The 144,179-nt window shown below is 39.4% G+C and overlaps 2 protein-coding genes and 1 long non-coding RNA gene across 9 annotated transcripts; 2 read left to right on the top strand and 1 right to left on the bottom strand.

Annotated features, from left to right (window-relative positions):
* Nucleotides 1-24,283: 24,283 nt before the first annotated feature.
* Nucleotides 24,284-51,273, bottom strand: LOC120308742. 6 transcript variants are annotated; one of them, XR_005556918.1, is made up of 3 exons: nt 51,143-51,273; nt 47,848-47,961; nt 24,284-27,625 (listed from the first exon to the last, which is right to left on the bottom strand). It is a non-coding gene; the product is annotated as an uncharacterized LOC120308742 (long non-coding RNA). The 6 variants fall into 6 exon arrangements; XR_005556922.1 differs by lacking the exon at nt 47,848-47,961 and adding an exon at nt 42,650-42,716; XR_005556920.1 differs by lacking the exon at nt 51,143-51,273 and adding an exon at nt 49,772-49,968.
* An 18-nt stretch (nt 51,274-51,291) lies between these two features.
* Nucleotides 51,292-93,551, top strand: PRAG1 (PEAK1 related, kinase-activating pseudokinase 1). Of its 2 annotated transcripts, none has more exons than XM_039345200.1 (7): nt 51,292-51,540; nt 65,263-65,675; nt 70,782-70,889; nt 72,649-73,880; nt 83,113-83,231; nt 86,784-87,526; nt 92,214-93,551. In XM_039345200.1, exons 2-7 carry the CDS (start codon nt 65,352-65,354, stop codon nt 93,231-93,233), a joined length of 3,546 nt encoding a protein of 1,181 aa, XP_039201134.1. In that variant the 5' UTR covers nt 51,292-51,540; nt 65,263-65,351; the 3' UTR covers nt 93,234-93,551. The 2 variants fall into 2 exon arrangements, with proteins under 2 accessions (XP_039201134.1, XP_039201135.1); XM_039345201.1 differs by lacking the exon at nt 51,292-51,540 and adding an exon at nt 51,660-51,882.
* Nucleotides 93,552-110,343: 16,792 nt separating this feature from the next.
* Nucleotides 110,344-121,238, top strand: DCTN6 (dynactin subunit 6). Its single transcript, XM_039345199.1, has 7 exons — nt 110,344-110,432; nt 111,604-111,668; nt 112,308-112,413; nt 113,615-113,703; nt 114,228-114,275; nt 118,620-118,762; nt 120,054-121,238. The coding sequence occupies exons 1-7, from the start codon at nt 110,410-110,412 to the stop codon at nt 120,150-120,152; spliced, it is 573 nt and encodes a 190-aa protein (XP_039201133.1). The 5' UTR covers nt 110,344-110,409; the 3' UTR covers nt 120,153-121,238.
* Nucleotides 121,239-144,179: the final 22,941 nt, after the last annotated feature.

Below are 144,179 nucleotides of genomic sequence, written 5' to 3'. Positions count from 1 at the left end.
GGGGTAGGACCAGGGCGAGTGTCAAGGCATGGTCCACTATAGGAGCCTCATTGTTCCTCTCAGGCCATGTGGCGGGGGCTGGATAGTGGTGCGGGCTGCCCAGAGCACCTGCGGCACTAAGCCCAGCCCCACTTCCCCCAGCTGCACTTACTTCCTCCTCAAGGCTGCTGCTGCTGTGCTTGCTCTCCTTAGCCAGGTTGCTCATGATGGGTACAAGGGCAAAGTCAGAGGGAGGCCCATTCCCTCTCCATGGGAGGAGACCCGGCTTTGTATCCAAAGCTTCCTTAGCAATAGGACAGGAGATCCCAGAATAAGCCAGGAGGAGGGGGCAAGGGGATGGTGAAAGTGCAGCAGGGCAGGACTAAGGCAGGACCTCCCTCAGACCCTCCCTCTCCTTCTTTCCTTCTTTCCTTCCTTCCTAAGTACAGAGTGGTGGGAAAATATTTGAGATGAGGGAGGGAGAAAAACAGGCAAGAAAGGCAGCTGGGGAGGTATCTCCCTTCGTGAGGAATGAAGAAATGCACCATTGACTGGAAGTGGCCAGCACATGGCCCTCACCTACTTCACATATCTGGCTTGGTGGGCTCTGGGAGAGGGGATGCCATGAGCAGTGTGAGAGTCAATGTTACCTGTGCAATGCCGCCCAGCCCCCAGCCTGCCAGGTTTTGGCAGACAGCAAGGTGCTCTCTCACAGCGCCAAGAGGTTGAGTCAGGAGGTGCGAAGCTTGCCAGCTTTGCACCTTGCTCCCTGCTGAAACTGGGCAGGCTGGGGACTAGGCAGCATTGCACTTCTCATCAGATTTGCACCACCCAGCTCAGCTCTTGCCGCTGTGAGGAGAGCCGCCTGCTCCTGCTGCAACTGGGCAGGCTGGGAGCTGGGCAGCCTCGCGCTTCTTTTTGGATTTGCGCCATCTGGCTCAGCCTCTCGGCACTGTGAGGAGACTGCCCTGCTGCTTGCCGAAACCCCTCCCCTGGAGCCCCTCAAGCCGGATATGTGAAGTAGGTGAGGGCCATTTGCTGGCCACTTCCAAGCAATGGTGCATTTCTTCATTCCTCACAAAGGGTGACGCCTCCCCAGCATGCACCCAGGGGGCGGGGCCAATGTGGCAAGGGCTGGTTCCTCGCTGTTTCCAGATGGTCTTGTGTAGCTAAGACTAAATACATTTCAACATAGATGGCCACCACAAAATTGTACATTGGTTCCCGGTTGGCCTGGGCCAGGGCCAAGGCAGCAGGGGCCGTTCCCTCACTGTTTCCAGGATGGCTTCGCGGGCCACATGAAACCACTTTGTGGGCCGCATCCAGCCCGCGGGCCTTGTGTTTGACATGTCTGATCTACATACACCCCAAGATTAATTCAACCTACATTCATTTTGTTAAGGGAAGTTCATCCATTGAAACCCATATTTTCTGCTGAACCTTTATGTTCTCATTCACAAGAAAAAGTAATCTCACTGGGTATGCCACTTTCTTCTACTGCAGTTTGTAGTACTTATGAAGATAACAGTAGCACGTAGCAATAACATTTAGACTTAGTTAGCACTTCACAGTGCTTTACAGCCCTCTCTAACTGGTTTACAGAGTCACCATATGGCTCCCAACAATCTGGGTCCTCATTTTACCGACCTCAGAAGGATGGAAGGCTGAATCAACCTTGAGCTAGTCAGGATCAAACTTCTGGCAGACAGCAGAATTAGTCTGCAATACTGTATTCTAACCAGTGTGCCACCACTAGCTAAGATAGTTAACTATTAGATGTTGTATCCCACCTTTTTAGTCATGTCAAGGCAGTGTATATACCTCATGCTCCCATCTTCTGTTTTCCCACAACCACCCTTTGAACGGGTTGGGGGTAAAAGAGTGACTGGCCCAAAGTCAGCCGGTCAATTTTTATAGCTAAGGGAGGACTCATAGTCTTGCGATTTCTAGCCCAACACCTCAGCCAGTATACCGACTCCCCCTCCTGTCAGAGGCTTCTGAGAACCGAGAAGCTGTTTACCAGCCGTTTCTATTAAAAAGAACTTTTCAAGCTAGAACTTGTTTGAACAACAATCCTGTGGTTTTTCTTCTTGGGTGTTTTCACTTTTTACTTTTATCGAAGCCTATCCCAATCCTTTTGAGGTTGCAAAACGAAAGTGCCTTCCCAGGAGAATCTGATGAACTTTTGACATCTGATGAAGATACCTCTCGGTTTTGAAAGAGTTGGCTGGTGTCTTGAGAAAAAACAGAAAGGTCATGAATGTGCCTGTTGGTGAGGATGGAAGGGGAGGGGTGACTTGTAGACCTTTTATTGATCCATTGCAAGAACCAGGGATGCTGGAGGGAGGGCAGTACTGCTGCTTCCAAATTTCTGCCAAATTGCTGTGATTCCATTCTCTGATCTGGCCATTGTCCCCTTTCCTCCCACAAACACATTCACACTGCGAATCCTTTTTATCTCCAATACACTCAGCATGCGCAAGTGAGGCTGCCGTGGGAACAGCTTGAAGCCTCTTCTGTGCTCCTGGTATTATAAATACAAAAACTTTTACCTATCCCAGCTCAGACCATTGATGCATCTAATGTAGTATTGTTTACACCAGTGTTTCTCAACCTTGACAATTTTAAGGCATGTGGACTTCAACTCCCAGAATTCCACAGCCAGCAATGCTGGCTGTGGAATTCTGGGAGTTGAAGTCCACATGCCTTAAAATTGTCAAGGTTGAGAAACACTGGTTTACGCTGATTGGCAGCATCTGAAGAAGGGATCTTTCCCAGCCTTACTGAGAGAAGCCAAGAATTAAACTTCACCCTTTTTTTTTTTTTTTTGCATCCAAGGCAGATGCTCTAATTGCGTGTGCTGGAGAGTGGTAGAATTTATGACAGAGTTCCTAATATTAAATAAGTTTTAAGACATGTGCTTATGGTAAGTCTGAATTATTATTTGTATCATCATACATCATTCCATGAGAGATGGATGTGATTTATAAATTGAAGAAATAAATGGCCAGTCCTCTTTAGCCCACGCAGGCTTCATTGTACACTGCTAAGCTCTTTTTCTAATCAATTCACTATTGATTAAGATACTGCAAAGTGGATAAGATTAAAAACATGCAGTCATGGGAACCCTTATAGAGTTGAACTGAGAAGAACTGATTTGGTTTTCAGTAGCTCCATTTTTAGTTTTATGAGGAGGGGAAATGGGCTGCATTTGGCAAATATGTTGGGGAAGAACAAAACCTGTCCCTTTTCTTCAAATAAATAGTTCTTCATAAGATATAAGGGTTTTTCTTAACCATACATGCCTGGAGAAATCTTGAGGTCCCATCTTGTATCTTTTTTCCCATCTGAAATGAACACTTGTGTTGGAAAAGGGACAGTATTGTATCTCAGCCCTCCGCTGAGAAGAAAGCCATTCAGTAGTACAAACATCCTGCTACAAATGTAGCAGGGATGGCAAACTGGATCTGACTCAAGAACCCAATTCATATACATACACACCTCATACTACCCGCAGCCTGGATTATCTACGAGGGCGGGCTTGGCCCTTGCCTGAACTCGTGCTCCCAATCTCAACTGCACTGGAAGGAAAAGCCAATCCTTTGAACACCTGCCAGTGTTAGCTCGGTTAGTCCCCATTGCGAAAGATGTGAGGCTGTAAAAAACCAAACCACCAATTGTGGATGTTCTAGATCAGGGGTCCTCAACCTTGGCAACTTTAAGACTTCTGGACTTCAAATCCCAGAATTCCTCAGAATTCTGGGAGTTGAAGTCCACAAGTCTTAAAGTTGCCAAGGTTGAGGACCCCTGTTCTAGATGGACCACTTTCAAACCTGGGGCTTCTCCTCTACTTGAAGGAAGGCCAGGAGATGGAGATTTTCCATGATGGAAAAAAATAAGATCCAAAGCAGAACTAACAGTGATAAGTAGAATGGTTAGAACATTTGCAAAGACCAGCTCATACCAACCTTCAGACCCCCTTTACCTTGGCTACCAGATAAGAGAGAAGATTTGGGTGGGAGGGATCTCATCTAGCCTGGAGGAGCTGATTTTTTATGACCTAGGTTAGGCCAATTGTCCAAAGCTTCCCTGTGCCCACAACAGAAAATTTTGCAATTTGTTGGTCGTCTCTCTTGTCCTGCTCTGCCTGTCCTGATCCTTTGAATTACATTTATATTAAGAGGTATAAATCAGGCCATATTCCTGATACATATATACTGCATGAAATAAATCTGGGTTTGCTAGAAAACTCATTGATGTCTTGCCTTGTCAGAATTAGTTCAAGTGATTCAGTGACCTGTCTTTGGACATGAGTTATATTCTTTTGAATTTTTTTTCTCTGGTTCTTTTTTTATTCCAGGTCCTTGACTAATATATATGTAACATTTTTCATACCTTCATTTTGGACTCCACCCATTAATAATTTCCCCAAAGGAAAAATGGGGCTGCAGCTAATGCAAATAAGCAAGGTTGCTTGTCCTAGTCCAGGGGTAGGCAACCTTGGCTCTTTTATGACTCGTGGACTTCAACTCCCAGAATTCCTGAGCCAGCCATGAGTCATAAAAGAGCCAAGGTTGCCTACCCCTGTCCTAGTCATACTCAATGCTCACTGTTTTTTAAAAAAAACATGATAATCTAAAGTAGGGTACTTACTTAGTATTGAATACCTTCTTCACAACTCAAATATTGCAAGTGCAAGTCCAACAAAAGAAAACTTCTGGATCCAGAGTAATGCATATAATGCTCTTTCTCCAGCTTGCTGCACTGTGGGAGATGTTGGGACTACAAGTCCCTGAATTCCCAGTTATTGTAGGTGAATTCTGGAGATTGAATCTCCTCCTATTTGATAAGGCTGTCCTCATAATCATTCTGGAATTTGCTGCAGTGTCTTCCCTGTGTTTTATATGCACATAAAGAGATCCAGAGTTGATCTCATCAGCCTTCACATTTAAGCTGAGCCACATGTATCTTTAGCTAGATACAGATCCCGGAGATCTGAATGTTACATTTCTGTGTTGCAGTGTATTTGAAGGCATTTCCAAACTTGAAATAGCAAGTTATATTCATGTTATATTTGCCCCAAATTTACTGTAATCTATTGCAAAAAAAAATGCATCCATTAATTTGCACAGTTAATGTACTTCTTTTATTTTACATTAAGATTTTTGACACTTTCATTTCATTCTGAATGTGGTCATTTAACATAAATGTGGTCATTTAAAGTTTTATTCCCTTGAAGGGAACATACAAGCTTAACTTCCGACTGAATAGCTGAGAATTTTGAGAGTTTGGGTCCAACTGTTTGGAGGGCCTTCAGTAAGCAGGATGGGTTTATCTTTTGCTGAATCTTTGTTATTAAGAGGAAGTAGTACTGTATCTAAGATGTCTAGTATTACAGATACTAGCTAAGGGGAAATAGGATATTGGCCATTTGGACAGAAGTTGCCAGTTCTGTATTATAAGATCAATCAATGAAGCATCTCACTCAGCCTTCAATGAAAGTTTGAACTGTGCCAACAGATAAAAATAACAAGGAAAGAGTAACATATACTTCTTGCAAAATAAATTCCATGTGCAGAAGAATACGATAAGCCTGAAAGAAAACAAGGTCCGTGCTGGACAAATCTGCTTTGAAAATATTCCTTCACCATCTTTCATGATTTACAAAACTGATTTGTTACTGACTTAGATGGCATTTGGTTTTGCAAGCATAGCTGTCACCAGCTGAGGCTCTGAAAGGTATGCTTCACTTCAGGCAAGATTTGGTCAATGGAATTGTCTACTTCCTATGGTTTTTTTTCTAAAAACATAGGATAATTATAATTTTTCTTTGGCTTCTTCAATTGGTACAAGAGGGAAATGGAGAAGGATCCACAGATTTAAGGAGAGAGAGAGAGAGAGAGAGAGAGAGAGAGAGAGAGAGAGAGAGAGAGAGAGAGAGAGAAGCATTTCACCCCAACTTCTGCAGCTTCTAGTCCGTCCTCACTTGCATTAACCTAACATGCATTTGACAATTTTCCTCCTAGCCCATAAATGAGAGCGGCTTCACTTTGTCTTAGCTATACTACTGTAAAAGCAGCATCCCATCCTGCTTACTCCAGAACCATTTGAGGGCAACTCAAAGTCAGATGCCAGGTTGTAGGTGATCAGTAATATATTTGGGGAGTGTTGGGAGGCATAGGCAGTTATGCACCCTCGTTTCTGGTCACCAGCCAACTTCAGCCTCAGCCATTTCTCTCCCAGCCTTTGCCCTGTTTGTTAGCATGTTGTTTCTCAAGGTGATTTTTTAAAAATATCCATCATGTGAAACCTCCAAGCTTCCAATAAGGCAAGGCAGAACAGACTTCCAGGAAGAGAGTCTTGTTTTTGTTTATTTGTCAGTTTCCTTCTATTTGCCAGTTTCAACTACTTCTCTTTTCTCTTCTTCTTCTCTTCCTCTCCCTTTGGAGAGAGGTGATTATGAAGCAGCTAGTTAATTTCAGTTATCACACACTTGAGGAACTAACTATTCATAACAAGGCATCTTTCAGCAATGCCTCAGATCTGACCCAATAGAGGTAGGGTAAGAATTGGGTTCAAGGACAGCACATTTTAGGTTGGCATTGTTCAGTGCTGACCCAAGGAGAGGTTGGATAACATTTTAACTTAGTCATGGCTCTCAATGAAAGCCCTTAGCTTAGAAGCTTTACTATCTCCTCATGCTGAGAATTCACACCCACCCCTTGAGTACCAAAGCTGGGATCATTTCCTTTGACCTAACTCCTAGTTCTTAGAGGCTTAAAGAGACCTGTCCACTACAAGATATTTGCATTTTAAATCAGGAAACCGTTAAAAGAAGGTGGAGATTTCCACCCGGTTTAGACAGGGTTTCTCAGGGACTTTTAGAAATAGAAAAGAGTGCCCGTGTGATATATTGGACTGTCTTTGAAATTAGACTTCACTGTTTCTTCCACCTCCTCTAATATGCCATGCAAAACTTTAGAGAGAAATAAGAGAATCTAAGTAAAGGCACGTTAAGGTGTCCCCAATAACCAGGTAGCCAGTGGCTGCCTCTGCTGTATCTCTGGAAACTGTTTCCTTTCCACTCAGAGCCACAGCCCACTTTGTGGCTACTTGAGGGAAGGCCCTGTCCATTTACGACATTGCATAACCAGATTGCTCATATTCTACTACTTGGTATCACAGTCCTTCTCCCCTCCTTCCTCCCCACCAATCTTCATGCATTAGGAGAATCCGATGAGAACCTGGCTGTCGTTATGGAAGCTCTTCCATTTTTTATTTGTTACGGTAGGTAAAATAAGCAACCAAAGCTAAGAAGTGTGTGTGTACTTGTGCGCCATGTGCATATACACCTAAAATAAACTTTATAACAGAGCAAATGTTGAAGTGAAAATGTGAAAAAAAATATACAAACAAAGGGGAAAATATATAGGGGAAAAAAACATTCTAGTAGCCTTACCCTCCTCTCCCATTGCTACTTAAACACTTCTAAGCTATGCTTTGGACATCTGCAGTATTCCTTGTTTCTATTTGGATTGTTTTAATTATTTTTTAAACAATTTCTCCTTTTTTTCCCCAAACCCCTATTTTAAGTACCATGGCTTGCCTTGCTGTGTAACATAGTTAAGGGAAATTTCTTACTTGAATTTGGCAGACTTCTTTTGTGATTTTATGCAATTAACTCATCTATTGTCATATATTCTCTAGTTTTAGCCTCCTACTTTTGTATTGTTGGCAAAGTTTCTCTTTTCCAGTGTTGTGCTAGATTGATTCTTGTCACTTGCAGCATATAAATTAATAACTTGTGGTATTTTTTATTTATGGAATAAATACCTAGTGAATCATACCTAGTGAAAATATTCGGATTTTATTTTTAGAATTTAATGGATATTTAGTGTATTTCTTTCCAGTACTTTGGAGTCTTTTTACATTACCATCACACGTGGTAAAATGTTCCTTCTTTGCTGTGGTATTTCCAACATTTAACATTTAAACATGTTCTTTAAATTGTCCATCCTGGCAATCATTGATAGGGTTATATACCATCTGTAGGGCATTTTGTAACCATTTAGTCTCAAACTGTAGGTTGGTGTAAATTTTATTGATTTTTCCATGTTTTTACAGTTCCATTGTTATCACTTCCTTAAAATGTTACATCTGAAGCTCTTCTATACAATCAGGCAGTCTGTTAAGACAATGCTCCCCAGTTGCATGGAAGATTACTTTGCATTACCTGATAATGCTAATACTGTAGCATCGCTCAGTAGGTGGAACTTGGGTTGAAGCCAGTATGTAAATCATGAATCTGAGTATGGGACCAATTGTTTGCATTTCCATCTACTTTCAGGAATAAGAAGAACGATGGAGCACAGCCAATATTTCTGCCTCATCTCCACTTGTCACTGGATGATGGGTCCCAATACTGTTGTGTTTTTTGGTGAAAATTGACGTTTCAGTTTTTCCTAACTCTGCATAAATATTTATACCTATTCAAATGTGAAATTTTGCACAGCCGTTTAAGATACAGGAGTTCTGCCTCTATTGTTCACCTTGCTAAGAGTTGAGCCCTTAAGAACCTAGATAGTCTGCCTGCCATTAAATAAATACTTGTGGTAGTCTTGTTGAGTAAAGGGTCAAAGACTGTTCTGTGCTTTAAGAAAGTAATTTAGGTTAATATTTTACAGATGCCTGTTTGTGCGAGTCTGGAATTTAAGCAAGCTCTTTATCAGCTTTTTAGCCATTTCATGGATGAACCTGTTGGTGCTTTTACATTTCCTTCTCTGCCAATTTCAAGGTTCTCCCATCCTCTGCAAAACCATTTGCTGCTTGCTGAGTTGAAATGCTTCTAATGCCCACTGTCAAGTTATTTCATCTACTGAATGGAAAAAAAGATGGAAGAAGGAAAGTAGCATAGGCGATAAGATGTCTAGAAACACCCATTTCTAAATCAGGCACAACTGCTTGTATCTTATTAGAGTTACTTTTTTGTATCTCTCTGCTGCTTACCTTTTATACTCTGAATTTTTGTAACTCAGATCTATATTGAATGAACCAAATCATAGTTGGAAGGAATAGGAGTCAAAGGGGAAGCATCCTCATGGTGTCTATGTTCTAAGAAAGATACACAGAGGCAGAAACAAGGGGAAATTGAAGAAAGAGGCCAAAGAAAGAAGATTAATGTTTAAAAAACAAAGTTGTACTTTAAATTGTGCTGCTAATTGGGCTGCTGAGATTGATAATTTTACCATAGGCAAATGCAGCTGAATAAGCAGTAAGAACTGATCCAGGGTGGAGGTAGGAACTTCAAGAATGAGAAAAATTCAGTTGTAAGCCAGCTTTGTTGTAGGCTAATAGCAAAGTCTGCAAAGTGACAAATCAACTTCTGTCCTTTAACCCATCTGAAGTACAGGTCCTTTGTTGAAGCCACTGATCATGGGAGAATACTTGTTTGCAGAAAACAACCAAACAGCTTCTCACTTCTTTATCAGAAACATTTTTAAGAGGCTTAATTAAACACGATAAGTACAGAAAAGCAAGCATTGGCAAGCCTAGATGTTTCCTAACAGAGAGTGGGGATAGATAGATAATACTGATACTTCACTAAGGGAAAAAAATCACTCTCTGTATTAGTTGCTGAAACCAGCGGTGGGATTCAGCCAGTTCCCACCACTTCGGCAGAACCGGTAGCTAATTTTTTGTTGCCCAGGCCCAGAATGGACTTCCGGAAGCGGCATCCACACATATTTGAATCCCACCACTGGGTGAAACACTGTGCAGGGAGAACAGTGATCCTTGCTCTTGGTTTTATTTGCTGTTGGAAAATTGCTACCATGAAGCCCAAATGTAATCCTGGCTCTTGCCCTTATGAAAAGAGGCTGCAAGACACACAAGCTCAGGTCTGTACCATGACACAGAGCCAAAATAGCACATCTCATGTAGAATAGCTACTAGTTTTCTTTGCGTGCTTAACGTGTGACTTTACTTGCGCTGAAGATGGTATGCAAGGTTGGACCAGGCATTTTAGTATGCCATACTGTACCACATTAATTGACAACTTTATCTGGATTTCACAAATTCTTGTCCTTTAAACAGAGGCTGAATCTTGGCTCAAAAGGAAAAAATAAAAGGAGTTAGAACATGAATTATGAAACTGGGCACATATTGTTTTGGACCTATTCCCTTTAAAATCACACAGCATCCTGGAATTCAACATATTTGTAAAACTTAGGCTGTTGGGCTTCTATGTGTGTTGGCAAACAGCCAGCTCCCAGTCTATTTGCTGTGAAAACAAAGATGATATTGCAAGCAAAGATGATAACAGCCTTTTAATTTCCTGAAATGTAAAAACAAATGAAAAAAGGCATATTGATCCAATGTGCATGGATATAAGTGACATCCTTTCAGATGTTGGTAAAAATTTTTTGCAGAAAATGGAAAGGATACATTTCAAATGAAAAGCCTAAGACATTTTGAGGAAGACCTGTTTGGTTCAGATATCCATGCATTCGATGGATGCCATGATTAAAGGTCAATGATCGATATCTTAAAAAGTTAGACCACACCATATTGCTACCAGTTGTGGCACCTTCATATCTTCCCCTTCCCACGGTACTACCTGTTACAATCAGGCTTCTTGTTTTTCTTGATAAGAGAGTGTCCTTGTTCCCTTGTTCAAGTACTCTCCAATTTCTAAGACTTTTCTTGGCTCTCTTTCTTTCTTTTGCTATTGCCATTGAATTACCCTTTTAAATCATTCATGTATAACTTTGCAAACTCCCTACCTTAAGGTGCTATAAAGATTACATGTGTGAAGATATTTTATTTTAAAACACTAACATTCATAGAACATTGACAAATGGGTCACAACTAAAATGACCATATTTTCTGGGACAAAAAAAAAAAGGACAAACCTGAAAAAGGGACAAATCTGAAAGAGGTTCACAAGGTTAAAAAAAATCTAATTGTTTATGTTTATAACTTTGCTTTACAAAGGAAAATTCAAGAATAAAATAAAAAAATTACAGAAATGCATATTCAAATAAAAAATATCTACGATCAAATAGTTTATGCAAATTTACTCAAGAAAGACAATTCATTTTCCAGACTTTTCAGATGAATATGAAAGACTATGCATTAAGTGACAACAGTTCTAGGGTAAAAGACCTAAATAAAATACAAAAGTGAGTTTTTGAAAAATAAATCTAAAGGGCAGCTTTCTGAAATTTAGTTGTTTTGTTTATTCACTTTTTACGGATAATATAGATGATGCTCTTTTTCAGTATTTCTCCACTGTTAATTTTTGTCTTGCAGAACAGTGAAGAAATTGGGAAGAACTGAGATAGAGAATATGGCAGTACAATCCTTCTCTTCTTAATAAGTATCATGTTAACATGGTATGGTAATGGAAGAACATACCCATAAATCTACTTTAATGCACTGATCTATATATAACTTTGGTAGCACTTTGGAGTAAGGTAAACATTCTTGAAATAAATTTAATTCCCATGATAGTTTGTATCCTATATAGAATTCCCATGTACATATCTGGGAAACATTTTCAGAAACTCAATATACCATTCCGTAAATTGTGATGAGATTCTTCAATTCTGAAGATAGTATATCTTTAAAAAGTTAATGCAGGGTGGGGCATGTTTTGTTTGCTCAAAGAATTCTAACATTACACATAGCTTTTGACTCAGACTGAATTTTGGATGGTTTTACTTAGTATAAATTCTCCTCCCTGGTCCCTTTTTAAATATTTGCATATACCATCTTTAGTTAATTGAACTGTTTTAGGTTTAAGATATAAAAGGTTAGACTTATCTTATGTTACCATTATATCAGGTCAAAAATTATGGCATATTATTTTTTGAAAACTCCGTTTTGACCCTTTTTCATAGTAAACTGATGTTACAGAGTGATCCAGACCTTTAAATTATTTTAAATGTCTGTTATTTGGGAGATTTGGATGGATATTAGGATGATTACTTTGTTTTATTGTTGTATTATTATTTTGCTTTGTATAATTGAATTATAATGGGTTTTTCATATTCCATATATTAGAGGATTAATTTTCTTTTACCGTCCACTGGCAGAGTTTACAATTACAGCATTTTTTAATATCGCCATTTAAACTAGCATGATTTGCAGCCTTGCATTATTATAAGTGATTGCTGTGTCTTATATCCCAGAACATCTCATTCCCCTCATGTGAAACCTATAAGGAAGCCTCAGTACAGCCGTAACATGATGAAACAGACTGATTCCAGGTTGGCAGAGATCACTCCTGTCAAGATTGTGTGGTTGTCCCTTACTTATTTAACCTGTAATCTGAATACATATTAAGGGTAGCTGGACTGAAACAAGAAAAGGATGTTTATAAAATTGGAGGAAAAAAATTGAAAGAAAGATCCTTTGGAAATTTAATGTTGAAGAAAACTTTTGAGTATACACCATGAATAGGCAAGGGGGGAAGGATCATTGAACAAATTAACCCAAATTAAGACTTGATCCACTTCCTGGATCAGCATTCTCCACGCCCCTCTGTCTTGCACTGCCTCCCTCAGATCCACCATAGTCATCTCAGTGTCATCCTTTATAGCAGGGGTGTCAAACTGCCGGCCTATGGGCCGGATGCGTCATGCTGAAACCACGCCCACCCCATTGCTGGCAATGGAAAAAAAGTCACGATATGTCATGACATGTCACATGACTTGTGAGTTTGACACCCCTGCTTTATAGTATTCAACCAATGGGTACTAGTGCGGTCCCTTCTCCTTTTTCTACTGATCACTCCCAGCATGACTGACTTTTCGAGTGAATCAGCTTGCATGACATGGCCAAATTATGATAGCCTTTGTTTCAGGATCTTGGCTTTGAGTGATTATTTTTGCTGAGGCTTGGTCTAAGACTTCTTTGTGGTTTTTTTTCAGTCCATGGGATGCATAATAGTCATCTCCAGCACCACAATTCCAGCATCACCACGTCTGCTACTACACTGCCTTAAATCAGAAAAAACATTCCCCTGTGAATTGCAGTACATTATATTCATTGCTCGAAGGGGAATAGCAGAGAGAACCATCTCATTTCAAATGTGGCCTCGCAGTCTGAAATCTCTCCCTTGGGAGAATAGTTATCTGCATTATTTTGCAAAAGAAAAGGAAGCTAATGTTTATTTTTAAACCTCCAGGATTTGTACCTCTTCAGATTCATTGTTTATGTTCTGAGCAGAGAGAGAAAAGGATGCACATTGTTGTTATGTTTATCAACAACCAGCTTCTCCACTAAGGCATATAAACTCAAAGTGTAAAACGTGCATTTGCGATGGGTAGCTATCTAAAACAAATATATTGGTCCAATAGTTGTACCTGATTCAAGAACACAAGAAGCATCCTATTGGATCAGGCCTCTGGCCATTTACTCCAGTGCTCTGTTCTCAAAGCGGTCTGCCGTCTGCACAAGGAAGCCCATTTGTCTCCCAGCAGATAGTTTTCAATCACGCTGCTAACAAGGCTAATGGCTGTTGTTCCCCTTAATTTCTGTGAATTAGCCCAACCTTTTTTGAAGCCAGCCAAGGTGGTAGACAGCGGCCACATCTTGTGGTAGCAAATGTCAAAGTTAAATCATGTGTTGTAAAAACAACATTTGGTTTTGACCTGATTTGTCCAGGATTCCAGGATTCAATTTTCTTGGATTACCTCTGGTTTTAACAGTAGGGGGAAAGGGAAAACAGCTTCTCCTTGTTCACTTCATTTACACCATACAAACAATTCAATCTTGTCTCCATTCATTAGCCTCCTTTCTAGACTAAAAACATTGCAACCAATGTTGCAATCTTCTCTCACAGGAAAGCTGCTCTAGCCCTTTGATCATCTTCCTTGCCCTCCTCTGAATCTCCTCTAGCTCCTCCACATTGTTTTGAAGTCCGGTAACCAGAATTGCACACAATTTACCAGGTGCAGTTGGACCTTATATTATTATTAATAATAATAATAAAGCTGAAGAAACAGTGGACCACCTGGTAAGCTGCTGCAAGAAGATTGCACAGACTGATTACAAGCAGCGGCATGACAAAGTAGCAACAATGGTGCATTGGAAGATCTGCAAAAATTATCATTTGCCTGTAAGCAAAAACTGGTGGGATCATAAAATAGAGAAAGTCATAGAAAATGATAAAATTAAACTGCTCTGGGACTTCAGAATTCAAACAGACAAGCACCTGCAACATAACACCCCAGACTTAACAATTGTCGATAAGAAAGACAAAAAAGTCTGGATAGTGGACGTGGCAGTGCCTGGAGATAGCAGAATAGAAGAGAAAGAACTGGATAAGATAACAAAATACAAAGACCTACAAATAGAAATAGAAAGACTGTGGCAAAAGCAAGCAAGGGTAGTACCAAAAGTGATAGGCTCCTTGGGTGCAATCCCAAAACAACTGGAGCACCATTTGAACACCATTGGCATTGACAAATTCGCTATTAGTCAATTGCAAAAGGTGGCCTTGCTAGGAACTGCTTCCATCCTGCGACGATACCTGTAATACCATCAAACATCCACATCTGCCTATCCCAGGTCCTGGGTAAGGACTCGATAGGTAGACAAAATGCCAAATCCAGTCTGAACATCTGGCTGACTGTGCGATGATCCATAATAATAATAATAATAATAATAATAATAATAATAATATAATAATAACAACCCAGTGAGGCACTACCTTGACGTGGTTGTGGGGCTTGTGTACTCTGAGGAAGATGAGAGCTATGCCAGAGGTTCAACCATACTGGACAGGTCTCATCAGAGGAGTCAGACAAAGAGTGTCTCTCCCATAAAAAATATGGTGAGACGTAAATTTCAGAATGCCATACCGGCTCGGACGTCGCCCGGGTTAACAAGGTCCGCACTAGATATTGGAGTTCCTGGATATCTGGTGAAAAATGGGTTACAGGACTCAGGACTGTTGGCTGAGCAACCAGGGCCAGCAGCTGCAGAACTACTGGAAGAAAAGGTGTTTACCCGTCGCAGATACACAGTGATGGAAAACAAAGAAATAATGATCTGTTACTACAGATCAAGTCCAACAAGAAGAGGATATCTAAAACGAATGCACCAGTTCTGGAAAGAACAACATCCAGAATCAGAAATAACAGAACAGAGACTAGCAGATCAACGCCGATTTATAACACGAAATAAAGTATTCACAGAAACAGAATTGGACGAACTGCAAAGGTTTACCCAGGGCAAAGAAATCAAAGCCTTACCAGAAGTAATTCAGAATGTAGAGGCAAACCAGGGGGAGTTGGCAGTGAAGGAATCCAGCAGAGATATACAACTGTTCTCATTTGGAAACCAGGCACCTCTTCCTCAGGAAGAACAAAACCCTCTAACTAAAGAAATAAAAGAATTGAAACAAAGAATAACTGAGCATCTAGAACAGCACAAAAACAACAGAATAAGGCTGCCTGCATTGAAGCTTGTTCCAAAGAAACAGCTAGCACAAGCATTAAAAGATGCAAATACTGCAATATCAAGTATAAGCACCAATTCACTGCAAGAAACAAACCAACTAATGTACAGCACAGCTGCAGTTATAACAGAATACCTGGGATGCAAAATCAACAAAGAAGAAAAACAAACAAACAGTGCACCAGAAAAATGGAAGGTTAGACTAGAAAATAAGATCAGCAAGTTAAGATCACATGCAAGCAAGCTAGAACAGATGAAAGAAAAGAAGCTGAAGAACAAGAAGACCAAAGAATACCTAATCAAGAAATACCACTTAGAAACAAGGAAGATCAAGGAAGCACTGGAAATAATAAAGCAACAAATAACAGCTATAGCCAGGAAAATCAGTAGATATGAAGCTCGAATTGCAAACTATAGGCAGAACCTCCAATTTCAATCCAATCAGAAACATTTCTACCAATCCATCAATGGAGAAACTGCAAGGAATCAGTCAGTACCTGACAAGGAAGAAACAGTGCAGTTCTGGAAGCAGATATGGGATAACCCAAAGAAATACAACAAGGATGCGGCTTGGTTAAAAGAGGTGGATACAAATAAAACAGAAGTTGAAATGAAAGAACTAGTAATAACAACAAAAATGGTAGAAAAAAGAGCAAAGAAAATCAAAAATTGGTCAGCACCAGGTGAAGATGAACTGCATGGGTTTTGGTTGAAACATCTAACTGTTATACACCCACTCATTGCCAAGCAGTTCAACAATATACTACAAGGAGGAGAAATTGAAAAGTGGCTAACAACTGGGAAAACCTACCTAATAATGAAAAATCCAGCAAAAGGGGCAACACCAGGTAACTACAGGCCAATTACCTGCTTACCAACAACCTTTCAAATTACTAACTGGTGTGGTAGCTGATGCAGTACAACAGCATCTAGTTGAAAACAATCTCTTTCCACCTGAGCAGAAAGGAAACCGCCCCAATAGCAGAGGAACAAAAGATCAACTCCTAATAGACAAAATGATCTTGGAAAACTGCAAGAGAAGGAAGACCAACCTGAATGTGGCATGGATTGACTACAAAAAGGCATTTGACTCTCTGCCACATGATTGGATAATCAAGTGCCTAGAAATAACAGGAGTCAGTAGAAACATCAGAAAATTTGTGCAAAGATCGATGGCACACAATGAAGACACAGTTGCAGATCAATGGTGAGAAGCTGGGAGAGGTTAATATCAAGAGAGGAATATTTCAAGGAGATTCATTATCACCATTACTATTTGTTATTGCACTGTTTCCTCTGTCAACAATACTGAATAACTCAGGACATGGCTATCAAACATCAAAAACATCTGCCAGACTATCCCACCTCCTTTACATGGATGATCTGAAGCTGTATGGAAAAACATCATCTGAAATAGAATCGCTGCTCAACACTGTCCGTATATATAGCCAAGATATTGTAATGGAGTTTGGCTTGGACAAATGTGCCACACTTACTATCAAACAAGGAAAAATAGTGAAAACTGAAGGAATCAAGATGCCCCACGAAAATAACATTAAGATCTGGATGAGGAAGAGTACTACAAATACTTGGGTATCCTTCAAGCTGACAACATCAAGCACACTGAAGTCAAGAAAAAGATTAGAGGTGAATACATCAAGAGAGTGAAGAAGATCTTAAAATCCAAACTCAATGGAGGAAATACCATAAAGGCAATCAACACCTGGGCAATCCCAGTCATTAGGTACACAGCTGGAATAGTGGACTGGACTCAAGCAGAACTAAAAGCAATGGATAGGCAGACCAGAAAAATAATGACAATGAATCATGCCCTTCATCCACGCAGTGACATTGATAGACTTTATCTACCAAGGCAAATAGGTGGGCGTGGAATGCTACAAGTACATCAGATGGTTGAAGAAGAAAAAATGGCTTTGGAAGAATATCTGAAGAACAATGATGAAGATGCACTGAAATTAGTATATCAGGAAGGCTTACTAACTACTGGAGAGACCAAACTGGCCTACAAGAAAGACCAAATGAAGAACAGAATAGAGGCATGGGAAGACAAAGCACTACATGGCCAATACATGAAAAAAATAGCTGGGAAAGCAGATAATAATAAAACCTGGCAATGGCTAAGAGCAGGAAAATTGAAGAAAGAGACCGAGGGACTAATTCTGGCTGCACAAGACCAAGCCTTAAGGACAAATGCATACAAAGTCAAAATTGAGAAGACAGCAACAGACAGTAAGTGCCGCCTATGCAAAGAAGCTGAAGAAACAGTGGACCACTTGGTAAGCTGTTGCAAGAAGATTGCACAGACTGACTACAAGCAGCGGCATGACAAAGTAGCAACAAATGGAAGTGCATTGGAAACTGGTGGGATCATAAAATGTCATAGAAAATGAAAAATTAAATCTGGGATCAGAATTCAAACAGACAAGCACCTGCAACATAACACCCCAGATTTAACAATTGTCGATAAGAAAGACAAAAAAGTCTGGATAGTGGACGTGGCAGTGCCTGGAGATAGCAGAATAGAAGAGAAAGAACTGGAGAAGATAACAAAATACAAAGACCTACAAATAGAAATAGAAAGACTGTGGCAAAAGCAAGCAAGGGTAGTACCAATAGTAATAGGCTCCTTGGGCGCAATCCCAAAACAACTGGAGCACCACTTGAACACCATTGGCATTGACAAATTAGTTATTAGTCAATTGCAAAAGGCGGCCTTATTAGGAACTGCTTCCATCCTGCGACGATACCTGTAATACCATCAAACATCCATATCTGCCTATCCCAGGTCCTGGGTAAGGACTCGATAGGTAGACAAAATGCCAAATCCAGTCTGAACATCTGGCTGACTGTGCAATAATCCACAATAATAATAATAATAATAATAGTAAAGTTGGAAGGGAGCTTGGAAATCATTTAGTCCAACCCCCTGCTCAGGCAGGAAACCCTACACCAGGGGTAGGCAACCCAAAACACTCAAAGAGCCACTTGGACCCGTTTCCCACCAAAAACAAAACACTGGGAGCCGCAAAACCCTTTTGATATCTAAAATGAAGATAACACTGCATATATCCTTTTTTACCTTTATTATAGGGGTGTGTGTGTGTGTGTGTGTGTGTGTGTGTGTGTGTATGTATATACACACACACACACATTAAAAATAAAAGTAAAAATATGACTCTTGGGAATATCCATACTATTAAAACAATGATCACCAAGAGAATGCTTTAATGCTTTAAGAGAATAAAATTACATACACACACAGGTAAAAAAAGGATGTATGCAGTGTTATCTTCATTTTAGATGTCAAAAGGGTCTCTCTGTCTCTCTCCCTCCCTCCCTCTCTATCTGCCCTTGGTCTACCACTCGTCTTCCCCCCCCTCTCTCTCTTTCTCTCTCTCTCTTCCCCCCCCCCCTATCTGCTGCTCACCTGGCAAGCTTCAAGCTGTTGTCCAACAAGCTCAGGGATAGAAAACCTCATCTCTTTTATGACTCATGGACTTCAACTCCCAGAATTCCTGAGCCAGCCTAGCTGGGCTAGCTAGCTCTCTCCTGCCCTTCTTGCTTCCTGCAGAGATGCAGCAAAGGGAGGAGCTCCGCCCAGTAAGCTTTTCAGCTCCTCAGAGAACACTGTGAGTGCACGCTCTTTTACATACACACACACACACAGAGAGACAGAGAGAGAGAGAGAAGCAGGGAAGCGCAATTGCCTCTCTCTGTCTCTGTCTCTCTCCGCAAAGGCAGAGGAGGCTGGGAGCCACAGGGGAAGGCTCAAAGAGCCGCATGAGGCTCCGGAGCCACAGGTTGCCGACCTGTGCCCTACACCATTTCGGACAAATGGCTGTCCAGTCTCTTCTTAAAAACTTCCAGTGTTGGAGCATTCACAGCTTCTGGAGGCAGGTTGTTCCACTGATTAATTGTTCTAACTGTCAGGAAATTTCTCCTTAGTTCTGGAGGCAGGTTGTTCCACTGATTAATTGTTCTAAAACTGTCGGAAATTTCTCCTTAGTTCGAGGTTGCTTCCTCTCTTTGTGTTAGTTTCACCATCCATTGCTTCTTTGTCCTGCCTTCATGCACTTTTGGAAATAGCTTGACTCACCTCTTCTTGGGTATGCAGCCCCTGAGACATTGGAACACTGCTATCATGTCCCCCCTCGTCCTTCTCTTCATTAAACTAGACATACCCAATTCCGTTCCTTATATGTTTTAGCTCATAAGGTATATGTTTATACTTTAAGGTATATGTTTATACCTTAATACATTCTCTATGATTTCCACAATGGCCTAAATTCTGTGTTTGGTCGCAGTCTTTGGACTTAGGACAGCAATCACCATAGGAACAGAAACCCCTGGCAGTAGCTAGATTTTTGTCTCAATGGGCACTTTATCAGTGGTAACTTTTTTCCATTGGATGTACAGAGCCATAGGGACCTCTCTGGATAACAAGGCCAATCAAAAGAAGGAAACAAGCTGAGACCTGAAAATTTGGGCAAGTCATCAGTGTAGAACAGGACTGATGCCAGGAAAGCATTTTGAGTAATGGCTTTAGATCCTGGATGCAGTTGCTGGAGCTAGACAGCAGCTTGATTACCTGGGCTGGATCCCAGTTAAGCAAGAACAAAAAAGAGAAGTGCAAGCTTAGCTGTAGCCTTCAAAACAAAAAGTACAAAGAACCCAGTTGCTCTCAGGTGGATGAGGATGAAACACAAAATGGTGACGATTTTCCTTTGGGAATTTAAAAAGAGAGCTATAGGAGCACTCCTGTGTGCCTGAGTTTAATCTGGTTTCATGAACACTGCAGTATTATGGAAGAGCATAGGGATGCGCTCCCTTCTGATATCTTTACCATCTTATTCTTTAGGGATTGCTACAGGATGTTGTCATATTTCCTACCAAGATTCCAGACTACCCAGTTTACAAGTACCCACTGAGCAAGAAACTACTTAGTAACCATCAGGCATTTCCACAGGGAAACATCTTATTTAAGAAACATTTTATTTAAGCAGTGCAAGAAGCAAGTAGAACATTCAAACATCTGCAACTATCTAAGATCCTAGCAGTCTCCCAGCGTTTGTCTAATTCCATCTCAATAAATTCCTCACATAAGGCGACTCAGACCTCTTGAAGGAAGGATTTGCAGGCATGCCAGATGAATTTGTGGAACTATCAGGTGATAAAGTCACTTATATCTAGTCTGTTCAGAGACTAATTGGCCAGAATCTATTATAATGAGCAAGGTGACGCCTTATGTTGCTGTCAGGGATATGTTTGATCTTCTGGCACCCAAGGAAGGGTCTTCTGTAATCTGAATTCTGCCATTTGTAGGCTAGATCAATTCCCCCCCCCCCCGCTCACCTTATTTGAATGGCTAGGGATACGGTGAGCAGCAGGCTTAAGGGGATAATCAGTGGTTATTTGGGCGTCCCGTCAGCCCAATTCTGGTTGGCGGGGTGCAGGAGGAGGGCCTTCTCTGTTGCTGCTTCTGCCCTCTGGAACATCTCCACCCCCCACTTACCCCGAAATGAGGTTGGCCTCAATCCTCCTATCCTTTCATAAGGGTCCAAAGATCAGGTTCTGCCAGTTGGCCTGGCATCCCAATAGGGGAACAGCACAGTGGAGGTGGTTGATCAAGAATTAGATCCCACTTACACCCCGCCCCCATTTCATCCCCCCTCTCCCCACATGTCCTTGATTTTAATCTTTGGTTTTAATTTATTTAGATTTTAATATGTATGTATTTTTTTGTCTGTAAGCTGCCCAGAGTTACCTCATGATAAGATGGGTGGTCAGTAAATTTTATAAATAAATAAATAATGTCATTTTTCTTAAAATAAATAGTAACATACTTTCTGTTGAGGAGGTGCTCACTGGGTCCAGCTTTTTTTTTTTTTCCTACTTTGCTAGGATGGAATTTGGAGGTATCATTTTGTAGTGATTCTTGTCCTAGCTCTATGTTGATGACACTCAGTTATACATAACCACTTGAGCCAAGCTGGAGATGCCGCAAAGTCCTAAACCATTTCAAAAGACTGTAAGGATCAGGATGAGACAAAAGTAACTCAGATTAAATCCTAATAAGACAGAGTTGCTCAGCATCAATAAATACCTTAATTTCTTTTTTCAGTAGTAATTGTGGATGCAATCATGCTGTCTCCAAAGGAGCTGGATCATGATTTGAGGATTCTTCTGGACTCACAGCTCCTAGTTAAACTATGGGTAGAATCCAGCAGAATCTGCATCCAATTATAGCTAGCGCACCAATTACAACCTTGCCTGCACAAAATTGTTCTAGGGACAGAATTCACGCCCTGAGCATCACCAAGTTGGATTATTACAACATGCTGCATGGGGCTGCATTTGGAGATGACCCATTCAACCTACTTCAATGCTCTCAAGCAAGAGTAAAACCTATTCTGAAATTGCTGCATTTTACAAATAGGCTTTCACACCATCACCTTTAATTTCCATTACATGCTATACCGTATCAGACAATGCATTGAATCTGACTATCTGGTCCAATATTGTAGGGAAAGATTGTTGTAGTTCCTCCTTCCTTGCAATGTTTCAGCGGCATGAGCTAGACCAGGGAACCCCAACCTTTTGGGCACCAGGGACCAGTTCCATGGAGAGAGGTTTTTCTGCAGACTGGAGGGTGCATGGTTTTGTGTGCTGCCCGCATCTTGTGGATGGGACTTTGCTTGTTTGTTCAGCTCGGTTGCTGGCATGTCGCGGCCCAGTACTCGTCCACAGAAACGAGCTAGACAACAGAACTTCTCAGTGATGATCCCAATTCTATTTTATGAAAAGACCCCCAATCTACCCTGATTTGAAAACTGGCCAAAGTAGCTCTGTTCCAGGGGAATTTTGGCCTTTAGATTACATTTTGATATATAGATAGTCCTTGACTTACAATCATTTGTTTAGTGATTATTCAAAGTTACAACAGCACTGAAAAAAAGTGACATGACCCTTTTTCACACAACCGTTGCAGCATCCCCATGGTCACATGATCTATATTTGGATGTTTGACAACTGACTCACATTTATGACGGTTTCAGTGTCCCGGGGTCATGTGATCACCTTTTGCAACTTTCTGACAAGGAACGTCAATGGGGAAGCCAGATTCACTTAACAACAATGTTACTAACTTAACAACTGCAGTAATTCACTTAACAACTGTGGCAAGAAAGGTCATAGAATGGGGCAAAATTAACAACTGTCTTGCTTGACAACAGAAATTTTGGGCTCAGTTATGGTCGTATGTCAAAGACTACCTGTATTTGTATTGTTGAGTTCTGATATTTATATATGTTTCAATGCTTTTTAAAGACTTTAATTTACAATTCCCAGGTTCCATTAAAGCAGTGGTTCTCAACCTGTGGATCAGGACCCCATTTGGGGTCGAACGACCATTTCCGGGGCGTCGCCAAACAACGCAGTCCACCATTTTTTTCCCCTTTTCCTTAGCTGTGCTACTCCCTTTTATTCTATTGGCTTTTGAAAGCCAATAGAATAGACTCTCTTGAATAGAGTCTAATTCTATTGGCTTTCAAAAGCCAATAGGAATTGTCCAGGCTGTCTCTGCCCTGCTGAGCCCACAAAAAATCCCATTCTGCAAACGGTCCTGCACCAGTTGAGTAGTCCTCGACTTACAACCGGTTGAGTAGTCCTCGACTTACGACTGGTTGGGGGGTCGCGGCATTAAAAAGGTTGAGAACCACTGCATTAGAGGTATAAGTATTGTTTAAATAAATAGCAATGTCAGCTAATAATACAAAGCACTTGACATGCATATAAAAAACTCCCAGACAGGGTCCCTCTGTAAACCCTTCCCCACACATACACCCACCACTACAGTTAAATCTAGAACCAGATTATCCTGGGACAGCTTAGATGGATGAGATAAATAACCTGTCTCAGACTTTAGGTCTCATAACCTGGTCCAAGGTTTTTCAAATTGTATTCCATGGGACCCTAAGATTCTAGGAGAAGCTAATGCAATTCTTTGAGAGATTACCGGTAGCTGGAATGAGGGGGGAGGGAATCATTCACACACAGCCAATTTACTATCAGTGATGCTTTGTCTCCTAATCAGCAATTCCAACAATTTTTGTCTTAACTAATAGGCTCTATGACCTGAAAATGATTGGAACCCTCTGGCCCAGTGCAGTATTTTTTTTTTTCTTAACTAAGGCAGTTGGAATGAAATGATATGTGTAATTACTGTTCATTATTTCAACAAAAAGGATTATACGCCCAGATTGCTTTAATACAGGGGTAGTCAACCTTGGCTCTTTTATGACTCATGGACTTCAACTCCCAGAATTCCTGAGCCAGCTGTGCTGGCTCAGGAATTCTGGGAGTTGAAGTCCACGAGTCATAAAAGAGCCCAGGTTGACTACCCCTGCTTTAATACATGTTTTGAAGACAAACCCAGTAATTAAGACATATGAGGTACATACGAAGAGCTTGTTTCACTCTCTCCTACCACCAAAAATACTGTTGTGTCTTTCAGACTTCTCCTTGGCATTTCAGAAGCTCTGTCTGTACGATGGAAATAACATTTCCTCTTCCCTTCAGAGCTACTCAGAGTATAATATTATTCGAATGACAAAGAATTTGAAAGGAGGCCACCACTTTTGTTCTTCTCCTTGGCTGCCCTTAGAAAGTGTTTCATGCATCTTGCTCTCCCCGTGATGAATAAAATCAAGGGGAAATACCCTCTTTGAAGCTTTTGTGGTGCATTAAAAAAGATCATAAGGCAGAAATGATTAGTCTTCGAAGAAGAAGAGCTATCTGGATCTAAAAAGCATCCTTTTTCTCTTGTACATGCATGGCTAAATTTTACTGGTGAGGTCTACTACAAATAGGCTTCTAAGGAGTATCACATTTACAGTGTGGCTGTGTGTGCAATTTAGAACAAATGTGTACCAAAGATGCTGGTTGGCTAATTCTTAACCCTCAGCCTGACAAGTATCCAGAAATGAGACCCATAGCCGAAACATAGTCGGCTATTTAAAATCTACAGGTGAGCATCATCCGGTTTCTGCTTCTGAGATCAACACAGATCCTCTCTCCTCCATCTTCCTCCAGTTCCATCCAACATACATTTTCTCACATTGAGTCTTCTGATTTTGGGGCCTCTCTTCCTCCTCCTTCTGCTTTGGAGTCACCTGCTTCTTCTATCCCTCAGCCAATGGCATTCACAGTTCCATTTCAATTTCTAGGATTTATTTTACAGAAATAAAGCTCAGGCTCAGTGGAAGCTGCCCCAGTACTTAACATGCTATGGATAGACAAGAGCGTTTACTGTATGCTATGATGAAGCCACTTTATAGAGTTGAGTGCCTTCTGTCAACATGGAGCGGAGGAGACCCATGCTATAGCATTTCTATATAGCCCGTACAGCATTTCTTTTTCCCACTTCTCTCACAGTTTAACAGATATTTAGCACTTGTTGGCTGTTGACATAAGTGACAGTTCTGCCCTAAGCAACTGTAGCTGTCAGTGCAGTTCCCACAGTTCAAAATCAGACTAGCTGCCTTCTTTACACCGAAAGGAGGGAAGGGCTCAACTTGTTATTTGCCTGGAGTGTCAAAATGTCTTCAGCTGACAGGCTGGAAAAAGATGTAAAGCAACAATATAAGTTAGTGTAGTGAATAGGTGAGCCATTCAGTCAATCATTTGGTTCAGGTAGGAAAGGCAGGCAAATCCAGCCCTCCACACTCACTCAGTCATGTCTGATCATTTGAATCTTATTCAGACAGGAAAGCAACGTCTTTGCTTCCCAAGTCAAAAAATGCCCCATAGCCCATACACACAGAGCCCATCACTTTTGGCTGCAGGGAATAAAAGTTTAGTCATTTTGAAATCCTTTCCTCACAAAGGAGAGGGAAAAGACAAGAGGCTTGCTTGGGCATGCTCTGGAAGAGATTTCCTCAGTCTCCTATTTCTGGTCCAAAAGTCTTGATCTTGAGGCAGGGGAGGCTGAGATCACTGAAAGACCTAGCTGGAAAAAGAAAAGCAGAAAATGGTTGAAGTAGGCTGGATGAATGCGGACTGATGAGAGCCTCGGGGAGAGATGGAGAATGAAAAAACATATGGCTTCGAAAAACAGTAGTACTCCAGTGATGTGAAGCTGCTTTCTCTCTAGAACAGGGGTAGGCAACCTTGGCTCTTTTATGACTCGTGGACTTCAACTCCCAGAATTCCTGAGCCAGCCATGTGATGCTTTTCAACCTTGGCAACTTTAAGATATATGCCTGAGGAATTCTGGGAGTTGAAGTCCACCCATCTTAAAAGTTGCCAAGGTTGAAAAACACAGCTCCGGGGAATGGAGGAGAAGGGAAATCTGGATCAGATCTCCAGAAGCCTCTGGGCAACCCAGGAGCTGAGCTAAATTGTTCCATGGTTTCTGAGTTAAAGTTGCAGTCTTCTTGAATCAGGGATTATCTAGGAACAGCAAACAGGGAAAGATATCCTTCAATGCCAAGGATGCATTAGGCAAGGCTCTGTTCTTTGTTTTGTGTGCTGTTCTGCTTTATTGACTGTGATATCTTGTTTCTGACAACTGTGCCTGCTGAGTAACCTTAGTATCTGAAAACTATTGTATTGTGTAAAGCAAACTCAGTTCTTGGTATTTTAGTACTTTGTGAGGTCTATGATTTTGCCTTATTCTGCCCGCCCTATTTAGTTTTGCAAGTGACTACCTTAAAGTTCAAAAGAAAGTTTACATTTTCCCTTTTCTTGTTTTTCACAAAGTTGCATTTTAAATGATAGCTTGTGCTTTGGTTTGAACTCTGCAACAAAGGAACTAGGGAGGACCTGTTTTCTCTGGCGACATATGCCTCTGAGGTATACACGGGTCAAGAGGTGATGCTGTGGAGTTTATCTGCTGTTATTGTTGTTGCTGTTATTACTCCCAGTTACTAGAAAGTAAGAGTGACCAAATGGTGAGATCTTCTGTCAGTCTCAGGGCAACTATTAAGGAAGAAGAAGCCAGGGCAAGGATTCTCCCGAATATTAGTGTGGCAGAAGAAAGAATAATACTGATCATTGCACCAAGGTAGGAAGATGGCTGGACCCATTTTCCTACCAAAGTGGAAGATTGAGATCTTCCACCTTTTACCCTATGGGTTCAGCTTTGCTGCTATAGGAATTGCTACTTTCTCATTGATCCGTTTTTCAAAATGTACATAGTTTCCTCTGTTCCTGAATAGTTTTTTTATGCACTGCATTTTAAATAACAGCCAGAACAAAACCAACCTCAATCATAAAGCGATGTGATCTTTTGCTGCATAAAGTCAAGGTCAACCCAAAAACACAAATTTTGCATGGATCGTGGAATATGTTAACTCTGTAAATGTCTGCTGGAAAGTATCAACTACTAAGATCTGTATGTGTCTTTGTTATCTGGGTGTTATCTATACATAAATACCCTCATCACAAATATACCCTCAGATCAATTCAGTACTGTAGTCACAGACCAGCATAATGTAACCCCAGAAAATTTTAAAGAGGGGAAAAAGAAACGTACATCGAGACATTTGGAAACTTCAAGGTCTGCTCCGCATGTTAAGCTGAAGGGCAACCATGCAGGCTAATCGCTACCTTGCATGCAAATACGGGCAGCTAAATTTGGAAAGTTTATTTCTTTCTTCCTCCTTCTCCCTGCCTCCTTTGAACAAGTAATTTCAGATGGGACCAATTTACAAAGAATAAATTTCCTTTACCTGCAATTTGCCTTTTTGAGATTGTTTCCTAACAAAACAGTTCTGTTGGAATAAAAGGGGGCTCCTGAGACACCAGTAAATCTGTACCGAAGATAGACAGCTGCAGCCCACAGCCTTGAAAAAAGTCTGATTCAATGCTGAGGTCAGAGAAAGCAGCCAGTACAGAAAATCAGAAACAGAAGTTTTGCTACTGCACAGCAGTTCTCATTTGCCCTCACACCACTTCCCAGTGTCAAAATCCTATTTATATATTTTTTTTTTCATCTTCTAATGAATATGTGCATCATCTGTCCCTGTGACGAGAGGATTGATTGATGTTACCATGCTTTAGCAGGCATTTTCTTGACATTTCCCCTCTTAATTGTTGCTCTTCTGTCTTCCGGTTCATTCAGACATCTTAAACATTATAGTTACTTCTGGCTGATGAGTTTCTGTATGAAAAATGGAAAATGTCATGATTGTGCCTCGTTTTTACAATAAATAAAGTGGAAAGGCAACAAATGCTTGTGGAAAATCAGAGTAATGTAAATAAGTAATAACAATTCATCTGGGAAAGTTCATCTCAAGACTTTGAGGCTGCTAAAATTTAGCCTGAGGTCTATGGCAAATACATCTCTTTTTCTAACTCTAGGAATGGGTTTGCATTATTCATCGGTGTGGACATTATTAGAGCTTCTCAGTGCTTTTTTTGTAAAAAAAAAAAAAATGGTGCCTACCCTACAAGGTTCCATCCCAAAAAGGTGCTGGAACTCCGTTCTGGGTGTTCTATGACAAAAAAAAAAAAAAAAAAAGCCCTGGAGTTTCTACTATAAATCTTCAAAACCCCAAAAAGGTATGAGTACAGATTAGGCAAAAAAACAGTAATTGTAAGAGGGACCTTGGAGTCCTAGTGGATTATCACTTAAATATGAGCCACCAGTGTGTGGCAACTGCCAAAAAAGCTAATACAATCCTTGGTTGTATAAACAGAAGCATAGAATCAAAATTGTGTGAAGTATTAGTACCGCTTTATAAAGCCAGTTTTGGTCACCACATTACAAAAAAGATGTTGAGGCTTTGGAAAAAGTGCAGAGAAGAGCAATTAAGATGATTAAAGGCCTGGAGACAAAAACATATGAAGAACGGTTGCATGATTTGGGTTTACCAGTCTAGAGAAAAGAACTACTAGGAATAACATGATAGCAGTATTCCAGTATTTGAGTGGCTGCCACAAAGAAGAGGGGGAGTCAACTTATTTACCAAAGCACCTGTAGGCAGGACAAGAAACAATGGATGGAAACTAATCAAGGACAGAAGCAACCTGCAATTAAGGAGAAAGTTCCTAGCAGTGAGGACAATTAACCAGTGGAACAACTTGCTGTCAGAAGTTGTGGGTGCTTTAAAACTGGAGGTTTTAAAGAAGAGACTGGACAGTTACTTGTTTGAAATAGTATAGAGTCTCCTGCCTGAGCAGGGGCTTGGGCCAGAAAACTTCAAGGGCCCCTTCCAACTGTATTCTGATTTTGATTCTGAATGAAGTTCCAAGATTAATTAAAAGTCTTGTTCCTGACAGAGGTATCCATGGTTAGAAGATGATGTCAAAAAAGTCAAGATGGCAACCACAACTGTACCATCAAAGACCCAGCCTCTTTTTTTTTTACATGCAGCTTAAAAAGAGGTGGGGATATGAATGCCACCATCTTGACTTTTTGACACCCCTGCCCTGGCTGTCATCTTGCTTCCAAATCACTGATAAATGCAGCTACTATTCATACCTGACATTTCAGGCAATCCAGCCCCACTGTCATCACCTCAGGTCTAAATGGTTTTGGTTTTTAACGTCTAGCATACTGAGGCTGCTACAGTTCTGGGTAACAGTCTGCTCAATCATTTATCTTATTGTGGGGAATCAATTAATAAAATAATTTTCTTTTGCCGGTGCCACTATTTTTTGCAAAATGTTTTCACAATAAAACCGCCCCTTGTTTTTTTTTTCTATGTATTGTTTAATATTATTTATATCCTGCCTGTCATTATTTATGACTGACATTAACAATCTTAAATAAAAACACCAAAAATACTTTTTAGTGGCGTTTCCTCAATTTGGCAACTTTAAGCTGGTTAGGGAATTCTGGGAATTGAAGTCCATCCAACTTAAAGTTGCCAAGATTAACAAATGCTGTTTTATTGGACAGAAATAATTATTTGGGGATCCTTCTCAAAGGGCAGTTGGTAGGGTAGACAGAAGTTGAGGCGGCCTTGTAAAATGGTCCTGGACTTTTTCTTTTCCCTTTTCCCTTTTCTCTTTTTTGTGCTTTGATGCCTATCTTTTGCTATTTACAAATGTGGTCTTTTTGCTGAAGTAGCTCATTAGATGCCTGCTGTGCAGAAGTTGTTGATGTTATCTGCAGAAGGAGTACTTAAACTGGATTAAATGTCTTTCCTACTAACAAGTCAACAGGCTGATCCCAGCGTGGGGAATTATCAGGCCCTGTTTTCCCACAAGAGGATCCCATCACTTGATATGTTGATCCAAACTTATTCAGAAGCTGTTCCCACCTCATCTTTAATCTATTAGAGATGACAAGCTCAAGAATTGGAAATAGAAAATGAGGAAAGGATAGTTTCTGTGAGGACACAAAAAAAGTGTGTGAACAGGCTGTACTTTGTTGCAAACCTCTCAAACAATTCAGCATAGTTGCACACCACAAAGGGGCAATTATAACTTCCAATATCACACACATTTTCAAAGTGCGTGTGTAGCATCGGTAGATGAGAAATTGTTAATGTGTTTGGGTTATTTGAGTCTGCCCAATAACCTGGAAGGCAGATCAAAAAATATTGAGTGTTTAAACAGCCATCTTTTAGCAAGGATATATCAGTATGTGTGCATGTACATGGCAAGCCTTTATTTATTTGTTAGATTTATATCCCACTTTTCCTGCAGGAGCTGAAATGCCCTCCTCCTAGTTTTCTCTACTACATAAACTCTGGGAGGTAGGCTGGATGGAGAAAGAGTGACTGGCTCAAGTCACCCAGGTAGCTTTGATGGATGATGATGAATGCTAACCTGGTGCCAGTTCAACACCTTCTCCATCATGCCAGAATGCAATTCGTTTGGTTCTAGCTTAATGTCAACCCTATAGGTAGATCAGTTTAAGAAGTCAATGCTATATAGGTATAGGTCAGCGATGGCAAACCTTTTAGAGATCGAGTGCCCAAACTGCAACCCAAAACCCACTTTCGGGTGCCGGGTGGGTGTGGCCCATTGGGTGGGTGTGGCCCATTGGGTGGGCGTGGCTGCGGTGGTAATGGTAGACTGGGTGGGACTAAAAAGTTCAATCAATCAATTCCAACTTTGCAAGATCTTTTTTTTCCCACGAGAAGTTGAAATTGACTGATTGGTTGAACCTTCTTTTTTTTTGCACATGGCGGCGGAGGCCTAAAGCGAAAAGGTTTTATAAACCCAGCTGGAGGCCTAGGACTGGGGCGACGGCACGGGTGCCCACAGAGAGGGCTCTGAGTGCCACCTCTGGCACCTGTGCCATAGGTTCGCCACCACTGGTATAGGTATATCGAGCAGCTATAGGAACAGACTCTTTCAAATCTGCACGTGCTTCTCTCCTTCATTCACTTCATTTTCATGTAAATTTGGGAGGGTCCTATCTGAGGCATTTTCTTAAGTTAGTTTGTTGGAATGGGCTCAAGCCACATTTCTTTGATCATAACAATAGCAACAGCAATAGCACTTAGATTTACATACTGTTCCATAGTGCTTTATAGCACTCTTGAGTGGTTTACCATGTCAGCGTATTGCCCCAACAATCTGGGTCCTCATTTTACTGACATCAGAAGGATGGAAGACTGAGTCAACCTTCAGCCCCATCGGGATCAAACTCTAGGCTGTGGGCAGAGTTTGCCTCAATATGCATTCTAACCACTGCCCCACCAGGGCTCCTTTACCTTGGTAATACAGATCATCCTCAACTTACAATAATTCATTTAGTGACCATTAGATGTTACAATGGCATTGGAAAAAAGTGACTTATGACTGCTTTTCACACTTATGACCGTTGCAGCATCTCTGTGGTCATGTGATCAAAATTCAGATGCTTGGCAATTGACTCATATTTATGATTGTTGCAGTATAACAAGGCCATTCACGTGCTCTTCTTTTGCAACTCTTTGACAAGCAAAGTCAATGGGACAAGCCAGACTTACTTAACAACCTTGTTACTAACTTAAACACTGCAATGAATCACTTAACAACTGTGGCAAGAAAGGTTGTAAAATGGAGCAACACTCAGTAATTGTCTCACTTAGCACCAGAAATTTTGGGCTTAATTGTGGTAGTGAGTCAAAGACAACCTCTACTATAGTTCTTCCCACATGCTTCAAGGCAATTCTCTCTGCTCTCTACATTTACCATAATGTGTAAATCTATTCACTATGATTTACTTAGTAATCAGTGGTCAAGGAATCCTGGATTAAGGCAGTACATAAACTGATTTGGTGACCTGATTCACATGTTTCACTAAGTATGATTTTTAAACATGATTTATTGATAAAGTTAGATAGGTTCACACAAGGCAGTAGGCAACAAATTATAGTTTGTAAATTGCAAATAGTGGGTTCAATAATATGAATCCAAAATTAAACAAATTACATTATGGCTTTCCATAATGTGTAAATCCAATTGGTGTGTGTGTGTGTGTGTGTGTGTGTGTGTGTGTGTACTTCTGTATTTTGGGGATTATAATTCCCAACTCACTATAGTTCTCAAACTGCCAGTTGTTTCAGGGTAACTACTGTTTATATGATGGGATTATCAATTTCTGCTTGTCATTCACTAGTCTTGCAAATATATCTTTTATCAAACACTAACACCCTGCCTAGGATATGATGTAGCAACTTTTTAAAATATGTAATTATTTTGATGTGGTCTATAACTTGAGTTGAAGCAGTCAAAATCAACCAAATGTTCCAGAGATTCAACAATTTTGACTTATTTCTTTTTACTTGACCAAATGGCCGACCAAGAACAAAAGGCACATGCAGTTCTGTTCCCTTTCTTTTTGCAGACACACACAATTAAAACATAATTCTTGATTTCATTGTTGGCAATGTCCACAAGAAAGCTCCCTATACATCAATATTATGCGGAGGATCATACGTGGACAACCAATGCAACTTTATTTATATTAAGATGGATCCAAACATTTATAAAGCCTATCAATTACTTCTCTCAATAAAATAGATACAGTGGTACTTTGGTACTTCTCTGCTTTGAAACTCATCAAATTTGGTAGTCAATGCATTTTGATGTGAAAATTTTGTCCCAATATTCATTGTTTGTTTGGTACTCAATGCACAAGCTAGAACCTGTCAGTGTCGACTGCCTTGTGACTCACTACATTATTCCTTGTGGGAAAAAATTGTTTGGTATTCATTGTTTTTGGTACTCATTGTGCCTCCCATAACCAATTAACAACGATTACTGACTTGGCTCTTTTATGACTCATGTACTTCAACTCCCAGAATTCCTTTTCCCTCAGCATGGCTGGCTCAGGAATTCTGGGAGTTGAAGTCCACGAGTCATAAAAGAGCCAAGGTTGCCTACCCCTGGTATCGGGTAACCTCAACTTTAAATCATGATAAAGAATTATAAATAGAATATTAGAGGGTTATTTTCTATCAGGGGCAAAAGATCAGCACTACTGATGTTCCAATTAAAGTGATTTATTAATCACGCCTATGCACAAGAATCTACTCAACTAATGGTTAGCACTGTCTTGGCTTTAGATAAGGATCAACAAAATACAAGAGGGGTTGGACTTAATCCATTTGTAGCAATGTCAAGACTCAAGGCCGATTCCTCCTTTGACTCCTCCCCCAGGTTCTGCCACTCCTTCTCCTGCATATTAAGAAAAGAATAGAAGAATAGAAAAGAATAGAAGTCTGCAATGGGGTCAGGGATATCCCTGGAAACTGGTGGGAAGGGTGGAGAGTTAGAAAATATTCAAGGTGGTGGCTGCCGCTGCACCAGCAATGCAAATAAAAAGGCTTTAAACATGTGGTCACTCCAGCCCTCTTGATTTTTTAACTTCCCCGTAGAGACCCTTGCAGAGAATTGTTTCTATTTTGTTGTTTGAGGATTTGCTTCAGTTCCAGAGGGGAGAATCTATCAACAGTTAACCCTCCCCCTTCCAGTCTTACTTCTTCAGCCTTCTGTAACTGATTTTAGTCAGAAACCCCCCAAAGGGAACTTATTGGAGAAGCAATTTCTATAGAATAATGGATACGTGAAATGTGGGATTCATTATTATGGCAAGACTATCATATAGAGGATATTTCTTGGTCCGTTCTGCTTTAATTGAGTCACACACACACACCCATTTGTAATTTTGCTTTTGGGGCCTGCAGGTGCAATAATACAGAGGAATGAATGTGCAGCTAATATATTTCATTAATTAAAATATTTACTAAGACAAGTATAATGCTTATACAGAGACAACTATGCAATGTTTACATTGGCTCCTTCTTTGTTTACTTAGCTACCAAAGCAGGAGTGTTAAAGGCTTAAGCAATACAAAATTAATTGTTATTGTTTGTTGAGAATACAATTGTTTGTACGTTAATTGGAAATTGGATGTGAGGTTTTGGCTCTCAGAGCACATGCACTAGGTCTAAAATGCAAAGAGGGAGGGAGGGAGGGAGGAAGGAAGGAAGGAAGGAAGGAAGGAAGGAAGGAAGGAAGGAAGGAAGGAAGGCCTCTCTTAGTGTAGTGGTGAAAGCTAGAAACTGGGAGACTGTGAGTTCTAGTCTCATGTCAGGCATAAAGCCAACCGTGGGCCAGTCCCTCTCACTCAGCCCTGGGAAGGATGGAAGAACAAGTCATTTCTGAAACCTTTCCAAGACAACTGCAATCACCAGGAGCCAACATGTATTACAGATTATTTATGGGTCTTATAAAGTAGTACAAAATGATAGTGGAAAACATACCTTTAAAAACAATATCAAAAGGCAACATGATAAAACGCAGAACAAGTCAAAACTAGTAAGATAAAAACAGCAGAAAGCAACACTGTCTCCGTAAAGGACAATTGAAAACGGATAAAGTTGGGAAGAAACATTACTGAAATTCCATTTAATACAGTAGCATAACAACCATGACAACAGTCAGCTAGTTAGCTTGAGAGAAAAGCCACTGGCCTCAGCTGGTGTCTAAACATCTCACAGCAGGTGCTAGACCAAATGAGAGAGGAGCCACCCCCTGAGGAAGGGGGTGCCACACTGACCAGGAATTCACCGACTGACTTGAAAGAGGATATCCTAAGTCAGAACTTCCTGTTTGTGGAATGCCTTCCTGGTCATTGTGGCTGAGCCTTCTAAGCGTTTTGTCACAGTTTGAAGATATACTGACTTGGATATGTCCTATACTTGGTTATGTTATATACTTGGTTATGGCTTGGAACCCATCCTATGTTAGGCAATTTTAGGATTTTTCATTATTACTCTCAATCATCGCTATTATTATTATTATTATTATTATTATTATTATTCTGTTTGCAGAGAGGTGGTTGTTGCATAGTGTGTTTCTTGCTACTTTTTAAAGAGACTTCCAGGTTGTCAGTTGTTGCCTACATTACAATGCATGTTTGGGTATGGTTGAGTCCAAAGGAGAGACATCTCCAGCTACAGTATATGACATACCTTCTTGTCAAAGGTGAAGAATGAAATGGACCGAAGGCCACTCCTTCAACTGCATTTAGTATATGGATATTTGTAGATTCAGCTATTGTGAAATGCAGTCAGGGCTGCCAAGTTGAATAGCTTTTTCATGGGAAAAGATTAGGCAAATGAATTGAAAGATTTGCTACTGTTTCTAGCTTTCAGTACTGAATAAAGCATTTGTGTCCTTTGCTGACTGCTGTTGTTATTAGTTTTTATATCTTTGGCAATCAAAAATAAGGCCTTTGAAAAATCTCTGGTGCCTTTCAGGTTTGTTGAATTTCAATACAGATCGTCCTCCACTTACAACAGTTCGTTTAGTAACCGTTTGAAATTACAACGGCGCTGAAAAAAGCGATTTATTGACCGTTTTTCACACTTATGACTCTTTCAGTATCCCCGGGGTCATGTGATCAAAATTCAAACGCTTGGCAACACCCTCATATTTATGAGTGTCCTGGTGTTATGAGATCATCTTTTGCAACCTTCTGACTAGAAGCCAGATTTATTTTACAACCGTGTTAATAACTTAACAACTGCAGTTATTCACTTAATGACTATGGGAAGAAAGGTTGTAAAATTCACTTAACAACTATCTCGTTTAGCAACAGAAATTTTGGGCTCAGTTACGGTTGTAAGTCAAGGACCACCTGTATTCAAATGACATACTGTAGCCATTCACATCTGAAGCCCATTGACTTGGGCAAAGAGATTAAAAGGACTCTTGGTGGAACTTAGCAAGATTTTTTCTGACATTCTTGCCAATCCTCCATTATTTTATAATTTAAATAATTCCATGTGTTATAAATGATCCATTCTGCTTGGCTGTGGGAATAATATATTATTATCTGACACAATCCAGGTCAGGGAAATTTACTACCTTGTCAGCGCTTCTCTTCTACAAATTTTCACTGTCAGCACTCAGATAGGATCAACAACCATAAACACTGTTGCTACCTCAAAAGAATTGCAGAAAAGTATTAAGCTGAAAAGATGGAGATATTCTGCTTTTGAAGAACCATATTCTGTACTGGAGAGTTGTTCCATGTGGATAAGCTTTTTAAAGTTTTCAAATTCTCAATGAAAATTAGTAACTATTTTCTTCCTGGTGAAAATAACTGGGTTCCAAAGCAATGAACCAAACTACAGGTAATCTTTGACTTATTGTCAGGCATGAAATATCAGGACCAGATGTGAAGTTCCAATTAAACTGATTTATTGCTAAACATGTCTATACCCAGGAATCTATTCAACTAATGGGTTAGCATTATCTTTGCATTAAATAAGGACCAATGGAATTCAAGAGGGTTGGACTTAATCCATCTGTAGCTATGTAGAGACTCTAGACTGATTCCTCTTTTGACTCCTCCCACAAGTGCTGCCACTTCTTGTACGCTTATGACTACAAAAGCGATCAAAATTTCAGGTTGTAAATCAAGGTGCAGTTGTACATCTGGTGACCATGTGACCATGCCCAATTTTATGACCATTTTTTCAATGGCTATAAAGCAAGTCACCATGGTCGTTATGCAAATCACATGGTTGTTAAGCAGGTCCAGCTTCCCCAATGGACGTTTTTGGTGGAAACTGGCAAAAACAGTGGCAGATTGTGATCATGTGACTGCAGAAGGCTGCAACTGGTCATAAATGCAAGCCGCTTGCCAGGCACACTAATTGCAATCCCATGACTACAGGGGGGGATTCAATGGTTTGCAACAGTTGTAAGTGTGAATATAGATTGTAAAGCGCTTTTTCCAAAGCCATTGTAACATCAGACTATCATGAAATGGCTGTAAATCGAGGACTACATGTATTGTTTGCAGTTTTTCAAAACCTGATTACTGCTGACAGTGGGCTTGTAATATAACCTGGATTAAGTGATTTTTGTTGAATAAACAGTAGCAGCTAAGTGGCATACACAAATCTATTTTTCACTATTGCAGTGTGGAACACATTTCAATTTCTTTCACACAGTACATGTTGACTTTGATTTTTTAAGTAAATAAATAAAGCAATATTCTATTTACATTTAAAAACTCACTTTAGTCTGTTTCTCCAGGGAAAAAGTGAGGGTCAGAAATAAATGAATCAGCCAGTGGTATTAGAATTAGATACCGTAACTGTTGTTTTCTTTACTTACCAACAAAACATCTGAAAAATTATCATGGTTCAATAATCCTAGCATAACCACTTTAGAAGCAAAGACAGGAGAACATGAAATATCAAGATAAACCAGATTAAAAAGGGGGGGGGGTAAAATCATCTATTATATGCAGTACCTCAGTCAGGCCTGAGCTATAAGACCACAAGCCTCAATCTCATCAAAGTACAGAACTAAAACAGCCCAATTCTCCTCTGTCCCCATAGAATGGCATATTTTTTTCTTCCACACAAACTCCGAGCCATTCTGTCAAAGAGTTTTGTGTCAGCTCTGATCAGAAAAGTGAAGCAAAATAGAATAAATTGAGGTTAAGAAACTAGAGAAGCCTTTTTAAGGCCTCATCTCTATGATTCAGTCACTTAGATCCTTCCAGATGAACACTTGACTGAAGGGAAGAGTTTGACCCACAGCTTTATTTGGAGGGGATTCGATGACTTAATCAGCAAAAACTTTGCCTTTTTATGTTCACTTGTTCCCTCTTTGGGAGACTAGACTCCAAACAAAGTGCCCTTATTGTGAGCAGCAACACTGGAGCAGCTGCAGGTGTCCGGGCAGTGGCATATGACAAAGCTCATTTGTGAATCAGCCCTTGTCACATGGCCTGCGGTGCCCTGCTCCAAGCCATCGCTACTGCCTTCAAAAGCAAAATCGACACATTCAGTCAAAAGAGCCATTCTTCTTGGCCTTCTTAGCAACTAGTGTCCTTGGTAGGTATGTAAAGCAGGGGGTCTGTCTTTCGCCTGATGCCCAGAACTAAGAGATGGGTGCAGTGGCTGTTCTGGCTTCTGCTCAGTTTGAAGATGCTTTGAAAGAATCTACATGGAAATTTAAAATATATATATAATGCACGGCAAGAGAAGTTATACAAGGATACCAGACTGGCAGATGGCAGAGATGCCAGAAGAAATCTAAGGAACCGCTATCAAAATGCTTGGCAATATTTGTGGCTTTATTTATTTTTTAAAAAGGGTAAAAATGGATCACAGGAGCAATCATTACTCATTTCCTTTTAAAATAATATTTTAATTCTATGTAAAAAAAGGAGATAAAAATGGAAAACAGTCCATAAATTCATGGATTACCTATACACAAAAACCAATAAAATGAGTCCATTGTTTCACACTATAGATAGAACTATTAGATGAGATAAGTAAGTTATTGACATTTAAGCTAGATCATTTAACCAACAAAAACAGTGGGGAAATTAAGCCTATTAACCACTAAACACACTCCAGATTTCTAAATGGCCCTCAAAATGGCACTGCTGATGGACAAAGGTTTTGTTCAAATGCAGAATAATACAGTAAGTGAACTCCTGTATTTTTCAATCTTGGCAACTTTAAGATGTCTAGACTTCAAGTTTAAGTCCAAGTATCTTAAAGTTGCCATGATTGAAAAATACTGGATTAGACTGACCATTACATCCTTGAAAGTGAGAGGCAGTTTGGGCTAGCTAAGGCAGCAAGCTAGAAACCAGGAGACAGTGACCCACCATCTAGACCCACCTTAGGCATGAAAGCTGATTGGGTGACTTTGGGCAAGTCATTCTTTCTCAGCCCATGATGTCAGCCTCAAGTGACAAGCTGGTTAAGTCAATTCCTGTCACAATCAATGGATCAACACTTGGTTGATCTGAAAAAAAGCAGACCCTTATCTAGTGGGAAAATTACAAGGAAGAAAAAAAATCCATAATTGATGGAGAATGAGTATTCTTCCTTCCATCCATGTAATGCTGTATCAATTTTTTTATATACAGCATGACAAAGTTACCATAAAGTTACACTGTTGGAGGTTATTTTCTGATCTGGCAAAAATATCCAAACTGCTGATCCCGAGGATCAGTGGTTTTTATCTCACTTTTATTCCTATTCAGAAAATTTCTTGTTTCTCATTCTTTTCCTATAAATCACCTTCAGTATTATTTATTTAACTGAAGGTGATTTATAGTAAAACAATGAGAAATAAGAATGCAGTTTATTGAATTGAATCTAGTGGTTTCTATCCATCTGTGAGGTAAACTCCACTGGTGCAATGAATTATCCATTGTTGTTATGCTTTATATTAAATGCATTTTCTGAATGGAAATAAAAGTGAGATAAAAAAGCACTGATGTTTGGGGATCAGCAGCTTGGATATTTTTGTCAATTTAGAAAATATCCTCCAACATTGTCAGCATAGCGTTATTTGTTGCTGTGAAAGGAGAAGTCACAAGAGCTTCTTCAAGGGCATTGTGAAGTATACTCTAGGAACCTGTTGGGTGAAGCTGCTCTGGCCAGCTTGGAGATGGATCTGGATTTTCTCCTGTTAATTGTGCAGTGTTTGGTCCTGTAATTTCTGAAGAAACGGACAGAATCATTGGAACTGTCAATCAGTCACCTGACTTTTTCATGTATGTTTCTATTGGCTGTCTTCATGAGATATTTATTATATATGATTGGCTACATGCAGTGATGAAGGTGATTCTAATATATCTGAAACCAACAGTTCTGGAAAATTTGTGGCTAGTCTCCCATCTGCCCTTTTTTGGGAGAAGTTTATGAGCAAGTAGTAAGGCTGCAACTTCAGGCATTTCATGAAGTTGCTGGGATTATATATTTTTGCCATGAACCCTCAAGATGTCTTCACTCCTCCCTCCCAGGACCCCCCCCCCCACACACATAGACCAACACCACTGTGATAAGCATAGGAGTTATGGGAACAGAAGAAGTATACAGAGGGGAAGAGGAAAGGAAGTCATTTTAGTTTAGAGGAATCTATTTCTATGTCATGGAACTGTATTCCAAAAAAAACCCCAATGTGGCACAAATGTATTCATTTTAAGGGAGATGGTGGTAAAGGTTTGAGAAAACAAGAATGACTTTGTTTCCTTTCAAAGCAGAGATGGGTGATCTTAACAGGGGACCAAGGCTTGGTTACACAAATTTGTGCAATGGTCTGGCCATCTCCCCCACAAACACTGCCCTAAAATTTGTGAAATGTAGGCAAACATTTCCTGAAAACTTGCAAGACCCTATTTAGTTATTTATTTTATTTGAATTTATTAGCTGTCCAGTTCCAATGGACTCTTATGTGAGAACACCAACAAACTCAGAACATCATACACAAAGCCTTATTTTTGTATGAATTATGGTAAGTTTTCAGGCACATTTTTTCATCATCATTATTATTATTATTAACTTGATTTCATTTCGGAATTGTCAGTCCAATTTTGCAATTATAGAAGGCTAGTGATGTGTAGGTGCTTTATTGCCAACACTACCTTAAATTGGATAATATGCATAGTTGCCAGGCTAAGTGCCACGTTTTACACCAACTGCAACTTCCAAACACTAAGCAACACAACAGAGTGTTGCAATAGTAAAGATGGGATGAAACCAAAATATAAATAACTATTGCCAACCCAACTGGCATACGAATAGTGCTCTAGCTATAATTGTGCTATAATTATGCGAATGCATCATTCACTATAATAACCGTACTGCAAAACCTAGTCCAATTTCGTTTTGACAACAACACAACATTTAGCCTTAATTTCAGCTTTTTCTTTGTTCCCTATCCTATTAGCTGGGGTGATATTCAAAGTTATCCACTGATTCTTTGGAATTAAACGATAAGGAACAATAGAGCTGGATACCATCAGCATAATTATGACAGTTCAATCCAAAGTTTTGAATTATTTATCTATGCAGTTTCATTCACATGCATATTGCGGTAGAATATGTCTCTCTACCACAGAACCGCAGCTCCCAGGAATCCTTTATTCAAAGCAAACTGACTCACATTGGCCTGAAGCTGTAGATTCAAGAGGCAGCAATTTATTCACTATTCTTTTCTCCTACCCTTTCTTCTAGTTCGGACTGGCTTCCAAAATCCTTCTGCATTTTCCTAATAATTACATACAAAATTACATAACAATTACATACAAAAAACAATAAAGCATTCATTTGGTTTTTGGATTGCATGCGATTGTGTCATTTTGACAGATTGCCCATGAAACTGAAAAAAACTATTTTTAGATTTTGCTTAAAACAGGCAACTTTCTTTTTCCTGTGCGACTAACCTGCCCCTTTCCTTCCTGTTAAAGTTCTAAAGAAATGCTAGATAAGTTTATACAATGGCACGGATTTTAAAAGTGTGAAAACTACAGTAGTCCTCCTTTCCTATTTCTAACAACAATAATATTTGTTAATCAGAAAACATGAAATCAGACTCTTTCGGATTTCTCACTACCATAAATTAACACAGTTTTCCTCCTATCACATTAGTAATATAGAGAACCTGGCCTATAACCAGTGGTGGGATTCAAATATGTGAACCACCAGTTCTCTGTGTGGATACCGCTTCCGGAAGTCCATTCTGGGCCTGAGCAACAAAAAATTAGCTACCAGTTCTGCCAAAGTGGTGCCAACCGGCTGAATCCCACCACTGCCTATAACACAGCAAAAGTCTATAGCTGAGAAATTAAATTTGTTTATTTATTTGTAAAATTTATTGGCCACCCATCTTACCATAGGATAAATTTACACCTGCATTGTAGTTTATGTTTTAAAAATAAAATTTAACAAATTTTGTTTGCACTTGTATATATCAAAACCTGATTCCTTTAGTCATTGTTGCATAATTACCCTTGATAGGTGGGAATTATGGGAGCTGTAATCCCATACTCATACAAGATCAAGTGGTGTTTCTGATTAAATTAGTTTTGTAGTTTTGAAACAATTAAAAAGTGATGTGTATTTATCAAAACTTAAAGTGGGGTAAATATAGAAGCAAAAAATCCTTCTTTCAAACTGCCTTAAGCGTTTCATTTTCTAGGGGGTAAAAAACTGCTATGTCTATAGCCGAAGCAATCTATTCTTTTATCTTTTATAAAAGAAACACTATATTCTACATTCTAAATTTAGGATGAAAAAAAAATAAGTGCCCATAACATAAGCTTCTTTTTAAAATTCATTTGCATAACCTCAAGTGATCTTGGGAATGGTTCAGCCGGAATCTGAATCTTGATGTCTCTTCTTCCCATACATTTTATTGAGAAAAAACAACATCAGAAAATACATTTGTGCTTAAGATAGCCCAATTAGAGTAACAAAATAACAGAATAACAGAGTTGGAAGGGACTTTGGAGATCTTCTAGACCATCCCCTGCTCAAGCAGAAAACCCTATATACCATTTCAGACAAACGGTGTGTAATCTCTTCTTAAAAGCTTCTTCAGGAGATTAACTATCCACCCATGAGATCAACAGGCAACTGAACAGAGCCAGATCAGTTCTCATGGAGGACTTATTTAAAAAAACAGACCATAGAAACAGAACAGTAGAACAACAGAACCCCATTGCTTGTCTCTACAGTTCACATATTAATAGGCTGCAGCCCTTATTGGACATACTTTCTCAGGTACTGGGTGGCATATCCATATTTGCATACAGACAACCACCCAACATAATGCAGATTCTCACAAGCAATAAGAAAACACTAGGACAATTATGCCAACATGGAACTAGACACCCCATTAACCCAAATGTCTTCTTTGTCCCCACATCTATGCCAACACATCATTATAAATCCCAGGAAGTACCCACATAAGATTCACATGGTCTTCTCCAATGTCTTATGTGCCATCATCTGCCAGTAACATCTCTCTGGATTCTAAGTAGGACAAGTCAGCAAAAGAATTAGTAGGCAGAAGTTTGTCAAAAGAGGAAATAGACAGTTTCAGAGCATTTTGTCCCTTCAGAGCCTCCATAAATGTCCATCAAAGAGATTATTTTAGAAAAGTGGGACTCTCATAGCACCATCCATTTTGAATTCATCAAAAAGTTTCTGTCAATCTTAGAAGTTCTTAACAAACACATTGGGTTTTTAACATACTACATACATGTAATAATAATAATAATAATAAAGTTGGAAGGGACCTTGGAGATCATATTTTACAAATAACCTACATCTGCCTAACCAACCTATCTTTCCCTCCTCCCATTTAGCTTAGCCTCTCAATTGCATCTGATGATGTGAACTGCCTCTCACAAAAATTCATGCCTTTGAATGAAATGTGTTAGTCAGAAAAAAAAAAATGCTACAAAACACCTCATAATCAGTTAAGTGACTATTGGGTTATATTTCCAACATATCTTGGAGGAGTCACCAGTCTGGAAAAGGCTCAGTAACGAGGATGCAAGTGGCAACTGTGAGGGAAAATGGTATTTCATCCTTTTATGTAGGATGTAAGTGCAATGTTCCGAATGTCCATATAGCTTTGCGTTTCTTTCTGTTCCAGAAGAGACACTCAGAGTTGCTTATTACACAAGAGACACGTAAAATACTTAGTCACTTAATGTAAATTGTTTGAGAAAACCATTAAAATTCCTCTCCTCAAATGTGCGTTTTTACATGCCATTTGGCATAGGATCGGAACAATGAACAAGGGTGGCACTGTCTTCTTGAATTTGGTCTATACTGTAACTTCACCCCAAGAAAGTCATTTTACTTTCCTTTCTCCCCCTCTTTGCTTTAATGGTGTATCACTGCTGAACTTGAAAAAGGATGAGAGAAGTTGTCCCATGATAACCCAAAGTTGGAAAAGTATGCTTTTGCTACTTGGTGCAGGAGACCCATTCTTTCATAAAGCACATAATGCTATAAACCAATATTGTTGTTGTTCAGTCACTTAGTCATGTCTACCTCTTGGCAACACTATGGACTATAGCATGCCAGCTTCTTTCCCCCTCTCCCCCGTTCCTCCACTGTCTCTTGCAGTTTATTCAAATTCATGTTTATTGCATCGATGACACTGTCTAGCCATCTCACCCTATGCCATCCCCTTCCCCTTTTGCCTTCAATCAAACCAAGGTAGGGCTAGGGCAGGGGTAGGCAACCTTGGCTCTTTTATGACTCGTGGACTTCAACTCCCAGAATTCCTGAGCCAGCCATGCTGGCTCAGGAATTCTGGGAGTTGAAGTCCACGAGTCATAAAAGAGCCAAGGTTGCTTACCCCGGGGCTAGGGAAATCCCTTCTTGCAAATCTTGCATGGAGCATATGTAGCTTTGGACTCCTAACGCTTTTTTTTACACTGAGCTGTTTCCCAAAAGGTTTCTCCCCCGGAGCCTAGCTAGATAATAGGAAAGAAGTTAGCTGTTCCATTCTCATTAGATTAAGATGTGTTCTGCAAACGTGATACTAGAATCAGGGAACCTTCAGTCCATGGGCCTGAGCCCTTTCCATCCAGCCTGCTCGGGGGAGGGAGGCAGCAAAGGAAAATGGCTTTTGGAGGAACCTAAAACAATGTTCCCAAAGAAATCTTTCCCCTCAGTGCTGCTCAACTAGGAAAACCACTGAGGAGCTATGAAGAGGAAAAGAGACTAAGAAAGGGAGGAGTTGAAACCTTTTCTTACAGCACTTTCTCCTAGGGCCTGACTGCTGCTTAACCAACTGGAAACACGATGGAAGCAAAGCAGATCCAGATCACTGATTATGCTGGCAAAGCCAGGAGCCCTTGTCTTTTCCAAAGGGATCTCTCAGTTCTGGGTCTGGGAGAAAAAAAAAATGAACTTAGCACTGGGCTATTTTATTTTCTCATCAAATGGGCTACAGAATGGGCTCCTTTGTATCACTCGGCTTTTATTCTCCCTAAAAGGCAGCCTAGAAACCTTTAAACAAATAAAAACAGAGTTTTGAGCCATCTTGAAGACTAATACAGGTAGTCCTGGACTTAACGACCACAATCGAGCCCAAAATTTATGTTGCTAAGCGAGACATTTGTTGAGTGAATTTTTATAACTTTTCTGGTCACATTTGTTATCACTGCAGTTGTTAAATTAGTAACACGATGGTTAAGTGACTCTGGTCTCCCCATTGACTTTGCTTGTCAGAAGGTTGCAAAGGGTGATCACATGACCTCGGGATGTTGTAACCGTCATAAATGTGAGTCAGTTGTCAAACATCTGAATATAGATCATGTGACCATGGGGATGCTGCAATGGTCATAAGTGTGAAAAATGGTCATAAATCACTTTTTCAGTGTTGTTTTCTTTCTTGATTGAGCAAACATCAGGTGGTAGGTGAATGAATGGCTATAACTCCATCTATTTTAAACTCTGAGACTCTTCCCACTTACGGCTTCAGCCAAATCCTTGTAAGTTTCTACTTCTGCGATTCTTCATAGATTCCCCCCAAGAATCTGAACAGGTTTCCAGTAAGGTATTTCCATATCTGTTTTACAGTATTTGAGGTACAGCCTGGTGATAGTATGCTGCCTTGAAATTAATTCATTCCAAACTAAAACATAATGCAGAAATTTAGCAAATTTACATAATGTTCAAAACCCCAACATGTCTTTCTCCGAGCACTTTAATTTTCTGTTCCCATAGACAAATAGTTTAAAAACTTTCTACCATCTAAAAACCTTTTAAATGTCAAACCACAATGAAAATTCAACTGTTTGCAGAAAATTCTACACTCTATTTGACCAATCTATTTTATTTTCAACATTTTTTTTTACATGTACAACAGGGTGCTTGTCATTGCTGATCTTTTCAGATATAATATAAATCTGTATATTATCTATTATTTTTTTTCAAACAATTGGTTTTTATATTTACAAATCTGATTTGAAGTATACACTTTATAATGAAATTCATCTTAGTGATCATTTATTCCAAGTAGGTTGATTTTTCTGGATTTTTCAATAGTATAACTCTAGAGCAGGGGTGTTAAACTGCCGGCCCACGGGCTGGATGTATCATGCCGAAACCGCACCCACCTCATTGCCAGCAATGGAAAAAAGTCGCGACACGTCACGACACGTCACGTGACATTGCGAGTTTGACATCCTACTCTAGAGGATCAAACCAAGATAGCATTGTTGAGCTCTGTTTTGGGGTAATTTAATGGTAAGCATCTGAAATAAAATTGGAAGGTTTATACTATATTACCCTTCCCATGCTATTAACAATCTACTTGGAACCAGATAAATTTATATTTTTGCTTAGAATGTCACCTATATAAGTAAAAAAAAGACATATGTTAATTCTCAAGTTTTCAGTGATAAGTCTTCATCCTATACAGTATTTCAAGAGGTAGAATAAGTGTTTCAAATGTTGTTTTTTATAATATTTTAAATGTTTCCCTTGATAAAACATCAAACTTCCGAAATATATTGGGAATAAAATCTATATTTAATGCCATTGTTGTTTTATTTTTCCTGTAGGGCCTCTAATGACCCCTGGGGTTTTTTTTGTCCATAGTAGGTATATGACAACCAGCTGTGCCTCTCATTTCCATCTTTAATAATGACTAATAATGACCCACCGAGTCATCATTTTAGAGTTACTTCCTTATCTAAACAGACAAATAGAATGACCAAGGGCAAAAAAAAAAGCAGTGGGAGCAACTTCTGGCTTCCTGCCAATTTGACCACAACTGACTGTCCTTCAGCAGCGGATGGAGGGACTGATCTATCCAGCCTCCAGAAGGCTAGGGTGGGAATGGCGTACTGAATCTCTGGATGGTTGTATAGCAATGTAGCAGCACTGAAGTCACCACAGCTTCATTAATTTCAATTCCACAAGAGTTACGGGTCCTAGATTTTGGGTGTGTTCTTAAAGTTAGCCCATTAAAGATTATCTTGGTTCCAAAAAATGTTGCCTTTTGATTCACTGTTTCACTCAGTTAAAAGTTACAGACACAAGAGTTTTAGTAGTATATCCAGGGCTTTTTTTCTCATAGAATGCCCAGAACGGAGTTCCGGCATCTTTTTCGGATGGAACCTTGTAGGGTAGGCAAGACGGGTTGTATGATGTGTGTGAGTTCCGGCACCTTTTTTTTTTTTTTTTACAAAAAAAACACTGAGTATATCTAGATGCAATAATGGAAGTCCTAAACTGCTGATTCTTAACAGTTTTGGATGAGCTTAGGACAAAGCAAGCAGACATGTGATCCAGGCAAGATGGAGATTTGGCAGCCGCCTGGCACTTCCTACGCTAATGCAGAAGGGGTACAATAGCTTTAAAGTTAATGAACACTTCTGGAAGTTGCCCATCTTCCTTGGTGGACAGGTTATATCGGTAGTTTAAATTGAGAGATCTTTTTAAAAGGCATCTAATCCATCAACAACACAATTTACTAAAAAACACTACACATTCACTCATTTATGACTTCAGTCATTTTAACTTCCTAGTTCAATTATTCTGGGTGAAGTTCCTTTGGAAATCATCCACTTGTGATCAGATTATAGTTGCCAATGTTTTGACCGAAATCAAGAAACCAGCTGAATAGACTGCTTTGATTAAAGAAAAGAATACAATTAATTTCTAATTGGAAACCACTTTCGGACTTTGTGCTTGAGGTGGAAGAAATGAAATTTTGGTTTTGTTGATTAGAATGGATTTGTTGTTATAGAAATGGCTAGTATATATTATTATGTGAAAGTAAAAAGTTGAGGTTGTATGTTACTACCTTATTCTACCACACCAAGAGAAGTCAGAAGTCAATACTTTTCTTTTTTTTTCCCCTTCCCTATACCCTACACTTTTTCCTCTTCCCTTTTTCCTCCCCTATTTTCTCATTATTTTCATTTTTGTTTGTATTTCTGTATTTTTTATCTTGATAAACTAATATGTATGAATCCCAAAAGAAACCAGGTATCTGCACACACCAATCCTTTACATCTAGATTGAAGTGAAAGTACTGAAAATTATCATCTTATAAAGTTCAGAACAACTTTGGGACAGAGTATCTCAATATATATTTTTTTCCTTTCCTATAAGCCTGCCTTAGACGTACTCTCAGAGGTGTAGACCTGAACCTTGATTGTAAAGGTTCCAGATAACCCACTTCTTCTACAGTACTTTGCAAGTGAAGAGCAGCTGTCACTTGTTCCACAGTTTTTTTCTCCAACTAGAAAGAAGGAGTGGGAGAACTGGATTATTATTATTATTATTATTATTTACCTTTTTGATATATAATTCAAGGCAGCAAATAAAACTAATATGAATTGCCCAACATGACTGGGAGTGGATAGTCCATTGAAGAACTACCCCCATTCCCCTAACAAAGCATGATCCAACACAAGCCTATTCCCATGATGACTCACAAGTCTCTACCTTGTGATCTCCGTAAGTTTTTCCCCATGTAAAGACTTACACAATTTTATCAGTGAAATGTTACTCCAAATTCTCACACCATCCTGTGGGCAGGTTTTGCCAATTCCCATATACAGGTAGTCCTTGACTGATAGCCAGAATTTCCATTGCTAAACAAGGCGGTTATTAAATGATTCCTGCCCGATCTAACATTTTTGCCATGGTAGTTAAGCACAGCACTGCAGCCTTTAAGTGTATCCAGCTTTCCCCATCGACTTTGCTTGTCAGAAGCCAACTGGGAAGGTCACAAATGGCAAATCACGTGATCCCTGAATGTTGGAACCGTCATAAACACATGCCGGTTACCGAGCACCCAAATTTTGATTGATGTGACTGTGGGGATGCGGTGATAGTTGTGAGAGTAAGGATCAGTCATAAGTCAGTTATTTCAAAGCTGTTGTAACTTTGAAGGATCGCTAAACAAATGGTTGTAATCCGAGGACTCCCTGTTCTAGGGCAGGTTGTTGGACATTGTGTGCCAAAGTAAGAATGTCTCGCAATCCCAACTGCCTATATGTGTATAAATGAATGTAGTGTAGCTTTGAAGTGAGTTTGTACCCATCTTGGTCACATTCACTTAGTTTTTCTCCATCAATGCTCTACTTTGCTTTATTTCTTGGGACTCCTTGGTAAACTCAACGGGCTATATGTGTAGTCCTCGTCTTACAACAGTTCATTTAGTGTCCATTCAAAGTCATAGTGGCACTGAGAAAAATGTCTTATGGCCTTTTTCACACTCATGACTGTTGCAGCATCCCCATGGTCATGTGATCAAAATTTATGATGACTCATATTTATGATGATTGCCGGATCCTGGGGTCACGTGATCACCTTTCGCGACCTTCTGTCAACGGGCAAGCCAGATTCACTAACAGCCTTGCTACTAACTTAACAACTGCAGTGATTCTCTTAACAACCATGGCAAGAAAGGTTGTAAAACGGGGCCAAACTCACTTAACAACTGTCTCACTTAACAATAGACATTTTGGGCTCAATTGTGGTCATAAGTTGAGGACCACCTGTATTTGGATGCTGCCAGTAATAGCCATTCACTTCTAGTACCTTGCAGCATTCACTGGAAATAGAGCTCAGTCATTGTCAGTTGTCCTTCCCATTTTGCTCATCCTGATGCCAATGACCCAGCTCAGTCAGGCTGCTTCTGAATATGACTCTAGGCTCTTTAAAAAGAGTGCTAAACTCATATCCAAAACTAGCACGACAAAACTGGCTGATCAGAAAGTACCACAGTCATCCTGGGACTGGGACTGTGACAGGACCCCAGTGCTTCTTACATCCCCTACTCTCCACCTGTGACCCCAACCAATGGATCCCAGGCACAATGCCGTTCCACAGTTGCAAACTGTTAGTTGAACGGCTCAACAGGTAGCCAAACCTGTTTTTCAAAGCATGTGCTTAAACTCATCCATTCCCAGTCCATCATATGTTAAGGAGAGCGATGGGTGATGATTCCACCAGCAGCTGAAAGGGGAAGTAAAGCCAGGAAATTCCAACCACTTCCTTAGCTTGTTCTGATTGGAAAAAAGTAAAGGCACCACTACACCAACCTTGTTTCTGAGGCAGAATAAGACATATCAGAGCAGTGCAATTTAAACTCATAGCTTTCTCCTAGTTTTAAGACTGGTGGATTGTCCTTTGACAGGGTCCTAGGCTGTCAGCCAAAATAGGACCAGGATGAACCTGGACAAAGCTACAAATGAAAAAGAAAGGAAGAAAGAGGCAGCAGATAAGACTGCAGAGGAGAGGGGAAAGGGGGGGGGGGGAAGAGAAAGAAAAAAAAATATTATGGTGCAGAAGAAAAATGGTACCCTCTGAGTCATAAGTGAAGAAGAGGAAGGCAATAGAAAGTTACACTAAAGAAATCTGGTGGAGAGACTACTCCCCCCCCCCCGAGACTGGGATAAGAGTAAGCATTGCAATGGGTGAAAAGGTGAAAACAAGACTATAGGGCAGGGGTTCTCAACCTTGGCAACTTTAAGATTTGTGGACTTCAATTCCCAGAATTCCTCAGCCAGCAAAGCTGGAATTCTGGGAGTTGAAGTCCACAAGTCTTAAAGTTGCCAAGGTTGAGAACCCCTGCTATAGGGGTACTCCTTGACTTACTCCTTGTTTAGTGACTGTTTGAAGTTACAGTGGCACTGAAAAAAGTGACATGACTATTTTTTTCACATTTACAACCACTGTAGCACCCCTCTGGTCACGTGATCAAAATTCTTGGCAACTGGCATGTATGTATTTGGGATGGTTGCAGTGTCCCCTGGTCATGCGATCACCTTTTGTGACCTTCTAACAGGCAAAGTAAATGGAGAAGCCAGATTCGCTCAGCAACCCTGTTACTCACTTAAAAACTGCAGTGATTCACTTAACAGCTGTGGCAAGAAAGGTCATCAAATGGGGCCAAAACTCCCTTAGCCAATGTCTTGCTAAGCAACAAACATCTGGGGCTCAAGTGTGGGCGTAAATTGAGGCCTACCTGTGCGGTAAAGGTGGCGAGTCTCAAACTTGATTACTTTAAGAGGGGTGGACTTTTAACTCCCAGAATTTCCCAGCGTGGCTAGGGAACTGTGGGAATTAAAGTCCACAACCTTAAAGTAACCAAGTTTGAGAATCACTGCTTCATTTGAAGGACAGAACCGGCCACAGGGCAAAGCCTTCCTTAAGAGCCGAGGTGGCGCAGCAGTTAGAGTGCAGTACTGCAGGCCACTTTAGCTGACTGTGTTCAGCAGGTCTCACCGGCTCAAGGTTGACTCAGCCTTCCATCCTTCCGGGGTAGGTAAAATGAGGACCCAGATTGTTGGGGGCAATGTAAATATATATATATATACATTGCTTACTGGTGTACACCGCTTAGAGAGTGCTTGCACTTAAAGCGGTATATAAGTCTCATAAATAAATAAATAAAACGATAACCGAGAAACCTGGTGGTGGCGGCGACGGTGATGGCTTCTTACGCCTGTCACGACGGGCGCCTCTCCCCTCAGTTACCAGCTAGCCAGGTGCTTCGCAGGGAAATCCCAGTCGGGCTTCCTCCGGTGTCGAGGGGGGGGGGCGGCGAAGTGGGCGGGACGGGCAACGGGCGGGAGGAGACGGAAGGCTCCTTTCGCTGCTGCTGCAGCAGGAGGAGGAGGAGTCGCCGATCAATCTTCCCTGGCTGAGGCGCACGCAGCGCTTCAGGTTGTCCCGCTCCCTAGCCGTTTGCCCGCCGGCAGGGCGCTTGGAGAGCATTGGCCGGTGGCGAAGCAGGAAGGAAGTCCCGCTTGGGGAGCCCCTGGCCGGGCGCCTTGGCTTATGGCGCTGCAGCCGAATGTCTGGGACGGTAAGTTTCCCTCCGCGCTTCCTAAAGCTGGGATCCGCCGCCGGCAATGCGAGGCGGGCGAACTTTCTCCCGCCTGGCTTGGCAGGAGGCAGCTTCCCCAAGTGACGTTTGCTAGGCAGAGACAGGCGCTCATTCATTCTCGGCAGGTCCGGGCAGCCGCCTCGGGTGCCTGCCTTTCGGAGCGAGACCGTGGCCGAAAGGCAGCTTGCAGGGAGGCACCGGACCAAACTTCGGCGGCCGGAAAGGAGAGTTCTCGTGGCCGCGGCCGAGGAGCTGCGTGTGCACCGCGGGCAGCCGAGTTGGGGCTGGGGAAGTGCGGAAGGCGACTTGCCGAAGCTTCTCGTAAGGCAGCCTGGCTGACCCGCCTGGCTTTGTTTGGGGGCAGGCTTTTTAGCTCGGAGCCCTGGCACGTGCGGCGCGTCTGTAGATGCCTTTCCCCGCTTTGGTGGAACCGGGGATTGAAAAGAGCCCAAAGGTGTGGCTGCGTTTCCAAGGCTTGCCCTGCACAGAAAGGAAAGCCCTGCTTTTGCCCTGCGTTAAAGGACCCCGCCGCACTTGCACAAAAGTGACAGGGGTCAGCTGTTCCCTTCGGAATCTTTGAGATGCCTTCCAGGAGCGAGAGAGAGGTCTTTTTCTTATAAAGCCGAGGAAACGGTACAGGGCTTAAACGATGGTCTTTCCAGGGTGTCCTAAGCTTTTAAACCCAGATTTCATTAGATGCCCAAATTGAAAAAATGGAGAGGAAATGTTACTAAAAGCTGCACAGCCAGAAACTGTGGTGGGAACTGGTATTGTTGAACAACCTTTTTTTCTCTCGACTTCAAACTCTGCACATTTGAAACCCCTTTTTTTTCTGAGTATTTCTGGAATGCAGTATTTACAGTCTTTGGTTTCTTACCTCTGCCTTGCTCAATTATTTTAAAGTTGCCAATTTCCTTAAAGCTTGCTGTACTTAAAATGCATTCTAAACTGTCTTTTTCATTTTAGCTGAACCTTCTGACCATTTCTTACTATCTTGAATGGGCCTCTTCACCGACACATTTCCATATAATTTTGGATTGAACACTTCCCTTTTCTTCAACATCTCTGATATAAAATGTTTCCAAGGGAAAACATTATTGAAGACATTCCTTTCAAACTTAATGCCATAAAGCTTAAAGATATACAGAAGCAAGCAAATAATCTAATATTTATTTATTCATTTAGGATATGGCAGATAATGAAAATATTGAAATGTAATTTTTTTTTGACTGATTTGCAAATCTGTCCTAAATTTATTTTATTTATTTATTTATTTATGAGACTTATATATCGCTTTAAGTGCAAGCACTCTCTAAGCGGTGTACACCAGTAAGCAATGTATATATATATATATATATATATATATATATATATATATATATATATATATATATATATATATATATATATTTTCATTGCCCCCAACAATCTGGGTCCTCATTTTACCTACCCCGAAGGATAGAAGGCTGAGTCAACCTTGAGCCGGTGAGATTTGAACCGGTGACCTGCTGAACACAGTCAGCTAAAGTGGCCTGCAGTACTGCACTCTAAATGCTGCGCCACCTCAGCTCTTTTAATTTACCTTAATTAAGGATTTTTTTCTTGCGGCCAGTTGCCAGAAATCCAAATTGTCAGTGTTTTGTCTACCGGACCGGACCTTTTCAATTTGTGGTTTATAAACTAGATAGAGCAAAGCTTTTTTGAATGTCAAGTCACTAGAGCAGTGCTTCTCAACCCCGGCAACATGCTGGCTGGTGAATTCTGGGAGTTGAAGTCTATACTTTCCATATGGCTTGAAGTTGCTGAGGTTGTGAAACATTGTGTTAGAGCAGTGGTTCTCAACCTTTTTAATGCCGCGACCCCCAACCGGTCGTAAGTCGAGGACTACTCAACCGGTCGTTAGTCGAGGATACTCAACTAATGCAGCACCGTTTGCAGAATGGGACTTTTGGCGGGCTCAGCAGGGCAGAGACAGCCTGGACAATTCCTATTGGCTTTTGAAAGCCAATAGAATTAGACTCTATTCAAGAGAGTCTATTCTATTGGCTTTCAAAAGTCAATAGAATAAAAGGGAGTAGCACAGCTAAGGAAAAGGGGAAAAAAATGGTGGACTGCGTTGTTTGGCGACCCCCGTGAAATGGTCGTTCGACCCCAAATGGGGTCCCAACCCACAGGTTGAGAACCACTGTGTTAGAGGCTTGATAAACTAATTCTGCTGCCTGTTTGTTATTGCTAAAACAGTACAAAGTGTCAAACACCTGGCAAGCAACAGAGCATGGTTAGTCTGGGCTCCTTGCAATATTTTCAGTCACATGCTACAATTTCATTTTTCTCTGTGAGATACTTTCATCTTGGTGAATTTTAAAAACAGCAAAATACACACATTTATATCTGCTCCAGTTTTATCTTTTACTGGTGGGGATGATCCAGCCATATTTTAGCCCATTTTATTTCCACTGATGTATTGGGTTTAAATTTCTCCCACTGAAGTAAATGGAGCATTCTCTTGTTTAGAATTTAGCAGTTTGATTCTGGGGATTAATTATTCCACTAAAATAGGCCTAACATATATTGTATAAGGCGCCATGTGTGGGTTATGGTTCTTGGCTGATTATTTTTATTATGTTTTTATCCATTTTATATCTGTGTTCCATGTTTTATACTTTTATGATGCTGACTGCCAGGAGCCTTAGTTGATTGTGGCAATGTTCAAAATTAATAAATAAATCGTAACCACCCACATTCCTTCCAGAAATGAATCTCTTTGTGCATGGAAATGTTCCTCTTTCTTTGTAGCTGTTTGGTCCCTTGGGCACCAAAAATATGCCAGTCCCTAATACATGGAATCACTAATTTATTTATAGTAACTAAAGCCCAAGCCATTTTTGCTGAATGATCTACCATAACCATGAATTATGTCATACGGTCTGTCATTTTGTAACAGCTCTTATATTTCAGTGATAGTTATATGACTTTTCTTACCATCAGGCTATATAGATCTTGAATGCCATCTCCTGGGATTTGGGGGTGGGTGGGAGAGGTGTCTCCTTTGACATGAATAGGAAAACACTATAGAAATGAATGCAGCTCTGCATATCCTGGTGGCTTGCCATTCCCATGGTAGTTAAAGTGCCAGCTGATCAGAACAGATAGTGGTATATTATTGATCCAGGCAATGAACGAACAGAGACTGAGCTGCCAGTCTAATATCCAGCATTTTCTCTATACCTTCAAACTTAATACCTACCAAGGAGTTCCCTTTTAGAAAGAGAAGATTGTGCACAGCGTTGAAAAAGAATTAACTAAATATATTAGAGGCAGAAGATAATAGGAAACCTAAATAAATCTGGTTAATACGAGTCCCATTCACTATATATATATATATGAGGTTTTCGCGGGTGTTTGTATGTAGGTCTTTGGTTATTCGGGTTTTCTCCCGCGTCAAATTGGAAGTGTCTTGGCGACGTTTCGACGAAGTCTCATTCGTCATCTTCAGGCTGGTGTTTTCGGCTTCATGCTCCTAGAAGCACAAAGCCAAAAATACCAGATGACGAATGAGACTTCATCGAAACGTCGCCAAGACACTTCCAATTTGACGCGGGAGAAAACCTGAATAACCAAAGACCTACATATATATCATTTTAGCCTTGCCAAATCATGTTTTCACCCCTTCTATACTCTGCTTCACGCATCATCTTTTGTTATTTTGATTTGTCATGTCCCTCTTTGAGAGGATCGCATTAATTGTAGCAGCCATGCCATCCTCGTTTTTTTCCTTTCCTTTCAACCCTTTCACTCTTCCTTCATGTATTTGTTTTACTGTTTGTTTCTCATTCATTCTTTCTTGGCCAGATCATGTCAGCCTTCTTTTATGCTGGTTACTCCGTTTGGTTCCTTATCCACATTCCTTCCGCTCTCGTTCATTCTTGATCTGAATTCTTCTTGGTTTATCAGATAACATTTCTTCTTTCCAGTCATGCCCAGTTCTAGGGAGCAGTGCTCATCTTCATTTCTTAGCCAAGGGAACCAGTGTTGTCTGAAGACATTTCCATGGCCATGCGGACAGCATGGCCTATATGGGGAGGAGCACAGAACTCTGTTACCTTCCCATCAAAGTGATACCTATTTATCTACTCATATTTGCATGCTTTCAAACTTCTAGGTGGGCAGGAACTGGGGTAAGTAAGAGGAGCTCAGAAAGCTTGGAAGATAAAACCTCTGGTCCCAGCGACCCACCCAGATTGGATCCAGGAGCTCACCTTGTAACATGGTGCTCGGGTTTCGAACCTGGGCTGTCGGCTTTCCAGCTGACAAGCTCAGTGTCTTTAACCACTGAGCCATCGCACGCCCCACTTCATGATGCTTGAAACGATGCTTCGATTCTGTAGCAGGCGAGCTGGGTTTTCATCATATTGCCCGCAATTAAGTTTATATATCATGTTTAACATCTTCTAAATCCATTCCTTTATTCCTGTGCTTATGGAGCATTGCTGTTCCATATTTGGAAGAAAACAGATGTGGTGTGTTATTTTGTCTCTCTAAGATTGTTGCCCCAGAGAACTTTATACTAATTCTGAAATCTGCCCTCCATCCTTTGTGATCCATACTGGTTGTGTTTGAAAGTTGAGCCAGTTTATTTCACGGTCAGCTACAAGTTGTTTGAAATCACAGAAAAAACTAGAACTTTCTTTGAAAAGCTGCAAGTCTGTGTACTCATTTGCAGGAACTTTTTTTTTTTTTTTTGGTCAGGCTGTCTGTGAGTTCCTTGATGTTAGAGTTAGGGTTAACCCCACCTAGATGATATTTCAAGGAGAAAGAAAGTTTGTTGGCTCTGCAGTTCTTCTCCTTCATAAGAACTATTTAGAATTTTAGATGCTTTTTGTGTATGACCAAACACATGCAATAGGAAACAAAAATATACTGTAGTATTAGGTGTGCATACAATTCATTTTATGTAAAGTAGAAAGGAATTTCTGCTTCATCAGGACCTGTGGATATCTCAGGACAGGGCAATGTGGTCTAAGAGTGGGGGGGGGGGGAACAAATAAATTAAAATAATTAAAAATCTAAAAGAGTCAAGTTGCTTTTAAAGTCTAACATAATTTTTACTGTATGACCTTGGGAGATAATACTGTACATTTCATAAAATATGAAGAGAACGGAAACGTAGTAGTTTGTGCCATAGGCTTTTGTTGGATTTTACTATATTACTGCAGTACGACAATATGGCAACCATCTGGAAACTGCTAAAGTAATTAAGAATTTGGCTATTGGCTCAATGAGATGTGTACATTGTAAATGGAGGTTCCAGAAATACCACATTGCATCTGCTAAATTGAAATGTCTTCAAATCATCATGTTAATTATGAGAGAACAGGCTAGACTTTTTAATGTTAATTTTAACAAGTCTTGAAAGCTTATGTGGAATTTTCTAATTGATGACAAGATGATCCTAGTAATTAAAGATCAGGTAGCCTTACCTCAATCTGGAATGTAGTAATGGAGACATCATATCTGAAATGGAGACAAAATATCTGAAATGGAATTTAACAAATTTATATCATGGGGGTTTAAAAAGAGAAGTGTAAAAATGTCAGATATTCTGGGGTTGGGCCACTCTGGCTGCTTAGTCAGATAATCTAGAAACACTTAGAGGCTGTAGTGTCTGTTTAGCACAGTGATGGTGAACCTTTTAGAGACCAAGTGCCCAAAAACTGGCCTTGCCCCATTTCACCCTCTGTCCCGCCCCCGCTCCGACCACACCCCGCCTGCCCACAGGGCCACTGCCTCCAGGGCCCGCCGTAGATCATCCAGGCAACCCAGCAGTGCCATGGCGGCCACGCCCTCTGCCCACGCCCCGCAGCATCAACTGTGCGTGATGGGGTGAGGGCAGAGTCTTGTCTATACTGCCTGGCTGCCATGTCCTTGGTTGTGCTGCTCTGCATGTGCCACACTTGGGGGCAACTCTCCTCCAGGCGGGCTGTTGGTGAGGAGGGGGTCGCGGGGGGAGGCAAAGCTGGGGCAACCGCACGTGTGCCCACAGAGAGGGCTCCGAGTGCTGCCTCTGGCACCCATGCCATAGGTTCTCCACCACTGGTATAGCAGTAACATCATGGCAATGACGATCAACCTACTCTCATTCATCACCAGAGATCATTGTGCGCTTGGATCTCTCTGAGTCCAAAATGGTACACACTCTTGTACAGGAATGAAAGACAGCATAGCTTTGAAGGAATGTCAGTGTTTGCAGAAGGTGCTGTAGATCTTAAAAGATCTCCCCCACCTCCCAAAATAGACCAAAAAATCCTTCTTATCATACTTAGAAGCCATAAATGAAGACAGAATGTTAGGAGAAATGGAAAGCCCTGGGCATGTCTAAGTGGTAGAAACTCTAAACTGAAGTATTTCACTTTGCAAGTTTTTTGCAGGACTAACTGTTGCTAATATAACAATTATCTTTATTTATGTAGTCTTAATACTTAGAGCAATTGAAATGCCACCAGTTGTTCTTGCAAAAAAAAAAAAAACCTTGTAAAAATAGACCGTTACAGATTGTGAAAAGGATTGCAACTCAACAGAAAAGGCTACGACAGGACAAGAAGTAACAAGTAGAAAATTATTAAAGAGAGATCCAACCTAGAATTAAAGAGAAATTTCCTGACAATGAGAACAATTAATCAGTGGAACGGCTTGCCTCCAAAACTTGTGAGTACTCCTTCACTGGAGGTTTTCAAGAAGAGGTTGGGCAACCATTTGATTGGAATGGTATAGCATCTCCTGGTTGAACAGGGTAGTTAGACTAGAAGACCTCCAAGGTCCCTTCCAATCCTGTTTATGTTCTTTCTTCTATCGTTGAAAAATACCAGACGTTTTGCTAGTACATTATTAGACAGTATTCTATTATTTATTTCTTAGTTTGTTTATCAAATTTATAGATCCATCCACTTCACGGTGATTTTGGGTGGTATCCACAATTAAAATATAACAACAAAAAACAATAAGCAAAGCAATTAAAAATAACCATTAAAGTACAATGAAACAGCTAAAATTATAATAAAGTGAAAAACACAGGAGAGTACATTCTAAATTTGACAAAACCAGATTTTAAGGCAGGGGTAGTCAACCTTGGCTCTTTTATGACTCGTGGACTTCAATTCCCAGAATTCCTGAGCCAGCTTAGGTAAGCTGGCTCAGGAATTCTGGGAATTGAAGTCCACGAGTCATAAAAGAGCCAAGGTTGACTAAGCTGGCTCAGGAATTCTGGGAATTGAAGTCCACGAGTCATAAAAGAGCCAAGGTTGACTACCCCTGTTTTAAGGGCTTTCTTGAAGGTTAACAAAGTAGGGACCAATCACACTCAGGGTGGGACTATAATGTTCTACATCGTGTCAGCGTTCCACTAACACAACAATGATCACAAAATAAGATGCAAATGTTCAACATATTTTTGTTAGAAAGTTTTCATTTAATATGCAGTATGTGTGGCATGTCCTGGCACTAGAAGCAGCAGCTCTGATCCATCTGGGGTTGGGATGAACAACAATTGCTGTCAGGCATCTAGACAGGGGACCCCTAAAATGTTGATTCATTTATTTTTCTGTTTCAACTGTATATGATATGTGGATTGGCAAAAACCTCTATTAGTCAGTAGGTTTTGTAGATTTTTCCCCAGATCACTGCATATATATAAATTAATTCTAAAAAAAAATGAGATAAGCATAAAAAAGCTAGAAAAAATACATGTACAAGAAGTATTTTAGTAGGCTTTTAGCATAGTCTTATCTTTTCACTTCTGTGAACATCTTCAGAAAATAGTTGGTGTTTCAAAATCTGGCAGATACCTGTTATTTATTTAGGTGCTTTCTTGAACTTCCAGATGTTAGCCTTCTGTATGCATTAGATTCACATTATTTTAGCATTGTTGCCATATTTAGTTACCCAAAACAGGAACTGCTGTACTTCACATAGGGTGAGCTCAGCTTCCCTCTGCTTTTTTCACTGCAAATGCTATGCATCATGGTGAGTAATTCTTAGAATTGTTTTCCTTCCCTTACATTTTATCTCATCTGTTTTTGTAACTTAAAGTTCATTAATTGCTGCATTTAAAGCATAGAGACATGTGAGCAGAATCTGGAAAATTTGAAAGAAGAATTCACTCAGCTTTGTGCAGTCAACTTTTGCAGCAAATACATAGAACTATTTCATTTTATTTTAGAGATTTTTCTGATGAATGGATTGAATCAGATGTTCCATGTTATTGTGTTTTTGTATCCTTGAATAAGGATGCAAAAATTGTAAGTCTTGTAAAGTGAAAAGATCAACAAAATAGGTTGATGATTTTTCCTATTATATGGAAAGGGGCTTCATATTTTTGAGCCACTTACAGAAGAGAGGAACAATCTCAATTTCCATGCCATTTTATCAATAATAACTATGCCAATTAGTGGGACTAAGTTGAAATACATTCTATCTATATATTACAGTTGTCTCAGTACATTGATAGCTCAGCTGACAATTTCAGAAGTTGACTTTTCTTTTACTCTTCATTGTTTCCCTTTTTCTTTCATTGTATAGAAGAGCAAAATATGTTTTTGCTTCATCAGCATACGGATTTATGATCAGTAATATGGAGTGTCTTCAGAATGTGAGCTTCTTAAATTTCCATTGTGGCTAGTTAGGCGAATATTCATAAACATATATACATATGCGTGTTTTCTTCTTTAACACACTATGTGAATGAAAAGAGCATTTTTATTCTAGTTGGCCTCCGTCATTTAGGAATCTAAAACTATTGTTTCAGTAATCAAAATTCAACAGGCTATAGCTTAATTGAAGGGTAAGAGGTAGCAAAAGTAAGCAAGCATATTTTAAAGGAGTTTTATAATATGCCTTAATTAAATAAAGTTGTACTGTACAACATTCCTAATTATACCTGTGGAATTTCTTTTATTGTGCCTAAAGAACATCTTCTCTATGGAAAAATCATTTTACATGAAAGCAGGCATTTTCCACAGGGTGTATAGTATACTAAGCAATAATTTACTTGAATTTAGAATGATGAAAGTGAAGGAAAGAAAAAAAAATATTCTGGCTTGCCCTAGCTACTATTTAGTTTAGGGTGTATATGACTGAACTGAATGTTAATCAGTAGTTTCTTTATAGAGCATTTGCTGTTATCCCAGTAAATGGTACTCAAATGACCCTTCTTTTGGTGAAGTCAAAATTAGAATCAATTCAGATTTTGTAATACTTATTGAATAATCGTGAATAGTGATTGATTGTTGTTAACAGTTCAGGCAAATAGGCTAAATAAGGAAGGTTTTAAGATAGTATCTAGTCAGAATTGCGAGTGGAGTTTTCTAAAAATACCCCAAGATTTCACACTCAAATAAACCCAGATTCTACACAAAAACATCCAAATTAAAAAAACCCACAATAAATCAGTTTTAAGGTAAAATATTTTTGTTTATTATAAGCAATTCTCGACTTTCGACTACAATTGGGGCCAGAATTTCCACTGCTGGGCAGGCTGATGGTTAAGTGAGTCACACACCTGAATTCACAACCTTTTTGCCACAGTTATTAAGTGAATCATGTAATTGTTAAGCCAATCCGGGTTTCCCTGTTGACTTTGCTTCTCAGAAACTGCCTGGATAGGTTGCTAATGGTGATCCCATGACTCCAGAACACTGCAACCATCATAAATACATGTTGGTTTCCAAGTGCCTGAATTTTGATCATGTAACCATAGGGATGCTGTATCGGTTATAAGTGTGAGGACCAGTTATAAGTAACATTTTCCAGTGCCATTGTAAATTTGAATGGCCACTGAATGAATGGTTATACGTCAAGGACTACCTGTACATGCAATGCAATATAATGTGTAGAAGGAACTTAGATTTTAAAATAAAAAACCTAGAAACCCAGACAGGGATAAAAACAAAACAAAAAACAGATCTGGGTTTAAAAACCCAATTCTGGCCCCCTGGCAGCTAATAACTTCCAGACTTACTTAGAATTCACAGCTATCATGGTGTTCATCTAAGTTGGGAAGACTGCTTTAAGGGAATTGTGTAAAACCTTTAGTCACGGAGTTCATACAGTGTATCACTTTAAAAGTCTTCAGTACTTTTAGAATATAAAATAATCAAAAATTATGCATTTAGGTCCAAAGAGAACATTTGTGAAATTAATGGATTTCACTCGTAATACACCAATAAGAGATTAAGGCTGGTCAATACACCTCAAATGGAGTAGACCTGCCAATCAGTAGCAAACTCTGCTGACTTGGTCTATCCTAGCCATTATTTACATCTTTTAATTTTATATTTTATATTGTACACTGCCCAGAGTCATTCTGAAATAAATAAATGATAGAATATTTTTAGTTTAGTTTACATTCCATCAGGAACAGCAATAATGTTGTCTAATCCAGGGCTTTTCAACCAGTGGTACGGATACCTGCTGTGGTACATTGGCACCTGGCTGGTGGTACATGACCATCCTAGAAAAGTGGTAGTGGGGGAGGGGAATGAGCTGAACCGGTGGCAGCACTGCACAAGCCTGAGCAAGAGATGGCTAGAGCTGAAGGGCTGTCAGGGCTCAGTGGAAGCGCCAGGATCAGCGCCAGGCTCCAGCTGGAGCTTGGCACTGATCCTGGCGCTTCTGCTGAGCCCAGAAGAAGCACCGATCAGCTGGAATGTTGCAGCATCTCCAGGGTCTTGTGATTTACATTCAGATGCTTGGCAACTGATTCATATTTATGACGGTCACAGTGTCCCAGGGTCATGTGAAGTGACTAAAACCTGCTGCAACCACCAAGGAGATGGAGAAATAAAAACCAAACACCCCCCACCCCCACCCCCGCTGCCAATCCTCAACAGAAATGCTCACAACAATGAAAACCTCGGACAGGAGGAAGAGCGCAGCCAGGTGGGCAGGCAGGTGTCTTGTTCGGCAGTGGCTTGGGGGACACTTTTTTCAGTGCCATTTTAACTTTGAACAGTCACTAAGCGAACTGTTGTAAGTTGAGGACTATCTGTACTTTATCACTTTTTTCCCTTTTTTTGGGGGGGTCATTAAGTTTTTGACATCATGCTAGGCAACTGGTGGTACTCGGATGTTGCCATATCCCAAAAGTGGTACAGTGGGTGAAAAGGTTGAAAAGCCCTGGTCTAATCCAGTGGTCCCCAACCTTTCCGTCTTGGTGACCATGTGTGGGAGGGGGGAGAGGGAATGGTTCTGGGCGAGTGGTGGGTGCGCACAAAGCTCCATTTGTGTGAGCAAAGCTTCATGCGTGAGCTCAAGCACATGCCGCTCGTGCAAGGGGAGCTGCGTGCTCATGCGCGCATGCCTGACAGAGTTCAAACTGGCCGAGTTTCACACTGGCTGCAGCCTGGGGGTTGGGGACCCCTGGTCCAATTTATGACATGGCAAGGCTGAGAGAATAATGGGGGGTGAGAATACTACTGTACTGCTGTATTCTGAATGCTACTTTGAAGTTCTTGAAAGAAGAATTACACTGAAATGTTTAAAAGGCCTTAGAAGTGACTTAGAATTAACAGATCTCAGGTTTTCAAAAAGGACAAATTACTATGAGAAAATAAAATAAATATTAGGCCCAATAAGACATAGCTTCAAAATAGGAAAGAGAAGAGGAGAGGAAGAAGAGGGAAGTAGGGAAGAGAAGAAAGGGAGAAAGAAGGTAGAGAAGAAGGAGTGTGGATGCAGTGAAAGGGGAAATGGGCGAGCAACACCAAAAGTCATGTGTATTTATTTCATTTTATTAAAAGTATCTTATATATGAATGTAAAAAGAATGTATGTTAACATCTGATAAATATCACAGTATATGTATGGGGAGAGTTTAGAAAAATAAAAAATTATTATGGAAAAAAACTGCTAAAAGTGGGCTCAGTTGCCAAACCTACACTACCATGTGGGATCACACAGGTGCAGAGCTTCTGGGCACTGCAAAGGCTCCCATGTAAAAATGTGCTGGGGGTGGGGAGTGGCGAGAGAGAGGAGAAGATAAAAAGGAGAAGGGAAAAATGTGAAAGATAGAAGAGGGAGATAATCTAGTTGCTTGTATTTAGACTGTATTTATATTTTGGGGTAATAGTTGGAAATGTAGAGAATTCCATGTCAGGAAAAAGAATAGCTCTGTGTTATATGCTCTGGCTTTGTAATAGCTTTATAATAGCTATCATGATTTGCCATACAAACTTGCTAAATTACAGTTGGTGTAACTATAGTCAATAATATGGATGTGTATTTGTGTGCTCGACGAAGAGCTGCCATTTGGAGCACAAGCCCTCAATCTTTTTATAACTGTGTTGTACTTTGATCTGTTGGACTGTAACTCCCATAATCACCAGCCTAAACACAAGCTGACTGGAAATGTTGAGAACTGGAGAAGGCTATATCTCTGATATAAGGAAGTATTTTGTACTGGCATGGTAGGTCATTAAATGAAGCAGCCACCAAGTGAAATGCAATTGTGCTTGTGATCTTACTCTAGCTTTTATTTGCTTTGGACCTGCAAAGATTGTAAATGCGAAAGATTGATCGCAAAGTTACTGTTCCATTATGGTTATGACTGTGAACGGTCACTAAATAAGGCCGTTACTGAATGAGAACTATCTGTACTGGAAGCAACAGCTTTAAAAAAATTGTTGTTTGTATTTTTGAATGAATGCATACAGCAAGCATCAACTCTGTTGCTAGTCAACACTGCCAGAAACTAAGAGAGCAAATCACATCATAGACATCATTGCATCGTTAGGCAGATTTAGTGGTGGGATTCAGCCGGTTCACACCACTTCGGCAAAACCGGTAGCTAATTTTTTGTTGCCCAGGCCCAGAATGGACTTCTGGAAGCGGCATCCACACTGAGAACCAGTTGTTCACATATTTGAATCCCACCACTGGGCAGATTGTGTAATTTGCATCATTACAAGATCATAGATCACAGAATTAGCACCCTTTGGGCAATAACATGATACATGTGATGGAAACATTCGTGATACAATAATATTTAATATCTCTTTATCCTGACTGTATAGATTTGTATGAAAAAATAAAATGTCTATGGAGCTGCTCAGTCATCCAGTTCATAGTTATCCCAAAGGTGCTTTTTGACATGGCAACTGGACTTTCTTGTTTTTTCTTTGAAGACGTTTCGCTTCTCATCCAAGAAGCTTCTTCAGCACTGAGCTGAAAAAGCTTCTTGAATGAGAAGTGAAACGTCTTCAAAGAAAAACAAGGAAGTCCAGTTGCCTCATCAAAAAGCACCTTTGGGAAAAAATAAAATGTACAAAAGATTACCCCCATCACCTTTACTCCACAGTTTGTGCAATAAATGTGCACATTGTTATTTCCTGCAAAACAGCAACACCGTTTTGTCATGTCCTTTACAGACACACAAGCATAGCGTTTTCATGTATGGGACACATTTGGAACCTAGGAAAGAGTTGGGATGGGTGTTGGCAAACGTTTCTCTGTTCCTTACTTTACCATAATCTTGCTGTGGGGAAAAGCATATACTGTAACTCTGAGGAGCAAGCAAAACTGATGTTATCTTGTGACTAACGGAGAACAGGTGTATGTGAGGATGCCCAATAATGGGAGATATTGGAACTTGGGAAACAAATCTGGAAAAAAGGGACATTATTAACATTAATTCTGTGCTCTTTCTTTGTAGTTTGGTTACAAGTCCAGGATTGTTCAGTCCAGCCGTAGAGAGGAGAACAAAATGAACCACCAAGCCCAATACAGAAGGTGCAGAGGGCAATGGAAGTGAAGCAAGAGGGCTTGAAAATGTCTGTGTGCAGTGATTTTGTGGAGCACATCTGGAAGCCTGGCTCCTGCAAAAACTGTTTTTGTCCCAGAAGTTTTCACCAACTGCAGGCACTTTCCCTTGATCAGCAAGGCAGCAGTGAAGCCTTGCAAGATTTGAATGGAATTGGAGCCAAAGTTGAAAATACGCCTTGGGCAGATGACAGTCTAATTTCCTTCTCTTACTCGAAGCCAACTATTGCTGTTAAACCAACTATGATAACCTCGGATGCTACTGGCATGTGGGCGGATGGGAACTTGAATACAGATGCCTCACAGGTAATGATTAATAAGGGGTGTGGTGTATTTTACAAGGTTGCTTCTGTTGTAAAATTTGTAACTGCCTGAGAGCAGTCTTTGTATTTGTTATGGCAGGACTTGGCAGAAATGAATTCTTTCAATTTCTGGAGCAGTCAGGGAGATATGCAGCAATCAGCAGGCCCCAAAAATCTGCTTCTTAGTAAAATGGGAGATTCTTCAGACATTTATGATGCTAGTGAGCAAGATGTTTTTGGTTTAAAAGCCAACAGAAGAGCTCAGATACCTCTTGGTATGAAAAGATCTTACCTGTTGCACTTTGATCCTTTGATTCTCCAATCCAGTTGAGTCGCATCACTGCTCTGACGAAGCATCTTCCAGTTGACCAGGCTTGACTTCCAACCTTCTGAGCTCAGTTGATCTGAGATTCAAATATTTTCCAGCTGGGTCCAGATTCTTCGGGGAATCACGGTGCCATCTGCCCTATTCCCAACCTCTTTGGAATACATGAATAGAATTCAGTTTGGAAAAATACCTCCATGAAAGAGAAGTGTTGATTGACCCAATCAACTCATCTCAGTTTTCCATCCTTTGGCTGGCTAATGATATAAGTTTAAATTTCCTTGGACTGAAATATGAGAACGGTAAGCAAAATAACATGAAACAACAACTTTTTTTAAAAAAAATGCACACCCCATTATTACTGGAAGTAGGAAGACCTCGTGTGAAAGGACTGAGATGAACAATTTTTCAGACTCAAGACTCTGTCTCTCACCTGATTGGTGTAAAATAGCTACATCTTTTAAGGCATTTGGCAATCTCGCCTCAGGATCGGTATGAAAAAAACAAAATCTGTCCCCAGTATCATTTTAACATTTGCAGATCTCTAATGAGATTCCCCCAAACTTGTGGGTATTTAATGAAGTTGCAAGATTTGGGGCATTTGATGGGCAAGAATATGCTGTTAGGTGGGCATTGAGCCTGGTACCCTAGCTGCCATGTCACTATCAGTCTAGATTTCAGCGGAACCTCCTCCTTTGGGTAATTCTTTTTTGGATTGAATAGTTGAGTCTCCCAGACAGGGAAGCTTAAGAAAGATGATTAGGGGACTGGAGGCTAAAGCATATAAGGAAAGGCTGCTGGAATTGGGTATGTCTAGTTTAACGAAGAGAAGGGCGAGCGGGGACATGATAGCAGTGTTCCAATATCTCAGGGACTGCCACAAAGAAGAGGAAGTCAAGCTATTTTCCAAGGCACCTGAAGGCAGGACAAGAAGCAACGGATGGAAACTAATGAAGGAGAGAAGCAACCTAGAACTAAGGAGAAACTTCCTGACAGTTAGAACAATTAACCAATGGAACAACCTGCCTCCAGAAGCGGTGAATGCTCCAACACTGGAAGTTTTTAAGAAGAGACTGGACAGCCATTTGTCTGAAATGGTATAGGGTTACCTGCCTGAGTAGGGTTGGACTTGATGACCTCCAAGGTCCCTTGCAACTTTATTATTATTATTATTATTGTTGTTGTTGTTGTTGTTAGTATTAGTATTATTATTATATCAGCTGTCTCTAAACTTCAGTAGGAATTGACCAGATTTCGAACTAATGTGCAGGTTGAAATTTTGTTTTATTGACCTTGATAAATGTTACAACCTAGCTTTCAAGTTAACAAACAGTAACAAAACAGATTGGCAAATATATATATTTTAAAAGGGTTCTTTTCAATTGAAATGGAGTCTTTCAGGTGGATTTTAAAAAACAAGGTTATTATTTATTCATTATAAATGCCATTCAATCCTTCTGAAAACCTAGAGAGCTTATGAGAGTAATAAAATGCAGATTATAAACAAAGCAACTTTACTGTAATTTATATACAGATAAAACCATACATTAACATTAATTAGCTAACGATTAAAAGCTGGGTGATAGAGATGTACTTTTTCAACTTCCCAAATACTGGGAGAGTGAGGGTCAAATTCATATCCCTGGAATGTGTTCCACAGCCTGGAAGTGATGCAGGAAAAGCCCCTTTCCCATGTAGCAGATAATTGAACCATCAGAAGGAGTATCTTCAAAAGGTCTCTCCTATTCATCTGAGTACCTGGAGAATTTTCATTGGGAGATGCAGATAGTCAGGCCTTAAGATTTATAAGACGACACCAATGCCTCGAATTGTGCCCAGTTGGCAATTAGCAACCAATGCAGATCTTTTGAAACAGAAATGATATGATCGCTTTGTCTTGCACCAATCAGCAGCCTAGTCACTACATAGTGATTTCCTTACAGTCACAAGAATGGGAGAGGAAAGACAGACGATGATTCCAAGGCTTATTCATAAAATGCTAATCTACAGTTTACCATTAAGTCCGAATGTAGTCAATGCCAGTAATGTTTATTTACATACGCCAGCCAGACTTTACTCATTTATTTTATTTTAGTCATAAAGCTGCTTTCCAAATTAGTTAACTGCAAATATTTTAAAAGAATCCATTTTAAACATGCTAGGCAGCTTATCATGAAAGTGCTGCTTATGCTATTGAAGTGTTGGGATCAGATTGAGAAGATCTTCTAGATTGAAAAACCTACACAGTTAAAAGAACAAAACCTCTCTGGGAAACAGTGCTAGTGTACCTTTCAGCCTGGCCTCTGTAATAAATGTGCAGAGAGAGTAAATCATGAAGAAGGAATCATGTATGTCAAACTCAGCTGCTTAGAAGAATAGCAATGGGTAGAAATGCTGTATGTTAAAAAAAAAAAAAAGTAAGACAAAACTAGCAATAAAACTATTGATATCACCCCTTTACTCTGATAAAAGTAGAATGATCTAAACCAGTACACAGGATCATTTTTTAAAAAGCCCTCTATAACTAATAATCATCTTAATACAATCTTTTGCTATTACCTAATAAACCCCAAATTTAATACAATTTTATGGGGGGGAGTGTTACTCTTCTATATGGCAGACATAGACAAGATGTAATTCGACCATCCCAGAAAGTAGAAATACCCTGTGAGGATATATCACCCAGATTCTGCCATCTTTCCTTTATTTACTAGTCCATTTTTCCTTTATTTACTAGATCACCAAAGTAACAAATTTTGTAAGAAGCTGTGGTCTTCCAGTCTCTTGCGTAACAGGAGAACAATTCAGAAAAAGGGCTGCCCAAAGAATTAAGGATCTAGCACAAAATGATATAGCGATCCTTAGTAAGGTGGGTAACTTGAAATGGCTGAGTAAATACAAGCGTACTTTTCAAGTAGACAGCTATTTGAAGTTACAACTGCCAAAACATCTTAGGGAGGTATTTACGCGAGCGAGATTCGAACAGCTTGACACAATGGCCAGATATGGGAGATTCCATTCTGTACCTTACAATGAGCGCCTCTGCATTTGCGGAACGGCAGAGGTAGAAGACTTGGCTCACATACTATTTGATTGTTGCCTGTACAAGAGGGTGAGAGACAGGTACCTCGATCTATATACCAAATGAATGACTCATTGGGATCCCCGTATCAAAACAACTTACCTTATGTGCGGCCAGAACTTGAAAATAACATTTAATGCAGCACGATATTTAAACAAAATGGTTCGGTTGAGATCTGCATATGAGGGACTGATTGGGGTAGATTGCAAGGGTGACTCCAAGATATAATTTTATCACATTTTATCTATATTTTAAATTACTGTACTCTATTTTAATTTCATTTTAGATGGTATTTTACTCCAATTTCATCTTAAGTCATATTTTACGCTAGTTCCATTTTAAACTGTATTTTATCAAATTTTATTTTAAATTGCTTTTATCATACTTTGGTAATGATTTGTTGCTGGAATTTTGCACTTTGATATGGCCCAAGGGCTAATCAATAAAGATTTATTATTATTATTACTGATGAACATTTCAGATTTGGGCTGGATTTATGCACCACACTAAAACAGACGTTGAGAGTCAACAGAACCATTGTGAGCTGATTTACATGTGATGCTAAGTTATAAACCATGCCTTCCACACTGCAGTTGTGGATATACACACTATAAACCATGATCAAATAAACAACATGATGGCATAACACAATACGAAAACCCAGACATCATATAGCTTAAGAACAAGTTTTTCTTCCTATATCCTATCATTGGGCATACTGCGACCATTCATGTAGTTTGCAGTTTCAAAGGAATTCTTGGAAGTAAAGGTGATGTTGGAATCTGACTGCTCCTAATGAAAATATTTTTTTAATGTTAAAAGTCATGTAGGGAAAGAAAGTTGTTGAGACTAAAATAGGTAGATATTGTGCAGGGGAAATGCATTGGAAGTCTATAATCTTACTTATTCAATGTCTCTGTTTTCTTCTAAGTTGCCAAGAAGTATATGGGAGGGATGTCAAGGTATATGCTTGTTTATTTATCAAATTCCTATACCACCCATATCACCTATGTGACTCTGGGTGATTTACAAATAAAAACCTAGAATCAAAAACAAAGTTTAAAAAGAATGAAAGGAAAGTTTTAAAGTTTTTTAAAATTTAAAAGCAGATAGAGCACTGGGTTGTATAACCTTGTATTTAGCAGACAGTTGGAAATAACAAATCCTGTATCCCCCCCCTACAGTTGATCCATTAAATTGAGCTAAAGTTGCCAACATTACTAATAAGGTTGATCATGGGAAGGAACTACTTCCAGTAGTCAGATTATCAACATTGTTAAATTTCTTCTTTTCAGTAAAATTTAGTAGAACTTAAATGTGCCCATCTTCAGTTTTAGAATACCCACTAAATCTGTATAAGAAAGAAAAGCATAGTAAATCTGTATATAAATTGCTAGTAATTTGATTCATTTTATTTATATGCCTTACGGTAAACTATTTTTTTCACTAAGGTCATAATCCCATTGATTCCAAATACTTAAAAATTATTCAACATTTTCTAAATCTTTGTTATATTTTTTAAGAAGATGGATACAGCCATGTTATAGAAGATTCTAATAGAGCTGTATATGAAGTATTTCTGTCTTTTATTTATTTATAAAATTGATATGCCATTCATCTTGTGGTGTGAGGTCACATATAAATCCCCACCCCCATCTTGGAGAAATGTCTATCTTGCTACATTTCATCTTTGATCAATGCAGGTCAATGAGATCAAAAGGAAGCCTCAGAACATCTCAGAAAATCGTCCTTTATTCCTTGGCCCATCTGGTCCTGAAAGGGCAGAAAGAAATATGTCATACAGTAAAGAGGTACGTGTCCATGGGGTCAAAGCACTCAATAAGAGGAACGCGGTCGTGCTGATTTGGAGTCTCAGTCTCATTCCTGTCTCACTTCTGAGAAAAATGTTCTTCTATCTACCCAAGGGGAACAGCAACACCACTACAGGTAGTCCTTGAGTTATGAATGTAACTCGAAAACTCATAGAGTGAATCTAGTTCCTTTAGCGAGATCAGTCTCTTGCTTGTTAAAGCACACGTGGCTCGTTGAGTAAACATCACAGGGTAGGGAAGGCCATGGAGGGCCTAGAGATGGAACAGGCCCCCAAGGCCTCCCTGACCCACTAAGATACCTCATGCTTCCCCCTCCCTTTCTGCCGCACAGGACTCACCTGGAAAAGGTCTGTCTCCTCGTTGCCACGGTTCCTGCTGCTGCTCCAATCTGAGGCCAGGGGATGCGTCCACAGCCCCCTGCAGCTTGATCCAGTCTCTGGAGGGCTGGAAAAGGCATCCAGAGCCCAGATCTATGGCTGTGGGGCAATTTTGCAGCCCCCAGCAGCCCAATCTGGGCTCCAGAGGCCTTTTCCAAGCCTCCGGAGCCCGGATCCATGGTCACGGAGCGATTTTGCAGCCCCCTCGGCCTGATTCGGGCTCCGGAGGCCTGGAAAAGACCCCCAGAGCCCAGATCCATGGTCACGGAGTGATTCCCCCCCCCCGCGGCCCGATTCTTGCTCCGGAGGCCTTTTCCAAGCCTCCAGAGACCAATCCATGACCGCAGAGTGATTTTGCGGCACCCAGCAGCCCAATCCGGGCTCCAGAGGCTTTTTCCAAATCTCCGGAGCCCAGATCCATGGCCATGGAATGATTTTGCAGCCCTCCAGAGGCCTAGAAAAGACCTCCAGAGCCCAGATCTATGGTCATGGAGCGATTTTTGCCCCCCTCCCCGCAGCCCAATCCGGGCTCCAGAGGCCTTTTCCAAGCCTCCAGAGACCAATCCATGTCCACAGAGCAATTTTGCAGCCCTTCCGTCACCCGATCCGGGCTCCAGAGGCTTTTCGAAGCCTCCAGAGCCTGGATCCATGGCCGCAGAGTGATTTTGCAGTCCCCCAGCAGTGGAGCCCAGATCAGCCACGGGGGGTGGTACAAAATCATTCAGCGGCCATAGATCCGGGCAGCAGAGGCCTTTTCCAGGCCTCTGGAGCCCTGATCCAGCTTCTGGAGGCACGTCAAAGCATCCCCCAGCTTCGGGTTGGTTCTCTGTTGCAGAGAACAGAGGCCTAAAGAACCATGAGATCACGTGAGATCAGTAGTGTGAGATCTCACTCCATTGATCTCGCGTCATCTTGCATTATTTTAGGCCTCCATTCTCTGCAAACACACCGAAGGCCTGGAGCAACCAAGAAAGCGAAGATTCTCCATCTTCGCAGGGTGAGTACTGAAGGCCAGGTGCCTAGGGAGACCCACAGCTGGAGTGGGAAGGGAGGAAATAACCCGGGTGACTGTTGCAGAGCCATTGTGGTCACTCGTAGGGACGAATGACTGCTGTGGTGCTGCAATACTCGTAATTTCGGGAGTTGCTCGTAAGCACTAGGCGGCGCTCATCATGTAACTTTGAAGGAGTGTTAAGTGAATGCTCATAACTCGGGGATTACCTGTAATATATTTAATTTCTCTGAGCAAAAAAGTGAAGGTTGGGAGTACTCCCCCTTTTATTGTAAATCCCAAAACCTTTGAGAAACCCACCACCAGTGTAGCATGACATGATAATAAAAATTATTTTTCAAAATTGCAGGGCCAGGATTCCGTGGCCGGTGCATCCAGAGTAACAAATTTTGGTGAAGATAAAAGAAGGGTTTTGAACTCATTCTCCAACTTTCATGTGCATGATTCTGTATATAACCTCCTAAACCCAGAAAGAGACTTACTGGCATGTCCACCAGAAACTGTGCTAAAAAGCAGCAGTTCTTTCGATTTGTCCCAAGGAAGTCCTTACTGTCTTCTGGTCAAAACCTCAGATCAAATTGAAAACAAGCCTACAGATAGCAGAAGTAATTCCAGAGAACAACAGCCTTCCTTTCAAGGAAAGGGACAGAATGAACCCATCTATGCTGAGAGTTCAAAGAGGAAAAAGATGCAGCATAATAACACCAATACATTAAAGAGTGGCGTCTTGACAATTAGCCCAAGTAAAAATCAACAAGATGGAAGAGAGAAGACCTTCCATTTGACCTGCGAGAGGAATTTTCAAGATCCTGCTTTACAAAGAACAGCAACTATTACTCTGATGGCCCCACAAAAAGAAGATGACAGTCGAGCATTTTTTCTTAGCAGCCCAGACTCAGCGGTTGGGGTACAGTGGCCATGTGCTAGCCCCACTATTAGCCCTGATACTGAGAAGTCACCATCTTTCTTTGAGCCTAGAGAGTTGCCACAAGAAAGATGTGATATGAATTCAAGAGACAAAAGCCCAGAGGCTGAGTCGCCAGTGTCTAGCAAGAATATGATTGATAGGAGTCCTGCTATTCCTCCAAAGATGTCCAAAGGAAGCCCTCCTAGACTTGAAGAGTCTCTTCCACAATCAGTCAATTCTTCCATTAAAGCCAGTTCTTCCATTGCTGAAACCTGGGATACCAGCATGCCAAGGGACGAGACAGATGGCACTGTGACTGGGCCTTTGTCCTCCTTATGTTCCCAGACGAACAGCATCTCTCCAGATGAATCCAGCAGAGGTCTTCTGCCCTCAGGCTCTGAGAGAAGACCAAAATGCTACCATGTATCCTGGCACAGGCCAGGTAGGATTGAAGAAGAAGAGGAAGAAGAGCAAAGAAGTGCAGCGGAAATGGAGAATGAAATAACTAGTTCTCCAAGTTTTTCAGATGGTCTTCAGGTGAAACCATGTCCTGTTCAAGCAGTTGGGACTCGAGAAATGGGTCAATCGACAACTTTTGCTTTTGAGTTCCCTAAAGATGAGCCTGGACCTGAGGAAGTTGTAACTCCTCGGCTGCCTCCAAAGAAACCACCCAGGTAAATATTTTTTTTTTTTAAGTTGCTTATAAATAATCAAAGTTAGGTAGATAGGATAAAGGATAAATTCAGGATGTTCCCGGGATGATTCTCTCTTTCCCCCTTTTCTGCTTTCCAGTGGAAACATTTGGGTGCTTCCTAGGATAAAACTTTTGCACGTACATAAGTGTGTGTGTGTGTTCTTGAGCAGCAGCCTTCTATTTTGTAATGATTTCTATTTGAATCAGGGTTTCAGAAAACCATTAGCTGCAACTTAATCGAAATGAAATTTTGCTAATGTGTTTTTAAATAGTGTCTGTATTTCAAAAACAAGTTGAAATCAACCCTAATTTTTTTTCTCCAGTCTGAGACTTTTTAAAAAAAAAACTGATAGATTAAAATAGCATTTCAGATGATTGAGCAGTGAATCAGTCATTTTTCCTGCAACGGGGTCTCTTCAAGCGCAAACAAAAGCACATTGCTGGTCAGAGGAAAACAGATGTGTCTGAAAATGCTCATTCTTCTGACAAGAACTTCATTGTGTTGCTCTGATTAAGTTCACCCTGCTGAATGACTGTCTGTAGAAACCAAGAAGAAATTGCAAGGAAAGGCCTGTGACCATTTATCTGGAAAATCAGAAATTAACCATTGTTAAGAAGTATTTTTCCAAGAGAAAAAAAACTAAAATCGAAGGGAGGGATGAGTTAGAGCAGGCTCCAATCTGCCGTTTTCCAGGCGTGTAGAACTAAAACCCCATCTCCCCAGTCAGCCTCCATGTTGATTAAGAATGATGGAAACTCTAACTCTGTGAAAGGAGGAAGTGGGGAATGGGTATTAAATTGGGGAAAGCAAAATTATAAAAATGGGCATGAACAAGTGGTACTTATAAACTGGTGCTTGTATTTATGGCCATCGCGTGGTAATAATTTCAGATCCTCCCTGCCAGCTTCCCACAAGCAAAGTCAATGGGGAAGTTGGCAGGAAGTTGCAAGGTACAGTAATGTAAGCACCTCATTTAATGACTCACACAACAGTCAGGACTGCCAGAGTGGCTGTTGCTAAGCAGCATGGTAACATGATTTGTTGACTGCGTCATTTTCTATTCTGATTAGCACTTGTATGACCAAGGCAAAGGATGTAGATACTTCTGTGAAATTAGGGGCCATGATTTACTGAGCTCAGGTCAATGTCAATATCAACCCCGCTTTTGAGCTTTCCCTTTCCACATTGAAAAATTGGGATGTGGAAAGTTTGCACCAAAAGGTTGCAATCAGGGTAGGACTACCAGTTCTGGGGTTAAGAAATCCAGACAATAACTAGCTTGTAGCAAAGAGATAAGGAAAACGTTTTGATCTCATTCAGTGCTCAAGTGGATATTTGCAGGCTGGATCTGGTAGCCCTACATCAGATGAATTAGGTGGCCTTATCCATCTTACTACTGCTACTATCGGAACATAATATTGGAATATGATTATTACCTGTACCACATCAGTTGTTTTAAATGATTTGTTGACTTCGCTTACTGTTACATATGTATTCAACAAATCATGGTTGACCCAACAAGGGCTTGGAAAACAATTTTATTATAACTGTATGTTGCTGCCCTTGAAAACATCTGGAACATTCAGAAATGAAGGAATTGCATTTCATAAGACAGTGCCTCCAAACTAAGAGAGCTGTAGTTGTTTCCAGTATTTTTTTTTTCCAGTTCACTTAAACTTTAATGACCTAGATCAGTGGCCAATGAAAATGCATCAGGATCTTTAGGCAGTGGTAGAAATCTTTGTGACTTGTAATAGGTTGTCAAAGGTTCATAACTCTTCAGCATTTAAGATTAGTTTTACAACTGACTCCTGTTGAAGGAATTAAAATTGATCTTATTAGCTTGGTATTGGCCCATCTGTAATCTAAGAATATAGATTTGAGACATCTTAAAGAAAACACTTCTCCCACTTTTTCATGGGAAAAAGATGGGCCCTGCTTCAGATGTTGGCTTGTGAACAGATAAAAGGGGCTCATTAAATTAGCCCCATTATGTGTCCTGGGAAAGCCGTTTGGCTGTTTATCTCAAAATGTAATTCAGGGAATGCTTAAATAAAATGGAATTAAAATTCCTATTTTTAGAGGCTGTGTTACTTCATTTTTAAACTCTTGAGCAGAGTGGCAGAAGGGATGAAGAGTTCTTTGTTTCAGTCAATAGTCAGCGATCAATTAACCTCATAAAACATAATCATCCTTTATCTGTTATGTAGAAGGAAAATGGATCTTTGTGTATCACTCAAATGTGCTGCAGGCAACACTGGAAAAGAAGTATAGAGTTGTCAGAAAAATGTAGTAATTTTTAGCACTTAAAGCCAGAACCCTTTTTGAAGAGGAAAATACAGAACAGCCCTATAAAATTGCTTAGAAGAATGGAGAGAGGCAGGGAGCAGCTTGTAACCTATATGGTTAAACGCCTCTTCCAATTAGCCTTGCCGGTATGTCCAGTAGTGAAGGTTGATGGAAGTCACATTAAAATGATATCTTACACATTGTCTCATTGCAAAGATAATGCAATTACATAATTTGCAGCCGGCATGTCTGTGACTGACACAAATTGCATGAGTGCATCATTTGTGCAATGATGTCGTGAAGGCTTTGCTATCATTTGCCCCCCAGGATACCTACATCTGGAGTTATTGCTTACAATGCAGACCTTTTCTGCATCCAAATTCTGGCTTAAGAATCAAATTGTGCTGATATTCTAAATTAGAAAACATTAAGGCTGCAATGTATGAAAATAAATAAATAGAACTTGCTTCCTCTTTCACACTCACGGAGACACAATATACATGATTGCATTATGCATCTTTTCCTTGTGTGTAGTCTAATCATCAGTCATTTTTCTGTACTTTGAAGAAAGCTACTCCAGATGTTTTCTCCCTCCTCATTACATCTACAGAATACATGCTTTTACTTTTTGAAAAGATGTTTCATTTTTGCAAAAGGAAGCACTACCATTCAATTAAACATGGAATCTCCCCTCTTCAGTCTCTATTTTTAATTGAACCAGTTTAATATGCCAATTAGAACCCACTTTTTTTTTTGCATCATTCACTTAAGTTCTGGAACAGTATCCTTGATTCACTAACTAAATGCATGTTGTAGAAAAAATGCAAATAAATATTTGCACATTCAGATTTTAAAAAATATAAACCACTGTGGAAACTGGAGAGAATGCATTTCTGACTGAAAACAGATGGTCCTTTATTTATGACTGATCGCTTAGTGACCATTTGAAGTTCCAATGAAACACACACACCTCAAAGCTACTTACAACCCAGTTCTGAAGTTCTGGTAGCTGCCACTTCCCCCATGTTCATGTGGTTGCATTTTGGGTGCTCAGCAATTGCCCTCATTTATGGCCATTTGTTGTGTTCTGCAATCGCACAGCCACAGTTTGTGACATTTTTGCTGGAAACTGGTGTTTTACTTCCAATTTCCAGCAAAAACCAGCCCATAGCAAACAATGGGTTTGCTTAATGACTGCCTCATTCACTTAGTGACCACCTCACAGAAGGTTATAAAATCACCAGTCACCTGACCATCACAACTTACAACCGTAATTGCTAAGCTCAATTACCGTCGTGGATGGTGGACTGCCTGAATTGCACAATTGAGCCAGACTGATTCATCCAGCCTAGTCTGGCCTGTTCCCAGGGTGAGGGAGAGACCATGGAACGATCATAGAAAAGACTTTTCTTTTTTCCTTCCCCGTTAGTCCTAATAGAAGATAACTTCTTATTCTTTAGCCCAGGAGGGTTGTTTTTTTTTTTTTTTTGGCAAAGAATTGTACATGCTGCTTGATGGGACCCCCAATCTTGTCTCAATCCTTTTTCAGCCAAGCATATCTATGTTTTTCTCTGTAAAATTGATATTTTTTTAACTTTATCGATTACCTTTTTAATGGGATGAATATTGAAGACTTCATTTATAGCTGACATGTCAAACTCGCGAGGTCATGTGATGTTACGCGATGTATCGGAGCTTTTTTCCCATTGCCAGCAATGGGGTGGGGGTGGTTTCCTGGTGACGCGTCTGGCCCGCGGGCCGGCAGTTTGACACCCCTGATTTATAGATACTGAAAAAATGGTGCCAATGCAGGTTATTATTTCACACTTTCAATCCAGTGAACTCCATTGCTATTCTAAGACTAGCACAGGACTAATTTTTTGGATTGTTTACTCATTTGCACCTGCCAAGGACATTACTTCAAAGCTGCCAAATGCCCCACTTCTTTCAAATATTACCTTTGACTAAAACCTTTGTCTTCACACAGAATATACATTATTTTGAATGTTGAGTAAGGCAGAAATGTCCCTGATCAGGACAGCAAAATGCAGGAACAAAACAGAAAGAATTTATTACTTGGGTTTCAGTATTTTTCAATAGATTAAATACTTCTGTGAACTGTGACTTCCTCAAAGATCAGAATTTGGGACTGTTTCAGAATGGTGTTGTGGGGGTGGGGGTTAGGCCTTCATTGTTGTACTGGTTCTAACAGAATAGCATTTGGTTCTCTTCTGCATTTACAAGTTCAATCTGAAATTCAAAGAACATGCAAATAAGATGTACTGCTTATGGTTGGAGACTGGAAAACCAAACTTGAAAATAGTAACTTGTAAAACTTATGACCTAGGAAATCCCATGATTGCTTTCATTGCTAGCACAATTTTCAGACAACCAGCAGATATCAGCAGATGGAGTTCCCAGAAATCCATTTAACTATATTTTTGGTAAAAAGAGATGGAAGAGCTTGGTTATAACAGCGAAGATGTAATCAGGCTCACTGTGGAACAGATCAAAAAATGCTTATGTGCGAGTTCCAAGTCAAACTAAAGCAAAAGAACAAAGCCAATCAGTTTCTACAGTATGGGAACCAGAGGAACTATGGAACAAAATCAAAGAAATCTTAAGGATGAATGTAAAGGGAGACTGCCAAAGATCAAGAAAAAGAAGAAAGCAAACTGGATGTCAGAACAGTTGTTAGAAATTGCCGAGAAGAGAAGCCAATAAGAAAAATAGAGTATAAATTAAGTTCTCAGAAGGAACTTAACCAAGAAATTCTGAAAGCTGTTAAAAGAGATCAGAAGCAACATCATAATGACATCTGTAAAGGCAATGAAGATGAGAACAGAGGAAGAAAAACAAGGGATGTCTTTTGAAAGATCTCTGAACTAAATTCAAATTAATATGCAAAAAGATGCCAGTGGACAGAATCTGATTTCAAGAAGATCAAACAAATATAGAATATATTGAAATTAAAAAGTAGAGATGTCTAAATGCAAGCTGTCTTACAAGATATTCTAGGATAGCTTCACATTCACATATTCACATTCGCAAGAATCTTTAGTACTAGAAGATTAAGTTATATCAGAATTCCAATCAGTCACTAAGTCACAAGGCTACAGTGACTGATAAAAAATATCTATAAAAATATAGCAACCAACAGAAGAAGAAGAAGCGACATTGCTGCTGTCTTATATTGGACAATCAAGAACCAAAAATACCAAAAAACTCAATATGTGCTTAATTGACTATAGAAAGACCTTTTATAGTGTTGATCACATCCACTTGTGCAATGTCCTTAGAAAAACAATAATCCTAGAACATTTCATTGCCCTCATGCAAAACCTGTACCCAGGGCAATAAGCCACAATCAGGCTGAACTAAGCATGGAAAATCCAAAGCACCAGAAGGACCATGAACACACAGCCATTCAATCTTGTGAAGATTAAGCCTATTCCTCCTCAACAATCTCCAGGCACTGAGATAAGACTTTGATGCCATCACTTGTTCTACAGAGGGTCAGGATGTATAGTTGGGTATCTTCAGCTGATTGATAACACCTGACCTCACATGGATGACCTCATCCAGCAGCTTCATGTATATATTAAAAAGGAGGGGGGCAAGAGCTTTGAACCTGTGCCACACGATACAAACCAGGGGCTTCTGACTCAGTCCCTCCTTTCCTATCAATTTGACTAGAACCAAATTCACTAGGCCTGGTGAAAAGAGTGGTACCACCTCACACCATGCCTCCCAATCTTCCAATCTCAATCTCCACAGTCAGATGGATATTGTTATCAATGATACTGAAAGCAACTAAGATCTAGGAGAACCAAAATGATTGCATCACCCCATCCTGGATTAATAGTTAATAGTTCTCAGCAAATGTTATCAGTACTGTCTATGTCCAGCCTGAAAGCAAATGAAAAAGGTCCAAATAATCTTCCTCCCAGGCTGTCTGAAGTTGCAGCCTAACTATTGTCTCAACAACCTTCCTCAAAAAAAGTAGGCTGGAGACCAACCGGAAACTTTCCATAACACTTTATTTCCAGCAAATTGAACCACCTCCTCCTCAAACATGAATTTATCACTGGGTATATCCAATCAAAAAGTCCTCTCAGGAGGACTTAACCAGCTAGTAAAAAAGTGCATCAAACAAACATGCTGATTAACACTGGCCATTTCTTTAGGATCTACAGCAGTGGTTCTCAACCTTTTTAATGCCGCAACCCCCAACCGGTCGTAAGTCAAGGACTACTCAACCGGTCGTAAGTCGAGGACTACTCAACTGGTGCAGCACTGTTTGCAGAATGGGACTTTTGGCGGGCTCAGCAGGGCAGAGACAGACTGGACAATTCCTATTGGCTTTTGAAAGCCAATAGAATTAGACTCTATTCAAGAGAGTCTATTCTATTGGCTTTCAAAAGCCAATAGAATAAAAGGGAGTAGCACAGCTAAGGAAAAGGGGGAAAAAATGGCAGACTGCGTTGTTTGGCGACCCCCGTGAAATGGTCGTTCGATCCCAAATGGGGTCCCGACCCACAGGTTGAGAACCACTGATCTACAGGATCAAACCCAATGTCATTTAAGGTGCTCTTGTGACCTCTCCCTTCCCACCACTGAGAGCTCTCATATTTTCTAAGTTGACAAAAAAAAATATCCGAGCTGTGTTCTCCAAGCAGCAATGCTTTTATACATCACTTTTATTCCTATTCAGAAAATGCATTTTATACAAAGCATAACACAATGAGAATAAATGGAACTCTTCCACAATGACTTCCTGCAATCAGTGCTGCCGTGCTTTGCAAAGGCAGCTAGCTTGCTTATGAAAAAGGATTTCCAGTCCTGAAAAGAATAGTGAATAGTGACATTCTTTTGACAAAATTAGTTATTGTCAGGTTTTTCTGAACCGAAGTTAGGTCTTCTGATTTTATGCCATTTGATGATGGGAGAGAAAGGGTATTGTTGAGTACCAATAGTACTCTGATGGTTTCTGCTATTTATCCAGCTATTTGGTTTAGTTCTGTTGGGTTATGTTGGTATTACTTTTTATATTATACGTTCATGTTTATTGTGGCTTTTCACATTAACATCTTCTCTGGATGGAAAAGATAGGGTAATCATACTGCGCAAGTAAATGCTAATAAATTTTAAAAGGTAAAACTCAGTAGTCCTTGGCAGTACAAAAGATTAGCAAACAGAGTAGAATAATTCCTGAATAAACATACATATGACTGGATTGTTACTGTGCTTGTTTTTGAAAAATCAGAATCAGATGGACATGGATTTAAATTTATGGCATATGTTGAATGTTTAGGCAAACTAGTTATTGTATAACTAAAGCACATGTATGGACTTTTATATTTTAACATAAAATATAAAAATCTTAACAGGCCTATGCTTACCGAATATTTTAATAACAAACATTGGAGATTAATAGATCTTAACAGGAGTTAATAGACCAGTCCTTTTTAAAAAGAAATAATTGTGAGGTTCTTGAGTTTTACCTTCTTATGTTTGAAATGTCTGAATCAACTTCAAGCAATAGACTATGTTTACTCCAAGAGCTCCACTTTGAAGACATGTCATCATGCTTGTTTATATATCTTGACTTGTTCTAGCCATGGCTTGCAATGACAGACTTTGAATCCACATGCTATGCAAGAGGAATATGTGGGGCAGCTAGAGACAAGAAATCCTATAGACTAAGAGAGTCTCAATCTTCTTCTTTTGCCTGGCAACAAAATCTGCTCCCATCCAACATATCCCTGACCAGTCTTTGCCCCCAAGCTTACCTGTTGAGCTTTATTGCTCTTTAAAAGAAGGAGAATTTTAAAAACATTTCTATAAAAAGTGGGTTTTATAGCAACTGGAAAGCCCAACCAAACCTTTAGTGTGCTACCCTGTTCATAACACCTCTAGGGAAGGCTGGTCAACTACTTCTAAGAAGGAACAAAGGATTCTTTTTTACACTAAAGTGTTGCATTCTTAGTGGACAGGAACCTTTCTGGGATTGAATACATTCCCAAGGGTTTACAAGTGAGAATTAAAACGGCAAGTGTTTTAAAAGGTGACTTGAGATCCATCTTTGCTTGTTGAATGAGACTGTAGGAATAGCTGAGGATGAAGGTCTCTGTACATGGTCAGGAAGTTTGGGCTGAGAAAACACAGATTCTACTCCATCCTCAGCCACAGAAGCTCATTGGGTGACTTTGAGCCATCATCCCTCTCTTGGTCCACCTGCCCCACAGGATTGTTGTTTGGGGGGGGGAGAGGGAAAGGTGTTATATTTTTTCATTAAGGAAGGGTGGAATGAAGGGATGGAGGGAGGGAGGGAGGGAGGGAGGGAGGGAGGGAGGAAGGAAGGAAGGAAGAAAGGAAGAAAGGAAGGAAGGATATATTTCACCACTAATTGTGCCATCCCAGCTCCACTCCAGCCTGTCAAAGAATAAAGTGAGTAGTGAACTTAGGCCAGTTACTTTCTTTCAGTCCTAAAAAGAAGGCAATGGCAAACCACTTCTGGGAGGAAAAAGAAAACTGCAGGGATTTATTTGTCCAGGCCATCTCCAAAAATCAGACAAAATTGAACAGAAAAAAAAACCCTAGCTCAGAGTTATACAATAATCCCTAAACTATCATCTATCCAGAGATTGACAAATTTAGTACTTGTTCATGTTTATAAATATACCACTACACCTTCATCTGTCTATTTCTTTTTATGTTGTGTTGTAGTGAGAGGCCATTTTGTTTGTATGTGCTACATCTTGAACAAAATAGGGTCAAGAGAAATAAACAGACACAAATTGAAGCAAATCTAGCAAAATCAAGGGGCTCTCAAACAGACATAGTATAATTCTTCAAAAGTAACATATCTATTGCATGCATTTACCATATTTTTGTGACATGTTTCCCCCCCAAATTCTAGGCGTCATCTACAAACAACAAAAAATGGTGAACTGGAGCAGTTGATTAGTGATTCTACCGAGAGCCTCAAGGGATCAACAGCCAGCTTGAATTTGGATACAAATGCACTCAGCAGTGGAGGTAGCTAAATTTTATGTACCAGTGTGGAATTGTGGTGATGATGTAAGAAACATATTCTACAATGGAATGACTTATACTTTGCACTTCTTCAGTTGATCCAAAAGCAAACTTGTCCTATACATTCAGCTTGTCACTTCTCCAAGGAATCTCTAGAGCAATCTTCTTGGGAGGACAAGAAGAGAAAACCATATGCTTATGGTGATTTATAAAGCTTGTTCCTTCACAAGTCAGGGAGGTATTACAGCAGGGGTCTTCAAACTTGGCAACTTTAAGACTTGTGGACTTCAACTGGCTGACTGACTAATTCTGGGAGCTGAAGTCCAGAAGTCTTAAAGTTGCCAAGTTTGAAGACCCCTTTATTACAGGGATGCAAGAACACCAGTAAGTAGTGAAGGAATAATACAGCTTATTCATTCATTCATTCATCTGGAATATTTACATCAGCAGTCCCCAACCTTTCTAGCTTTGTAGACTGGCACCGGTGGCAGCAGGGCGGAGGGGATGGTTGCATGCATGCAACCTGATCCCAAGCGTGCGCAAATGGAGCTTTGCATGGTCGCCTGTTGCTTGCACGATCCAATTTCCAATGGACCGTGGACCAGTAGCGGTCCAGAGCCCAGGGTTGGGGGCCACTGATTTACATAATCGCCCAAGTCAAACAACAAAATTCTAGCTCACAAAATCATTTAGCAAAAATACAAAAGGAAACGAATGCCTACCACTACAGCAGGCTAGAACAATTAAATGCAATTGGGACTAAAATATATTATAGCTCACCAGTTAGGAATTCTGCTCATCCTGATCTAAGAATCTAGGAAAACATCCAGATCTTAGCTACCTTTCTAAAGAACTGCAGAATTAGGAACCAAGAGGGACACTATTCAAAAGACACCACTGGCAAAAGCAATGCAGTGCTTTTTTCTCCCACAGCTAAACATAAATTCTGTTTTCTATACTTCTTGGTATATATTGCTATGAGGTGCAAAAATGTTTTCTGGAGTGCTTGTGCAGAGTGCCAGTAATGGAGTTATTCAATTTCTTTGTTGCCCTCTGCAAATTGAGAATGCACCAAGTAGAGATGCTGCAGGGAAGAAGAGTATCGATAAACAAGCAAGGTGCCCTTTAGGAAAAAAATTATCCAGCCTTATTTTTTCATTGAGAAATTTATAAAAAGCTTCTGAAGACCTGCTAGCATACACTGTAACATAGCATGAAAGTCAGAATAGGAAAATACATTTTCCCAACTTAAGAAATTGCCTAATTACCCAAACTAGAGCAAACTACAGAACTCTCTGTCGCCATTAGAAATAAAATATTTATTCATTCATTTATTTGTCATATTTATACAGCTGTCCATCTCACAATCAAGTGACTCTTGATATAACTGTAATTAGTCTTTCCCAAACAAATGAGACAGCTTGCTATGTCACTACATGATTTTCTGCGTTGTACTTGCAAATCAATACATAATGCAAAACTAGAAAAAGCAAGCATATTCCTTACTTGTGAATTTAATTTTTGAAGGGGAATGCAACTTAATTCCAGAAATTTAAGATAAATTTCGTTTAAAAAAGGCATGTTTCAGCCAACATTGGTTTTTCAGTATGTAATACTGAGCAGACATGCTTTTTACTAGGCTCTCATATGGCTGACTTTCTGCTTAAATGTTTACCGTGTTCCAGCTTCATTTCTGTAGGGCAGTCAGCCGTGCTTGCCTATATGACAAAATGTCAATGATCTTCAAAACACTACATGGCATTGACTTCTACCTTTCAATAGTGTTTCTTTATTATACTTAGTGATTCATTTCCCATATTAGTCAGTTTATTACAGTCCTAGACCAGTACACCCATATGAATATAAACATGAGTTATACTTAGTTTCCAGTATAGAATTTGTTGGAAATGTACTTTGAACTCCACACAAAAACTCAAATTTTAAGGTGGTTGTTGCTACTAGTTTGGTTTGAAAATATATTTCCCCACCTTCTCCAAAATTTTCTCCCCAAAAATGGAATGTGAGAGATAAAGCAACAGTTGTCCAAAATGACTGAATCAAGAAAAAATCCCATCAAGAAGGGTTGCACCACTGCCTTCTTCAAAGCAGATGGCACAGCCCCCTTCCTCAAAGAAATGTTAACCATTTCCCAAATCTAGTCATAGAGAGTGAGTTTAACCACCTTTACTAACCAGATAGGTCTAGATCTAGTCTATGAGTGGCAGAACTTATATTACAGAGAGCTGTATCTAAATCCTTGGCCTCCACAGGCCCCACACATAAATACTTGAACAGCCTGTCAATCTAAGTGATCTTGCTCTATTAATCCCATTTCTTCTTCCACAAAAAATAATCTTGCTAGAAGCATTGTATGCCCATGATATGTTCACCATAGATGGAGAAATAGGCTTTATGGAGCACTGGGATGATGATGATGATGATGATGATGATGTAGTACCAATAGTAATAGGCACCTTGGGTGCAATCCCAAAACAACTGGAGCACCATTTGAACACCATTGGCATTGACAAATTTGCCATTAGTCAATTGCAAAAGGCAGCCTTACTAGGAACTGCTTCCATCCTGCGACGATATCTGTAATATCATCAAACATCCACATCTGCATATCCCAGGTCCTTGGTAAGGACTCGATAGGTAGACAAAAATGCCAAATTCAGTCTGAACATCTGGCTGACTGTGCAATGATTAATAATAATAATGATGATGATAATAAAGTTGGAAGGTTGGAGGTCATCTAGTCCAACCCCCTGCTCAGGCAGGAAACCCTATACCAGTTCAGAAAAATGGCTGTCCAGTGTTGGAGCATTCACAGCTTCTGGAGGCAGGTTGTTCCACCGGTTAATTGTTCTAACTGTCAGGAAATTTCTCCTTAGTTGGTTGGTTAATAGCTAATAGTTAATAGTTCTGTCACAAAATGCAATATTATCTACCTATTTCCCCCAAAGTCAGAGGATAGAGTCAAAGGGTATGGGATATAGTTACAAGCTGACATGAGGATCAGCAGCAAGAGTAAAAATTATAAGATCATTTTTATCTATTTTGCTGAATTATAAAGAAACTGCTGACAGTATTATGATTTCAAAAATCAAGTGACCCAACTTTGGGGGGAAATGGAATATAGCACAGACCTGTCCTGTCCAGATCACGTGCTACATCTATAAGATGTGACAGAAACACATAGTCCAGTCTGTGACTAATTTTGTCATATATAAAGTGAATTGAGCCCTGGGTCCATTACTGTTGTTGTCATCTGATAATCCAGCCGGGTGCCTAGAAAAGCTTTGCTGCAGCAGGGATCAACGGTAGTGATTGCTGAACAACCATTGTCAGTGATATTGATACAAGGGAAGTCATTTGTTCCCATACCATCTTTATTTGGTAATAAAGATGTTCTCGGTAAATAATTCTGTTCTTTGCTTCTACGTTTCCTTTTTAGATAGAACTTGATACTAGACTCATGATGTAAAATGTCTTTATCCACGCTGCCATGATTTTCTGTCTTAAAGTCAGTGTACTTGTGTCTGTGTGTTTTAGGAGAATTGTGCAAAATGAGTCTTCATTCCTCCACCCATCCTGAAAAACCTACCTTGCCTTCCGTTCATTTTTCTGCGTGTTTGACTGAAAACACGGCACCGTGCAAAACTGGGGAGCCACCGCCTCTGCCCCAGAAGAAAACTGTCAGCAGAGCTCTTTCATCACCCGATGGATTTTACTGGGGCTCATCCTCTCCGTCCAAAGCAGCGGTCTTCCCGAGCTTCAAGCTGAACTCCAGTCAATCAGAAAGTAACGTCTATATCCAAGAAAAATCTCTCTTTTGCTCTAACTTGGGAATTAACCATCATACAATTTCGTCTTCTGAGTCTCTGGGAAAAAACTTCATAGGGTCCACCGCTACTCCGTTCCCAAGTTCTACTAAGAACAGCAGCCTTTGTGGCTTTCAGGATAGAAACTTTCCGTCTCGTTCTTCCTCACAGCACAGCATATCCATCCAGGTCTCCTCAAGTTCTAGCCTTCATCTCCACAACCTCTTCAGCAACATCAACAGCAAAGAAGGCATCTATACCAAGTTGGGAGGACTCTATGCAGAATCCTTGCGCCGCCTGGTCTCAAAATGTGAAGATTATTTTATGCATGATCAAAGAACTGAGCTGCGTTTTAGTGAGAACTACTGGCCTTTCTTCAAACTTACGTGCAACAAGCCGTGCTGTAATGCGGGAGATGCGGTATATTTCTGTGCAACGTGTGCCAAGGATCCTTCCAGCACTTATGCAGTGAAAGTAAGTAGTTGAAGAATATCATTTTGTAATGTAGGAGTGGGAAACATTTCTTATGCCCAATGCCCCATCCAGGAAATGTATCCAGCCAAGAGTTCAGCTAAAGCCAGAGCAAAGAAGGAGCAGGTGCTCCCATCCTGCAAAGTCCTTTTTGTCTTTGCAACATTTCAAATAACTAGACGAGGAAACCACTCTCCAGAAGCAATGCAAAAGTCCAGAGAGCAGGTAAACTTAGAACTAAGGAGAAATTTCCTAACAGTGAGAACAATTAACCAGTGAAAGAGCTTCTTCAGGTTGTGGGTGCTCCATCACTGGAGGCTTTTAAGAAGAGATTGAAAGCCACTTGTCTGAAATAGCATAGGGTCTCCTGCTTGAGCAGGAAGTTGCACTAGAACTGTGGTAGAGAACCTGTGGCATTCAGAGCCCTCTCTGTGGGCACATGTGCCATCGCCCCAGTCCTAGGCCTTCAGCTTTAGGTCTCCGCCGCCATGTGCAAAAAAAAAAAAGGTTCAATCAATCAATTTCAACTTCTCCTGGGGAAAAAAAAAGATCCCACAAAGTTGGAATTGATTGATCAAACTTTTTAATCCCACCCAGTCTGCCGTTACCACCGCAGCCATGCCCACCCCACTGGCCATGCCCACCCAATGGGCCACACCCACCCGGCACCCAATGATACATAAGTGGGTTTTGGGTTGCAGTTTGGGCATTCAGTCTCTAAAAGGTTCGCCATCAGTGGACTAGAACACCTCCAAGGTCTCTTCCAACTCTGTTATTCTGTTATCTTGAGATCTGCATAATGATAAAAAAAAGTTCCACCTAGGTGGAAATTCTTCTCCGTTGCAGGGGCTTTTATCTGGTCTCTTGCTGCTAGGAAAAGACGTCTATCATTAGTCTGGACACTTTACTAGCTCTTAAATGTATCTCCTAAAGCAGTGTTGACGAACCTATGGCACGGGTGCCAGAGGCTGCACTCAGAGCCCTCTCTGTGGGCACGCGCACTGTTGCCCCAGTCCTAGGCATTCAGCTGGGTTTTATAAAACCTTTTCACTTTAGGCCTCCGCCGCCGTGTGCCAAAAAAAAAAAAGGTTCAATCAATCAGTCAATTTCAACTTCTCGCGGAAAAAAAAAGATCTTGCAAAGTTGGAATTGATTGGTTGAACTTTTTAGTCCCACCCAGTCTGCTGTTATTACCGCAGCCACGCCCGCCCAGTGGGTCAGGCCCACCCAATTGGCCATGCCCAACCGGCACCCGACGATGCATAAGTGGTTTTGGGTTGCAGTTTGGGCACTCGGTCTCTAAAAGGTTCACCATCACTGTCCTAAAGTCATTGTTGAGTGGCTTTGCTTGAGGTGAAATATTGGCTGATCATGAGAACTTGAGAAAAGCACCCATTTCTTTTGCTTTGTCTTGCTTTGCCTGTGTAATTGCTCAAGGAATTTTCACTAGTCTGATTTAAATGCTCAAATCAGTTAGTCTCTTTCAAAATTCCTCAGATATATGGCCTGAAAGAAAACTCCAGGTTTGCTGGAACATAGGGTCAAACAAATATACTATAAACTTTTTTTTGCTTTTATTATTCTGATCAAAATGTTTTTGGGCTTCAGTTTGAGGTCTTTTGGGAGATTTTACCTGGATGAGACAATTCTCTTCAAACGACAAAATTCAGGGGCGAATAGCAGCTAGCAGGATTTAAGCCCATTGAGAAACCAATGTGGATTAAAAAGGTGAGCATCAAGAAAAACAGCTAGGGAACAAGTACAAAATGCCAAGTCAGAACAAATAGAAATTTGGAAAAAAAATCTCTCTCTAACACTGTCATCAAAAAAGGAGAATTTTTGGGCTTCTGCCAGTGTGCTTGGCACCAATAGTTCTCCTTCTTTTAACAGGAAAGTTAAGTGTCTGGAGTTAGGCCAAGAGGGTGTGTTGCTGGGATTGTTGTCCTGGCATCCCTTTTAGTGCCAGGAGAGCAGAACAATTAGGAGGTGAGTCTTGACCCTTCCAACATCATTTGAGCACAAACTTGTGCCAAGAACTTCACGAGGCCCTGAATTCCTGTGATTCATGAGAATCCTTCATGGGTGCAAATGATTCATCCTTTCCAAGACATTTGGCCATGTAGGGCAGACTTCCAGAGTCTTCCTGTGTTCAAACCCACCAAAGCTTTCTTGGCAGTTGCCACCTTCGTTCTGGCTTTTGGTTCTGTAAGTTTTTAAATTCTTCAAAATGAAAAAGGTCTTCTGCAGTCATGACATAAGCCTAAGACTGAAAATCAGGCTTGTCAGATGCTATGTTTTTTCTATCCTGCTCTGTGGAGTAGAGAGTTGGTCTCTGACAGAAGGCTACCTGAATTGACTAGAAGCATTTGAAATGTGGATTTACAGGCAGCTGTTACGTATAAGCTGGGTTGACAAGATCAGAAATGAGGAGGTGATAAGCTGTCTGGGAAAGCCAAGGAAAATCATCAAAACAATTAAAAAATGAAAATTAGAATATTTTGGACATGTGATGCGACACCCAGAAAAATACGGCATACTCCATTTAATCCTCCAGAGAAAGATTGAAGGCAAATGAGGTCCAGGCAGAAGAAGAACATCGTGGCTTCAAAATCTAAGGGACTGGTTTGGACAAAACTCAGCAGCACTTTTTCGTGCAGCTGCTCATAAAAACAGGATCGCCAACATGATTGCCAACGTCCGATAACGGATATGGCACAAAAAGAAGAAGTTTTTAAAGGATGCCCTGGCATAACTGCACACCCTTAAGGAAAAAATGCCACCATCCTTGCACTTCCAAAAGAAAAAAAAAAGATATTTTCAAATTATTTCAGTCACATAATTTTGATTGTTGCTTCCTGCTCTTGGTTCAAGATACAGTTACATCTTTTTAATCCAAGGAGGCTGGAGATGGTCTTAGTTGCTTTAAAAGTCCAGAAGCTGTATTACTTTAGTTCCGTTGATTCCTTTGCCTTTTTTGGATTGTGGCCTTAATTTTCAATGCTGTGCACGAAGTGTTGTCTGCATGGATGCCAGTTTCACAAAAGGAAAGGGCTTGCTCTCCTGTCAGTCAAGCAATCACACGGCGTGTATTCACAATGAAAGTTTAAAAACAGAGTACGCTATTGCCAGGAAAGGAAATAAGCCTTTTTTTGTGTTCATTGCAAACCACACGTGTTTGTGCCTATGTTACAAAATGTGCCTTTATTGTCTCAGGCCAGCATTGTAGCATTATAAGGCCAAGCCCAGAAAACTAAGATCTAAGTTAGGCTGCTGTGCACTACCTCGTTGTGGGAAAATTTAGTTAAACGGTTTGGGATAATTCTTTCAGTTTTCACTGCTGAAATATTTGATTGATGGATATATTTCAAGACATAGTCACTGAGCGAAATAATTTTCACATATGCATCTCTTATGTTGCAAAAATCTGGAGCATTTCACATAATATCCGAACTCCTTTTTTTTTCTTCTGCTATTTGCAAGAGGTGGATAGGATAGCCTTGCATAATTTGGGGTTTTTAGCATACAGTGCAAGAAGAACCACAATCTTCATCTGTATTTTTTTAATCCAAGTTAATAATGAGACAGGTTCTTTGGATAAATTGTAATCCAGGAAGAGATATAAAGTAACCCTCCTTTTAAAAGAGATGTTGTAGTGTAATAGATTTATTAGATTATATTCCTAAAGTTTTAGATCCTGGTGTGTGTGTGTGTGTGTGTGTGTGTGTGTGTGTGCTTGAAATAAAACAATAAATTAATTTATATTTGAAGAAAGATTAAAAACAGCAGTGAAAATCATTTTTTTACTTATGGGAGTCCAATAAAAATGGAGTAATTAATAATAATTTTCAGTAATATTAATTGTAGTAGCAATAACAACAATATAAGAATATCAATGTGTATACACGTTTTTCCCTGTTGAGTTGTGTCCAATTCTTGGAGACTGACTGAACAAGTTCCTGCAGTTTTCTTGGCAAGGCTTTTCAGAAGTGGTCTGCCATTGGCTGCTTCCTAGGGACGAGAGAGCGTGATTGGCCCAAGGTCACAAGTTGGCTTTGGGTCCAAGGCAGGACTAGAACTCACGGTCTTCCAGTTTTTAACCGGATGCCATCACCATTACAGAAAACTGTTCTTTACACTTTATAGAGTATCATAAGGGAAAAAAATAGTTTTGGAGACAGGTTGTCTCCATTTAGATTAGATTTACAGAAAGGGAAGGGTGGGGGGTGAGAAAAACCTAAGAGAGTAAGCCAGTACCAGTGGGCTGACATCTAAATTACTCAGCAGAAGTCAATATGAAAACTAGGAGACTTCCTCCATTTCTGATCCTTCCTCACCTTCTGCTCAATCTTAGCTACCTATCATTGATATTTAGCAGTGATTGGCAGCTCACACTCTAAAGGTATTTGGAATTCAATTTATGTCAGTCACAGAAGCTAAAAGCTTTTGTACTCTAAAATATCTGAATATTTTGTAGTCTAAAATATCTGAAATTGCTCTTTAGTTCAAAACATCTCTAGATGCCTTTCTTCGTGACTCAGCTGCTTTACCACTCAGCTGCTTGGATATCTCTTTGCTTGCTAATTGCTTTAGGGAATATCTTTGTCTCTGTATCCATTTCTTTGTCTCCTAATCAGTTTCCAGATGTTAGTGACATTTTCAATCAATCTTTGCTTGTGCTTTTTCCTCACAGATATGTACCTACCAAGACGTTAAAGCTGCAGCATCCTGTATTAGCCCTTCCATTCCCGTTCACTTCAATATCCAACAGGACTGTGGGCATTTTGTAGCCACTGTGCCCTCCAGCATGGTGAAAAATGCTTCCGTGGACAGCCAGTGTCCTTCCCACTCTGCCACTGAGCAAGAGTGTGTGGTTGTCATTACCCGCGAAGTGCCACACCAGACTGCTGCCGACTTTGTGGGAGTTGCTGAAACTTTCCATAAAGATGAGCCGGACCAGTATGAGAGGAGAGTGTGTTTCCTGCTGCTACAGCTTTGCAATGGATTGGAGCATCTTAAGGAGCACAATGTCATTCACAGAGATCTTTGCCTAGAAAACTTGCTGCTGGTGCGCTGCAAACCTTTCATAGGCTGTAGCAGGACCAAAAATGACAAGCATCTGCCAAGGCTCCTCATCACCAATTTTTTAAAAGCCATGCAAAAGCCAGGCACCAGTGAGTCCAAATCAAAGAAGAACCAGGCCCGGTTAGCTCCAGAGATAGTATCTGCCTCCCAGTTCAAAAAGTTTGACGAATTCCAAACCGGCATTCTCATCTATGAGCTTCTGCACCAGCCTAACCCATTTGAAATTCAGACCCGTCTCAGAGAACAAGGATACAACCAGGATGACCTCCCTGCCCTTCCCAACCTTTCCATTTATTCCAGCGGGCTCCAGAAGCTTGCACACTTGCTCTTGGAAGCAGACCCCATCAGACGTATCCCCATCACCGAAGCCAAGCGGATCCTGCAATGTCTGCTTTGGGGCCCTAGGAAAGACATAGCAGATCAGCCACTAAAGCACAAGGACGCCCTTCACGGAGCTCTTCAGAACTGGATTGACATGAAACGGGCCTTGTTAATGATGAAGTTTGCTGAGAGGGCAGTGGATGCAGAGCACAGCGTTCAGCTAGAGGACTGGCTTTGCTGCCAGTATCTAGCCTCTGCAGATCCCTCCTCTCTTTTCAAGTCTCTGAAACTTCTTCAGCTCCTTTGATCTCTGTAGTGTTTTCAAACGTGGCATTGGTTCTGGCAGAATCTGCATAAGAGTGCACTTGGCTCTGTTGAAAGTGGGCGCACACCACATTTTTCCTTTGTGTAACATTAACTGACCAATTTTTTTTTTTAAAAAAAAGATAATGCATTTTATGCTGTCATTGTGAATGTTATAAAAATGTAAACAGTGTTATCTAGATTCCACCTCTAAGTAACTCTTGAAAGCTTTGGGGTTTGTTTTTTTCCCAATTTGAAGGAATTTGTTCTTGTAAAATGGTTTGTTGTTATTTTCATATGAAATAGATTTAAGTTAAAACAATATCGGCATTTTGTTTTATTTTTGCGGGTTAAAGAAAACCGTTCAGGGAGAAGTGTGCAGCCAGGCCCCAGCAATGTTGCCTTGAAATTGCATCTTACCGAACCACTGAAACTGCTCCTTTCAGTTTTGTTCCAATTCCATCTTGCCTATTTGGGTTCAAATGGGCTTAGTGCACTATTTCTGAAGCTTATGCTGGTTGGGGAATTCTGGGAGTTGAAGTCTATACGTTTTAAAGCTAAGGATTGAGACAAACTGGCTTAGAGAATACAGGGCAGGGGAATGATGGGATCTTTCAGAGGAAAGAGAAGTAGAAAGTTGAACAATAGGAAAATCTCTTTGGGGTTAGCTTCAGAACCATATTCAGCAATATTTCAGGCTCTTGTTCAAAGGCAGCCTATGTACACTGAATTACAATAATCCCAATGCATGATGAATTCCTAGCGGGAGGACAATGGCGGGGGGAGTGGAACTGTTGTAAAATGGTGCCTCTGATCCCAGTATCTGCAAGCAGAAGAATATTCTAGCAACACAGGGCCTTCCCCACAGGTCTGATTTTATATCCTTAATTACTCCGTGTGTATTTTTTTGGGATTGTTCTCTTCTTGTTAAACAAGATTCTCTTCCTGTCTTTCTCTTGAACATGCAAATAATCTCTTGGCATGGCAATATTTCCTCTTCTGACCGAGTTTCTTTCACTGTGATTCTGAACACAGTAATCATTTGCAAGGACAGAAGAAACCTAATCTGCCTGATTCCCCAACCTCCTTTGAACCAACTCCTTCCTTTATGCCTCGTTTGAAACCACATGCAATTATGTTGGGCTTGCTTAGCAATTTTGGGTTTATATATAGAGTATCTATTTCTAAATTTTTTGAATTGGGATCGTATAAGTTTCAAAGTATAACATAGAGATGGACAATCCAAAGCCTAGGGCTGCATGTAGCTGCTCAAACCCACATTTCAAAGGCCCTAGGGCCTTCTCATCCACTTCTAGCAACAAATGCTTATGTTGCATGGCACAGTTTCCCGTATAAGAAAACTGTGATGTATTCTCCAGAATCCAAAGGATAATAAATGGTCTCTCAATAAATTGTGGTCCTCACTGTATCATCAGCCAATGATACATACAGTCTCTAGATACCAAATTTTGGTCTCCCCTGGTATATAGGACAATTGAAACACCCTCTGAAAAGTTTTAACAGTTCTGTCAGGCTTTTCATGTGCATTATGCACAGAAAAGGGAATTCATAGGAGAGATTTTGCAGCTATTGAGACTATTCTAAATAATAGAAAATGCAAATATTTGTTATGCACTCTGAGCTATGTGAATAGTACAATCTTGCTGAGTTACTGGAACGAATGCCTATGATCTGATACATAACATCTCTACAATATCCGCACTGAGACATTTGAGGAAGCACTGAAGCCCCGGCAGCCATATTGTTTACAGAGGGCAGTGAGGAACAATGTAAGATTTATATCACCAGCTTTGTAATGTAAAGAACAGCAGCATCTAGTTTCTTAGTCATACTATGATTGGTTTGGATATCTTCCCATTTTCCTTTACTAATCTCATATAACTCAACACTGGAAGGGATTGAAAAGAAAAGGCATGCTGTAAAGGTTATAAAAGAGAGTATTGCAACTCTTATTCCATACGTTTTCTCTCTGGGGCCAAAATTAGAGAGACCAAGTGGCACCAAACAGGGCCTTGGGGGTACTTCTTGTTGACCCCGTGCACGATTAAAATGAATGCAGTCATTATAACACATTACCTCTTTTCTATATTTATTTTAATGAATAAAAAGGTGTAATAAGGATAACATTGAGAACCAAAATAAGTTATTCTGTCAATGACAAAACCCAAAATTATAATTATTTTCTTTCTTGTCCTGTTCATCAGCCTTAAATGGTGCAGAAGTGATATTAGAAGGGACAGAAACAACATATTGGTGGTGGTGATACAGGGTGAAATCCAAACCTTAAAACCAATGAGCTTTTTCATCTGACTTTGTTTTCAAGTCAATGGATATTTGAACATCTGCCAAGTATTCACAGGCAGTCTTCAACTAATGACACAAATGGGCAATAATTTTTATTTATTTTAATCTTACATATTAACCTCTATCCCACTTTTATTATTTTTACAAATAAGTCAAGGCAGCAAACATACCCGACCCACCTTCCCCACAACCACAACCCAGTGAGAGGAGTTGGGCTGAGAAGATCACCCAAGTGGCTTTCATAGCTAAGGAGGGACAAGAATGCACAATTTCCCACTTTCTAGCCTGTTGCCTTTTGCCTAGACCCATGGTGGCGAACCTATGGCACGGGTGCCAGAGGCGGCACTCAGAGCCCTCTCTGTGGGCACACGCGCTGTTGCCCCAGTCCTAGGCCTTCAGCTGGGTTTTATAAAACCTTTTCGTTTTAGGCCTCCGCCACCGTGTGCAAAAAAAAAAAAAAGGTTCAATCAATCAATTTCAACTTCTCGTGGGAAAAAAATAGATCTCGCAAAGTTGGAATTGATTGAACTTTTTAGTCCCACGCAGTCTGCTGTTAACATCGCAGCCACACCCACCCAGTGGGCCACGCCCACCCGGCACCCAATGATACATAAGTGGGTTTTGGGTTGCAGTTTGGGCACTCGGTCTCTAAAGGGTTCGCCATCACCTCTAAAGGGTTCGCCTAGACCAAACTGGTCCTCTGTTTTTCTGTTGCTAAAGTCTGTTACTCAATTTTTTCCTGCCTTTTCTGTTGTTAAGTGAGTTGCATCTGAATTTACAACCTTTTTTTTGCGACAATTGTTAATGAATCACTGCAACTGTTTTAAGTGAATCGAGCAGTTAAACCAATCTGACTTTCCCCACTGACTTTTCTGGTCAGAAGCTAGCCTGGGGGGGGGTCACGCATGGCAATCACATGACCCGCTGGATGCTGCAACCATTGTAAATGCATGCCTGTTGCCAAGTACCTGAATTTAGATCACGTGACCACAGTTGCTGCAACAGTTGTATTAAGTGTGAGGAACAGTTGTAAGTGGCTTTTTTCAGTGCTCTTGTAACTTCGAACAGTTGCTAAACAGATGGCTGTAAGTCGAGAACTAACTGTATTGTCTTCATTTTTTATCCATTTTTTTATCCCCTGATATTGGGAAACAAGGAGACGGGGGGGGGATCTTCACGCCCAGATGCTATTAAAAACACAGGAGAAGCACCAAGATAGTGATGCATTTATTTTTAAGGAAGTCTGAGTGGATATGAAAAGTCAATAAAGGAAAGGCTGTTTCAGTCCTGACTTGCCACAGATCCTGGTCAGTGGTTGTCACCATTGACCAAAGAGTTATGGAGGTGTTTCCCCTAACTTTTGCAGAACCAGTTGTTTGGTTTTTATTTTTGAACAGAATCTATATAACCTCTTTTTCTCCCACTAGTTACTGCTGCCAGTACTCTGAAACTGATATCCACCAAGATGCCACAATTCCTCTTAAACTGTCTATAATACACACCATCAGATCTTAGAATAAGGAACACACATGTGTTTAAATCTCCTGGCTACATCTCTCTTATTTATTTTATTTTTTTTCCATATATTTTATTGATATTTTTAAACATAAATAACTTAATAATTGGTAAACAGTGTATTTTCTGGGTTTACATTTGTAAAGAAAAATCATTTCCCCCTTTCCCCAAAATGTCTTCTTTGCAAACCTTGAAATAATACAGTTCTTATTATTTTGATAAATAACAGTTACATATATAATTTTTTCCCAATATTTCTAGAAATAATGATCACATCAATATAATATTTCTTTTCTATCTAATCATTCTGGTTGCCTCATCTTATATCCTGTTATAGTCCTTATTTAGATTTGTTTCTCCCATAAAGTTCAAAGTATTCTTGCTGGTTAAGATTTTCTCAACAGTTAATTACATTTAAAGATTTAAATCCATTTTTCCCATATAAACCATTTCAACACTTTTACATTTCTTAAAGAATAGGTGAAAACAGTAAACAAAAGGAAAAGAGAGCAAGAGTAAAGAAACATAAAAAGTAAAATACTACTTAAAATATATATTCCTCCTAAGCTAATATATATTCATTCCCAAAATTTCTTATTTTTTTTCTAAAGTTTATAATTCTCTCTTTGTCTGCAGCCCAGATTGTTGTCTTTTTTTTGTCACAGCTGCTCTTTATTATTAAAGCTTTGAAGGTCACAAACACAGATTAGCTTTTCCCAGGTTTTGGCAAGTTCTCTATGGAAATCATAACTGTCATAATCTTCATCCACCACTAGGTGTCAGCATCTATTTAGTTTTCAGTATGAAAATGAGAGTCTTAACTATTCAACAATTTTAAACTTGTCCAAAGTTAAATTTTAGCTTTCAAGTTTATAAATTATTTCACTACCATATATTTTGATCCTCCATAGAAATTTTAATTCGCCGCTTCCAATAGTATAAGGGTGGGGTGGACGCCCCCCTCCTTCACTATCGGAGATATTTTGCTTCTTGGAGATCTTTTCCAGGAAATTAAGTGTAGAATAAAAAAGGGTGAGATTCCTCACCCAATTTCAAGCACACTGTTTACTGTTGTGCTGGTTAGTTCTTTTGGACTTTGGTTGCAAGTAGCTTAGGCTGATCGATGAAATACAGCTTGTCTCCTGTCGGGTTAGAAGGCTTTCCCCAAAATGAATGGAGCGACTGCCATCATTCCAAAGTCGCCGGGGCACCCTTCTTTCTTCGCCACCTCTCCGGGGCAGCTTGGACCCATTAGGGTCTCCAGGCAGAATGAAAGTTAGCCACGGGGGTGCGGCAGTCTGCAAGCCCGCAATCAGTCGCTACCGCACAGGACTGGAAGTCTCCTCTCTTGTTTATTTTAATATATTCATATTCCACTCAACCCCAATGACTCTAGATGGCTTTCATACTTTTAACAGGAGTAAAATTCAACTTCACAAAATTATAAGCCCAGCCAACCACAAAAAAAATTAAGCATCCTATGCATATCTACAACAAGGAGGGGAAGTCAGCTCCCAAAACTCTGGGTGGCTTGCAGTTAAAATTATTGTTAATATTAAATTAATGAATGTATTTGAAATATTTAATTTACTTAAAATAACCAAGGCATTTAGAGCAAGAGTACTTTGGAACTGCAACTTCTCTTTCCTTGAATGTTCCTTCTTTACATTCTTGTCCTATGAATTTTAATCTTTAAACTTCTAACATTTGTTCTATACTCCAAGATCAAGATCTGCAGGATTATTGTGCCAGAAACCACAATAAAAATATCTCACGGAGAGAGTTCGGTGTTGTGCTTCAGCCATAGATGGTGAAATTGACGTACAAAAATATTTTCTTAGGAAATATGCATATTAGCAGCTAACCCCAGTTAGAGCTGGGACCTTGGGCTCTCGGCAGTGTAGGACTTATAATGAGAAGAGGATATTGTTCCTGAAGAAAATATTTGAATGACATCCAACAAGCAAGTATTGTGTTTGCTTAGATACTCGGGCAAAGATCAAACACTTGCATAGCAAGATGACCCATGGCCTTCTGAAGGCAAAAGAGAACAGAGACAGATGGAACTGGAATACAAAAATACCGTAGCCTTCCTTAATACTGGTGCTTGTTTGATCCAAATCATGTCAGGTAGTTGTATGTTGTTATTTGCACCAATCTGAGCTGCTTGCTTCTTGTTACATATGGGGATATAGGATGGAGAAATGGCCTCTTCTTGGTAATTCTTCAATACTTTGTGGAGTCCATTTAATCTATCTATCTATCTATCTATCTATCTATCTATCTATCTATCTATCTATCTATCTATCTATCTAATACAGTGGTTCTCAACCTTTCTAATGCCGTGACCCCATAATACAGTTCCCCATGTTGTGGTGGCCCCCAAGTGGGTGTGGCCACCAATAAGAGGGAGTAGGACAGCTAGGGAAAAGGGAACAAAATGGTGGACAGCATGGTTTGGCGACCCCCATGAAATGGTCATTCGATCCCAAATGGGGTCCCGACCCACAGGTTGAGAACCACTGATCTAATATATATGGTTGCCTAACTCACACAGGTAACTGCAGCATTAAAATATCACAATGTAAGAAGCCACCACCCCCAAGAGCAGTGATCACACAATCACAACAGCTCAACCTGGGTTCCCCAGTCCCACTGGCAAAATCACATCTTCAATTTCCTTAGCCATTATACTTTAAGAAAGGTAATTCATAACCGTTACGCTCTTTGAACAGTTACAAATTCAGATTGGTCACCTACTTCAGCTCCACCCCTTTGTCATGCTTCATGTATGTTTGCAATGAATAATTTGTTATAACCACACTCAATTTTTAGATATACACCTAAAACTTAAATATATCAAAGAGTTCCTTAGAAATGGGAACAAAAACTAGGAAACATGTCTGCCATGTATTTGCAGTCCCACTTCATATATGCCTGGGTCAGGAAATGCAGGTGGTCCTCGATTTACAACCACAATTGAGCCCAAAATTTCTGTTGTTAAGTGAGACATTTGTTAAGTGAGCTTTGCTTTATTTTACGACTTTTCTTGCCATAACTGTTAAGTGAATCACTGCAGTTGATAAGTTAGTAACCTGTTGCTAAGTGAATTTGGCTTCCCCATTGCCACAAAGAGGAGGGGGTCAACTTATTTTCCAAAGCACCAGAAGGCAAGACAAGAAACAATGCATGTAGTGTATATCAGAGGTGGTGACCCTTTGAGAGCTGTGTGTAATGAAATTTCATTTTAATGTATGCCAATTAGTGTACATTCAAGTGACAATAAAGTTATTATTCTATTCTAGTGGTGGCGAACCTATGGCATGGGTGCCAGAGGCGGCACTCAGAACCCTCTCTGTGAGCACGCGCGCCGTCGCCCCAGTCCTAGACCTTCAGCTGGGTTTTATAAAATCTTTTCGCTTTAGCCCTCCACTGCCATGTGCAAAAAAAAAAAAAAGTTCAATCAGTCAATTTCAACTTCTCATGGGAAAAAAAAAAGATCTTGCAAAAATGGAATTGATTGACTGAATTTTTTAGTCCAACCCAGTCTGCTGTTACCACTGCAGCCATGCCCACCCAATGAGCCACACCCACCCGGCACCCGACAATGCATAAGTGGGTTTTGGGTTGCAGTTTGGGCTCTCAGTCTCTAAAAGGTTCGCCATCACTGTTCTATTCTAATGGATGAAAACTAATCAAAAAGAGAAGCAACCTGGAATTAACTTCCTAATAGTGATGACAATTAACCAGTGGAACAATTTGCCATCAGAACTTTGGTTGCTTCATCACTGGAGATTTGTTAAGAAGAGACTGGACAATCACTTGTCTGAAATGGTATAGGATCTCCTGCCTGAGCAGAGGTTGGACTAGAAGACCTCCATAATCCCTTCCAGCTCTATTCTGATTGATTGGCTTTTTCAGTGCCGTTGTTTGAATGGTCACTGAATGAATTGTTGTAAGTTGTGGACTACTTTTGTGAGAACTAAATTTGTCCCTCCCCTGTGGAAATTGTGTTACTAACTTTTCATTTCTGTATTCTTCACCAACAGTGGGTGATTCTCAACCTTCTACAATTCACACACAATTAGCTTGTTGCCTATTGAAAGTTGAATTGATGTCATAAGTTAATAACTAATGTCACAAATTAAGTCAAACACAGTTCTTTCTTTCTTTGTTATTTCATTTATATGGCCACTTATCTCAAATTCATGACTCTTGAGTAGCTAACAGTATAATAGTCCTCCTTTTGTGACTGACTTGTTTAGCAACCTTTCACAGTTGCAACAGTACCTTTGCAACCAATCATTGCATTTACAATCTTTGCAGGTCTGTAATGTAAAAAAAAAAGCTTAAGTGAGATTGTAAAATCATGAAGTTTCCATTGCTGTAGAGGTAGAAGAAAACTAGCTTATGATCCAGCCTTAATCAACAGTGAATTAGTGCATTATCATTCTTGTTTGTCTGGAGGCGTTGGACTTCCTGCAGGAAGAATCTCTGCAGAAACGCTTAAAATATTTCAGAATAAACTGTAACCTTGGATTGTGCTGCCACCTGGTGATTTGTAAAATAAAATGCAATTTGGTGTTTGCCTGTTTTTAAGCGTGCTGCAGATGCAGAGCATAGGGGAGAAAGCCAATTCTCTCCTGCATAATGCTGCTAATCATGAGTTTTTAAAATATATTAATTATTGTTAGGTATGACACTAAAAATCCTTATTCAAACATGACAGGTTTGATAGCAGCTGGGGAATGACAACAAAGGGAGAGATATTGCTCTTCTGACATGTTTGTTAATCCCCTTTGGATGAACTGTTTGGATGAATCTTTTGGCACAATGCATCCCTCCTTGCGATTCCAGTAGATTCTTGGTGGCTTCTGATACCACCACATGTAGTATCCTTCTGGGTTACCTGCAGAGTTTGGAGACCGGAAGTTGTGAGTCCAGAAAGACACTTAATTTGTAGACCTGCTCCTTTAGGAGAAATGCCATCTCTAGAAAAACATTGGAGCTAGCAATGAATTGGCACGCTACTTCCAGGGAGGGGAGAAATATGGCAGGCAGACTAACATCAGCAACATTACAATATTGCACCACAAGACCCAACCCTTTTCTATACATGTTGTGATGTTAAACATGTGACTCAAAGGGATGCCATTTGGGTTCAATTTTGGATTGTTTTATTCCATCCAAACTTCAAAAGCTATATTCTGTTTAGTCGAGAAATATCTGCTTTATTTGAAAAGAAATGGCAAGATTTCTTCTATGTTTTGAGGGTGATGCTTGTGGTAATAAATTAAATATGGATTAAAATTGGTGTCTTTATCCCAAAATGTTAAACTTAGAGATTTCTGTTGTTTTATTTACTTAGAATATCCTTTTTTAATGGTTATTTTCTTAGCAGCATTGTATTTTTCTCCCATTCGAACTTCTCTTAAGGCAGTTAACTCTTTATTTGCATTTGTCGTTTTGATTCATTTAAACAAGTTTGTCTTTGGTGTTTTAACTTGTGAACCACCCAGATTCATATAAGTGAAATACGAGGAGGGCTATATAAATCCAATGAAATAAAGATAATTTCCACTAAAAGCTACAACCCATCATTTTATCTTAGGCATAGCGTATACATAAATGTACAACACACAAACATTGCAACTCAAGCTAATTCTGAGACACCATATGGAGAAAGAGAATCACTCTGAAGTAATCTGTGCTGAATCCGGACCACGATAAATAGTATGAGCAATTTCTGGAAGTAACATATCTGTGCTGAAAAAAGACCTACAACCAATAAATGGCAAAAACAAGATATAGAAAACGCTGTCTTTTTTTGCTGCTGACTAGTGACAGTCCATAGATCTGCAGTCAAGATACTGTATTTTCAGCAAAGTGATTCTTTTGAAAATTGTATAAAGACAGGCATAAAGTTTGATAGGAAAATATAACTACTTTCAAGTTTCCTTCTCTAACCAAGATGAAAATGAATAAATGGCTATCTGTCTAACAGTATGGCAAGCTCATCAACCACCGAAATTTGGGTGACAGTCTGTTTGCTTCCTTTAAAAATGTTCTAATTCTATCCAAAATGGGAGAAGGGCCTGTTTTTAAGCATAATCAAGTAATAAGCATACAAAACAGTTGTACTTATCCTCAGCCAATTTGGCAGATTTCTTATTAATAACAATATTAAGTCTATAATGTTCATGACTTCTGTGGAAGTTGCCTTACTGTTTATACCTTTCCAATTTTTGAAGACAGCCACATTAATACAGTTGTTAAGGCACTAGTCTAGAAGCTGGAAGACTCTGAGTTGTAGTCCTGCCTTAAGCACAAAGCCAGTTGGATGACCTGAGGCCAGTCCCTCTTTTGTAGCCCTAGGAAGGAAGCAATGGCAAACCACTTGCTGAGAAAACTGCAGGACTTCATCCAGGCAGTCACCAAGAACCAATATTGTCACAAAGGCACAAAACAAAACGAAAACAATTTTTGAAAGATTCCCTTAACAAACATCGTAACAAAAATATAGGAGCCTATTCTTTTTTAAAATTAACTTCCACTTTATTTGATTACAAGTTTTTAAAGTACAAAAACATATAAAAAACCAATTAATTACCCAAAAAATGCAATGCCCCCAAACTATTTAACAAATATTTTAAAAAGAAATACATAATTAGTCATAATTTAAAAATGGGGGGAAAAGGAAGCAGAAAGACACAACCAATCTCAATGTATCACCTACATCTCAAGTGATAAACAAAATATTAAAAATTCCTTCCTCAAAAGAGTATCCTGACTGCCAATTTCATCCCTTCTCTTGGACAAAAAAGTTTTGGGTGCTTCCCTGCTAAGCCAATGAGAGGCAGGAAGCATCTGTTTCCTGTAACTCCTGCCTTGGGAAAAAAATCCAGGTGGGCTACTTTACAATGTCCCAATCAGCTCATACATTCACAAATATATAAACACCAGCAGCTTTTATTTAAAAAAAAAGAAAAGAAGAAGCATGCTCTCTGCATGAGAGTAGAAGGATCACAGTTAGATTTGATTTAAAACTAGGTTTTTAACATTAGAAAAGAGTTTTTCATCTCTGTATAGAGACAATTGCAACTTCCCCTCTGCTTTGAAATACTGGAAAAAATATAGACTGTGTTTCTAAAGGTGGGACTGTATGTAAGCAGGGTCAATACTTTGTCTTCTTTCACTAACAATAAAAACAAAAAGACATACACAGATTGAAAGAAAATGTAGAAAAGGAAGACAACCACCAAAGCATTGAGCTATAACAGCAATTGTATAAAAACATGCCGTGGTTAGCTCAAGATGTAATACAGTATCTCTACAGCTGGAGATTTCCAAGTGAACCCAAAAGTGATGGAAATATTAATTAGCTTGTCATAAGGCTCAAAGACCTGGACCGAGTGAAGGCCATGGCACCAGGTTAAGAAGTCAAAGATGTTCAGCAGAAGATATTAATTATTCCATTGAATTAGAGTCTGTTTTCAAAGCAACTGAGCCTGACTTTTGTTCCGTGTTTGAATAATAACAGCAATCATTTACGTCAGTGGTTCTCAACCTTTTTAATGCCGCGACCCCCAACTGGTCGTAAGTCGAGGACTACCCAGCCGGTCATAAGTCGAGGACTACTCAACTGGTGCAGCACCGTTTGCAGAATGGGACTTTTGGCGGGCTCAGCAGGGCAGAGACAGCCTGGACAATTCCTATTGGCTTTTGAAAGCCAATAGAATTAGACTCTATTCAAGAGAGTCTATTCTATTGGCTTTCAAAAGCCAATAGAATAAAAGGGAGTAGCACAGCTAAGGAAAAGGGGAAAACAAAATGGTGGACTGCATTGTTTGGCGACCCCCGTGAAATGGTCGTTCGACCCCAAATGGGGTCCCGACCCACAGGTTGAGAACCACTGATTTAGGTTGTTTCTAGGGCCCAAACGTCTCCATCCATAAGTATCAACATTCCGGATAGGACCAACACAGCCCCAAATGAGATGCAAGAGGAACAAGCTTATTCATGTGTGAAACCAACTGAAAGAACAGAGAGGTCTTCCAGGCAGCATAAGAAAGGTAAGTACAATATGGTAATGCCTGGAATAGGGTCATCTAAGGAAATCTCTCTTTTGGACATTTTATTTTTGTATTCTTCTGTCATGGATATCCAAACCCAGTGAGGTAACTTTCTAAGTCTTCACTGTGAGGCAAAAAGGGCGATAGAAAACCCAAAACAGCGTGGAGGTGCAGTGTTATGACAGAAGATTTACTTTATAGTAATTTAGAAGCAACCCTGTTTTAAATATACTGTCTTCTGCCCTTTATTATACCTATGTGAGAAAACATCCAAAGAGGTCGTACTTGGTGAATTCTGCCAGAGTGACTTCCTGCATGAAACAAAAATGAAATTAAATTAGACATAACAAATGTGCTACTGGGAATCACGGGAATTTAAAAAAAAAGTATTCTGGTCTGAATTATAATAAAAATGATGCCTCTAATAGAAATATCTTGATTTTAGTGTATCTCCAAACTCATCTGCTATTACTGTTGTTAATTTCAAATGATCTAGTTAATGCCATAACTATTGTCATGTCTATTTTGCTCCTGTGTATGCAAACCAAAATGCATCAAAGCAGGCAGCTGTGTACATCTACTATACATAAAGAAACAAAAATCCAAACAAAATTGTAATAAAAAAAAACTAACACAAATGCCTATAGTCACTTATGGAGTTGGATGGCTGGCATTGTGCTATATACAGCGAACAACCAAAACAAGGAAAGCTTCCTTTATCCCGTCTTTCTATTTAATATGCAGCTTGGTAGTATTCTTTAAAATGCAGTAATCACTTTGTTACCTAGAGATGGTTAGTTTGCCCTAACACAGGGTTAGGCAACCTTGGCTCTTTTATGACTCGTGGACTTCAACTCCCAGAATTCCTGGGAGTTGAAGTCCACGAATCATAAAAGAGCCAAGGTTGCCTACCCCTGCCCTAACATAAAGGCACTGTCTCTCTTTATATTAGACATCTTTCAATATAAATATATAGCAAAGCTAAACTATTACTGAGCCGATTAGTAGAAGGGCCAAAATTATCTTACATCTACCTTTATTACAAGAGAATCTTCCAAAACTGCAGGACAGAAAATATGGAACAAGGTCTAACTTTATAAGTATAGGAATTCTCAGTGTTTTCTTCCCAGTAATGTGAACAGAGGGATTAAACACATTTGCAATGGAAGATAAGATTACAGCAAGCAGGTTTAATTCTTCTCCTTCCTTCTGCTGCTTCTCCCCACCCACTTGCTCTAAGTCTGTATTTCTCCCAGCCAAAGAAATGTCAGATCTTGTTTCAAAAGAACCTAAGGCAACTAAAAATAGTTAGGCCGTAAGCTAACAATTGAAATCATTACTTGTATATTAAAACTAACTTCTAAAACAGCAGCATCAATAGTAGACACCAGCAAAATACATATTTGCTCTGTATTTCTTTCCTTTGGTCTGTGTATACACATATAAATCAGTACAAATACAAATAAATCAATTAAACAAACAACTAAGATCAAGTCAGTAAAAAGACACTTACAATCCAAACTACTTCCAAAAATAAATATATTCACCATCATCTCAAAGACCATTACAGAAGAGATGAAGTTGATTTTGCTTAGAGGGACAAAGCAGAATGTAGAAGACAATAATTCTGAAAAGGCAATTTTTCTTTTTCCAAAAAGATCTATTTTTGACTTCTTTGGAATGTACCTAAAGGTTCAGAATTATTTACTTAAGGTTTTGAAAACTGCATCTTGGTCAAAAAATTGGTTTCAGGGTTGTGCATGTAACCATTTAAAGACGATTGTCAAATATTAAAAACAAATAATAATAATAAAAGCAAATGGCTGAAAAGTTAAGTTTCTAGTAACAAATGTAAGGATTGACCAGTCCTGAAGCAAGTTTTAAAAAAATTTAGCCTGGTGGCGAAAGAAATGCAGGACCAAACATCGCTTTATTGACAGTGCATTTAAAAGTTAGGGTCCCATTCCAGACAAGGACTTTGTTGTACGTCTGTAATGCACTTCTTACATCCCCAGCACCTAAAGAAGTGCAGTCTGGTTGATTAAAAAAAAAATCAGAAATTTGGCTGCACCTTTTTCGACAAATAAACTTTATTAAAAAGTTTTTACATTAGCCGGTCTATGCATCTGAGAAAGTAAGCTGCTATTCATGAAAGTTTATGCCTTTTAATAAAGTTTGTTAGCAGGAACTGATTGGTTTCCACCATAAGTGGCCTGGCTGATGCTCAGGTAAGAGAAGACAATCCTTCATAGGTTCCTCTCCTAGGTTGTAAGTGGCTACACCTTTTGCCTCAAACAAATTGGGAGCTTTAGACTAAGTGGTCAAAAAGCAGACAGGAAGGAAGGATTCCAGTGAAAGTGAGATAAACAGGAGAAAGTTGAAAGCATTCTACTCCTCCTAAGTAATTTCTTCTCCCTTGACTGCACAGTGGTTTCATGCACTCTACACATTATTGGGAATCTTGTTTGTTGTTTGGAATGTCTCATTTCAGGCTGTGTTCCAGCTATAGAATGAAACCACATTAAATTTGCAGTTTGATTCACCGTGATTAAAATTAAGCATATTGGTTGTCTCAAAGATTTTCTGTATGAGGTTTCCTCTGCAGGTAGTCTTAAAAGCTTCACCTGGTCCAGAATTCTAGTAGTTTGGGGAACAGGTGGTAGAAGACAGAGTTGCCATTTTAGAACTGGCATGCTTCCCGAAACCATCTAAAATAATCATCAAAAGCGAACCCAACATTATTCAAGGAACATATTCCTATATTTATTCCTATGCCCAATCAAATAAGGTGAGGAAATCTTGCTATTCCTCCAAGTATTGAATAAGCTTATAATGTCTCAAATGCTGCTCTTTGGGAATAGAGCTTGTTGGTTTTCTGTGCTTTTTTTTTGGAGAACAGATAATGAACTAGTAATAATAACATAAGCACACATAGTTTGCAGGCAGATTCCTAGAAATACATAAACCGTGAAAGAAAGAAAAAATATAGAATGGCAGCCAAGTGAATGAAATGGGCTTCTCCATTTCACAGAGACTCTGCTTTTCAAAGGCTGCTTTGTTGGTGATCTTCCAGCCTTGATCTCACTTAAATCAAAATGCTCATCATACAGCAATGAAAGTTTCCTATATGGGATGAGCTAATAGCAGGAGTCATAAGACAACCAACAGTGACCAATTCAATCTGCTTACGAAACCTAAGTCTCTGTCCTAGATTTCCTGAACACTTCTGTATCAAGAAAAAAAGGAAATGTGATTTGTTTGCCAAAATGGCATTTTCATTTGCTTTCATGTCATGAAGTTTGAATTGACAGATTGTGTCTGCCTGATCTGTGGGGCTCTTTCTGGACACCGTTTACAAGAATCACTTGGAAGCAGATGAGAGCCTTAATACTGAACTGTTTTCACTTCCCCATTATATATGACATTATGTATGATATATTTAAGAAGAATGAGAGAAACACAGCGTGTTGCTATTTTTCCCTTCATAAGCATGTCTGTATTGTCAATGCAAAAAAAAAATGACAAGGCAGTTGTGACAATAATGAGGATCATGAAACTTTTAGTTGTTGGACTATTAAGAGACAGCTATGTACATAATGAGAGCCAATTTGATGTAGTGATTAAGGCATCAGGTTAGAAAATGTGAGTTCTAGTTCAGTCTTTGGCACAAAGCCAGCAGGATTACCCTTGGGCCAATCACCTTCTCTCAGCCATAGGAAGAAGGCAATGGCAAGGCTGCTTGCTCAGGCAATCTCTGAGACTGAAAGAAAGAAAACAAATATACATAATAGTTATCCTGTTCATCGAGATTTGAAAACTTTGTATTTATTTTTAAATAACTTTTAAAGTTGGTCTTAAATTGGAATTATTGTTCATTAGATTATTTTACGTACTTTATTGCAGTGATCTTAGATTAAATGCAAATAAAAATCTTGAGAGACAACAACAAAATACCAAACTGTCCATATTTACTGAAGCTAAATGCCAATGTAGGTCAGAAAATGGATTTTCAAGACCTATAACAGCTCGACATAGATCCAAGACTTAAAGCAGCATCCTCCAATGAAGCAAGTTGAAATATTCAATTTGTGAAGCCACTATGAATCTAAGGGGTTATCCTGAATAAACTTCTATCCATTTGTTGAAGATATAATGTGCCATTCTCAGAGTGTTGTCTCACTGAACAAGATCTGAGAATGTAGCAAATGCAAAAGGCATTTTCTCTGATGTTTGCAACACCAGGGTTTCTCCTGGTTTGTTCAAGATGGGATCTTTCATCTAATCTTGAAATAAAATGCAATGTTTATTTATATGAGGGGCAGTGACTAGAGATGGAATGGGACACATATTGATTTATATCTTATGCTTCAGAAACCCAGCTACAAGAACAAAGCAACCTCTTATTTTTCCAGCAAATGTGACGTAAGCAGGGCTCCAGCTTTACAATGAAAATTTTCTTTACCCTGAGATATAAAGAAGCAGACCATTCAGTCTTGGTTGAGAAAGTATGAGTATACCCAATCTAAGAAAGATAACACATGTGGGGTTTTTGTGCTGCCTCCCATGAAGGAATAGGCTAACCCCAACCCTACCTTCAACTTAGTACTAAATCCAACTTAGTACTAAATTAATATCTTTCCCCAAAGCCATCAAGATGGAATTAGTTCTATTGTAGGGCGACAGACACGGTGAAAAATAATTTTATCCAGTTTGGAACAGACATTTGTGGCTACTGTCAATAGTACTGCTTTATTTTAATAACAATTTATTAAATACATTATGAATTATTATAGTAAGCAAAATTTCTGTACTTATTTATTTAGTGAAGTTATAATTGTATAACTATGTAGAAACATATAATAAATAAAATAACAAATAACATATAAATAAAATAACAATATATAGACACATATATAATAAATAAAACAATAAATAAATAAAATAACAGTACCGGTAATACTATTACATAATTATAAATTTATATAACGGTAATTATAGTCTATAATTGTATTATATAATTATTGTTAAACTTTGGTTCACTTTTCGTTTTAATTGCAATTGCATTTCGTTACTTGCCATTGTCCTCAATCGCCTGCTTCTTCCGCTGACTGCAAAGAGCGCGCGCGACACCAGCGCCTCCTGTTGCTCGGGCGACCGAGTGCCAGGCTGACGAGTTGATTGCCAGCCGCCCGGCTTCGATCTGCTAATTCCGCCATATCTGCAAGGTTGTCTCGTCGCAGGCCGAGTAATGGATGGGTGAAAGGAAAGATGGCGGAGAAGGTGCAGAAAAGGTAAGCGGGCTGGGTGGCCAAACCTCTTGCGCGATTAATCTCTGAAGCCTTCCCCCATATGAGTTATTTTCTTTAGATTGTTGCTTGGCTCCGTTTTTTTCAAGGCTACAGTTGTATGTGAGTGTACGAAAGGAACGCCCAGTTCTTTACAATCGAGCGTTGTTGCTACTAAGCTGCTGCAATAAGGGTAGCCTCTGAAAGAAAAAAGAGGAGGTTGGATCTGCCGATAAATATCCGTTTTCAATAAACCCGCAAATAATTCAGTAGAGTCGGAGAGGACGGAAAGCTTTACATCCAGCTGTTCGTTCCGTGTTTTTACATTTCAGTTTAGGATGTCACTGTGTACAGGAGCGTTGATGATTTCTGGAAGGTTTCCAGTTTGTTGAATCTTGAATAAAGCCTTGCATTGATTTTTTTTTTTTTACCTTTCACTGAAATCCTTTATATTAGAAGAAGCCAAACCATCTTGTGGATATTCCTAAATAGTTCTGGTAGAAAATGAGGAATGAATGAGAATCGAAAGACTTGACTGTGAAAGTGTGTTGTTATTTTCCTACTATTTAATATTATTCAACATAAGTGCTTGGCATCGTCAGCTTAGAAATTCTTAAAACAACTATTAGGCTTGAGTATTAATATTATGCTTGGCAAGTTGGAGGCTAAGGAGATGAGCTAAAGCTTCCCATTGTTTTTTACAATGGACAGCATTTTAATAGTGTGAGACTAGGAGCTGTTTTGTCAATGACAATATATCTCCATGTCTAGTGTTTCGACTAGAACTGCAGTTAAGGTAGTATTGTGGTTTCTCAATAGTGACTAGCAATGTTTTATTACTGACAAAACAGCTCCCTACCCTCAAACTGTCAATTAAACTTAAACTGTCATTGCAGGCAATTATTGGTTAATAGCTGTGATACAGAATCTCAGATTACAGAATTCCTTCATTTTGGGACTTTTAAACTATTACTGAGCATTTCTGTGACTCAGGATTGACTCTTTTCATTACTATTGCTTCATACACTCCCCCCCCCCCCCGTACAGTCAGATAGATAGAGAGTTTTCTATCCTTTTTTAAAATATATTTCCAAGGATCTGGAACTGTCTGATAATGATGAGCCCATGCAAGAGAGAAATGCCAACCATTGTTACTGTTTCTGTATGTCTTTTCTAGTGTGAAGATTGCTCCTGGAGCTGTTGTTTGTGTGGAGAGCGAAATCAAAGGAGATGTGACTATTGGTAAGAGAAAATAATTTTATAGAACAATACAGTTGGATTAGCACAACATACTTAACTTGATTATTGAATTAACTGAGGTATCACAATATTATTGGATTATTAACAAATCATCTATGGTTATACAGTGTGCTAAGCCACAAAAACTGATCAAGGTTAAAACTAGCAAAGCTTAGAAATAGTACTCCTTTTGGGTATGTGAATAACTGGTGCTGCTCTAATAGTCAATTGTTCAGGAATGCGATTGATCACTTGTTACTTTAGCGAAAAATGATGCTTGCATCTGCACTTTTTGCCATCTTGCTTAATACTGCTGCTATAATTCTAGTTCTAAACCCTTTTATCATGTTGCCCTCTCAAGAAATGTGGATAACTATCTAAAATTTAAAAAAAAATTAGATTCAAATGTAGGACAATAAAAATGTTGATGAAAAGTTGCAATCAATGGTTGTATAATAATGATTGTGATTCTTCTTTTAATGTATAAGTATTACACCCATTTAAAATGTATAGAGAGGGCTGGCAGCAGTCCTATGTTGATTGAAGCAAATTGGTATTTTTAGATGAATTTATGCTCAGAATAATATACTTCCTTGAAATATATGATAATAAGCACTATAGCAATAAGTATTTTTTTTATAGGTCCTAGGACAGTGGTTCATCCCAAAGCCCGAATCATTGCAGAAGCTGGACCAATTGTGATTGGGGAAGGTAATCTCATAGAAGAACAGGCAATTATCATTAATGGGTTAGTATAATTTCACAAACTTTCTTAAGACATTTATTCATTCCACTTGCATGGCCACTCAACCTATAGCAATTCTGGGCAGCATACAAACAAATTAAAAACAATCATTAAAAAAATTAAAAACAGAACACATTGGAATAGAGATGCTAATCAGTTTAACACCACACTTCTTAGGGCTCACTCAGTACTCTAGGCCAATGCTCAAGTATTGCCAAGTCTTAAGAACCTTATGAAACTTCATAGGGTCAGGGCTATTTGAATCTTGAGAGGCAGTCTGTTCCACCGGGTTGGCACTGTGACAAAGAAGGTGTACTGCCTTAGTCACAACAGATGGCATTGCTTGATGGAAGGGATCAGGAACATGCCATCTCTGTTGGCTGTAATAACCTATTCCTGTGGCATCATATATTGATTGTATTCACTCAGGTAAAAATTGGCAGCCTGTAGCCATTGAAATAGTTTCATACTACCTTTAGCATAATTTTTTTTTTCAATATACAATAGATCTTCAGACCTGTGATCTTACCAAAGAAAAAAATTAGGATTTGGGAAATATTAATTGTAACAAATACTATAAATTCAGTGAATTTGAAAATGCTAAGTATAAAAAATATAATGAATTCATTGAATTTGTACTGCAGAAATTGATCGCTGAAAGTTTAATATGCTTTTTCTATTCATTTGATGACCAAATATTTTTAGTATTGCCATCATGAGTTAAATGCAAAACCAAAAACATATCTGAAACAATAAGATAACCATTTGAAGCTTTCCCGATTAATATAGAGAATATTCCTGCGTAGCTGTACTTGTATTCTTCTGTCATTGATTTATATAAAATATGTAAACATTATTCACTCTAGGGAAGTATTTTGAATCACTCTATTGAATGAGGGTTCATAAAACTGAAGTTTAAATTTAAAATTTCCTATAAACCTATTCCTAGTTTAGTTTTCCATAGCATATCTTTGAATCGCTATATTATGATTATTTTGTCAAAACATTCTTGCAAAATGACATCTGTCCCAGTATTCTGGAAGAAACTTGATTGACAATTAGGGAGTCTGGTTGATGTAGAATAGAGCTTAATGAAAAGGTTCAAGTTAGTATCAAACTTTAAAGATAAAATTCTTGGTTTTGAGGGTATGACATGCCTGTTTTTAAATACAAAAACATTAAAACACCTTTTCCATCTCTACAGCTATCCTGAAAACATTATTCCTACTACAGAGGAAGCAGGAACTAAACCAATGGTCATTGGCACTAATAATGTTTTTGAAGTTGGCTGTTGTATCCTTTTGAAGAGTAAATTAAAAGATTAGAAATATATATGCATTTAAGTATCATATAAGCAGTAATGGTTATATGGTGCAAATAATAAAAGTATCTGTGACCTAATTTGTGGCTAAAGAGAATTGGTTGGGATGTATATTATTTGCTGTTAAGCACTGATTAATCATAATTGATTTTTGTATCTAGTGGCTTCAGTAAAACAGATAAAATATTATTAATTTTTATTATTTTTCCACACTTTGTTAATTAGGTAGAGAGAAAAAATCTCATTGATTCATTGCTGCCGAATTAATATCAGTTTGTTACAAACATAGCATAGGATGCTTTTTAAGTACATTGACTAAATGAAAAAAATAGGGAATATTATTTCAGATTCTTTGTAGTAGTAGCTATAAAGTTAGGGTGATGCTCTCCAGGGTCTTTCCTGAAGGCAAAGGAGCTACAAAAGATCTCCTGCTGTATTAGGGAGAACTGGGGATATAGGAAACATGCAGGCAAATGTTCTTAACCATGGCTTGCAGATTCTGAAGCAATGAAAATAGGAGACAACAATGTAATTGAGTCGAAAGGTAAGTATCTGATGTTGATTTTGTACAACTTTAGAATAAATAGGAATATGGCAATCATATTTTTTTATAAATATTTTATTAATTTTCTAATTTTACAATCATGAGTGCTTAATAACAACGTGTTGTCTGGGTCTATTGGTAATTCAGTGGTACATATTAACTTTCTCAGTTTAGTTCCAATACTGCACCATCCAGTGCTTCCTTGGTCCTCTCTTCTTCCGGTGGTATGCATTTTTCCACACTGGGCAAATACAATTCTTGTTATTGTTAATACGTATACAGTTAAATATAGTCATCTTCATCACATTTTTCTGGTATTATACATAATATGGATAGTGTCAGTTTATAATATCTTTTCTAGCTAGAATATATCTCAGTTGTATTTGCACTTAAAATCCATTGTTCAATCAATATCCTGTTTTTCCCGCTTTTTTAAACTTTTAATTTCCCATCAGTGTTCAAAATATCTCTATTACTTATAATTTTCTCATAATGAATTATATTTGGGTAACCAAAAGCTTTCCTTATTCAACCTTTTTAAAATTTTCATATTTCCCATCTCATAACAAAGTATAATATTCTAGTTACAAATCTTATCCTTCTAATTATAATACTTTTATTTCTAACAGTTATCTATTTTTTAACCATATTCAAACATCTGTTTAATAGTATAATATCCCGTCTAATAGGTCAAAACCTCTATTTTCTTCAGTCTTAGTCTAGCTTTCTTCCTTTGCCAAATAACTTTCCAAGTCAATACACTTGAATCATCAAGTAATTCTTCCTCTGTTTTTGTATATATTGTTTGGAATGAGGAAGAGAGTTTGATTGAAGTATTTTTGGAAGAACGCTCAACCCATTTATATTTATTAAACAGCTCCGTCCTTCTTCAGTTTTTCTTTTCATTTCTTGTTTGTCAATATTCAGCATTTCTCCTAACAGCTTTATCATCCATTTGATCAGCAATTCTTCCTTATTCTCAAATGTTCTGAGATCTTGACAAATAAGATATCTTTTCCATTTCCGGTGTTATTGCTGCATCTTCTAATTTTTCATTTGTCTGTATCTGTTAATTCCTTTATGTCCTCCATCTTTGGATCCGTTTCTTCTAATTTTCCTTCTGTTTTCTGGGTTATTAGTTCCTTCTTTGTAGTCATTGTCTGGATTTGTAAGTTTAGGTTAGAAAATTGTTCTTTTATCTCATTTGCGTTATTTTTAGTCTCATCATGAAATAAAATAATTGTGTCTTGGATTGATTTCAACATAGAAAGAATTTCTTTCTGAGATTCATTAACATTTCCTTGCTGGTATATCAAGCTGGGAGCTTCGGAGACAAGTGTTAATGATGTTTTTTTACCATTTGAGGCTAAGTATGGAACACCCATTTTGTTTTTGTATGTAGTCTTTATAGTACAATAGATAAGCAGCCCAAGAGTTTTTTTCCCCCTTTTCCCAGCTGCAGTCTGTAAAAGTGAAAGCTTCCAGGAACAACAAAAAGTCTTATCTAAGTCTGGGCTTCAACCAAGTTTCCTTTAAGCATAATAAATTGTAGTGCTGTGATTTGCCACTAGATGTCGTTGACACCATCTTCCAGCTTTTCAAATCCAAGCCTATTTTACAGACTTTCAAATATCTTTTCTAAAAAAAAAAAAGTCTCAAAGGTACTTTTAGTCCCCAAATTTCAAAGCTATATATCTGCATTAACTCCAAATTGATCTTGTAGTTTTCTCTATTTTCTCCCAAAGCAATTAATTCACCGCTTTTCTTTTCCTGAGGGATCGGGGCAAAAATTTCCGTCTCTCATTGGGGAGGATTCTTTGCTTTGGGCATTCTTTTTTCCAGGAAAGTAGTATTAAGGTCATAAAAAGGGACAAAGTCTCACCCAGTTCCATCCACATTGCTCAAAAATTGCTAGTTAGTGCTTATCTTCGGTTGCCAGCAGCTTCTGACTGGCCACACAAATGTAGCCAGTCTTTCCCCCCACCGGTTTGGAGGGCTTCCACAGATCCAGTGGAAGGGCCGCTGCCCCTCCACAATCGACGAGGGTCCCCTCCTTCGTTGCCTCTCTGGGGCGACTTTTGACGCTTTTTAGGGTCCCCAGCAGGGCAAAATCGAACATGGAAGATGGAGCCCCGTCTTCCTGCATCTATCATGCTGTGATGCCTAACCGGAAGTCAGAATATGGCTATCATTTTTATTAGTTTAGTTTTCCAGTAAAATGAAATTTAAACATAATTACAAAGGAGTATAAATAAATAATTATTATGACACAGCAATATCAGTAAAAACTTATAGAACATTATTGCCTCAGTGATTGAATACAGCCCATCTTCAAAGCATTTCAAAAGAATAAGGCCCTCACTATCATTTGCAAGCCTGTAACAATAGCCCCCCACCATGCACCTCACTTGGGGGGAGCAATAGTTAATAGTGGAGTAGTGCAACAGAAAAAAAATATAGAAAAATTACCTGCTTTGCACTGACAATATATTGGAAGAGCCAAACTGGGTATGCTGTAAAATGATGCTAGGCAGCCCGTGGATTGCACATAGCATTTAGCAAATACCATTGCAAATGCTACCATTCTGGCACATTTCCCAGCACAAGACTAATTATTTATTTAATTTGCTATCTCACCACTGAATGAAGGCATGTGTGCTTCCTGGAGGCCACTTAACAATAGCACTTCGATTTCTATACTGCTTCACAGTGCTTTATAGACCTCTCTAAGTGGTTTATAGAGTCATCATATTCTCCCCACAGTCTGGGTCCTCATTTTACAGACCTCAGAAGGATGGAAGGCTGAGTCAACTTGAACCGGTGAGACTCAAACTGCCAAACTACTGGCAGTCAGAGATTGGCAGAATCAGCCTGCAGTACTACATTCTAACCACTGCACCAATCATCTAATTCAGGGCTTTTCAACCAGTGGTACGGGTAGCACCTGTGGTACATTGGCACCTGGCAGGTGGTACGTGACCATCCTAGAAAAGTGGTAGTGGGGGAGGGGAATGAGCTAAACTGGTAGCAGCACCACACAAGCCTGAGCGAGAGATGGCTGGAGCTGCAGGGCTGTCAGGGCTCAGCGGAAGCGCCAGGATCAGTGCCAGCTGGAGCTTGGCGCTGCTCCTGGCACTTCTACTGATCCCAGAAGAAGCACCAATCAGCTGGAATATTGCAGCATCTCCAGGGTCTTGTGATTTACATTCAGATGCTTGGCAACTGATTCATATTTATGATGGTCACAGTGTCCTGGGGTCATCTAAAGTGACCAAAACCTGCTGCAACCACCCAGAAGACGGGGAGGAATAAAAATCAAACACCTCCCACCCTACCCCCGCTGTCAATCCTCAACAGAAATGCTCACAACAATGAAAACCTCGGACAGGAGGAAGAACACAGCCGGGCGGGCAGGCAGGCATTTTGCTCGGCTGTGGCTTGGGCACTTTTTTCAGTGCCATTGTAACTTCGAACAGTCACTAAGTGAAAAGATTGAAAAGCCCTGATCTAATTAGTAGTCTGCCAGGAAATACGTATGATTACATAGGGCAGTGGTTCTGAACCTGTGGTACACAGACCCCTGGGGGTCCACGATGTCATCACAGGGGTCCAAGAATGCTTGAAGAAATGTTATGATTTAAATCTTGAGCTAAGTCTTGGTGGTCTGTGGCCATGGTCCATGGCCACCAAAGGTATTTAAAGGAGGTCTATGGTGAAGAAAACGTTGCGAATCACTGACAGGGAAAGGATGCTCAACCACTGCATAGTTGTTCTCTTGTAGACTGGCAATGAGATGATTGATAAATTGCCAAAGAGCCCACAACTTCCACAGCAGATCGAGCCGTAACCAAAACAATTCTATGGTCACAGACCTGTTCCCTTGGGGAGGAGTGCCATCCCATCCAGAGTTGGAACCAATGCAGATGATGAGCCACATGGTTTCTGGACAAATAGCATCTCCATCGAATTAGGAGGATTTTATCTTACTCTGGACCTAAAGCCTCTAGTGGAGGATCACAATATTTCTGGTCTGGCTCAGGATGGAGATACATAATTAAGTATCATCTGTGTACATTATGCTGCCTGCTATCATGGTGTAGAAACTTTGTTCTCTGCTACTAGACAACACATCAGCTAACTGCCTGAGTTCTAGGAGAAGAAGAGTGGCACAGTGGCCAATCAATATGTGCCTGCACCTATGCTTTTACCCCACCATTTGGAAAAACATTGCCTAAACACAGAAAAGACTGTAGACTTAAAAGATGTGTCTCTCACGCACGCCTCTTTGCTCTGGCTCTTGCATATCTCTGTCAAGGTCAACTTTCTTACTCTCTACATCTACAGCATTTGTTGGTAGAAATGTGATCCTGACAAGCGGCTGCATTATCGGCGCCTGCTGCAATGTCAACACATACGAAGTCATCCCCGAGAACACTGTAATCTACGGAGCGGACTGCCTTCGTCGAGTGCACACTGAGCGGCCACAGGTGGGTAGGCGACAAGCGTAGGGCAGGGCAGCTTGTTCTTCAGTCACCAGATTGCCCGATTTGTGGGGTGCGATTTTACCAATCCAGTCAGTGAGCAGAGACCTGAAAAATGTGCACGTTGTGATTTGTATCCCATTCATATCCTGTTGATAAAGAGTTCCTACTTTGACCTCAGATTTAAGCAAAAGAGGGGAGAGACGTCAAAATCTTGGCAATATAAGTAGCACTAGATAGAGAAGATTGTGACCAGACAGTTTGGTCTGAGGGTCCAGTTGAAATCGGAGAGAGGGGCATCTCTCTTTCTTCCCTTTTCTTTTACAAATCACCATCATCTTTTGTGGATGATCAGTCTCTATTTCTCCAAGGATATGGGACACACTGTTTGATAAAAGAGTTTTGTGACTTTTGTTAATGACCTGTGATTTCAGATAAACAGGCAAACTAATGTTAAGTCAGCTCATGTTGTCACTTTGCAGTGTTTTTTTTTATAGTGCTACTATTTGTCACTATAGTTTGTGAATTCACATTTCATAGAAAAACAGAAACCTGCTTTTAAATCATGATTCTGGTTTCCTAGCTTGCTGAAGAAGGAGCCAGAGTAGCCAAGGATCAGATGATGAATGACAACTTATACTCATGTCCATATTCAGACCTAGCTAAATAGCTTTTCAGTCCTATCTTCCTCAGTATGAATCAATGGAGAAGGGCTTCAGCATTTCCTCAGTTACTGCATAAGGTGTGGAGAACTGAAGTAATTTTGGGAATGTTGCTGAAGCCATCATTGCTTCATAGAAAAAGAATGGCTTAAAATATGTCTTATATTTGTGAGGAAGACATTTGTGTTGTGTCCTTTGAGAGAACGGGAGATTGGAGAACAAATTTTCTTAATAGGAATTGCCTTAAAACAAGTCAGTCCTTTGATCAATCTAACCTAATGATTTCAACATAGATTGGTGATAGTTAACCATACATTTTAGGCAGGAGTTTTCCAGCTAGGAAAACTGAATCTTTGAAAAATTAATTGTGTGGCATTGTCCATGAAAGAAGCTATCACGTCTTTAATGCTGAGTTAAAGCCTTCTCTTCAAGTCATTGGACAGCTAGATATGTTGCATTTCTGTACCAAAATAAGCAACTGAGTCTTCCTCAAATCTTTTGGATTACAATTTCTATAATCTGTGAGCATTGGCCATGCTGATGGGGATATATGGAGATTGTGATCCAATTGCTTCTTCTAAGCAGATGCATTTGGATTCATGTATATTTTTCTAAGATTGTGCTGTTCCTTTTAGCCACAAACATTACAGCTGGACTTCCTCATGAAAATCCTTCCAAATTACCATCATCTTAAAAAGGCTATGAAAACAACATCAACACCTGTGAAGAGTTGAAAGCCTTCCTAGATCATGATCAGAATTATACCGGAGATGTACTACCTTCTTTCTGGACTTTTATGTTTGCAAGAACTAACTTTTTTTGCTTAGTCTGGAAATTTAGTCATGCAGTTATGCAGCTTAATTTTATTTATTAAAATGTAAAAAATAAAATGCGTCATTGTTACATTCCCCTTGATAGTTTATATTTTAGTGGATTTAATTATCTTTATTGCCTCGGTTTTTCCTTGTTAATGAAATCAGGATGACCACTCATTTTCCCAGTAAACCTGACCCAGAGCCTGTCCCTTGGAGACAGTGGAATAGTCCATTTCATTTGGAAGGCAGCAGAGTGCTGCACAAAAAGAAGAGCTTAAAAAAAAAAAAGACTTGTTAATTTCAATAGATATATTTTAAATTACTGCATATCCTTAGTGCTTTCATTAAATAATTGAAATTGTATATATAACTTCAGACAAGGTCAAACAAATGTGTAGCTCATCTGGAGTTGATGTCATGAAGGCTTCATGTTGTGGCTTCAATCCAGACCTGCATGCAACATGTAACAGTGAAAAAAGATTCTGCAGTAAGAAATACAACATGCAATGCTCTCCTGTGCATAACATTGCAATCCTACACTCCCTTGGGAATAAGCCTCACCAAACATAGTTGGGACTTCACTTTTGTATAATTTCCAGAGGTAAAACTTTGTTAATCGTTTTAAATAATGTCATAGTCTTCATAAGGCTCCTGTTAGGATTACTATCCCTATGTCAAGGTTGAATTTCTAAGATGCTTGCTAACCTCTGTTGCTACTCACCTTGCCATAGAAACGGGACTGAGAGCCTGGAGAAGAAACAGGAGTTTCAAGAAGCCGTCCACGGACCCTGAGACCCAAGGTCACAAAAGCAGGTGTCTGACGGAGAAGTGGACCATTCCCATAACAAACAAAGAGATGTGATTGGGCAATATGGACATTGGGGGGGGGGTTGTGGTTATGAAAAGCTATTGTTAACTAACCAGATTTTTGTGCAGAAAAACTAGAGTTGATTTTGCTTCTTCAGTACCGAGATGTGTATTCAATAAAATTTATCTTTTATGGCATTTCAAAACTGTAAAGATTCCTCAATGTTGACTTCACTAGCCAGATGGTTGACACCCTGTGACTCTTCTCAGAACATATTAAACAATGAAATAATACAGGAAAAAAAATAAGCATTTCTAACCAAGTTAAAAACATTGTTAGCCTTTCCTCTAAAAATACTGTGTGTGCAAACAAAGCTATCATCCTTTTGACATGAAGATGTATGGAGCCACTGGAACTAGATTTTTCCTACAGTATATTCAGTGGTGGAAGAAAGCTCAGGAGATTGGCACTTCTCAAAGATGTTGAATGCCTTGTTTTTGCACTTCCCAATACTCTTCCTAAAAGCTTTTTAAACAGAGTTGTAAATAGTGTTTACATTTTTCAGTGTGTAGCAATGCTGCCCTTGCTATTTCTGAAGCTAAAAGTCCCCTTCTGTGATTCATTTTCTTTTGGGAACAACTTGGGAGCATTTCTTAATGGCAATGTTTTTAACATGCAAAATGCATTTGAAGAAGTCTAGTCAAATCAAATATGTATTATAGTCATAGACCAGTGGTTCTCAACCTGTGGGTCGGGACCCCATTTGGGGTTGAACGACCATTTCACAGGGGTTGCCAAAAAATGCAGTCCGCCATTTTTTCCCCCTTTTCCTTAGCTGTGCTACTCCCTTTTATTCTATTGGCTTTTGAAAGCCAATAGAATAGACTCTCTTGAATAGAGTCTAATTCTATTGGCTTTCAAAAGCAAATAGGAATTGTCCAGGCTGTCTCTGCCCTGCTGAGCCCGCCAAAAGTCCCATTCTGCAAACGGTGCTGCACCAGTTGAGTAGTCCTCGACTTACGACCAGTTGAGTAGTCCTCGACTTACGACCAGTTGGGGGTCGCGGCATTAAAAAGGTTGAGAACCACTGTCGTAGACCAACATAAGGAAGGTGGGCTATGGTCAATTGAAAAGCATAAAAGGTACATCCGAGTCTAAAGGTGCTTTTTCAGGAGGCAACTGGACTTTCTTGTTTCCCTTTGAAGATGTTTCGCTTCTCATCCAAGAGGCTTCTTCCATTCCCCACCATCCAGTCCAGCATTTCTCAACGTTTGTGTGACGGCAACCCCCGTCACACAGACGCGGCGCGCATGCGCGGCGGCGCCCCCATGCGCTGTGCGCATGTGCAGCGGCGCCCCCTGAGGGGGGGAAATGGATCGCGTTGTTTGGTGACCCCCGTAAAATGGTCGTTCGACCCCAAATGGGGTTGCGACCCATAGGTTGAGAACCGCTGATCTAGTCAGAGCTGGAGAAGCTTCTTGGATGAGAAGCGAAACGTCTTCAAAGACAAACAAGGAAGTCCAGTTGCCTCTTAAAAAAGCACCTTTGGGACAACCATCACCTGGATGACTGAGACTCTCCATAAACATCAGAAATTATGGAGTTTAGAAACATTTTCTAAAAGATAAAAAAAAGTATTAAAAGTATATAAAAATTAGTCTAAAAAAGAAAATGAAGAATTAGGAGCATTAGATGGCTGTAGGGGAGCATAAAGGTTAGTATACGGCAGGCTATCACAGTACAGAGTGTAGTAGTGTGATGAACTGGGTGCTCATGTAGTCTAATTTATGGCACCATTCATCATCTAGTGTTATTTTATTTGCTACTGCACAGAACCTGACAGCATTATATCGATTGGTACCTGAAAGCAGCAGAGAGGTAATAGATTTGCCCTCTGCGCTCTTGGTATTTGGGCAGTGGTGGCGAAATGAGGCTAGTATATAGTCTCTGTAATACAGGCACTGGAGAAGCACAGAAGTCTTGTCTTCTGACTTCTCTCCAGAGTCACAGGGGCATTGTCTCTCTGGATAAGGAGTCTTCCTGTCTCAGCTTTCAAGGACAGCTGAGGGGAGCGTGTGACATCAGGCCAGAGTAAAGTTCCTCTGGTGTTTAGGTACTTTGAGATTAGTTAAGTGCCATATGTCATAGGGGAGACAGAGTACCTGTTGGATTCACTGGCAATGAAGATGGAGGACCTGACTAGATCCAGTTGGCTTTGGGTACTTGTAATATGCTATGTGATCACAGAAGGTGAGACGCTGAATCTATAGGAATTGCACGATTAAGTTCCCAAGTCCATGGTTCTTTTCCAATGAACACTTTTTCGCATAACCCTCATCTGCACAATGTTCTTTCTCACTGGGTCATAGCAGATCTTGCTAGGGCACCCCAGTTACAAGATTCCTTGTAAAATCCTCCTCGACTGAACAAGAATATACACAGAAAGTACAGGAAAAAAACAAAATGAATGTATTCAGATACCGAAAGACTTAAAACCTTATGTTAACATTGGAGACAGAGATGAGCTTGTTACTTTGAAAAAAAGAAGAAGTGGTATTTCAGAAACTAAATGTAGTTACAGCATGATGGTCTCACAATGGTTTTTTAAAATTATTTTTTCAACATTTTAGATGTTAGGGGCTGCCATAAAGAAGAGGGAATTAAGCTATTTTCCAAAGCACCTGAAGGCAGGACAAGAAGCAACGGGTGGAAACTAATCAAGGAGAGAAGCAACCTAGAACTAAGGAGAAACTTCCTGACAGTGAGAACAATTAATCAGTGGAACAGCCTGCCTCCAGAAGCAGTAAATGCTCCAACAATGGAAGTTTTTAAGAAGAGACTGGACAGCCATTTGTCCGAAATGGTGTAGGGTTTCCTGCCTGAGCAGGGGGTTGGACTAGATGACCTCCAAGGTCCCTTCCAACTTTACTATTATTATTATTATTATTATTATTATTATTATTATTATTATTATTATTATTATTATTATTATTATTTATTGTTAAGCACTGTTAATAAATAGAAGGGGTTATGTAATTATGTTTTGTGGACAAATGGAGATAATCATGGAAGGCTGAAAAAAGGATATTTGGATAAAAACCTGAACTTGACAACTCATCTGAGAAAAGCACCTGATAGTTGGTTGTATCATCAAATACCTACATCTTCCAAACAGAAAACATCCTTCTGATCGTCCCAAACCATGCAATTCTTAGATGCTTGTCCATGATACTACTGTTTTATGGACTAATTGAAAGCCACACTAGGCACCACTATGCCAGTTTCATGGGTAATCTGGCTGGGATTAGATCAGGAATAATAATAATAATAATAATAATACAAAGAGTGTCTCTCCCATAAAAAATATGGTGAGACGTAAATTTCAGAATGCCATACCGGCTCGGACGTCGCCCGGGTTAACAAGGTCCGCACTAGATATTGGAGTTCCTGGATATCTGGTGAAAAATGGGTTACAGGACTCAGGACTGTTGGCTGAGCAACCAGGGCCAGCAGCTGCAGAACTACTGGAAGAAAAGGTGTTTACCCGTCGCAGATACACAGTGATGGAAAACAAAGAAATAATGATCTGTTACTACAGATCAAGTCCAACAAGAAGAGGATATCTAAAACGAATGCACCAGTTCTGGAAAGAACAACATCCAGAATCAGAAATAACAGAACAGAGACTAGCAGATCAACGCCGATTTATAACACGAAATAAAGTATTCACAGAAACAGAATTGGACGAACTGCAAAGGTTTACCCAGGGCAAAGAAATCAAAGCCTTACCAGAAGTAATTCAGAATGTAGAGGCAAACCAGGGGGAGTTGGCAGTGAAGGAATCCAGCAGAGATATACAACTGTTCTCATTTGGAAACCAGGCACCTCTACCTCAGGAAGAACAAAACCCTCTAACTAAAGAAATAAAAGAATTGAAACAAAGAATAACTGAGCATCTAGAACAGCACAAAAACAACAGAATAAGGCTACCTGCATTGAAGCTTGTTCCAAAGAAACAGCTAGCACAAGCATTAAAAGATGCAAATACTGCAATATCAAGTATAAGCACCAATTCACTGCAAGAAACAAACCAACTAATGTACAGCACAGCTGCAGTTATAACAGAATACCTGGGATGCAAAATCAACAAAGAAGAAAAACAAACAAACAGTGCACCAGAAAAATGGAAGGTTAGACTAGAAAATAAGATCAGCAAGTTAAGATCACATGCAAGCAAGCTAGAACAGATGAAAGAAAAGAAGCTGAAGAACAAGAAGACCAAAGAATACCTAATCAAGAAATACCACTTAGAAACAAGGAAGATCAAGGAAGCACTGGAAATAATAAAGCAACAAATAACAGCTATAGCCAGGAAAATCAGTAGATATGAAGCTCGAATTGCAAACTATAGGCAGAACCTCCAATTTCAATCCAATCAGAAACGTTTCTACCAATCCATCAATGGAGAAACTGCAAGGAATCAGTCAGTACCTGACAAGGAAGAAACAGTGCAGTTCTGGAAGCAGATATGGGATAACCCAAAGAAATACAACAAGGATGCGGCTTGGTTAAAAGAGGTGGATGCAAATAAAACAGAAGTTGAAATGAAAGAACTAGTAATAACAACAAAAATGGTAGAAAAAAGAGCAAGAAAATCAAAAATTGGTCAGCACCAGGTGAAGATGAACTGCATGGGTTTTGGTTGAAACATCTAACTGTTATACACCCACTCATTGCCAAGCAGTTCAACAATATACTACAAGGAGGAGAAATTGAAAAGTGGCTAACAACTGGGAAAACCTACCTAATAATGAAAAATCCAGCAAAAGGGGCAACACCAGGTAACTACAGGCCAATTACCTGCTTACCAACAACTTTCAAATTACTAACTGGTGTAGTAGCTGATGCAGTGCAACAGCATCTAGTTGAAAACAATCTCTTTCCACCTGAGCAGAAAGGAAACGCCCCAATAGCAGAGGAACAAAAGATCAACTCCTAATAGACAAAATGATCTTGGAAAACTGCAAGAGAAGGAAGACCAACCTGAATGTGGCATGGATTGACTACAAAAAGGCATTTGACTCTCTGCCACATGATTGGATAATCAAGTGCCTAGAAATAACAGGAGTCAGTAGAAACATCAGAAAATTTGTGCAAAGATCGATGGCACAATGGAAGACACAGTTGCAGATCAATGGTGAGAAGCTGGGAGAGGTTAATATCAAGAGAGGAATATTTCAAGGAGATTCATTATCACCATTACTATTTGTTATTGCACTGTTTCCTCTGTCAACAATACTGAATAACTCAGGACATGGCTATCAAACATCAAAAACATCTGCCAGACTATCCCACCTCCTTTATATGGATGATCTGAAGCTGTATGGAAAAACATCATCTGAAATAGAATCGCTGCTCAACACTGTCCGTATATATAGCCAAGATATTGTAATGGAGTTTGGCTTGGACAAATGTGCCACACTTACTATCAAACAAGGAAAAATAGTGAAAACTGAAGGAATCAAGATGCCCCACGAAAATAACATTAAGAGTCTGGATGAGGAAGAGTACTACAAATACTTGGGTATCCTTCAAGCTGACAACATCAAGCACACTGAAGTCAAGAAAAAGATTAGAGGTGAATACATCAAGAGAGTGAAGAAGATCTTAAAGTCCAAACTCAATGGAGGAAATACCATAAAGGCAATCAACACCTGGGCAATCCCAGTCATTAGGTACACAGCTGGAATAGTGGACTGGACTCAAGCAGAACTAAAAGCAATGGATAGGCAGACCAGAAAAATAATGACAATGAATCATGCCCTTCATCCACGCAGTGACATTGATAGACTTTATCTACCAAGGCAAATAGGTGGGCGTGGAATGCTACAAGTACATCAGATGGTTGAAGAAGAAAAAATGGCTTTGGAAGAATATCTGAAGAACAATGATGAAGATGCACTGAAATTAGTATATCAGGAAGGCTTACTAACTACTGGAGAGACCAAACTGGCCTACAAGAAAGACCAAATGAAGAACAGAATAGAGGCATGGGAAGACAAAGCACTACATGGCCAATACATGAAAAAAATAGCTGGGAAAGCAGATAATAATAAAACCTGGCAATGGCTAAGAGCAGGAAAATTGAAGAAAGAGACCGAGGGACTAATTCTGGCTGCACAAGACCAAGCCTTAAGGACAAATGCATACAAAGTCAAAATTGAGAAGACAGCAACAGACAGTAAGTGCCGCCTATGCAAAGAAGCTGAAGAAACAGTGGACCACTTGGTAAGCTGTTGCAAGAAGATTGCACAAACTGATTACAAGCAGCGGCATGACAAAGTAGCAACAATGGTGCATTGGAAGATCTGCAAAAAATATCATTTGCCTGTAAGCAAAAACTGGTGGGATCATAAAATAGAGAAAGTCATAGAAAATGATAAAATTAAACTGCTCTGGGACTTCAGAATTCAAACAGACAAGCACCTGCAACATAACACCCCAGACTTAACAATTGTCGATAAGAAAGACAAAAAAGTCTGGATAGTGGATGTGGCAGTGCCTGGAGATAGCAGAATAGAGAGAAAGAACTGGAGAAGATAACAAAATACAAAGACCTACAAATAGAAATAGAAAGACTGTGGCAAAAGCAAGCAAGGGTAGTACCAATAGTCATAGGCTCCTTGGGTGCAATCCCAAAACAACTGGAGCACCACTTGAACACCATTGGCATTGACAAATTCGCTATTAGTCAATTGCAAAAGGCGGCCTTATTAGGAACTGCTTCCATCCTGCGACGATATCTGTAATACCATCAAACATCCACATCTGCCTATCCCAGGTCCTGGGTAAGGACTCGATAGGTAGACAAAATGCCAAATCAGTCTGAACATCTGGCTGACTGTGCGATGATCGATAATAATAATAATAATAATAATAATAATAATAATAATAATAATAATAATAATAATAATATAAAATTGGAGGTCATCAAGTCCAATCCCCTGCTCAGGCAGGTAACCCTATACCATTTTGGACAAATGGCTGTCCAGTTTCTTCTTAAAAACTTCCAGTCTTGGAGCATTCACCGCTTCTGGAGGAAGGTTGTTCCACTGGCTAATTGTTCTAACTGTCAGGAGGTTTCTCCTTAGTTCTAGGTTGTTTCTCTCCTTGGTTAGTTTCCATCCGTTGCTTCTTGTCCTGCCCTCAGACCCTTTGGAAAATAGCTTGACTCCCTCTTCTTTGTAGCAGCCCCTGAGATATTGGAACACGGCTATCATGTCCCCCCTCATCCTTCTCTTCATTAAACTAAACACACCCAATTCTGGCAACCGTTCCTTATATGTTTTAGCCTCCAGTCCCCTAATCATCTTTGTTGCTCTTCTCTGTACTCTTTCTAGAGTCTCAACATCTTTTTTATATCGTGGTGACCAAAACTGGATGCAGTATTCCAAGTGTGGCCTTACCAAGGCATTGAAGAGTGGTATTAATACTTCACGTGATCTTGATTCTATCCCTCTGTTAATGCAGCCTAGCACTGTGTTGGGCTTTTTGGCAGCTGCAGCACACTGCTGGCTCATATTTAGGTGATTGTCTACTAGGACTCCGAGGTCCCTCTCACAGTTACTACTATTGAGCATGGTGCCACCTATGCTGTACTTGTGCATTTGGTTTTTCTTACCTAAATGTAGAACCTTGCTTTTTTCACCATTGAATTTCATTTTGTTAGTTAGTGCCCAATGTTCAAGTCTGTCCAGATCCTTCTGTATCTTAAGCCTGTCTTCTGTAGTGTTGGCTATTCCTGCCAGCTTGGTGTCGTCTGCAAATTTGATGAGTTCCCCATCTATCCCTTCATCCAAATCGTTGATGAAGATGTTGAAGAGTACTGGGCCCAGAACAGAGCCCTGGGGCACCCCACTACACACTTCCCTCCATGTAGATGCAGTTCCATTGAGGACCACATGCTGAGTACGGCTGGTCAGCCAGCTACGGATCCATCTGGTGGTGATTCTCTCTACCCCACATTTTTCTATCTTGTCAAGTAGTAGCTTGTGATCTACTTTATCAAATGCCTTACTGAAGTCCAAGTAAATTATATCCACAGCATTCCTCTGATCCACTAATTTTGTCACTTGGTCAAAGAATGCAATAAGATTTATCTGGCATGATCTGTTTTTGACAAACCCATGTTGGCTTTTAGTAATGACTTGGTTTGCTTGTAGGTGTTCGCTGATTCGTTGTTTGATTATCTTTTCCAGAATCTTCCCAGGTATTGAGGTCAGGCTGATAGGTCTGTAATTTCCTGGGTACATTTTTTTCCTTTTTTCGAAGAGGGGAATACATCAGCTCTTTTCCAGTCCTCTGGTAGTTCCCCAGTGCTCCAGGATCTTTGAAAAATATAGTTCAGTGGTTCTGAGATCACATCTGCCAGTTCCTTGAGAACCTTGGGGTGTAATCCTTGGGGTGTAATTTTATAATACAATTTTATAATTTTTATAAAAGTTTATAATTTTATAATACAATTTTATAATACAATTTCCTTGATCAGTAATAGGGAGTTGCCCCACCTAAGGCTCTTTCAAATGGCAATGGAGGAGATCTCTTGGTCACATCTTTGCTATCCAAAGCCCACTCCCAACCGTCAGAGCACACCATGAGCAACCAGAGACATGATTAAGACATCACACCTTGCCACAGGTCTACTGGCAACACTGGCCTCCAATGGGGACTCCTGATCCTGCTTGTACTGTTACAGGCCGCTGTAGCCTTAACATCTAGAAGCATAATTAGAAGCCAATCAATCACTGAGATCAGAAAGCCATCCAACATTGGCCATATGAATCCACTAACTCCCTCCATCTCTAGCCAAGCACTTGTTTCAAAGAAGAAGAGCTGCTTGAGAAAGCTAAGAGGAGTCACACAACTGGATCGATACAAGGAGATGCTTCAAATCCAAGCAAAGTAAAGTGGAAGCAAACAATCCAACTTTTTAAAAAGATCAGCACTGAACTTTATATTATGTGTCAAAAGCCTATCTGGTATTTGTACAAATGTGAAGTGACAAAAAAAAAAAAAAGGCCAAACTTTGCATAGGCAAAACCTTTAGGTATACACAGCAGCTGGTTCTTTATTAGTTACAGATATATGAAACTTCAGATTATTTTCCAAACATCTGATACTTATAGTAAATTTTCTCCCCCAAACTGAATCTTTTGATTTTTATTTAATGTAATTTGAGCAGATACTCTGGCCCTATTCAATAGTTTTGTGTCTTCTTAAAACTGATTGCCATCTGATATTACTATATACTTGATCTTTTCTTTTAATAGCATTTGTTGAGTTCCAGTTAAGATGGTAAATTGCTTTGTTTCCTTAGTTTACAAATACATAAAATCAGGGCTTTTTTTCTCATAGAACACCCAGAACAGAGATCCGGCACCTTTTTTGAATGGAACCTTGTAGGGTAGGCAAGGCGGGTTGTATGATGTGTGTGAGTTCCTGCACCTTTTTTTTTTTTTTTTAAAGAAAAAAAGCACTGCATAAAATGGACAGTGTTCTGGAGAAGTAGAGAAGATGGAAGGCAGTGGCAAACTTGGAGAAGTTCATGAAGAATAAAAGTACTCTTTTTGTCCACAAATATCTTTTTTGTGATAACATACAGATGTGAAAGGTAGACACCGAAAAAGAATGAGGGAAAAAAGTAAATACTTTCAATATATGGATCTGGAAACAGTTTCTAAGTGTGGCATGGATAAATCAATCAGTCCTGGACTAAGAAAATGCTGACTGCTACAGAGCATAAGAAAGATGATCTTGATGGAGATATATAGGAATCATTACTTAGACAAAAAAGGCTGAAGCAACATCTGGAAATTCCTCAGGCAGACACTTCTCCAATTCACTCACTTATAAGAAGAGGAAGAGATACAACACAATCGGACAACACAATCAAGATGGTGTTATTTTAGTCAATCACAATAAAAGTAGTTTTAGCCTTCCTGTGAAGCTGATTTCATGGCGTTATATAGCTCATGAGGGTTGACAGTGCTCCATTGAAGCAATGAACAACTAGCAATAATTCACATACTTTTGGCTTGTGAGGTGGGTAATTATTGGACTAGAAAAATAGCTATGATTGGCAAGACTGAGGGACATAGAAAAAGGGAGACTGCTGATAAGGTGAATGAATTCAATCAAAAAGATTACAGTAATTTTATTTACCTTTAAAGTGCTGCAGGTTATTGCTTGGAGACAGGTCAGAGTACTATAGTGACTATAGCAGACATGTCAAACTCGCGACGTCACGTGACGTTGCACAATGTATCAGGACTGTTTTGCCATTGCCGGCAATGGGGTGGGCGCGGCTTCTGCGTGACACGTCCAACCCGCGGGCCGGGGACTACAGTATTTCTCCATACAGTAAACAGCAGTTGTGCATAACTACCATATAAGTAAACTCATATTATAGACAGACCTTGGGTTAAGAACAAGTTCCATTCCTAGCTTTGTCTTTAACTCAGATTTGTAGTTAAGTCATAACTTGTGCTTATAAACAGACTGCCATTTACTAAAAATGGTGGATGGCATTGTCCTTCCTCTAGCTGATGAACCACTGAAGCCACACTATGCTTTCAGGAACTGCTGAAAATGGGCTGTTTATATGTGGCTTCAGCAGTTCAGCGGCTCAAAGAAAGAGAACCACTGTTCACCATTTTTAATAACAGACAGACTGTTCGTATCTAGGGTTTGTCCTTAAGCTAGACATTCTTAACCCAGGGACTGCTTGTATATTCAGGAGAATCGTGAACACACTTTCTCTGAATAACAGAATTGACTACCCCACCATTAGTTTTTATTGCTCTGCCCCATAGGAGAACTGTGTACGTTCTATAACAATATTTCTTAAAATATGTTCTGTGAAACATTGGAGTTCCACAAACAACTTTTTTAATAATATTTTATTAATTTTCTATTATTACATTTCATTAGTGCTTAATGAACAACGTGTTGTCTGGGTTGATTTATTTTACTTAGTAATACAAGTTAAGTTCTTACTCTCTATCCCATTTTTCCAGCCATTGATAAAATAAGTTCCATGTTTGAAAATATTCTGTATCTTCTTTTTCTTTAATCCTCAATATAAGTCTGTCCATTTCAGCACAATCCAGTATTTTCTTAATTATCTCTCCATCCAATGGTGTTTCTTCATTTTTCCAGTGCTGAGCAAATACTCAGCACTGCTGTTAACACATGTAATGTTAAATATACACTTTGTTTATAATTTTTTTTCTGGAATTATACCTAATAAAAAAAGTTCAGGTTTAAAGCCTACGTGTTTCCCTAACATTTTTTCTAACCAGGTATGTATTTTTGTCCAAGCTTTTTTTGCTTTAATAGACGTCCACCAGAGGCGATAGTATGTACCAGGTTTTTGGTTACATTTCCTACATTTACTAGACATATTTTTAAACATTTTTGCTAATCTGGCAGGCGGTAAGTGCCATCTATAAAACGTTATATATAGGTTTTCTTTACACGAAGTTGCCATTGTCAGTTTATAGTTTCTTTCCCATAGATTTTGCCCAAACAACTTGAACATGTTCCACAACCACCAGATGGGGTTTGAGGTAAAAAAAATTTTTTTTTGCATAATGCATAATCAAACTTTGGAATTTGCTACCACAAGATATAGTGGTGAGTTCGACCAATTCACCAAAGTATGGGGATCAGTGGCTGTTATTAGAAGGTCATCAGATGGGAGACTAATGGACTTTCTTGTGCAGTCAGTTGGCCACTGTGACGGCTGGATCAGGTTGGTCAGGGCTCCAATCCAGCAGCACATTGTTTATGCTTCTGTCCTTTTTATGAGGCCATTTAATTTCACTAGCCAAGTAATGCATGAATAAACGCTCCATATCAGCAGATCTCCGCTCAAAAACCAGATTGGGCAATATGGGCAAAACCATGGCTAAAAACCTTGTAGATGAAAATTCAAGGAGAATAAGACTTTAAGTAAAAAGGTTTTGCCACCTTCTTCTTCAACATACCATTGTAATCTTTATTGATTAGCCCTTGGGCCATATCAAAGTGCAGAGTTCCAGCAACAAATTATTACTAAAGTTTGATAAAAGCAATTCAAAATGAAATTTGATAAAATACAGTTTAAAATGGAATTAGAGTAAAATATGACTTAAAATGAAATTGGAGTAAAATACAATCTAAAATGAAATTAAAATAGAGTACAGTAATTTAAAATATTAATAAAATATGATAAAGTTATATCTTGGAGTCACCCTTGCAATCTACCCCAATCAGTCCCACATATGCAGATCTCAACTGAACCATTTTGTTTAAATACTGTGTTGCGTTAAACGTTATTTTCAAGGTCTAGCCACACATAAGGTAAGTTGTTTTAATATGGGGATCCCAATGAGTCATTCGTTTGGTATATAGACCGAGGTACCTGTCTCTCACCCTCTTGTACAGGCAACAATCAAATAGTATGTGAGCAAGGTCTTCTACCTCTGCCGCTCCGCAAATGCAGAGACACTCATTGTAAGGTATTGAATGGAATCTCCCATATCTGGCCATTGAGTCAAGCTGTTCGAATCTCGCTCGCATAAATATCTCCCTAAGGTGTTTTAGCAGTTGCAACTTCAAATAGCTGTCTACTTGAAAAGTATGTTTGTATTTACTCAGCCATTTCAAGTTACCCACCTTACTAAGGATCGCTATATCATTTTGTGCTTCAACATACCATTGTGAAAATGGTTTTCAGCATTCAATACAATCAGGTCAAGTATCAAGATCTGCTGCATTGTGCCATCTCTCTGATTTACTTTAACAAGACTTGCTCCAAGTATTGCTGATATATGCTGTCATATGTAAAATCACTTGATGTGCACATGTATCAAATGAAATGAAGAATGTGATTAAAACATTCTTTATTTCAATATTCCTTTTCTAAAAAGAAATGTACTACATGTGTGTGTGTGTGTGTGTGTTCCATGTTTTTTAAAAGTCTCAGCTCAGGATCTTGTCCAAGCATGAAAATGTAAGCTCATCAGCATGAGTGTAAAAGGCTGAATTGTAAATAATTCTTTAGGAACTTTCTGTCTACTTTGGTCCACGTATTTAATAGGGATTTAGAACAGTTGCTTCACTTAACCAGAAACAAAGATCGGAACAAATAGCACATTGAACAAGTGACCTGTCGACCCCAAAGAGATCAAAAAGGGGTTAGCATCACAGAGACAATTATCCAAAGGTAGAGTTTTCATTATCTCTTTAAATAATGTCCCTTCATCTCCAGTAGGAAGCTACACCACTATAAAAAGAAATTTGAGCATTGCTATTGTATATTACTGTTCATTATTACTAAATGGCATAGCATTACTATTATGTCCTGAGCCTGTGAAAGCAGGCTCGGGGCATTGCAATGGTCCCGGGCAAGTGCAAGCTTACCGGGACCAGACTGGCTGTCGCCAGCACTCGTGCGCATGCGCGGGTGTGAGCGCGCCAAATGTTGCAGTTTGGCCCGGGAATCGCCTATAAAAGGGGCAGGGAGATTTGGGCATTGTCGGCGTCTTGTAACCAGTATGCTGAACAGAAATAAAGAGGTTCCTGAGAACTACAACTGCTTCTCGTGTCATTGCCATTTCGCGAAGGACTTAACAATTACCAATATGAAAAAACCCTCTTGCATTGAGTAGCAAAAAGGGAAGCCATTTTTTTTCACACCCTACTTGTGAAATTTCAGTGGCACATGTCTTGCCACAGCTCAAAGGAGAAGGGTAGACTAGGTAGACCTTAGTAGCCTCGTTTTAGCAAGTAACCACATAATGTTTTGATAGGCTCTTCAGAGGCTTCTGGTCTATTGCATCTAGTAAGGTGACCAACCGTCCTCCTTTGTAAGTTCTGTCCTCCCTTGAAAAGTGTCCTCCTACATGTCCTCCTTTTTGATATTTGAAGACTAATCTTCAGGGCTTTTTTTTTTTCTCATAGAACGCTCAGAACGGCCTTCTGGCACCTTTTTTCTGATGGTTTTTTTTTCAACTTTTGCATGAGTTGTGCTACTCCCCCTATTGGCTTTCAAAAGCCAATAGGAATTGCTGCTGAGCGCACCAAAACACCCGGCTGGCAAACTTTGCTCATGCAGGTTTTCTGTATTATTGTTGCAATGAATAAAATGTTTCTTTTATTTACGATATTTTTTTCTTCAATCTACTTGTGTCCTCCTTTTCACTGTAAAAAAGTTGGTCACCTTACATCTAGTGCCTTAGAGACATGGTGACAGTTCCTGGAAATTCCAACCTGTTCAGTAAAGTTCATACTCCTACTAGCCAGTTCTTCCAGTTTAGTCCATAAGGCCCAGTGATGTGGGCTCTTTAAATCCCATTTACTCCCACTCTGAGGGTGATCCAGCTGGCTCTCATAGTCCTGTGTGTTGCAAGAGACAGCTGATGGAGCAAAAATCTCAAACCCTCATGAGAGCCGGGAACAAATTGCCTGGTTCTTTGGTTTGGATCATAGCCATTTTCTCCGAGGACATAATCACGTATGTACTCTCAAACATGCAATAGCCAGCCGCTTTCTCCTGGAAGTTGCCTTATCTTCCCAATAATATACACAGCTGCTAATCATAATTATTTTTAAGGAACATGTGCAAGCTTGCAACAATGCTTCCAAGATATCAAATGAATGCAGAGTAACATCTCCCTCCCCACATTCCAATGGTAAAAAGTCATTAGAGGAAAGGCTAATGAGTCGAAATTGCTCTGATAAGAGAGCTGGTATAGCTAGGCCCCTGGGAGGCCCAAGGGCTTAAAACAGACTGGGTAAATATTTTAAACAATGCTGAGGAAAGCACAGGAAATTGAATGGCAAGGGAGTCACCCAGGCTGCAAAACCATAGAAATTGCCTGGAGGGACTAAACTGCCCCAACCCTGTTCTGCTCTGATCCTAGAAAGCTATACTGCAGCTTCCTCAAGCATAGCACATTTTCACTAGCCATGTGATCTTGCCAGAGTGTCAAGAGAAGGGCCCCTACTTGGGCATTGTGCTACATTTCTGAATACGAACATATAGCTGTCAAATGTTCTTAATGGTCACATAATTCTCATACTCAGCTTGGTAGCGTTTTCTTTTCAGACTGGAATCAATATGCTTATTGTCCATTGGCGTGAGAGGGAAAACACTGACAGGGGTATTTAGTGGGCAGGCACACCTAAGCTGGGTAGGCAAAATGATACAATTTCACTTTCTCATTGGCTTTGTGCTTGCATCCTGACCCCTGACTATGTATGTATTCAACGTGGATATTGCTGACAGGATGGGGGATGAGAAGGGCTTTTCAAGACAAAGAATAGAAGAAAAAGGAGCATCAGCCTTGTGGTTGACCTTTGACAATTAACAACTGCATAACAGAATAAGCAAAGACATTGTTAGGATGGTCATGGTCTGTTCAATCTGCTGAGATTTATTGTGTTTCTTTTAAATTATGTAATTAATTCTAAAGTTATGGTATATGAGTCAAATGCACAGACACACTCCCTATGCATGCCCAAGGGTTCTGCATATTAGTGTCCTCTGTGATGCTCCTGTTGAATCCATATGTGAATCACCATCTCACTCTCAACCTCTAGGCATCTTTAAATAGGGGTGAGAGTGAGACCCAGATGGAAAAGTTTTACTAGCAACAGGGATAATGGCAAGAGAAACAGCTATTTTTTCCCTGTTGCTTTGCTTTTTGTGGTGCCAAGACATATATGTATGTAGATATGTATGGATTTTAATAAGACATCCTTTACTGTATTGGATCAGTACAAGGTCTGTTTTGGATACCATCAGTGGGTAGTAATAAGCTGAATTTCTCCCACTGTTTGTCATCATTGCATTGAACAGATGGTAGATTCATTTAGCCCCTGTAATAGAAAGTTATTCATAGTTTATTCGTTTGTAAGATCCTATTTTATTGTCAAGGTAGAGTCTACCATCACATTTTCTTCCAGAAGACTTTGGAAGCAATCTTGAATATAAAATTGGGCATGGGAGAGAGGGGTTTTAGTCACCTCCTTTTTTGCTAATCACACAATCAAATATTATCAGGCAATTGGATTGTAACATTTCTACCAAGCCTTTGACCTAACATTGCTCTAAGGAAGTTGCTAGCAAAGCTGATTAAGCTTGTAATAGCTCCTGAAAGAGAAGGGTCCCCATTGGGAAACAGTTTAGTACCCTCCTCAAAACATGAGCTGGTTCTTCTGAACTTTTACCCTGCCTTAAATCCAGACGTGTCTTCAATTGGCTAAGTGAGAAACCATGAGATTTCATATTGAGTTTCTCTTCCACATCCTGTCTGGTCCAATAGAATGTGGATTTGCTTTGCTTTTTTCTTTTTGACACATTTTAGACATTTACCAGTGTGAATAACAACTGCCCTGGGATCAGAGGAAAAATATCATCTCTCTTTCACACACACAGTTGGCAAGATGGAACTAACGTACTAACTTCAAACCTTTGAAAACGTGTTCCCTGCACATAAACTCAGGGGCCGCCTAAATATTTTGGTTCCCTTTGGTGTCCTCCCCCCCCAGGCCTCTAGTTATGTCCAGCTGTCTATTTGCTGCTGATATTACTTGCTGTTCTTTCATTAGTAATCTTGACTTTTAACAGCCCACCGCGAGGTCTCTGGTGTGTTCCACATCACTTTGACAGCTTGTCTGACTGCCAAGGAGGCTTTTCATCTCTGCACTGTATTACGTGTTTTGCTTTGCTTTTTTATCCAAATTGGCTTGGTTTGAGTCATCTAGACATGCTGTTTATGTGGCCAATTTCCTTTACAAAGCAAAACAACGGGTAGCACTTATAATTCCCACTCAGGCAACACATAGCCTGACGTATGAGTGCGGCCATTCTTTCCTTTGCCTGAATGTGGTCAGAAGATGAAGCTGAAGGCACTAAAAAGCAAGATGTTTAAGATTTTCAAAATTTCAAAAAGACGCTCAGAATGGAGTCGCAAACTGGACAGCATCAACCTATTCTCCAAAGCACCGGAGGATAGGACAAGAAGTAATAGATGGAAGCTTATCAAAGAGTGATCTGACCTAGAACTAAGGAAAAGTTTCCTGTTAATAAGAAGAATTAATCACTGGAACAGCTTACCTCCAGAAGTTGTGGGTGCTTCATCACTGGAGGCTTTTAAGAAGAGACTGGACAGTCACTTGTCTGAAATGGTAGGGTCTCCTGTTTGAATGGGGAGTTGTACTAGAAGACTTCTAAGGTCCCTTCCAGCTCTGTTGGAATTTTGGATAAGAATATGCCCAGCACTAGGGGCCAAGTATTCCTGTGGAGCTACTCCCATTCTGTACTCATGTTAATGTCCAAAAGCTACTATATGGCCTCAGTCAGAGCTACATTTCTGCAGGTAGCAGCTTCTTTCTTAACACTGGAAATTGAATTTATGGCCATTTCCTTTCTTGGGGCATATGAATGTCCCGGCCTAAGGACTGAGGTTTGCGTACATGGACACTGCCTTAGCCAGTGTCCCAAATCAAGTAAGAACTTCTTTAGCTAATCTACAGGGATCGTAGCTACTCTTCCTTGGCTTTCTTCCATTTTAACCATTTAAACTGGAATAGACATAATTCACTGACTTGATTTTTATGGAGACCCTAGACCAGTGGTTCTTAACCTGTGGGTCGGGACCCCATTTGGGGTCGAACGACCATTTCACGGGGGTCACCAAACAACGCAGTCCACCATTTTTTTCCCCTTTTCCTTAGCTGTGCTACTCCTTTTTATTCTATTGGCTTTTGAAAGCCAATAGAATAGACTCTCTTGAATAGAGTCTAATTCTATTGGCTTTCAAAAGCCAATAGGAATTGTCCAGGCTGTCTCTGCCCTGCTGAGCCCGCCAAAAGTCCCATTCTGCAAACGGTGCTGCACCAGTTGAGTAGTCCTCGACTTACGACCGGTTGAGTAGTCTTCGACTTACGACCGGTTGGGGGTCGCGGCATTAAAAAGGTTGAGAACCACTGCCCTAGACGATGTTGCTGCCAATATGTTGCTGTACTGAAATTTTCCAAGGCTACTGTTTCACTTTTGTTGTTGCTCTTTCCTTTTAAGGTAGCTGTTAGTTTATGGTGTTTGCTCCATACCTATTAATTCATGGTCCCAGAATTCTTGAATCTGCTTTTTTTTTTAAAAAAAATAGCTCCCCCTTGGAGGGAGGGAGTCAACTGAGAATCACTGCTAAGCTCAATGTTTATGATCACAATTGTGGGATATAATTGCAAGTATTAGAAAGAATAGAATAGAAAAAGATATAGATATAGAAAAGTTTGCTGACATCTAATCATCTGGATTTTTCCAGCCCAAATCTGGGAAATTTAATGTTTGTGTCTGAATGTATAGCAAATGTTTTAGATAGGATTGCAGTTCCAAATCTTCCCATGAGAATTGGTCTACAACCTGGTCTATACTAGACCGGTGTGGTTTCAAGGAGCAAAGAAAAGCAAAGGCTTAGATCAACAAAACTGAATATACTTGTTTGTATCTGTTAATCTGAGAAATTGTGGTCAATGTGGATTAAGTAAACTGGACTTACATCCAGGTGAAAGAACAGCCAAGAAATCAGGGCTATTCAAAGAAAAAGGGTGGGGGAGAGGGTAGATTTGTGGTTTAACAGCATGCCTAAAGATAAAAATCTCAGGAGCCCTAAAAGAATGATAACCACAAGTGCCTCTTGATCATCAAGCTTGTAGATGGATGGAGCAATTTAATGTTGCCCGTCTACCTAAAACAAAGGAGTTCCAAGAAGCTTACTTTAGAGAAAGGAATGTGATTAGCTGAGGCTTCATAACTTGAAGGAATCCTAAAACAACAGAGATATTGTTCTCTAACTGTAGAGGAAGAGAAACCTGTTTATCTGTTTAAGTCAGATAGATGGGGGAAATTTTGAAGCACTGTTACTGTTAAAAAGGATAAAACATAGATAGTGAGGCAATTAAAAGAAAATTTACTTGATCAGGGAGAACAGCCATTTAGCTCCCTCTTCTATTCCTATTCCTATTAGTAGGGCCCCTCCTAATAGGATATCAAGGTCAGAAGCATTGCATGAAAGGGAGAGTGCTCTTAAGGATATCTTCCCCAACTTGACATGGTCCACATGGGATGGATTCAATTTCCATCCATCCCTGTCAATATAGCTATTGTTTAGAAATAATAAGAGTTGAAACACTATGCAACACTATGAAATTCTGTCAGGTGAAGCTCGCTTTATTTTTTCTCCTGTTTCTCTTTGGAGCCATTCTATTATTTGATTTATAAATATATACTAAAATATATTTACACTAGTAAATATCTATTCTAATTAATACTAATACTAATACTAATAATATATCACCATATTTATTCCATAAATATAATTTTCAGCCTAGTAGTATATTCATACTTTTTTGATGAGAAAAACCTCTAATATATCATAACATCTTGCAGAACACAACCTATTTTTGCTGCCCTACCTCCATATATAATAAATTAAAATGTCAATAAATAATTTTAACTTATCTTGCATTTTGTGACACTGAATTTTGTACATAAACTGTGTTCTGAGTACTTTGTCAAACTATCATTGAATCTAATATAAGAAAGAACTATTTTTCTCAGTACATTCTCCATATCAACCATTATTAAAATATTTTTTTTCAAAACTAAAAAATAGCTTCCAATATTTTTTCCAAATGGATAATCTATTCTCTTGGTTATTCTGATTGTACCTTATAATACTCTTATAACGGCATCGACAGGGGCATACAGTAGTATCAGTCATACATGAAAAAAAACCATTTATATAGAACTAAGACCAGAAATATTCCTGTTGGGTATTCTACCAGGGAAATACAATAAAGAGAAAACATATTTAATTATTCATATAATTACGGTAGCCAGGATTGTGTTTGCACAAAATTGGAAAGCATTGAAAGCCCCCCAGAGGGAGAGATGATTGGGAAAATACTGGAATGTGCAGAAATGAATAGAGTAACAATGACAATTAAAGATAAGACAGAGTCAGGCTACTATGAAATCTGGAGAACTTTTTATGATTGGCTGAAAAGAGCATATGGTTAAAAGATAGTTAATATCAATTTAGATGGAAGAAGAAGGAGCAGATAAGGAGGGAGACCCAGGCGACACAGTATTGAATAACTGGAGGTTGTATAAATATTTATAGAAGTATATACCAAGAAGGTTAGATAAATAGAAGTATTAATGTAAGAGAAAATTAATCTTATTGTATATAATACAGATAGGGAAATTTGGAGAGGGGAGCTGCTCGGACATTACCCCTGAATTGTATCTGAAGAGGGATGAGAGGGAAGAAAGGAGAGGACAGAGAAAAGAGTAAAGGAGGGGAGAAGGAAGTAGGAAGGTTGGAGGAGAAGAGGAGAACTGGGGAGAAAGGGGAGGAGAGTGGTGAAGGAAAGAGGAGAGGAAGAAGAGGGAAGTAGGGAAGAGAAGAAAGGGAGAAAGAAGATAGAGAAGAAGGAGTGTGGATACAGTGAAAGGGGAAATGGGCGAGCAACACCAAAAGTCATGTATATGTATTTATTTCATTTTATTAAAAGTATCTTATATATGAATGTAAAAAGAATGTATGTAAACATCTGATAAATATCACAGTATATGTATGGGGGAGAGTTTGGAAAAATAAAAAATTATTTAAAAAAAAGAAAAAAAGTTTATAAAATAACACTGATACCCACAGAAGATTCTCATTTATTACAAATAAAAAACTATAGGCCAATTCCATTGTTAAATGTAGATTATAAAATCTATGCTTCAATAATAGCAGAGAGACTGAAAAGGTTCTTAAATGATTTTATACACACAGATCAGAATGGATTTTTACCTAAGAGGCAAATGAAAAATAATATGCGGATGATTTTGAATACATTGGAATACTATGAGATGTATCTTGGAAAGCAAATGGCACTGATCTTCCTTGATGCACAGAAGGCATTTGACAATGTGAATTGGCAGTTTATATTTTTATAATTAAAGTATACGGACTTTGGAGATAAATTTATAAATACTATTAAGGCAAGCAGCAAAAGTGACTATAAGTGGGGACTTAACAGAAAACTTTAATATAACTAAGGGTACAAGGCAAGGTTGTCCTCTATCACTATTGTTATTTATATTAATTCTAGAAGTGTTAAATAGAAATATTAGATAAGATAGTGGAATAAAAAATATGAAAATAAAAAAGAGGAGTATAAATTACAGACATTTGCTGATGACTTAGTGTTCATCCCAGAAGAACCACAAGAAACAGGACCTAAACTAATTGAGAAAATAGAAGAATATGGTGCAGTTGCAGGATTGAAAATAAAAAAGAGAAAATAAAATATTAGTTAAAAACTTTACAGACAAACAGAAAAGAGAATTTGCTAAGATGATGAATATGCAGATCGCAAAGAAAGTTAACTAGGAGTTCAATTAAGAGCAAGATGTGTAACTATCAAAGAAGATAACTATGATAAATTGAAAGCGCAAATTAAAGTAGATTTGGAAAATTAGAAAAACCTACAACTGTCCTTGTTGGGTAAAATAGCTACAATTAAAATGAATATTTTGCCAAGATTATTGTACCTGTTTCAGACAATTCCAATGAGACTAGGGAAAAAATACTTTGAAGAATTAAATAAAATGATATTAAAATTTATATGGCAAGGCAAAAAAGCGAGAATAAATGTAAAAATATTACAAGATGCCAAAAATAGAGGAAGCTTTGGCCTTCTGGATTGGGAGCTATATTATCAAGCATCAGTACTCCCATGGGTGAAAGAATGGATTAATCTGAGGAATATAGATTGCTGACACTGGAGGGACATGATCTTCAATTGGGATGGCAAGCATTTTTATGGCATGAGAAGAATGAGATACGTAACTACTTTCAAAGACATTATATTAGGAATGCATCACTGTTAGTATGGACAAAAATTAAAGAACAACATATTTGAAAATACCAGTCTGGTTATCTACAATGGAGGCCTTAATACATCCAAATGTAATTAACATGGAAAAACTATAAGATATAATAATATATTAAATGAAAAGAGGGAACTTAAAACTAAACAAGAACTTAATAGACTAGGGATTGACCTACCATGGTGGCCACAGTTACAGATACAATCCAAATATGAAAAAGACAGGACGTTATATGGTTTTTATAAAGAACCAACTGAATTGGATCAGATTCTAATGGGGATAGATGAGAAATTAATTAAAAGGATATACAATTACTTATTAAGTACTAAATTGGAAGAAGAACAAGTAAAGGAGACAATGGTAATATGGGCTAAAAGAATTTGGCTACTCAATAGAATTAGATAAATGGCAGAAACTGTGAGACAGAAACTATAAACTTACAATGTCAACAGTGTATAAAGAAAATCTTTATAAAATGTTCTACAGATGGCACCTTTCACCTGCTAGACTAGCGAATATATATATAAAGATAAATCTGCTAAATGTTGGAAATGCAATCAAATACCAGGTTTGTATTACACATGTGGTGGACATGTCCCAAAGCAAAAAAATATTGGAATAAAATACATGTATGGTTGCAAGCAATGATAAAACAACATATAGATCTAAAACCAGAGATATTCTTACTGAGCCTGTTACCAGGAAATTACAATAAAGATAATACTTATTTAGTTTTACATATTTTAACAGTAGCTAGGATAGTACGGTATATGCACAATTTTGGAAAAATGAAGAAATTCCTACAGAGGAGAATATAATTTAAAAAATACTGGAATGCGCAAAGATGGGTAGGTTAACATTAAAAAATAAAGAAAAAGAAGAAACGGAATATTATATGACATGGGACTTATTTTACCAATGGTTAGCTGATAAAAACAGAGATTAGAAAGTTGGAAATATGAAAATATGTGGATTATGTGAGCAAGATTTATAATGGATTAGTAAATACTTTGATTGTTATATAACTAATGTTAATGTGGGTAATATTATTGTTAATATTTTGATTACTATTTCCTAGTATATGTATATGTTGATAAGATTATTATAAATGTGATGATTATTATATTGTAATACTTGTATACCT

The sequence above is a fragment of the Crotalus tigris genome, unplaced genomic scaffold (assembly GCF_016545835.1).
Source record: "Crotalus tigris isolate CLP2741 ecotype Arizona unplaced genomic scaffold, ASM1654583v1 scf7180000017946.1269602, whole genome shotgun sequence".
NCBI lineage: Eukaryota > Metazoa > Chordata > Lepidosauria > Squamata > Viperidae > Crotalus > Crotalus tigris.
Note: the sequence above shows the minus strand (reverse complement) of the source record. Positions and strands in the feature narration are given on the sequence as shown.

Bases quoted from the DNA above. Each gene is read 5' to 3' on its own strand.
- PRAG1 (XM_039345200.1), top strand. From the start codon at position 65,352: ATGGAAGTGAAGCAAGAGGGCTTGAAAATGTCTGTGTGCAGTGATTTT. The intron at 65,676-70,781 runs GTAATGATTAAT...TGATCAATGCAG, and splicing joins TGAATACAGATGCCTCACAG to GTCAATGAGATCAAAAGGAA. The intron at 70,890-72,648 runs GTACGTGTCCAT...TCAAAATTGCAG, and splicing joins ATATGTCATACAGTAAAGAG to GGCCAGGATTCCGTGGCCGG.
- DCTN6 (XM_039345199.1), top strand. From the start codon at position 110,410: ATGGCGGAGAAGGTGCAGAAAAG. The intron at 111,669-112,307 runs GTAAGAGAAAAT...TTTTTTTTATAG, and splicing joins CAAAGGAGATGTGACTATTG to GTCCTAGGACAGTGGTTCAT. The intron at 114,276-118,619 runs GTAAGTATCTGA...CTACATCTACAG, and splicing joins CAATGTAATTGAGTCGAAAG to CATTTGTTGGTAGAAATGTG.